The sequence below is a fragment of the Apodemus sylvaticus genome, chromosome 8, assembly GCF_947179515.1.
Source record: "Apodemus sylvaticus chromosome 8, mApoSyl1.1, whole genome shotgun sequence".
Taxonomy (NCBI): domain Eukaryota; kingdom Metazoa; phylum Chordata; class Mammalia; order Rodentia; family Muridae; genus Apodemus; species Apodemus sylvaticus.
This window is the reverse complement of record NC_067479.1, coordinates 69,632,235-69,772,296: the sequence shown is the minus strand read 5'-3', so window position 1 is coordinate 69,772,296 and position 140,062 is coordinate 69,632,235. Positions and strand designations below refer to the sequence as shown.

Genomic DNA, 140,062 nt, shown 5'->3' with positions numbered 1-140,062 from the left:
ATGAATCAACACAGAGTTGGGCATGGTAGTTGGGACACCAAGGTTGAAGGATCAGGAGTTTGAGACCAGCCCAGGCAATACTGGCTTTTGTGAAGGTGGAAATACCAGGGAGGTAAAGACCCAGCGTGGCTCTCAGGAGGAGAGACACTCTATTATCACAGGCTGGGCAGAGACGCTGTGTGCAGTGATGCGCAGAGTGTTATATAGAAGTGGTGTTGCTGTGACTAGGTACCTGACAAAAGCAGCTAAGGAGGGGGCGACTTGTGGCTCACAGTTGAAGAAGACCCTGCAGTGGTAGGAAGGTGTGATGATGGGGACACTGGTCACAGTGCGATGGGGGAGACGCTGTTACAGTGTGTCCGCGGCTGGGAGTGCTGGTGCATAGCTCCCTTTCTCATTCTCTAGTTTTTTACACTATGTAGGAACTCCAGGCCCTGAGGGCACTGCCCACATTTAGGACGTGTTGTGGAACACTGCCCTCCAGGTGTGAGGTAGCCGTTGAACGCTTAAACTGTCAGCAGCTGAGACCCTGGAAAGGGATCTGCTTGCATAGATAGCATTGTTCCTTTCCATCATGGATGTGGGAGGAGCTCATGAGGACCCCTCCTCAAGGATTTCTTTTTTATAGACAATTAATGGTTGCTGGGAGAAGTTTTTCTTCAGTGCGATAATCACCAATAAAGTTTCCCATGTTCCCGTAAGAAAACCTAGTTATACTTACTGGTGCACCAAGCCGCACTTGGGTGCTGTCACTCATTGTTCCTCTGTTCAGGTGGACACATTTGTTCAGGCCTCCTTGGAACCCGAGCAAAGGGCCAGGCAGAGCAGCGGCGAGTTCATAAAAAGCACTGGGTAGTCTCTGTGGTGAGGAGTGATGAACACGCAGCCGGAGCTAAGCTGTCTGCAGTTCAGCATTCATGGGCATAATCCCAATATGCTGTCCTCCACACGATGTGGACTGCCACGCCCTGTCCTCCACACGATGTGGACTGCCACACCCTGTCCTCCACACGATGTGGACTGCTATGCCCTCTTGCTGCTCTTATGGTTGCACTGCCTACCGTGAATGAAGATGAACAGCTAAAGCTACTGGGTGGATCCTGGGGTGGCTGTCATTCTCCGTGTGGTATGCAATGACGGACCTTCCTGATGAATAGGATTCACACGTGAGTACGGATTCGTGGACTAAGCAGAAACTGTATTGCAGTCTGAAAGGAGTGTGGATGGTATAGGGTGATAAGCAGGCAGTGGCCTCAGTCACACTTCCAGTCGTGGACCGGAAGTCATGCAACTGAGACTGAGCCATCGGCCCAGGAAGAACATGCATGAGTAAGGAGGACGTATGGATGCTGCCTTCGGCACTGGCTCTAAGTCAGCAGGAAAGGGGCTGGCGATGGCCAGGGAAGGAGATGGAGGATAGGCAGGGGAAAGGTGATAGGCTACTTCTCCATTGCCAGTGAAATGAACCAGTCTAAACCAGATTAGATTAGGTTAAAGGCAGATTTATTGGGAAGCTGCTCTCAGGTGGATTAGTTCACTAGCCCCAAGGACCAAGCCCAGGGAGGTTATTGTGGAGAAGGGGAGGCAGTAAGGAGGGAGAACGAAAAAGATACACATGCAGAGAGAGAGGAGGAGAGAATAAAATGTCTGGATTATATAGGGAGGAGCTTCTCAGGGAAGAGCATGCCAGGTAGAGACTGAAGAATGCTGGGGGAGCCTGGAGGCCAGGTCTGCTTTGGAATGTAAAATATGCACCTCAGTCCCTTGTCCCAGGTCTGAAACCAGACAGAAGGAAAGAGCACACATTAGACTTTTGCTGAAAAGCCCCTCCTGGGTCCCAGACCTAGGCAATGATGAGGGACAGAGTGAGGTATAAGCAGAAGGAAGCCTTTAATACAGAGGAAAGAATCCAGTCTATCGCATGCAGACGGGGGCCTTAATAATGATCCGATACAGGAAACGATGGTAATGAGGGGATATTTGCCCTTGGACTGCTTGAAATGGGAAGATACTTCTAAACTACAAATGGGAGACCCTCTCACAGTGTAGCTTGTGAGACTCTGGGGCATGGGAGCAAGGGGTCAGTTTAAATGCTGTGAAAGGGCTGGAGAGATGGCTCAGTGGTTAAGAGCACCAACTGCTCTTCTACAGGTCCTGAGTTCAATTCCCAGTAACCACATGGTGGCTCACAACCATCTATAATCGGATCCGATGCCCTGTTCTGGAGTGTCTGAAGACAGCTATAAATAAATCTTTAAATGCTATAGAAATAGAGCAACTGTGTAATTTAACTACCTATTCCTTTTACACAAAGGCTGAATAATTTGGGGCAATATAAGGAAAACCAGTCACTTTGGACTGGTGCATATGGGCATCAAGTACATCAGGTGACTGTCAGCTGTGGTCCCATGAGCAGCATGGCCTGGAGGGAAGACAGGAAGGACAGGCAGTACTAAGTGTACTGGGCAGGAGAGAGGCAGTGTCTGACGCCCAGTTCACTACCAAAGAGAACTGTGATCAGCCTGCCTCTGCCTCCTGAGTACTGGGATTAAATAAAGGCTTACATCACCAGACTTGGCTAAATGTATTCCTTTGTTTTGTTTTATTTATGTAGTATGTGAGTCCTGAGTTCAAATCCCAGCACCACATGGTGGCTCACAGCCATCTGTAATGGGATCTGACGCCCTCTTCTGGTGTGTCTGAGGACAGCGACAGTGTACTCACATACATGAAATAAATAAATAAATTAAAAAAAAAACAAAACAAACAAAAAATAACTCAGGACCTCTGGAAGAGCAGCCAGTGCTCTTAGCCGCTGAGCCATCACTCCAGCCCTGGGACTCTCAGTTCTAAGGTTCTGGCCACTGGGAGTTTGACCAGGCTGCTATGAGTATATGGGCAACATGAATTGGACATGGGGTTTTGTTTGTTTTGAAGGGGAGGGAGCTCGTGCAAGGATAGGACGGTGGACCTGGGAAGAATGGGACAAAAGTCTGATCTGGGAGCATTATATGAAACCCCAGATAACTGATAAAAACAAACAAAAAAACAGTATGTTGGGAGGGAAAAATAAATTAAAAAAATAAAAACCACACTTGAATTATGAAAAACAAAAACAAAAATGACTTGTATGACACACTAAAATGCTGAAGAAGGAAACTGAGGAAGATACTAGAGAAGGGAAGCCCTCTCGTGCTCACAGATGAGAAGAATCAACATTGTGAAAGTGACCATCTTTACAAAAGGAAGCTACAATCCAATATAATTCCTATCAAAATTATAATGCATTTCTGCGTCCAAAACAGAAAAGAACAAAATTCATATGGAAGCACAAAAGAGAGCCAGGCATCGCTCAGAGCATCCCTGGGCTAACCAGGTAACACCGGGGTCGACATCCTTTAAGTTATTCAGTGGAGCTATAGTCAAAACAGCAACAGGACTGGCAGGAAAAGAAAAGGTGGCGTTGTCAGTGGAATGGAGAATCAGACAGAAGCCACACAGCTATGACCACCTGAGTGTTGACAAAGTTCTCCAAAATATACACTGGAGAAAAGACAGCCACTCCAAAATGTGCAGCAAAAGCTGGGTGCCTACATGTAAAGAAACTAGATCCTTATCTCTCACCCTACACAAAAAGTAAACTTCAAATGGACCAAAGACTTTAAAGTAAGACTTGGAATTCCAAAACTGCTACAGGAAAAGGGAGGGAAGAGTCTTCAAGATGTCAGCCCCAGTGTGGAGTTCCTGATATCACTCCAGTAGTCAGAAATAAGGCTAACAGTTGACAAGTGGGACCATATGAAACTAAAGCCTTCTGTATAACAAAGAAAATAATGGAGTGGAGAGACAGCCTGTGGAATTGACAAAAGCATTTGTGGATTATGTATCCTTAAAATATATAATAGAATAAACAAAAATATATTTTTTTATTATATAAAAATAAAAATATATAATAGAATAAACATAAAAAACCTGTAAAAGCAAAACAAGACAACAAGCCAGTCAAGAAATAGACTAAGGGGGGCTGGAGAGATGGTTTAGGGATTAAGAGCACTCACTGCTCTTCCAGAGGACTCTCACTGGTTCTCAGCACCCACAGTGGGCAGCTCACAAGCACCTGTAACACCCATTCCCATAGGTTCTCCTCCTGTCCTGGCTTCTGTGGGCATGCACACATACACACAGACACATACACAGACACATATACAGATAAACACAAATGAATGGGACTGAACAGAATTCTCAGAAGAGGAAACACAAATGGCTATAAATATTTTTAATAATGTTCAACATCCTTAGTTATCTGGTAGAGTAAATTAAAACTATTTTGAGATTCTATCTCAACCCAGGTAGAAAGGCTGTATTTATGAAAATAAATCCTGCCAGGTGGTGGTGGCATACGCCTTTAGTCCCAGCACTTGGGAGGGAGAGGCAGGTGGATCTCTGAGTTTGAGGCCAGCCTGGTCTACAGAGTGAATTCCAGACCAGTCAGGGCTACACAGAGAAACCCTATCTTTTTTTTGAGGGGGGGGGTGAGAAACAAACAGGAGGAGGAGGGAAAGAAGAAAGGTAGGAAGGAAGGAAAGGAAGGAAGAAAAGAAGGAAGGAAGGAAGGAAGGAATAGAGAAAGAAAGATCCCCACAAATGCTGGAGAGGATGTGGAGAAATATAAAACACATCCACTGCTGGTAGAAGTGTAGTGAGAGCAACCACCATGGAGTCTACACACACATGTTTGTGTGTGTGTGTGTGTGTGTGTGTGTGTGTGTGTGTGTGTGTAGTAAAAAAACAAAAACAAGCCAAACGATCCAGAAGTTTAGAGGGAACTCAGCAGATAAGAGCACTGCTGCATCTCCAGAGGACTGGAGTTTGGTTCCCAGCATCCCCTCATGAGGCAGCTCCGGGGGATTCTGGACTCTGAGACCGCCTGCATGTATGTACATAATCTCAGGTAGACATACACTCATGTACATAATCATGCAGACATACATTCATGTACATAATCACATGCAGACATATACCTACACATAATTAGAACAAAACAACAATGAAAACTAGAACTCGCAGGTGACCCAGCTGCCCCACTCCTAGAACTGCACTCAAAGGGCTCCATACCCTCCCACAGAGATACATGTGCAGCCGTGTTTAGTGATGCTCTATTCCCAGAAGCAATGACATGCAATTAACTTAGATGCCCATTAACTGATGAATGGATAATGAAAATGTGGTTTATATAGATTTTAATCAACTGTGGGGAAAATGAATCTACAGGAAAATGGACAGAAATGGATAATGTATTGACAAACACTATGTGTCCTTTCTCACATGAAAACCATAGATTCTAAGTTACACGTCCATAAATTGGGGTGCGTGTGTGCACAGAGCCCAGGAAACCAGAAAAAGGCCTAAGAGGGGAGAACGATTCCTTGAATGGGGAGAGATAGTAGAATGAATATGATAGAAAATGGCGAGAGGGGGCTGAGTGGTTAAGAACACTGACTGCTCTTCCGAAGGTCCTGAGTGCAAATCCCAGCAAACACATGGTGGCTCACAACCATCTGCAATGAGATCTGACACCCTCTTCTGGTTTGTCTAAAGGCAGCTACAGTGTACTTATATATAATAATAAATCTTTTAAAAGAAACCTGTTTTTTTAAAAAAAGAAAATGGCAAGTACATCATGGGGAGAGCGCTGTTGATTGGATCGGACTCCCACTGCACAGGCAGGATACATGTTGCAAACTGTAAGCCCAGTCAAAAGTCCATGGCTGGAGAGACTGTAGGTCCTACTAGGGAGTCCCTGCTGAGAGATCAGATCTTTTGGGTTCAGACTCCATCTTAGAGAACCAGACCTAAGGCTGAGCTCAAGTTAACTAACAGGCTGGTACCTAGTACCAGTTTTCTGGTTACCCTTCAACAAGACCTGTACCTAGTACCAGTTTCCAGGTCACTCCCAACAAATCTGCACCTCCAGGTTACAAGCCTGCCCCTAACACCTTACTTCCTAACAACCACCAATCAGGTTCCCAGCACCAGTCAATTATGTCAAAGGTCAATATGGTCCCCCAATCAGATGTATAGATACCCCCTTCTCCCCCCCGCCCCCCCAGACATGGTTTCTTTGTATAGCCCTGGCTGTCCTGGAACTCACTCTGTAGACCAGGCTGGCCTCGAACTCAGAAATCTGCCTGCCTCTGCCTCCCAGAGTGCTGGGATTACAGGCGTTCGCCCCCACCGCCCGGTTTAGATACCCCCTTCTTGCCTCTATAAATGCTTGCTTGCCTAAATCTAGGCTGAGGACTGCACCTTCCTGCTGTGTCAGGGTTGGCCGGGAGCCCATGCTCCAGCTTGAATAAAGAAACCCTAATGGGATTGTACTCCATGGGAAATCGGCTCCGAGGTGGTCTCTTTGGAGTTCATGAACGTTTCCTGGCACACCACCGCCATTGCCATAATCAATGGAAATAATGTGCCCACCTAATCCAAACTGCTTCTACCCACACATTAGCGTTCCTATCGGCTTTGGTTATAGAAGCTTCTTTTCACAGTGATGACTGGTAACTACTACCCATAACTGGTCAGAGTGCTGGACGCAAATGACTTGAGCGCACAGTTGTAGTGAGACATCTGCACCAACTACCCCAAGGGAAAGAAGGGGCAGAAGCAGTGTGAGAGCCAGAGGAAGATGGGGAGCCCCATGGGACACTGGCTTCTAAGCATGACATGTCTCTTACACTTGGGAACTCATAGTAGCTGCCATGGCCTGCACAGGATCTGCAAAGGACTGAGGCCATGGGCACCTTGATGTGTAGAAGGAGGGGCTTGCGGGGCTAGCCCTCCCCCAGAGTTTATAAGTGGTTAATGTTGATGGGGGTGCAAGAGGCTTTTCTCAGTGTGAATCCACTGGTAAGGGTGCTCACATCCTGAAAATAACCCAAATGAAATTCATTAAGTCACACACACAAAGGACATGAATGCAGAATGAGGGCTAGAGGGTGGGGATTATTAGGAGTCAGATGTAGGAAACAGAATAACACGTATGGGTTGAATACGACCGAAATGCACTATACACATGTGTACTGGCAGGTTTTGTGTGTCAACTTGACACAAGCTGGAGTTATCACAGAGAAAGGAACTTCCCTTGGGAAAGTGCGTCCATGAGATCCAGCTGTGGGGCATTTTCTCAATTAGTGATCAAGGCTGGGAGGGCCCATCGTGGGTGGTACCATATCTGGGCTTGTGGTTTTGGGTTCTATAAGAAAGCAAGCTAAGCAAACCAGGGGAAGCAAGTCAATAAGTAATCCCTCCATGTCCTCTGCATCAGCTCCTGCTTCCTGACCTGCTTGAGTTCCAGTCCTGACTTCCTTTCGTGATGAACAGCAATGTGGAAAGTATAAGATGAATAAACCTGTTTCTCCTCAACTTGCTTCTTGGTCATAATGTGTTCTGCAGGAATAGAAACCCTGACTAAGACAACATGTAGCCAGGCAGTGGTGGCGTACGCCTTTAATCCCGGCACTTGGGAGGGCAGAGGCAGGTGGATTTCTGAGTTCGAGGCCAGCCTGGTCTACAGAGTGAGTTCCAGGACAGCCAGGGCTACACAGAGAAACCCTGTCTCGGAAAAAAAATGCAATAAAATCATAACAAAGCATTACTATGCATAATTAGTGTATGCTAATAAGACATAAAATGCGTAAGACTAAGAGATTTGTCTAGCTTAGCTATGCCACTTATTCTTAACAAGGTCACTTAGGTGCGTTTAATGGCATGCTTGTCTGTGCTGATTAAAGGGGATCCTGTCAGAAGATGTTACACGCTGGGATCAGAATTACAGGGTTGAAAGTCCTCTCATCAGTCCTTCTCTGGGGAGAAATAATCTAAGGTGGATTTGAGCAACCTGCCATACCTGTACCAGAGGTAGTGTAGCACAGACAATGGTGGCACTGCCAGTGATGCTAATGAGGGGGAGGAGGAGGGGGAGGAGGAGGAGGGGGAGGAGGGGGAAGAATGCCAGCAACAGCTCCTCATTCTGTGCCTACCATGGCTCCTTCCCTGTGGAAAAGTTTATTAAATAGTTGCAGTTTTTGCTTGGTCCTCTGGTAGTACCCAACTTAGAACAAAGAAACAGGCTGCTGTGGTCCTTTCTGGCTTCTCAGTAGGGCAGTTTCCAAGCAACCTTCATTCTCTCCAAGGAAAGGCCTGTGGGGAAGGGAGGGCAGCCTGGAAGAGAAGATGTTTCAAGAGATAAACTGCTGCCAGCTTAGCGCCAGCAAGCCGCAGAGCAGTGTCACTGATCCTTTGCTCTCAAAGCTCTAGGGGAGAGGGAAGAGCTGTTTGCCATCAAGAGAGTGTGAAAGTAGGAACTCACAGTGCCTGAATTTTTTTTGGTTTTTTGGATTTTTTGTTTGTTTGTTTGTTTGTTTGTTTTTTGAGACAGGGTTTTTCTGTATAGCCCTGGCTGTCCTGGAACTCACTCTGTAGACCAGGCTGGCCTCAAACTCAGAAATCCACCTGCCTCTGCCTCCCAGAGTGCTGGGATTACAGGCGTGCGCCACCACTGCTCAGCTAAAATTCAGTGCCTGAATTTTAAGGCTGAAGATAGAAGTTAATCAGAGTCACAAGAAATGAGGACCATCACAGGAAATTAGAGCCCCCTTATCAGGAAATTAGGACCTCTGTCACAGGAAATCAAAACCATAATCACAGGAAATCAAAACCATAATCACAGGAAATCAAAACCATAATCACAGGAAATCAGAACCTCCATCACAGGAAATCAGGTCCCCATCACAGGACGTCAAGACCCCCATCACGGAGGTCAGGGTCCCTACCCTCACCCACCTCCAAGCCCCTCCAAGAAGAGCCACTTGCACAGCATTCATGGCAGCCTCTGATTTTCATTTTTTTCCTCTATGTGGAAGCACATTAAATAAAGCACCTTGGAAAATCAGATTCTTCTCTAGAAGCAGCTAAAATTATTTAGACGAGCAGAGCCTTTCACCTTGCATTTTGTGGGCACTTCACGTGGCTGAAGCACAGTTGGTTCCTCTGAAAATGTGAAGAAGAGCAAAGTGAGAGGAGGATGCGGCACGGACATGGCAGGAAACAGAACCGTCCAGCTCTACAAAACTGTTTCCTAAAACTGTGAGCAGAAGGCTAAAGGCCACGCAGGATGCTCTGAACTAAAGCTACCCAGGGTAGACATGGGCAGATGGCAGGCAGACAGGCAGAAGAAAGTTTTCAGAGGGCTAGAGTCATTTGAAAACACCATGGGAAGGTTTAATATAACAATTGTGCTATTTCAATTTTTTTATTTTAAAAGTGTGTGTGTGTGTGTTGTGTGTGTGTGTGTGTGTGTGTGTGTATGTATACATATATGTGCGGGGGAACCTATAGAGGCTGGAGGGCCACTCAGGAGCTGGAATACAAACTCCTGTTCTCATGGTGCATCAGCAAGTGTTCTTGTTTTTGTTTTTGTTTTTGTTTTCTGACAGGGTGTGTTAGTCAGGGTTTCTATTCCTGCACAAACATCATGACCACAAAGCAAGTTGGGGAGGAAAGGGTTTATTGAGCTTACACTTATGTTGTTGTTCATCACCAAAGGAAGTCAGGACTGCAACTCAAGCAGGTCAGGAAGCAGGAGCTGATGCCAAGGCCATGGAGGGATGTTTCTTACTGGCTTGCTTCCCCTGGCTTGCTCAGCCTGCTCTCTTATAGAACCCAAGAACACCAGCCCAGGATGCCACCACCCACAATGGGCCCTCCCCCCTTGATCACTAATTGAGAAAATGCCCCACACCTGGATCTCATGGAGACACTTCCCCAATTGAAGCTCTTTTCTCTGTGATAACACCAGCCTGTGTCAAGTTGACACACAAAACTAGCCAGTACACAGGGTTTCTCTGTATAGCCCTGGATGTCCTGGAATAGACCAGGCTGGCCTTAAACTCAGAAATCTGCCTGCCTCTGCCTTCCAAGATCTGGGATTATAGGCGTGCACCACCTCAGCCCGGCTACAAGTGTTCCTAAACCTCTAGGCCTCCTCTCCAGCCCCTTTCTCTACCTGATGACTTTCAAGAACACATGTTGCCTTTCTGATATGGGGAAAAAACAAACAAAAGAAACAAAATATTATAGACTTATTTCTGAAAGATTGGTAAAGGCTGGCGAGGTGGTTTAATTGGTAAAGGTGCTTGTCACCAAGACTGATGACCCGTCTCATGTTCAGTCTCATAAGGAGGATGGAGAGCGCCAACTGAAAAGTCGTCTTCTGCTCTAAAGCTCACACTATAGCATGGGCACTCTCTCCACACCTGGATGAATGAATGAATGAACAAATTTAAGTGGGGTGTGGTGGCTCATTCCTTTAACCCAAGCACTTAGGAGGCAGAGGCAGGGAAATCTCTGAGTTTGAGACAAGCCTGGTCTACAGAGCGAGTTACACATCAGCCAGGGCTACACAGAGATATTGTCTCGCAAAAACAATAAAACCACCACTGCTACTGCCACTGCCGCTGTTGTCACATCATAGCTGGTTTTTTTCAAAGCACAATATTTTATTCATTAAAACACTGCATAATGAACTCCAGTGTTCTACTAGTAAGCATTTTCCCACTAATATTTTGACTAAAACATACAATACAACCTTCCCAAAACACTTCTTTAGAACTAATGGTTGAACAATGAGATGAGTGCAGGTCCAGGCTTCCTGGCCAAGTGCCAGATGGAGAAATCAGGAGACAAAGCCTGTTTACCTGCCGGTTACACTGTATTTACCCTCTTCACTGAGATGCACAGATTGCCTCTCTTGCCCCCCTCCCGACAAAGGATTAATGTAGTTTATTTGTTACTGTAACATTCTTTTATTTTTTAACCCTCAAGCATAAACACAAACAATATTCCTCTATGAACATGATGTTCTTATAGCCATTGTGTACTGACAGATAAACAACAGATATCAATTTCTGGTGTCTCTCTCCTACAGCTCTTCTTGGTTTTTGTTTTGTTTTTGTTGTTGTTGTTTTGTTTTTTGAGGGTTTCTCTGTATAGCCCTGGCTGTCCTGGAACTCACTCTGTAGACCAGGCTGGCCTTGAACTCAGAAATCTGCCTGCCTCTGCCTCCCAGAGTGCTGGGATTACAGGCGTGTGCCACCACACCTGGCTCTTATAGCTCTTCTAAGCAGTACATATCACACACACACACACACACATACACACACACATACCACAGAGGTAGGAAAAGCCATTTTTAATAAATTATCTTTTTAAGAATTGTAGAAAAATCTTCAAAATTAAACAGACAAAATGATAAACCTTGGGTGAGCCTCAAAGGCCGCCCCGCGCCCTCCCTATCTGAAGGATGAATTCCCTGGAGTGTCTAGTGTTTGTCCAGTACCTGGACAGCAAGGTTGTCCAGGGTCACCAGCCACACCAGGCAAGCCTCTGCCGCCTCTCACTTGCCGATTCTTTGGACCACCCAGTCCTGCTGGCACAGAGGGCAGAGGTTGTTCTGTTTCACCCACAGGGGCAAGCAGCAGTTGTGGAAGGAATGGTTACAACTCAATCCTCTTGCTTTTTCTCAGCTTGACATCTGAGACAGGCATCTATCACCTGGACCCTGCAGATGGCGCAGGGGTCGCACTCAATGTTCCAGCTCCACATGGCTACCACGGGCCACTTCTTGAGGGAGAACATCTTTTTACCTCCTGACTTGGAGCCTGGGCTCCTGGAGTATGAAGAAAGGATGCAGGGTTCCTTGCCGTCCTCCATGGCGGCCATGGCAGCAGCCCATTATAACTATTTCTAAAAGACTGGGAAAGGGTGTATGAAAGGAAGTGGGAGGGAGGTCAGCTCTGGGAATTTGGGCTGTGAGTCCCAGGGCCAAGCACTATTGTTTGGATGCTGAATGTCCCTGCTTAGGTCCACATGCAAAGTCCCGCTGGTGGAACTACCCAGAAATGGTGGACTCTATGGGAGGTAGACACTCATAGGAGACCCTTAGGTCACTGGAGACCAAGACCCTGGCCTCCCCTTTCTCTCTCTCTCTCTCTCTCTCTCTCTCTCTCTCTCTCTCTCTCTCTCTCTCTCTGCTTCCTGGCCCACAAGACATGAAGTTTGTCTCTGCCACAGGCCCCTGGTCTCTGCCGTCCAGCACTGCCCCCGGAAAGCTCAGTGCATACGATTTCTGGTTTTGGATGGAGCACAACTGTGAGCTATACAAACCGTTTGTCTAAGTTGACAAAACCGGTTTCATTGTATTGATGGAAAGCTGGCTAAGACACCGAGGACTCCGGTCTCTTCATCTTCTTCCTAATGGGTTCATGGAGTCGCGGTGGCAGGACAGACTTCAGGAGCTGAAAGCTTTATTTTTAATTGTTATCAGTGAACGTGCTCAGAGAATACTGCTCTTGGCTTTCTTGTGGTGGTTTGTTGTGGTTGGTTTGGTTGGGTTTTGAGATTTTAAAAAAAATTAGATTTATTCATTTCATGTGAATGTTTTGTCTATATGTATGAATGAATACCACATGTGCTGGTTGCCCTTGAATGTCAGAAGAGTGCATCAGAGCCTCTGGAAGTTCTGCTCAGGATGAATGAATTCCAGGGTAAATTCCTTAAAGGGTTTTTCTCATCATAGCTTCAGAGACGCTGTGCAATGGCCAACCTGATAAATATCATCTGCCTTGGGGTGTTTATTGCTGTGACCAAAAACAACCTGTGAAGGGAATGAATATTTCAGCTTCTGCTTCCAGGTAACGTCACTGAGGGAAGTCAGGGCAGGGCCTGGGGGCAGGAACTGACACAGAAGTCACAGCAGAAGCTGCTTTCTGGGTTGCTTCTCAGGGCTCAACCTGCTTTCTTATAAGTACGGGGGAGGGGGGGACCAGCCCAGGGATGGCACCACACTCAATGGACTGAGTCATTCCATATCTTTCACTGAGTAAGAAAATGTAACACAGGCTTGCCCGCAGGCTGGTCTGGTGGGGACATTTTCTCAATTGAGGGTTCCTCTTCACAAAAGACTCTAGCTTGTGTCAACTTGACATAAAACTAGCCAGCACAGCATATGATATAAATTGAAATTAAGCACAAAGCCTTTTAAAAAGATGCATATGTGTGAATGTTTGTCTGCATGTACATGTGCACACCAGGAGAGCCCTGGTACCTTCAGGCACCAGAAAGGGCTTTGGAGTCACAGAGAGTTGTAAGCTGTCCTGTCTTGGCTGCTGAATCCAGATCCTCTACAAGAGCAGTAACTACTCAAGGTGTGACACCAGACTCAAGGTGTAACTACCAAAAGCATGAAGCTTTTGGTTTTTTGGATTTGGATTTTTCAAGACAGGGTTTTTCTGTATAGCCCTGGCTGTCCTGGAACTCACTCTGTAGACCAGGCTGGCCTCGAACTCAGAAATCCACCTGCCTCTGGCTCCCAGAGTGCTGGGATTACAGGCGTGCGCCACCACCGCCCGGCTAGCATGAAGCTTTTGATCTGCCTAACATCTCACAGTGAGGCAATGGCCAAACAAGGTTCCAAGTTTGTATCTAACCTACTGTCCCAAGTCATTACATTGAAATTAATCAGACCAATGATATCAGCAAGACAGTGGAAAAGAAAGGCCAGAACTCTTTCTCTCTTAGATACACACATCTAACAATACTAAATACACATTTTCTCTTCATGAGAAGTTCGGAACTAGGTGAGAGACTCCTGCCCCCGAACAAGTGCAGAACCACTTATAGAAAAGCAACAGGAAAAGTCACCATATTCTGTGACCACAGCCACTACCCTCAGTGCGCCGCTCCGTGCAGCCAGAAGACTGTAGCCCACAGGTTCTTTCTGGGAAAGGAGGGGGCTGGGTTGTCTCTGCTTCAGTTCCTGCCTCAGCTTCTCCTGAGGGCAGACTGTAACCTGTGAGCCAATAAACCCCTTCCTCCCCAGACTGTGTTTGGTCAAGGTGCTTGTCACAGTCACAGCCATGGGAAGCACACTAAGATATTTTCCCTTCATTATCAGGACAAGATGGGCATCATAATTTCGGCCACTCAATTCAACATCACAGGTTAGGTCACAGAACAAGTCTCAGCCAATCTTTTTTATTTTTTATTTTTGGTTTTTTTTGAGACAGGGTTTCTCTGTATAGCCCTGGCTGTCATGGAACTCACTCTGTAGACCAGGCTGGCCTTGAACTCAGAAATCCACCTGCCTCTGCCTCCCAAGTGCTGGAATTACAGGAGTGCGCCACCACTGCCCAGCAGTCTCAGCCAGTCTTAAGGCAGAGATCCTACCAAGTACATATTTTCAACAAAACAGGATGCAACTAGAAATTAGAGGAAGGAAACTGGCAAGCTCCTGGCTGTGTGGAAATGAATGGGTAAAAGAGGAAATCAAAAGGGAAACTACAAAATGAACCTGGAGACAATAGAACATCAGACTAAGGTGGTACAGAATAAACAATGCTAAGGAAGGAGTGCAGTGGTGAGGGCTGGCACCACAGACCTAACACTGACTGCACACTCAGCATGCTAGAGTGATCAGCCAAGAAGAGGGGGCTTGGAAAGAAATAAAGACATACAAAGCAAATATATAAGAAAAAGCCCACCTACATTGGAAAGAAAGAATGTGTAGGGATGTCACTGGGTATGTCAATCACATTCCAGGTTGTGGAACACAAGTAAGATCTGCACAGGTTCAAACCAGACAAAATCCCAGCACTGAGAAGGGAGGTGCACCCTAACCTAACCACACCTAACCCAGAAGCTATTTGCAAATTGATACCTCCTGGGAATGGAAAAATCACTTTTCTCCAATGGAATGTCTTTGGGTACATCAACTACATTCCAGGCTGTTTGTAGACACCATGATTTCATCATAGAAAACTCTAAAGACCACCCCCTGCCACACACACACACACACACACACCCTGTTAGAACTAAATACAGATTATTTTTAAAGTTGCAAAAGATAAGATGAAGTTACAAAAGATAAGATCAGTATACAGTTGTATATCTGTACACTAATGATAAAAATGAAGTTAGGAAAACACCATGAAGGGACTAGAGAAATGGCCCGGCAGGTGAGAGCATGTGTGCTCGCTCTTCCAGGGAGTTCTGTTCTCAGCACCCTCATCAGGCAACTCGGAGCCATCTCTAGGCCCAGATCCAGAGAATCTGAAGATTTGGGGCCGCACACATGTGCATACACCCACAATTAAAGTAAACCTTTAAAACATTAAAATTAAAAATTAAAAAAAAAAAGCAAAAAAAGGCTAAAGTACTTAGGACTATGTTTAAGTAAGGAGGAGAAAGACTTGGAAGCTTGCAACATAGGAAAGAGATCTATGTTCAGACTCAGATTTAATGTTGGTAAAAGGCCCATAGTCCCAATGCAATCTATAGAATCAATGCAATCACTGTCAACACCCCAATACTAACTTCCAGTTATAAAAAGAACAACTTTCAGAGTCATTTGGAATCACAAAGGGTCCCAAATAGACACAACAATCTTGGACAGTTACAAACCGGATGCAGCTCAGTTGCTGGTTTCAAAATCTATTTCAAAGCCATGGTAATTAAAACCATATGACAGTGTTAAACTGCTATTATTACTGACATATAGATAAATGGAACAGAATAGGGAGCCCAGAAACAAACTCATCAGAATGTAATCAATCAATTTGTAAAATGAGTACCAAGAATGCCCAGTGGGGGAAGAATCATGTTTTTAACAAATTGTGGCGCAAGCTTCTACAGAACAATGGGACTGTCCTGGGTTACATTTTCCGTTGCTGTAATAAACACTGAGCAGTGCCAGCATGGGGGAGAAAAGGGTTTATTTGGCTTACAGGTTACAGTTCATCTTTGAGGGAAGCTGAGGCGGGAACTGAAGCAGCACCCATGGAGGGACGGTGCTACTGGCCTGCCTCCCTTGGCTAGGTCGGCTCCCTTACACAGTCCAGGATGGCCTCCTGCTACTGGGTTTGGCTCTTGTACATCTGTTAGCAATGAAATGCCCAAAGGTGGTGGAAAGACTGTAAGAGCCAGAGATAGTGGATGACTCCAAGAAACAGTGTCTTCCAAGCACAACAAACAGAATGGTTACACATAGGAACTCACAGAGACTGGGAACACATGTGAGACCTGCACAGGTTCAAGCCAGACACACATCCCAGCACTGAGAAGGGGGTGCACACAAAGTCCCACCCATGACCTGGAAGCTATTTGCAAATTGATACCGCCTGGGAATGGAAAAATCAGTTTTCTCCAAGGGCATATCACTGAGTATATCAACCACATTCCAGGGCAGGCCCCATACCCAGGAGTACTAGGCCAGCCCCAAGAAGACTCTATGCCGCTTTTTTTGTTCTGTTTTATTATGTTTTAGCATTTTTATTATTGGGTTTTTAAAGTTTGTTTTGCCTTTTGGTTGTTGCTAATGTTTTGCTGCTTTGTTTTGTTTTTTAAAGAGAGAGAGAGCAGATTCCAAACTTACAAAACCTGAAATTATAAAACTTGTAGAAGAAAAAGCAGCAGGGAAGCATCAAATGCTGACCCTGGCGGTACACAGGGTCACTTACAAGGGACCTTAAACCAGATCAGCATCCCTTCATGATCAAAGCCCCGAAGAAATGAGGAGGTGGGGCCTGACTCAGTGCCGCAGAGGGCATATGTGTGAGACATGCAACTAACAGTAGCCTAGTGAGAAAAAATGTTTCCTCTAGAATGTTGTAAGAGTCACAGGTGCCCAGTCTCTCCCTCTTACTAAGACAGTGTCCAAAGTCTTAGCTCAATTAGACAAAAGAAAGATATCAAAGCGATATAAATAGGAAAGTCAGAAGTGAAGCTATCCCTGTTTGAAAATGACAATATAAATAGGAGGAGATGGAAAAGAACATCATGGAAATGATTACATGGTTGAAGTGATTCACATAGCGTACTGGTTTCAATATGGTTGGCCCATAGGAAGTGGCACTATTAGGAGGTGTGGCCTTGTTGGAGTAAGTGTGGCTTTGGTGGAAGAAGTGTGTCACTGTAGGGGTGGCTTTGAGGTCCTATGCTCAAGCTCCACCCAGAACAGAAAAGACCCTTCTCCTAGCTGCCTATAGAGGACAGTTGCTTCCTGGCTGCCCTTGGATCAGGATGTAGGATTCTCAGCATTTCCAGCGCCATGTGTGGTGGTTTGTATACACTTGGCCCAGGAAGTGGTCTCATTGGAGTAGGTGTGTCTTTGTAGGCGTGGGCTTTAAGACCCTTGTCCTAGCTCTGTGGAAGCCAGTCCTCTCCTAGCAGACTGCAGATGAAGATGTAGAACTCTCAGCTCCTCCAGCCCCATGTCTGCCTGGATGCTGCCATGCTCCTTTTTTGATGATAATGGACTAAAGCTCTGCACCTGTAAGTCAGCTCCAATTACGTGTTGTCTTTATAAGAGTTGCCCTGGTCATGGTATCTGTTCACAGCAATAAAACCCTAAGACAGAAGTTGATACCAGGGACTGGAATATTGCTGTAATAGGCCTGACCATGCTTTTGGTTTGAAGACATGCGGATTCTGAGACTTTGGATTTGGAAGCAGTGGCATGCTGTAAGTGGGGTTTAGTGGGCCAGCCCAGCAGGACTGTGGAAGACTTTGTCGCTGAGAGTGATCTGAACTGTGGAAACTTGGCTCTAGAGGCTTCAGAGGAGAAGAATTTTAATATGTGGCCAAGAGACTGTTCTTGTGATATTTTGGTGAAGAATGTGGCTGATTTTTTGGCCTTTTCTGAGGAGTCTACCTGAGGCTAACGTAAAGAGATTTATATTAATTGCATTGGCAAATGAAGTCTCAAAAAAAAAAAAACCACAGAGATTTTGTTCTTCAGTTAAGTCTCGTGAATATAATTTTTTAAACAAGCATAGCAAGCTTGGAAAGGAAAAATATAAAATGTATGGTTCAAGTAATAAAGGGGTGCCAGGAAGTGAAATGGAGCTGAAGCCCTAGGTTCTAGGAGATAAAGAGATTAGGGAGTGGTGATCTCAGGAAAAGATCCCACCCAGCCAAGCTTACTGTTTGTGTTTACAGTTGAACAAGGAGTAGTTTGGACTTTTAGTCTAGAATAAACTACAATCCAGAAATGCAGGACACACATGTGATCCAGATCTTGGAGCTGGAAGACGCAGGCTTTTGGTCAGGATCTTGAGGAACCGTGGCCATGGAAACCTTAGGCCCAGGAATGAAGGTGCACACCTTTAATCTCAGGAGACAAAGTCAAGTAGATTTCTCAATTAAAGGCCAGCCTGGGACAGAGCAAGTTCTACATGAAGAAGTGGTTAAGTCTAGGCATGGTGGTACATGCCTTTAATCCCAGCAGTTAGGAGATGGCCATGCAAATGTCTCAGTTCAAGATCAATCTGCAGAGCAAGTTTTAGGGCAGCCAAACTTAGGCAGTGAGGGAGTCAGAAAACAGAAAGCTGGTAACAGAATAAGGGAGGGCGTATGTTCCAGGCCCAGAAAGTAGCAAAACTTGGCAGTTTTGGTCACATGGCTCTGGCTTTAGAATCAAGAATAGAAGGAACTGCTGGGTCAGTTGGAGCTAAGAAATTGGTGGTGATTAAGAAGAGACAAACTTCACTGAGGTAAAAATTTCTGGGAAGTGTTTTCTGAGAGCATAAAGAATCTGTGTTCCAGGGATAGCCAAGGTTGCACCTCATAATAGACTTGGACTTTGTAATGTCTAAGAATCACCCAAGTGGCCAAGCAGTGTTGGCAAATGCCTTTAATCCCAGTACTTGGGAGGCAGAGGCAAGCAGATTTCTGAGTCTGAGGCTAGCCTGGTCTACAGAGTGAGTTCCAGGGCAGCCCGGGCTATACAGAGAAACCCTGTCTTGAAAAAAAAAAAGAAAAAGAAAAAAAGAATCACCCAAGTGGTACTGGTTTTGAAGATATGAAGAGGTCATGGAAAATGCCTCAGCTTGGCATTGTGAGAGGCCATGGAAGGCCATCAGTGAAGGTGCAGCCTCAGCTGCAGCTGATGATCCAGTCCTGAAGGGGTCACACAAAGAAATTGAGGCTTGGCACTATGAAAAGAGCCTATGAGATGCTATTGATGAAGCCTGGTTGTAGTCAAAGACTCTAGCTTTGTGGAGATGCCAGTACCATGCGATGATCACCAAGAACAGCAGTAGCAGTGGAGTGGAATCTACCAGTACCTACAATGCTACAGAGGATAGAGCTGGAGATATGACCCAAGCACTTTGGAGGATCCCAGACATTGGAACAAGAAGCTGTGAAGTTAAAGTTGCCTTGGATACCCCAAGATGTTAAAGATGCCAGAGGCCTGTGAAACTTGTCAAGGAAAACTGCTAACAGGGAATGGAACCAACCCAGGAGAAAGAAGTTCATTGCAGTCAGCAAAGATAAAAAAAGGAGTTGGAGATCTGAAGACCACTTTGACACCAGACAGGGAGATGGCAGAGTTTGGAGTTTGCCCAGCTGGTTTCTTGTCTTGCTTTGGGGATTACAGTTAAGTGATTGGATGAATCTTAGAACTTTGAACATCAGACTTTTTTTTCAAGGATTTATTTATTATTATATGTAAGTACACTATATTATATGTCTTCAGACACTCCAGAAGAGGGCATCTGATCTCATTTCAGATGGTTGTGAGCCACCATGTGGTTGCTGGGATTTGAACTCAGGACCTTTGGAAGAGCAGTCCTGCTCTTAACCACTGAGCCATCTCTTTAGCCCAAACATCAGACTTTTAACACTGTTGAGACTCCTATAGACTATGGGGTCTTTGGATGTTGGACTAAATGTATTTTTTTTTATTATGCTGTGGCTAGGTATGTCCCCCATAGACTCACGTGTTTGAACAAGCCTATGGGGGCCAGGGAGTGGGATGTGGTGGTTTGTATATGTTTGACCCAGGGAGTGGGTTTGTTGGAGTAGGTGTGTCACTGTGCATATGGGCTTCAGACTCTCATAGCTACCTAGGAGCCAGTCTTTTTCTTAGCTGCCTTCAGAACAAGAGGTGGAACGCTCAGCTCCTCCAGCACCATGCCTGTCTGGATGCTGCCATGCTCCTTCCTTGATGATAATGGACTGAGCCTGTGAGCCAGCCCCAATTACAAGTTTTCCTTATAAGAGTTGCCTTGGTCATGGTGTCTGTTCACAGCAGTAAAACCCTAACTCAGACAATATGTCTGCCTGTCCACTGCCTTGCTTCCCACCATAATGGGCCATCAGGTGGACAGCAGATGGGCTGCATCTGGCCCGTGGGCTGCAGCACCATCACTGCAGAGCCACTTGGGGAGGCTGCAGAGGAGGTGCTGTTGCCATAACACTTTACAGCAGCCACAGGCTGAGCTGGGAAAGGAGTGGCAGTCCCTGTGGAGACTACAATGTCTTCTGGAAAAGCCTATACCCTTCAAAATCTCAACTCTGGCTAGCGGTGAGGGATGGGGGGCTGGTGAGATAGTGAATGATTCCTCCAGCCATTCGTGCTGCCAAGAGGAGAAATCCCATGTAGTCATAGTATATGAACCTGAGGGCGGTGCTTAAGCACCATCCTGAGAGGAGCTGTTGCTAAAAACTGAGCTATCTCAAGAGACCGAGAACAGGGAAAATCTACAGTTCAGAAAGCCTGTTTGACCTACTGCTGCTGCCTGTTGGAGTGATGTTTTTGTACACTTGTGAAGATGCATCTCTGTTCTTCCTAGCCTGCCTAAGCCATCTTCTGATTAACTAAAAGCCTATGGCCTATAGCAAAAGACAGAATAGTAAGATGGGCCTTCCAGACAGAGAGAACCTCTGGGAAGGAGTCAGGTGTGGAGATTCGTCCATGTGGCTGAACTTAGATGAGTATAAATGGGATAATTGAGTTATGAGCTAGTGGGAAACAGTGCCTAGCTGTAAGGCTGAAAGCATTATAAAGAAATATAGCCTCTGTCATTAGTCAGGAACTGGGACAGATACAGAAAAGTTGGAGGTGCAGGGCAGTGGTGGCGCACGCCTGTAATCCCAGCACTCTGGGAGGAAGAGGCAGGCGGATTTCTGAGTTGGAGGCCAGCCTGGTCTACAGAGTGAGTTCCAGGACAGCCAGGGCTACACAGAGAAACCCTGTCTCGAAAAAACCAAATCCAAAAAAAAAAAAAAAAAAAAAAAAAAGCTGGAGGTTACAGTTGTCCATAGGTGAGGCACAGCCCAGTGAGGGGCTGTGGAAAGTGAGACGGTGGGCTAACAAGCTGAGGGAACTCAGGCAGCACCAGTCTAAGGAGGGGGAGCCTTGTTGCAAGCTATTTCCTATCCATTCACAGTGAGGCAATGAGAGGCCCGTGATTGGAGGGGAGAGAGGAGGAGGAGCTATAGAAGTGAGGGGAGGAGAGAGAGAGAGAGGCTCAGTGGACTGGATGAGCAGAGGGAGACGCAGATATCCAGATGGCTTCAGACATATTTCTGGTGTTTTGGAGAGGTTAGAAATAATGGGATAAGACTTTATCATTGTAATTTGGCATTATGAAATTGGGAGTTTCTTATACATAAATATATTTGGTTAACTATTCAAGTTTAAGAGTCATGCTTTACCAGATACTTGAAAGGAGTGGGTGCTGGGCAGGGGCGTGGGATTCCTGCCGATTACAGAGTCTATGGCAGAGAGGAAACACAGCTGAGATGCTGTGAGAGCTAGCTGAAGAGATTGGTTCAGCGGTGACAGTGAGAGTTGTCCAGAGTGAGACCCGCTGGGACTTGGTGCAGAGGCCTGGCGGGGCAGTACTCTTATTATTACCCACTACAGAGCCTCACAAAACAGGTTTCAATGTAACTTTCACTATGCCTTTATTTAAAGGAAGTTGCTCTGCAATGGGTGCTCTCAATAATCAACCACTTATGAGAATATCTCAAATTTCTTTCTGCCTCTATGAGATATTGTTATATTGATATTTCAGAACTTCTGATCAATAAAGTTCTAATAGGCTGGTAAAACACTGACTATTATCAGTTATAAGCTCAAGACTTAAATTTCTTCTATTTGGGCTGGAGAGATGGCTCAGTGGTTAAGAGCACTGATTGGTCTTCCAGAGGTCCTGAGTTCAAATCCCAGCAACCACATGGTGGCTCACAACTATGTGTAATGGGATCAGATGCCCTCTTCTGCTGTGTCTGAAAACAGCTACAGTGTACTCACATATATTAAAATAAAACAAATATAAATTTCTTCTAGTTGTCTTTTAAATATAGACTTAAAGATGCTTCTCGTCATGATATAAATGTCTCTGCCCAATTTATATATCCAGCTCTCAGGACAAAAACCAAAATAAAACAAATGTTCATGCTTTTGCTATGACTCAAAGGTATGAGTTTACTCCAGCTGTTTTACAGATACCAGTTAGCTGCTTTTTCTACAATATGGATTTCAATACAGATTACAAACAATGGATGGTAATGTAAGCTTCGGGGAGTCAAAAAAAAAAAGTCATAAGACTTAAAACCACCTCTCACAGGTCAAATGGACTCCAGATAAGTGTTCCTGTCAATCAGTGGTGTAAGCCTCCCCTCCTACTGCCTATTTCCAAAGGCCAAGTGTCAAATATAAAGTTTCCATTAAGTCCTTTATGTTAACTTCTGTCCCTGGTCTATATCTATCTTGGCAGAGTTCTATTTGACTGGTAGGCACCATCCGGCAAACAGCCACAGACTACAAACTGCTCCAAAGTCAGTCTACACCACACCAGCCCCAGGCAGTCCTACAAAACCAGAAAGCCCTGGACTCGCTGAAGCCAGATGTAAGCCAGCCCAGTCACTTGACTGCTCCCCATCTCTTCAGCTGGGTCAGCACACCAGAAGCTTCTGAAGAACACCTCGTCACCCCAGTCCCTGCCTGGCCCTTGTCTAACATTCCGGCCTTCCTGGGCCCTGGCAATGGCATCCTAATTTTAGTTGATAAGTAGTTACAGAAGAGAATGCATCATTCCTTTTCCGAAATAGAAGGCTGGGGTGTTATGAAAAGGAAACTCCCTAACAAAGAGGACAAAATAAAGAGCCGTTCATTCTAAACAACAACACAGGTAATAGAAGGCTGGGGTGTTATGAAAAGGAAACTCCCTAACAAAGAGGACAAAATAAAGAGCCGTTCATTCTAAACAACACAGGTGTAATGTGAGGGGGCCGTGCATCTTTCGATGCTGTACACACTTTGTCCTCCCCCCAACCCCAGATAAAGAATGCTGAGACTCTAACAAGGATTTGACAGGGACACAAAAATGAGCGTGGGAGGGAATGATAAACCAGCCTGCCTTCTTCTTGGTCTTTTTCTTTTGGGGGGTGCAGCAAACTTTATTGATGGTATTCAAGAGAGTAAGGCGGGCTCCCTGGGTACCTCCTATTATTATGGGGGTCTGGGATGGAAATTGTGAGGGAGAGGCTCAGTGTTGGGGGCTGAGTTGGGTCAATTTCATTTTTTTTTGTTTTTTGTTTTTGTTTTAGAGACAGGGTTCTCTGTGTAGCCCTGGCTGTCCTGGAACTCACTCTGTAGATCAGGCTGGCCTTGAACCCAGAAATCTGCCTGCCTCTGCCTCTGCCTCCCAAGTGCTGGGATTAAAGGCCCAGCTGGAGGCCAAGTTGGGACAGGGACTCCACATGGCCTCTCTTTTGCTACAAGGAATAAAAGGAGTGGTAACTTCAGGGCAAGACTCTACTCAGCTAATACTGCAACCTGTGAGAGAAAGAAAAAAGAAAAGGCCTAGGGGAATTCCTAAGCCTAAGTAATGGAAAGCTTTATGAAAATGCAACCAGGGGGACTGGAGAGATGGCTCAGCAGGTAAGAGCATTGACTGTTCTTCTGAAGGTCCTGAGTTCAAATTCTGACAACCACATGGTGGCTCACAACCATCTGTAAGGAGATCTGATGGTTTGTGTCTGAGGACAGCTACAGTGTACTTACATATAATAAATAAATCTTTAAAAAAAAAAAAAAGAAAAAGAAAATGCAATCCAAGGAGTGGGCCAGGTTGCCACCCTAGTAGGCAGCAAAAGTTGGCAGCTTTGGTCACAGGATTCCAGCTGTATCAAGGAGGATACCAGAGCAAAGGGATTGTAGAATCTTCCTCTATGGTTAAGGGAAGCCACTGAGGTCAGGGGTATGGCAGGGGAGTCCTTGCCTGGAGGCCCAGAGAGACCACTGTGTGAAGTTGTGAGGGTGAATCCTGGGTTGCCTTGTAGACCCTAAGATATAGGAGGGGCCAGAGCCTGCGATACCCGGCAAGGAAAGCTGCGGAGGAATCCCCCCAAGCAGGAGTGTGTAGCAGCCAGCAAAGCTGGAAAGGAGCCAGAGATATGAAGGGCCATCTGACAAGCCCTCGGCCATCAGGCGGAGAGATGTGGACTTTGGGATTTTCCCTGCTGGGTTCATCTTTGGTCCAGTATTTTCTCACTGTGCTCCCTTTCCTTGCATCTGGAATGGTACTGTATATTCTCTGCCATTGGATGCTGATGTGATCTGCTTTTTTAAAACTTTGATTTTACAGGATGTTACCCTAAAGATATTAGCTGGAGTCTCAGAAGAGACTGAAGACCTTTAAGCAGTCTTGAGGTTGTGAAAGTCAATGGAGACTTCTGAAGTTGGATTGAATGCATTTTGCATTATGATAAGGTTACAAACCTGTGGGGGCCATCGGAAGTAAGATGTGGTGGTTGGAATGAGAATGTCTCCCAGAGGCCTATGTATTTGAGTGCTTGGTGCCCAGTTAATAAAACTGTTTAGAAAGAATTAAGAAGTGTGGCCTTCCCATCAAAATCCCAACTCAATTCTTCACAGAGTTAGAAAGAGCAATTATCAAATTCATCTGGAATAACAAAAAACCCAGGATAGCTAAAACTATTCTCAGCAACAAAAGAAATTCTGGGGGAATCAGTATCCCTGACCTCAAGCAATACTACAGAGCAATAGTGTTAAAAACTGCATGGTATTGGTACAGTGACAGGCAGGAGGATCAATGGAACAGGATTGAAGATCCAGAAATGAACCCACACATCTATGGCCACTTGATCCTCGACAAAGAGGCTGAAAACATCCAATGGAAAAAAGATAGCCTTTTCAACAAATGGTGCTGGTTCAACTGGAGGTCAGCATGCAGAAGAATGCGAATTGATCCATCCTTGTCTCCATGTACTAAGCTCAAATCCAAATGGATCAAGGACCTCCACATAAAGCCAGACACTCTGAAGCTAATAGAAAAGAAACTGGGGAAGACCCTTGAGGACATCGGTACAGGGAGAAAGTTTCTGAACAGAACACCAATAGTGTATGCTCTAAGAGCAAGAATTGACAAATGGGACCTCATAAAATTACAAAGTTTCTGTAAGGCAAAGGACACCATCAAGAGAACAAATCGGCAACCAACAAATTGGGAAAAGATCTTCACCAATCCTACATCAGATAGAGGGCTAATATCCAATATATATAAAGAACTCAAGAAGTTAGATTCCAGAAAACCAAACAACCCTATTAAAAAATGGGGTACAGAGTTAAACAAAGAATTCTAACCTGAAGAACTTCAGATGGCGGAGAAGCATCTTAAAAAATGTTCAACATCATTAGTCATTAAGGAAATGCAAATCAAAACAACCCTGAGATTTCACCTTACACCAGTCAGAATGGCTAAGATTAAAAATTCAGGAGATAGCAGGTGTTGGAGAGGGTGTGGAGAAAGAGGAACACTCCTCCACTGCCGGTGGGGTTGCAAATTGGTACAACCACTCTGGAAATCAGTCTGGCGGTTCCTCAGAAAACTGGGCACCTCACTTCCAGAAGATCCTGCTATACCACTCCTGGGCATATACCCAGAGGATTCCCCACCATGTAATAAGGATACATGCTCTACTATGTTCATAGCAGCCCTATTTATAATTGCCAGGTGTTGGAAAGAACCCAGGTATCCCTCAACAGAAGAGTGGATGCAAAAAATGTGGTATATCTACACAATGGAGTACTATTCAGCCATTAGAAACAACGAATTCATGAAATTCTTAGGTAAATGGATGGAGCTAGAGAACATCATACTAAGTTAGGTAACCCAGACTCAAAAGATGAATCATGGTATGCACTCACTAATAAGTGGATATTAACCTAGAAACCTGGATTACCCAAAACAGAATCCACACATCAAATGAGGTACAAGAAGAAAGGAAGAGTGGCCCCTTGTTCTGGAAATACTCAATGAAGCAGTATTCAGCAAAACCAGAACGGGGAAGTGGGAAGGGGTGGGTGGGAGGACAGGGGGAGAGAAGGGGGCTTACGGGACTTTTTGGGAGTGGGGGGGCTAGGAAAGGGGAAATCATTTGAAATGTAAATAAAAAATATATCGAATAAAAAAAAGATTCAAAAAAAAAAAAAAAAAAAGAAGTGTGGCCTTGTTGGAGAAAGTGTGATTTTTCTTCTAGATTTACTTTATGTATATGAGTGGTCTGTCTGCATGTACATTTGCATGCCAAAAGAGGGCATCAGATCATATTATAAAAGGTTGTGAGCCACCATGTGGTTGCTGGGAATTGAACTTGGGACCTCTGGAAGAGCAGCCAGTGCTCTTAACTACCAAGCCATCTATCTAGCCCAAGTGTGATCTTTTTTTAGAGGAAGTATGTTCTGGGGGTTGGGAGAAATCTTTGAGGTTTCAAAAGCCCACAATAGTCCCCGTGTCACTCTCTCTGCCTGCAGTTTACAGATCAGATATGACCACTCAGCTGCTGCCCCAGCACTATGCCTGCCTGCTCAGTGCCATGCTTCCTGTGATGATATTTGTGGACTAACCATCTGTCTTAGTCAGGATTTCTATTCCTGCACAAACACCATGACCAAGAAGCAAGTTGGGAAGGAAAGGGTTTATTCAGCTTACAGTTCTGCATTGCTGTTCATCACAAAAGAAAGTCAGGACTGGAACTCAAGCAGGTCAGGAAGCAGGAGCTGATGCAGAAGCCATGGAGGGATGTTCCTTACTGGCTTGCTTAGCCTGCTCTCTTATAGAACCAAAGAATACCAGCCCAGAGGTGGTACCACCCACAAGGGACCCTCCACCCTTGATCACTAATTGAGAAAATGCCCCACAGCTGGATCTCATGGAGGCACTTCCCCAACTGAAGCTCCTTTCTCTGTGATAACTCCAACCTGTGTCAAGTTGACACAAAACCAGCCAGTACAATATTGTAAGTTGCTTTGGCCATACACATAGTGTCTCCTTACAGTGATAAAAACCATAATTGTGACACCCACACACATACAAATACATATATACACATATGTATGAAGTAAAACCTTTCTGGGTATTTGTTTTCTTACACAATTTAGTAGTTTGCAGATCTATCCATTCAAACCAAGATCTTGTTTTGCATTCCTATTTTAATTAAAGGAATATTTATACAAGCCAAGTATGAGCCAGCCGTGCTGGCACCTTCCTTTAGTCCCTTCACTTTAGTCACAGAGATATGCTAGCAAAGACAGGCATATCTCTGTGAGTTCAAGGCCAACCTGGTTTACAGAGTCCAGGACAGGCAGGAATGAATACACATAAAAACCCTGACACAAAAACATAACAAAAACAAATAAATAAATACAAGCCAAGTATGGAAAGAGCCTAGATATACATTGATAACTTAATGGATAAAGAAGATGCAGAAGATCTGCAGGTGATGAACACCTTTACTCCCAATATTCAGGAGGCAGAGACAGGAGAATCTCTGTGAGCTTGAGGCCAGACTGCTTCATATAGTGAGCTCTAGGATAGCTAGGAATTCAGACTGTTTCAAAACAAACACGCAACAACAACAACCACACCATGGAAAACACATAATGCAATATTATCTGACCTAGAGGAAGTAAAACAGATAAACTTAAGTTATCATGCTAAAGTAAAACAAACAAGTCAGAGGAGTATCAATTGGGTGTGGTTCTTTTTGTATGAAGTAGCTAACACATACAAGCAGAGCAGGCCCCAGAAACACAGAGGCCCCAGAAACACAGTATCGCTGAAAGTTAGCATCAGGAATGTAAAATAGCTTTTATGAACATGTCCAGGACCTTAAAGAGAAGTCGCATACATCCCTTATTGAAGTCTGTGAAAACACAGACCATGGAACAAAATAATCAAAATGGTTCAAACCATGAGAGTGGAAATGGAATCACTAAAGAAAACCCAAACTGAGATAAAATTGGAAATGAAAACTTTGGAAATCAAACAGAAACCACAGAGGCAAGCCTCACCAACAAAGAACAAGCCATGGAAGACAAGAATCTCAGGCATGGAGAACAAGGGAGAAGAAACAGACATCGTAGTCAAATAAAAATGTTAATTCTAAAAAACTCCAAGTACAAACATCCAGGAAATCTGGGACACTCTGAAAGAACCACATCTATGAATAAGAGGAATAGGAGGAGAAACCAGGTCAAAGGCCCAGGAGATGTTTTCAACAAAATTGTAGAAGAAAATTCCCCTAACCTAAAGAGGAGGTGCCTATTAAGGTACAAGAAGCAAATGTAACACCAAATGGACTGGACCAGAAAAGAAATTACTCACAACACATAATAATCAAAGCACAAATTGTGCAGATCAGAGAAAGAATATTAAAAGCTGCAAAGGAAAAAGGCCAAGTAATATATAAAGGCAGACCCGTCAGCGTAGCACCCAACTTTCTTTTTTATGTGCATTGGTGTTTCGCCTGCATGCACGTCTGTGTGAAGTTGCCAAATCATGTGGAATGGGATTACAGACAGTTGTGAGATGTCAGGCTGGCACCAGGAATTGAACTTGGGTCCTCTGAAAGAGCAGCCAGTGCTCTTAACTGCTGAGCCAACTCTCCAGCCCTGAAACCCAACTTCCAAATGCAGATTCTAAAAGCCAGAAGGGCCTGGAAAAATAAGTGTTGTACAAACTCTAAGAGCCCACAGCTGCCAGCCCAGACCCAGCAAGACTGTCATTCACCAAAGATGGGGAAAGAAAAGCTCCACACTAAACCAATCTTACGCAGCAGCATTTGTCTACAAATCCAGACCACAGAAAGCTTGAGAAGAAAAACTTCAGTTTGAAGAAGTGAGCCATACCCATGAAAATACAAGGAATAAATAACCCCAGGCCAGTAAATCAAAAGAGGGTGCGGAAAACACAACAACAGGAATCAGTAAACACTGCTCTTTGATGAATCTCAACGTTAATGGTCTCAATTCAGAAAAAAAAAAAAAGACACAGATTAATAGATTGGTTTGGAAAACTGGATCCATTTTTTCTGTTGCATCCAAGAAATACACTTCACCATCAAGGATAGACATTACCTCTGGGAAAAAGAATGGAAGAATATATTATCTTAATATCTGACACGATAGACTGTAAACCTGAACTAAACAGAAGAGATAGGGAGGAAACTACCTACTCATTCATTCACACTACATACTGGTCAAAGAAAAAAAAATCCACCAGAAGGATATTTTAATTTGAAACATTTATGGAACAAACTCAAGGCACCCACATTCATGAAAGAAACACTATTACAGCTAAAAGCACCCATCAACCCTCACACAGTGATAGTGTGTGACTTCAAGACCCTACTGTTATCAAAAGAGATTTCATCTAGGCAAAACTAAACAAAGAAATGCTGGTGTTAAGTAACATCATAAATCAAATGGATCTAGCAGATATTTACATAACATTTCACCCCCAAAATAAAGGAATATATTTTCTTCTCATCAGCTTACATAACTTTCTCCAAAATCGAACACATATTTGGATATAAAAAAAAAAACTCAACAAATATAAGAAAATTGGAACAACACCCTACATCCTATCTGACCACATGAATTAAAGCTGGATAGCAACAAAATCAGAAAGTATGAAAAAGTCATGAAGGCTGAACAACTCTTTACTGAGTGAAAAATGGCCAAGACAGAAATTAAGAATGAAATGAAAAACTTTTTAGAATTGAATGAAAATGAAAACACAGCATTCCCAAGCCCACGGGTCACAGGGAGGGTGGTTCTAAGGTGCAGGTTCATAGCACTAAGAGCCTACACAAGCTTGGAGAGATCTCAAACTAGTAATTTTTTAAAATTATTTATTTATTTTATGTATGTGAGTACACTGTAGCTGTTCTTCAGACACACCAGAAGAGGGCATCCAATCCCATTACAGATAATTGTGAGCCACCATGTGGTTGCTGGGAATTGAACTCATGATATCTGGAAGGGCAGTCAGTGCTCTTAACTGTTAAGCCATCTCTCCAGCCCTCAAACTAGTAATTTAATGGCATACTTGAAAGCTCTAGATCAAAAAGAAGAAACATTGAAAAAGAGGAGATAGCATGAAATAATCAAACTTAGGGCTGAAATCAGTAAAGTAGAAACCAATAAATAAATAAATAAATAAATAAATAAATAAATTTGGGAACTCATTGAAACAAAGAGTTCTCTGAGAAAATCAGTAAGATTACTAAATCATTGCCCAAATTAGTTAAAAAAAAATGGAGAGAGAAAATCCAAATTAATAAAATTAGAGACAAGATGACGAACATCACAACAGATACTAGGAAATCCAGGGAATCATAAGGACTTTATTATAATGCTTTAAAACAATGTACTTTATCAAACTGGAAAACCTAAAAGAAATGGGTAAATTTTGGGTCTATACAACTTATCAAAGTTAAATCAAGATCACATGTGCAATTTAAACAGCTCCACAATTGCTGGTAAAATAGAAGCAGAAATTGAAAATGTAAAAGCTCAGAGCCAAATGGATTCAGCACAGAATTCTACCAGACCTTCAAAGAAGAATTTCTACTAGTAGACCTAAAATTATTCTGCAAAATAGAAACAAAGAAGAGCACTGCCTAAATCTTTTTATGAGGCCATAGTTGCCCTATGCCACACAAAGATCCAACAAAGAAAAAACTTACAGACCAATTTCCTTTACTTTTTTAAAATTTATTTTATTTATATGAGTACACTGTAGCTATCTTCAGACACACCAGAAGAGGGCATAGGATCCCATTACAGATGGTCCTGAGCCACCAGGTGTTGCTGGGAATTGAACTCAGGACCTCAGGAAGAGCAGCCATTGCTCTTAACTGCTGAGCCATCTCTCCAGCCCAACCAATTTCCTTTTATGAACATAAATGCAAAAATTCTCAACAAAAGACTTGCAAACAGAATCTGAGAATGCATCAGAAAGATTTTTACCATGATCAAGTAGGCTCTATCCCACAGATGCAGGGATGGCTCAACATACGTAAATCAACAAATTTAATCTACCACATAAGCAGACTGAAAGACAATCACCACATAATCATCTCATCAGATGCAGAAAAGTTCTTTGACAAAATTCAACATCCCTTCATGTTAAAAGTCATGGAAAGTCTAGGGGTACAAGGATCATACTTAGATATAATAAAGGCAATTTACAGCAAACCCACAGCCAACATCAACGTAAAGAAAGAGAAACTCAAAGCACTTCCACTAAAATCAGAAACAAGAACTTCTGCTCTCCCCATACCAATTCAGTACTTGAAGTCTTAAGCAATAAGACAACTGAAGAAATCAAGGGGATTCAAATCGGAAATAGAAGAAGTCAAAGTATTTTTATTGGAAGATGGTATGATAGTATATGTAGTTGACCCTAAAAATTCCACTGGGAAACTTCTGTTGGTTATAAACACTTTCAGCAAAAAAGTAACGTATAAAATTAGCCCATAAAAATCAGTAGCCTTCAGTCTTAGTCAGGGTTTCTATTCTTGCACAAAACATCATGACCAAGATGCAAGCTGGAGAGGAAAGGGTTTATTGAGCTTACACTTCCATGTTGCAGTTCATCTCTAAAGGAAGTCAGGACTGGAACTCAAGCAGGTCAGGAAGCAGGAGCTAATGCAGAAACCATGGAGGGATGTTTTTTACTGGCTTGCTTCCCCTGGCTTGCTCTCTTGTAGAATCCAAGACTACCAGGCCAGGGATGGCACCACCCACAAGGGGCCCTCCCCACTTGAGCACTAATTGAGAAAATGCCTTACAGCTGGATCTCATGGAGGCACTCCCCCAACTGAAGCTCCTTTCTCTGTGATAACTCCAGCCTGTTTCAAGCTGGCACACAAAACCAGCCAGTACACCTTCCTATATAGGTAATAAATCGACTGAGAAAGAAATCAGGACAATACCACCTTTCACAATAGCCTTAAAAAAAATCCTGTGGTAACTCTAAACAAGCTAGTGGAAGGCTTGTATAATAAAAATTTTAAGACAGTGAAGAAAGAAATTGAAGAATTTATCAGAGGATGGAAAGGTCTCCCACACTGGATCAGTTGGTTTAATATTGTGAAAATGGCCATTCTATCCAAAAGCAATCTACAGATTCAATGCATTCCCCATCAAAATTCCAACACAATTCTTCACAGAAATGAAAAGACAATTTTTAACTTCACATGGAAACATAAAAAAATTTAGAATTGCTGAACCAATCCTGAATAATAAAAAATTGCTGTGGGCATCACTGCAAGTTGTATTCCAGAGCCATAGTGGTTAAAACAGTGTGCCATGGCATGCTGGCTGTAACTGAAGACCCAGACAGAAGTGCACATATGATGGACACCTGATTTTTGACAAGAAGCCAGAAATACACACTCAGTAAAAGGCAGTATCTTCAACAAATAGTGCCGATTAAACCAGGTGATTGGATGTAGAAGAATGCAAAAAGATCTATAGTTATCACAAAACTCACATTCCAAAGAGATCAAGGACCTCAACACAAACTTGGGTACCTTGAGTCTGAAAGAAGAGAAAGTGGGGCGCAGTCTTGAACCCACGGTACAGGAAGACTTTCTGAGCACACCGTTAGCACGGCGCTAAGATCAACAATTCATGAACGGGATCTTCTAGAGAAGCTTCTGTGAGGCAAAGGAGGGAGGGAGAGGGAAAAGGGAGAGGCAGGAAGGCCAGCAAGGCGGGTGGGAGGGCAATAAAACAAAACACAAAACCTGGACTCACATTGACAGTGTTTTAGTTTCTTCCCCTGTTCCTGGGATAAGATACTCCCACGGAAGCATCTTAAAGGCAAAAGGGTTTTTCTAGCCCCAGTCCAGTTTACTGTCTATCATTTCAAAGAAGCAAAGAGGCAGCTTGGAGCTGCTGGCACGCTGTGTGAACCGCACATGGCAGCACCTAGCTAACGGTTTTGTTTTTTTTAAAGTCGGGGTCTTTCTTACTATGTAGCTCTGCCTGCCTGCCTGGTCTTGAGCCAGCAGAAGTCTGCCTGCCTCTGCCTCTCAAATGTTGGGAGAAAGGACATTTGCACCCCTGCCCAGCACTTTCTTCACGCCTACACAGTCCACAGTCCTCCCCACTGAGCTTCCCCCTCTCTGCCTCCGGGCCTGCCTCCTGCCACCATGTTTCTCCGCCATGGTGAACTTCTATCCCTCACCATAAGCCCAAATAAATGCTTTCTTCGATGAGTTGCCTTGGTTGTTTTATCATAGCAAGAGAGTAGTAATACACCTGATAATTTGAGTTTGAGCTCCAGAACAGACAGGGCTATACAGAGAAACCCTGTCTCGAAAAAACCAAAAAAAAAAATAAAAATAAAAATAAAAATAAAAAAAAAATAAAAAAAGAACAGACAGGGGAAGGAGGAGAACTCTCTCCCTTCCCTTCTCTCTCTCCCTCTCCTCCCCTCTCTCCAGAAAGCTTGTTTCTAACTTCCATGTGTACACCATAGCACACACATTAATAAATACATGGAAAAATTAACAACAAAATACTCTTGGGAAACAACACCACGCAGCCTTGCAGAGGCCACCTCTAAGCATTATGGTAGAAGGAGAAGAGGCTGTGAGAGTTCCCAGCATCTCAGAGGTTCCCAGGGCACAGGAGGCAAGCAGGCTGGCTCCTCTCTGAGAAAGAGGCTGTGTCCTTGGAACCAGGGAGTGTCCTTAGAGGATTGCTAAGGTGAACAGGGGAGCACTTCACAATCTCACAAAGTCGGCACGCTGTTTTCAGCTTGTGACCCAGACAGCCTAGTGAAATTTAGTCACACACACACACACACACACACACACACACACACACACAGAGAGAGAGAGAGAGAGAGAGAGAGAGGCAGAGACAGAGACAGAGACAGAGAGACAGGGATGAGACAGAGAAATGTAAAAAAAGAAATTTCAAAAAACCCATCATTTCACAACTGTGCCCCCCCCCCAAGTAAACATGCTGCATTTCTGGGCCCACTAATTCAGAATATAAGGGTTTTCTCATTCCCAGTTCACCACAGTCGCTTCAAGACTAGGGGTGGATAGGAACAGCATACAATTATCTCATTACAGTTCCCTCTCACACACTTTCAGAAGCCAGCTGTGGCTGGCATCATTAGCTCTGCCACTGTCCTGAGGTTGGAAGACAAAATATGGGGCAATTAGAGAAAGAGTTAGCCGAGCAGTGGTGGCACACGCCTTTAGTCCCAGCAGTCACCAAAGGCAAGCAGACCTCTGTGAGTTTGAGGCCAACTAGGACTACAGAACAAGTTCTAGGACAGCAAGGGCTACACAGAGAAACTGTCTCAAAACGACAGAAAAAGAGAGGGAAGGAGGGAAGAAGAGAAGGAAAGAGGGAGAGAGGGAGAGAGGGAGGGAGGGAGGGAAAAAGGGAGAGAGGGAGGGAGGGAGAAAGGGAGAGAGGGAGGGAGGGAGGAAGAAAGGGAGAGAGGGAGGGAGAGTGAAAGGAAGGGAGGGAAAAGGGAGAGAGGGAGAAAGGGAGGGAGGGAGAAAGGGAGAGAGGTAGAGAGGTAGGGAGGGAGGGAGAGAGGGAGAGAGGGAGAGAGGGAGAGAGGGAGAGAGGGAGAGAGGGAGAGAGGGAGAGAGGGAGAGAGAGAGAGATTGCCGATTATCTAACCTGAAATTGTTAGCAAGCCGGGCCAGGGCCCACGGTGGTATCAGAACTACAATCTGGCTGATCTTGCCCCATACTTCCCTGTGCATTTCTCTTTGACAGGGGAGCTTGGGTCAAGCAAAAGAAATGAGCTGGAATTTCTTCTTATTTTCAGTTGCAGGGAAGTTGAGAGAGATTTAAGGTGATATCAAGAAGTTCTGGGATAAATTTGAAAGTGTCTATTGGCCAAATAAACACACTAAAAATGCTTAAGTTGGGGCTGGAGAGATGGTTCAGAGCACTGACTACTCTTCCAGAGGTCCTGAGTTCAATTCCCAGCAACTATAGGGTGGCTCATGACCATCTGTAATGAGATCTGGTGCCCCTCTTCTGGCCTGCAGAGTTACATGCAGGCAGAACATCGTATACATAATAAACAAATAAATCTTAAAATAAAAAAAAAAAAAAAGGAAAGTGAAAACCCTGCGGGACAAACAACCTGGCTTCCAGAGTGCTACACCACCATGTCACTGGGTTTGCTTCTCTTGAATTTTGCGTGACATAAAAAGAGCCCAATTCATTCACAGCCCCAAAACAGACGGCTTCACACCGTCATCTACAGAAAAGGTATCATTTCGCCGGCCTTGCAGTACTTGTCTACTTTGGGGGTCCATATAAACCAGTCCAGTCGGTTTATCATCACTATGACTACCTTGTTCATATTTTTACATGTCATTCGAATGTTAAGCTTTTCGTGTTCGCTACACATTTTCAACACTACGCATGAAATGTCACGTTAAACATACTTGGGGAGTGAACACATAAAACAACTAAGACAACGATTAACTTTTCTAGAGATGCCTGTAAGCCACGGCGCATGCGTGTTCTCCGCCCCTCTTCCCAGGGTAACAAGTACCGGTCCGCGCGTGTACGTGTGTACACACACACACACACACACACACGAGCGCGCGCGAGTGCACACACACACACACACACGAGCGCGCGCGAGTGCGCGCACACACACACACACACACACACACACACACACACACACACACGCCACGGCGCATGCGTGTTCTCCGCCCCTCTTCCCAGGGTAACAAGTACGGGTCCGCGCGTGCACGTGTGTATACACACACACACACACACACACACACACACACACACACACGAGCGCGCGCGAGTGCGTGCACACACACACACGCACGCACGCACGCACGCACACCCGCGCGCATAGGGAGATGCGCCTGCGCCGAGCGACGCCCCGCCCTGCCTTTCGTCCGCTATAAAACCTCGCGCCTTTCCTCGCGAGAGACGCCTAGCTCATGCTCGCTGCAGGGGTCGGAGGTCAGGGCGAGCGTCTCCCGGGCCGAAGGCGGAAGATGGCGGTGGAATCGCGCGTTACCCAGGAGGAAATTAAGAAGGAGCCGGAGAAGCCGATCGACCGCGAGAAGGTGCGGGTCGCGGGCGGCTGCGGGGCGGAGGCAGGCGGCCGGCGGGCGCGGCCTGCGGACGGGTGGGCGGGAAGGCCAAATGGCGCTCCCCAGGCTGACTCCCTGCTTCTCCCCAGACCTGCCCGCTCCTGCTGCGGGTCTTCACCACCAACAACGGCCGCCACCACCGAATGGACGAGTTCTCCCGCGGGAACGTGCCTTCGAGCGAGCTGCAGATCTACACCTGGTGAGCCGCGGGGGACGGGGCCTTGCGGCCTGCGCCCGCGGGGACAGGCAGGCCGGGCTTCCCCGCCCTGCGACGCTTTCCGGAGAGGATGAAACGCTAGGTTAGAGCGGACTGACCAGCGGTGCTCTCCCGTATGGCACCCGGTACAGAATGATACGTGGATGTTTAAGCTGCGGTGGAGTAAGATGGTAGATGACTGGGAGTTGGCTGTGAGTATACGAGCGCAGGCAGTGCCTCAAGTCTCGTAGCACCAAAATATTAAAAAGCACCATCAAACCCGAGGCCTTTCTGCTCCGGCCCTTGGTGTAAAGCGTTTGGTGTTGGCTCTGTGAGGACGGCTGTCTCTGAGTACCTGCCTTGCTACCCTACCCACTCAGCTGGGACCGTTACAGGCTTGCCCTTCGTATTGTGTCAGGTTATCACTGTCAGCTTTGGAAAAGCAGCAAAGGCGATTTTTAATATATTTTTGTTGGCAGTGGTAAGATATAGCACAGAATTTGCCACTTAAAACTTTTGAAGGTTGTATACCACATCTATTTCTAAAACCTTTTCCCACACTTCACAACATGGTAAGCAAACAGTAATTTCTTATTGCCAGTGATTGAATTTATAAGGGAGAACTATTGAGTAACGGCTTAACGGAAACCACTTTCCAAATACTAAAATTCCATGTCTCCCAACAAATAAGTTTACCAGCTTGCCAGTACTTTCCTTCCGTCCTGGGGATATAAAGTACTGCTTTTCTATATGGTGAGCTCGGCTTTCCAGGGAGGGTTATCTACTATCTGTAGAAATTGTTCCAGAACCACATGGGTATCAAAATCTTGGAATGATCATGTTTTTTACTTTAAAAAATGTTGTGTTTTCTGTACACACCCTTCAGCACGTGCTCGTGGGGCTCCTGCTGGAAAAGCTTGCCTTCTGCTAGGGCTACCCAGACTGGAAAAGCTTGCTTTATTTTTAAAAATTGCCGCAAAAGAAAATCAGACTTATTAAAGAGTTTATGCCGGCATTGAAGTTCACTAGGAATAAAATGTAAAATTTAGCTGCAAAATTACATAAGGTAACAGTTGTCTTTTTATCTGAAGATTTATAACTTATTTTATTACACAATGTAGTACACACAGTTCTGGGAAAAAAAGATGTTATTTGAACTATGCATACCGTGAACTATATATTTTTGTGTCAGCTTCAATATTATATCTTTCAAATTTTAATTTATTGTTTCTGTGTATGGGTCTTTTACCTTCATATGTGTGTGTGTGTGCTGCATAATTGCCTGGTGCCTACTGAAGTCAGAAGCAGGTCTCTGGGACTGGGATCCGAGCTTAACAACAAATGGTTGTTAAGCTGCTATGTTGGTGCTTGGAGTTGAACTCAGTTCTTCTGCAAGAACAACAGTGCTCTTAAGTACGAAAGACAGAGTTCAATTACAGGAATATTGAGAAAAACCTGGAATAGAAACCGGGGGACAATGTAGTCCTCCTGGGTGTTTCCACTCTGTGCATTTAATGCCATGGTGTGGAAATTTGTAACGTTCACAGTAAAACTGCAGTGGGTGCTTTGGGTCTCTCCTTGGTACCTGTGCATCAGTGCTCTCACTCTGAAGTGTCTTTCTAGGGTCCTGCCGTTTCTTCCAATTCTTTGCACAGAATGCTATTTCAGGGTTAGACTTCACACTTCACTTACCTCCTTGTTGGCAAAACCAGTATAAATGGGCTAACTGTTGCTGTTTACATTTTCAGTTACTTTGTCCTAGATTGTACTATATTAGCATAAGAGACTGTGTTTAGTTCTGAATTCAGATAAGTATTTTTAAGTTAATAATTGCTTAAGTTATAAAAGGTGCCCGTCGTTTGTCTTAAAATTTCATGTCCTTGGCTTTAGGATTCTATCATTTTAAAAAACCATCTTTTCGTTATTTTGTGTTGTATGTGCATTGTGTAAGTGCTACAGCTCTTAGGTCAGAGGACATCTTTTGGAGTATTTCTTTCCACATTTACTTGAGAATTCTGGGGATTGAACTCAGGACATCTGGCTTATGCAGTAAGTGACTTTACCTGCTGAGCCATCTCACTGGCAAATTTATTTTGTTGTGTATATGTGGCCTACGGGAGTATCGTAGCACATGTGTGGAGGTCAGAGGACAGGTTTGGAAGGCAGTTCTCTTTGCATCATGTGGGCTCCAAGGATCAAGCTAGTTGTCAGACTGTCAGCAAGCACTTCTGCCCACTAAGCAGCTGTCTTGCCTTGCCTCCATCATTAAGATTCTATGAGAGAACAAGAAATTACATATCCTTATGAAGATGCTGTCCTAGCACATTGGTTCTAGGATGCATTCCACTTTTAGATGCTGTTTTTAATGTCCTTGTTATACTATGTTTATTAATCATACTTATCTCTTCAAAAAATTCAGGATGGATGCAACCTTGAAAGAACTGACTAGTTTAGTAAAGGAAGTCTACCCAGAAGCCAGAAAGAAGGGCACACACTTCAATTTTGCAATTGTTTTTATGGATCTTAAAAGACCTGGATATCGGTAGGTGACTTGTTACTTTAATTCCTGTTATCTCTGCATTTTGCAAGTCAGGCCCCCTCCCCTAGCAACACACATATATTCTCTTCCTGATAAGATACAGCAGTGTTGGAATTATAAGCATATGTCACCATGCCTGGCTTTGGGATAATGCCTTTAGTGTCTGTCTTTAGTGGCAGTAATGGTGTCTATAGGCTTATATTCAGATCTGGCTTAACTTGAATATAGTGCTTAAATTCTGGAAATTCATCATGTGGAAATCATGCGTGTTCTCTGTAATTTGTACTGTTCTGTTGATGCAGTTCTATCCATTAACCGCTGGCTTTCTTTCCCGCAGAGTTAAGGAGATTGGCAGCACCATGTCTGGCCGGAAGGGCACTGATGACTCCATGACCCTGCAGTCACAGAAGTTCCAAATAGGGGATTATCTGGACATAGCCATCACGCCTCCAAATCGGGCACCTCCTTCGTCAGGGAGGATGAGACCATACTGAATTTTATTGACTTTCTTGAAGTTATTTTTCAGCCAGTTTGTAAAATAAACTTACTTAATCCTTTCTTTCCCCGGACTTTGCCATTAAGCCTTTAAATTTTCAACAAATTGTAACACATTTATTTAGGAATTAGAGTTGGATGTACTTTGGTATATTAAAAAAAGTCCATATGTTTTAAGGCCTTCTATAAAATATGAAGAAAAGTGCTCTTAGCATTCTGTATAAAGCTGTATTGTGAAATACATGTGTTCAATCAGCCCAGGTGTAAGTGAATGGAGATGTGAGTCTCACCTGGTAAGGCGGGCTTTTAGTAAGCCGGAGAGGCAGAATAAGAACGCCATGGGGTTGTATACAAGGGTGAATATGTTTGTGGCATTAGACTATAGGCCTTTGTGAATAAGGCAAGTTGAAGAAACCATCTTGTGTTGGAAACCTTTGACTCACTTAGGTGACCCAAGATAAAGTAGGTGGGGGTGAGGCTCACCTTGAGCTGAGAATGGAGTTGAGTGCTGGAGACTTCACTAGAGAGAGGCCGGAAAGCTAAATATTTGCAATAGGCTTTAGAGTAGTACTTGCCAGGGTAAATGGGCTGGCCGAGCCGGCAGTCATCAACTGGGACATTTGTTTTAGATGCTGGCACACGCACTTAAAGGGAGGGTGAGTGAGAAGATAGAAAGCTAAGTAGTTACTCTGTGACACATGTTTCTGTTCCTGGCTTGTGTGGGGCAGCTGTGCCACACTGCTAAGCACTGCACGTCACAAAACCTGCACAGCTGAGGTGCAGTGACTGACTCCCGCGCACTGCTCCGATGCAGCTGCTTGATGAGCTCCCAGTGGGTATCAGGGACAACTGGCTGTGCTTTATTGGATTCTAAACAATTGCAAACACCAATCTTCATACATGACTAGTTTCCATCATGAAGGCAGTTAAGAACAGCAGAGTGACTGCCTATCTGGTCTGTTGGCTTAAACACTTGCTATGATTTCCTAGGGTTGACAAGTGGACTTGTAAAAGTATTCTATTAGGTTTTATCTTGACCAGGTAACCATTCTCTGAGAACAAAATCATGGGTTCTTCTTCCAAATAAGGAAATCCCTAGGGGCAGTAAGCTAAAACTCAAGAATATAAAAGTAAAATTACATTTATTTTGGGGGGAGGGGAGTATGGAGGTCAGGACAACTTCTGGAAGCTGTTTCTCTGCTTGCTTCCACTACTGAGTTCCAGGTAGGCATGTCTGATCACTGAGCCATCTCAGTGGCCCAAAGGGTATCTTAACATTCTGGGCTTTTCTTATTGTCACTTTTTAAATTTTTGCCTGCGTATATGTGCACCGTGTCTGTAAGGACCTTTGAGAGGTGTTGTCGGACCCCCAGAACTCACGTGGAGACTGGTTCTAAGTCTCCATGTGGATCCTGGGAACCAAGCTGAGTCCTTGGCATAAGCAACAAGTGTTCTCTGTAGCTCTTGTGAGACAGGGTCTCCTACTTTGGTAGACCATGCTGGCCTATAATTCAGATTTCTGACCTCCCTTTGCTTTCTATATTGGGATTAAAGGTAGATGTAAGATAAGGCCATGTCCAGGCCAAAGTGCAGTTTTAATATTAAACACTTAAGTCACATTAATAAGGAAAAATCTTTAGCCGGGAATGCTACATAATTATTACCCGAAAAGGTGCTGTGGTGACATGCAGAGCGTTTTATTTTTTCAAGACAGGGTTTCTTTGTGTAGCCTTGGCTGTACTAGAACTCAAAAGTCCTTAGACCAGGCTGGCCTTGAATTCAGAGATCACCTGCCTCTTGCCTCCCTATGCTGGAATTAAAGACATGAACTACTACTGCTCAGTTGCATAGCCTTCCAAGTGTGGGAGTCAGTGGAATGGGGAACTTTGTGCGACATACAAGGCTGTCCCTTTACTCTGTGCCATAGGTTGTTCATATGTCCTAACCCTATTCAGCTGCTTTCACTTCCAAGGAAACTTCATGTACAGTGACTTAAAGGGTCTTTCTGTATTGAAATTCTTGACCATCCTGTATTGGGCTTATAGGTCTGGTTGTACCCAGCTAAAATAATTGAATTGTGAATGAGGTGAACTTTCAGAGGAATTGTCTGTTTGGGAAACGTCACTCAAGCTTTTCACCACTGACAATAGGTGCCAAGCACTTACATACCAAGTTCAGACAGCCTCTCAAAAATATAGTAAGGAGGAAAATGTACAGAATCTTATGACAAGAGTCACAAGAAAGAGAACTGCTGAGACTACATGGTAGAGTTCTGGAGATGCTGTGAGCTTGTCTGTCTCCAAAATGTGAGATTGCTACTCCAGATAAAAGACTCAATAAACTTCCGCAGGACCTGTGCCCACAACTTCCTGTTTTAATCAAAAGTAGGGCCCCGCACATTCGGCAAGCACTACCACTGAGATACGTTCCAGGCTTCTCACCCAACTTCTTATGTACTGTTGGCAAGAGTTGATAAGGAGGGAGAAATTCATTACATAATGAGGTGAGAATTGAGTAAAGACATCCCAGATTTTAGAGAACATCAGGGTTTTGCAGTGTAGGACACCAAAAAACCATTAGTCTTCAATTTCCTCATCTGAAGTTCCAGTTACTTCACATGTAAGAACTACATATGCTAATAAACAGCATTTAGAAGCACACATAACAAATCTCAGCAACTCACACTAGTTCAGGAAATCGAGACCAGGGCAGAGGCCACAGAAAGGGTCCCTGCTCTCAACAGCAGGTAACTCATTTGGGAGATGAACGTGAATTTATACTTGGATATACAAGTTCTATATAGTATCACAGACAATAGAGCTCCCAAGAGCTGTACTGGGATACAGAACTATCCTCTCTTTTCAGTGTTTTGTTTGCAATAACAAAACTACAACTAGCTTAAAGCACGTGGGCATGTGATAATTTTAAGGAAAGTGCAGAGCCCAGCTAGCTGGTCTGAGACCAACCCACAATGACAGTGGATGTTTCCTCGGTCTTGCTGTGTGGTCTGTGTCCAGGTGTGCCTTTGCCTGTTCAGAAAAGTAAACTCTCCTTCCGGTTCCCAGAGACCACAGCACTGATTGGCCAGCTTAGAGACTGCAATGCTATTTGGTGGAGCCTAGAACTGGGTTATAAGTTTTTTAAGTGTAGAGGAGCAAACAATGCCTGGTGTCAGAGGTGAGAATGAAGCAGAGCAGGCAGGAAAGGAAAACCTAGACGGAGCAGCTAGTGTTAAGATCCAAGGCAGGATGCTGAAGACTGGTGTGGTTGAACTGCACATTGCAGGGGAGCAGCCTCAGTAAGGGTGGATCTCATTTAATAAGTGGGAAAACTCCCCAGAAAGGCCATAGTGAACTAGAAGCATCACCATTCCAAGTGACAAAACTAGGATAGAGCTGCTGAGGGAAGGGCAGGGAAACAGAAATTTCGTACAACCCGAGGGGCCAAGGTCAAAACAAGTAGAGCTTAAGCACAAGTTGAGCTACCACACCATCCATTTATTCCCTTTAGCAAAACCCAAAGGGCTGCCTAAAACTGCGCTCTACTTTTGTCCTTTCTTCAGTCCATCCCAAACTTCATGTCTAAAATTAACATCACCTTTGCCAAACCTAACAGTAAAACTAAGTCTCTGAATTCTCAGCAGCCATGAAAGAAATGGTATTCTGCCTGAACACTGCCCCGCCCCCCATTCTAGCCTTTCTCAGCATTTCCTAGAACACTCTCTTCCCTGGATCCTTAAAGATTTTTATTAGATTTATCCACTGTATTTTATGTGTTTTGTCTGAACATATTATTGGGTAGCACATCTGTGTGCTTGGTGCCCATGGAAGTCAGAAGGCATTGGATCCCTCACAACTGGAGTTATATGGATGGTTGTAAACCACCACGTAGGTAGCTGGAATCAAAACTGGGTTCTCTGCAAGAGCAAGTGCTTTTAACCCCTGAGCCCTCTCCCCAGCCCTCTCCACAACAGCAGAACCATTCAGTTATGTGGCCTCTTGACTACAAATGCCAAGTAAGTAAGAAGGGCTGCAAGAAATGTCAGAGTTGGCAACGTGAAAGGTGGGCTAGAGTTTATTTGGAAAATAATTTATTTTACATTATGTACAACAACAAAATACAAGCACTTAGAATTATCCTGGAGTTTTTCCACTTGATTTTTTTAAAGAATAATTTATGTATATGTGTACACTTCAGACACACCAGAAGAGGGCATTGGATCCCATTACAGATAGTTGTGAGCCACCATGTAGTTGCTGGGAACTGAACTCAGGACCACTGGAAGAACAGTCTGTGCTCTTAACCATTGAGCCATCTCTCCAGCCCTCCACTTGATTTTCAGTGCACAATTAGAATAATCTTTAAGCCACACAAAATTTCTTAAAGCTGCCGGACAGTGGTGGTACACATCTTTAATCTCTACTCAAGAGGTAGAGACAGGAGGATCTCTGAGTTCGAGACCAGCCTGGTCTACAGAGTGAATTTCAGGACTGCCACGGCTACACAGAGAAACCCTGTATTGGGAGAAAAAAAATCCCTAAAACTAGTAAGTCAATTGGTATTTGCCAATTACTTCTCAGAATTGTAGCTGGTTTCTACAGAGCACCAGCTCCTCATTCCTAATGAACTTGGAGAATTACTTTTTAGTTGTTCTTGGATCAGAAGGATTTTGGGATCAAAGGATATTAGATAGTTCTAGAATGAAGATGTTCCCAAGGCTTCTGGGCTTAGGTATTCAGAATCTTCCAGGTAGAATCAGGATCTGCTGGGTGGCCCATCACATGCGGTGAAATGGAAACATTCCCGTAGGATGAAATAAAAGAGTAAGGCTGGGCGGAAAGAAGACTGACTGATAGCAGGAGCTCTGCCTTCATCTCTACTGCTCTGTGCTAACCTGGGACAATTCTGAGACCCTCCGTCCAGCTCACTTTTCCTGTTCTGTCCAACTGCTGTACTGGATGTGTCCACTGTAGAATTCCTACAAAGGAAACAAAATGAAGTAAGGACAATTAAGAGACATCAGAACAGAAGAATATCGTAGCTAAGTATTTTATACATTTACACACCCACACACTATAAAAGAAAAAAGAAGCTATGTGGTAACATTTGCCAAAGCAGGCAGGCAGATCTCTGTGACTTGAGGCCAGCTTGATCTATGTAGCAAGTTCTAGGCCAGCCAAAGCTATATATACAGTCTTATACAGTAAGACTATTTCAAGAATTAAGAAAAATTAAATTTAAAACGGAGGGTGTTGGGAGTGGGTTCCTCATCACATAAGCAGACTTACAATAATCTAGGGATGTGGGCTCCCAGGGCCGGTTCATGGCACTGCAAAGGGAAAGGGACCTTGCCACCACTCTCACCCCACTTGACACGTCTGGGGTAGCACAGGCACGGTCTGCAGGTGTGCTCTTACTCACTGTTACCAGTTTTCCTTGTTGGCAGCGTCTCGGGTGCTCTGCCCCTTGTATGCGAGGAAGCCTTTCCTTAGTGGCAGCGCTTTAGCATCCATGGAATAAGCTAGGTTTGAGTTGTGCTTTAACATCTAAAACAAAAACAAATTTCTTTGTATCAGGTCATGTGAATGACAAATCTGGAAGGTATTATTAACATTCAAGAAAAGCCATGAACTTAGGGGTTACTTATAATATTTAGAAAAAAAAAAAAAACCCAACAATTCATACAGACATTGAACAGTAAAAACATAAACTTGTAACCTCACATGGAAGTTTGATTTTGAAAGTCTAAATACATATTTGCTGAAGTTAATGGAAACATTCCAGAGTCATGTTAAGTCTTGATGATGAAAGACTCCAACGCCCTGAGAGAATATATGCGGCAGCTGGAGTATGTGCACTGCATCTGTGCAAGACAACAAATGAGCACCCCTCATGGACAGGGAGGCTCACAGGTTCTTCCTTGAGTATGTAGAGTTGATGAGGGCGAGCGCTTGTCGCCAGTGGCCGGGCCACTCATAGACAAACCCTCAATCATGCCCATCGCTCATGCAGTCTCTCTCTCTCAACATACAAACAGAGGGTGTGGGTTGGGAAGGGGAAGGGGATCTGCAGGAGCGGAACAAGAGAAGGAAATGGGTGTTTGTGTATGTCTACACACATGAACAAAATATGTACATGTATGAAAATGTCACCATGAAAACCATTACTATATATAATGAATATATGCTACTTAAAACATTAAAAAGAAAAACTAGAAGGAACACACTAAGTGTAAGGTGTCCTTGGGACTGGGCAGGTAATAAAATGGTAGCGTGCTTCTATACCATACACAAGTCTAGTGTTTTACCCCTAGCACTGTTTAAAAAAGCAACAAAACAAACACAGACTTCCTTACCTTCTCACAGAAAGAAGACCTACAGCAGGAAATAGTAACCCTCCACATGCGCCCTCATAAGACAGATGGCATCTTACCTACTTCGTTTTATCTTCTAAGAAAGCAGTCAGGTGGTGCAACTGGAAACAGCAGTTAAGCTCTTACAGAGGACCGGAGTTCAGTTCCCAGCTCCCACTTGCCTCTAACACTAGCTCTGACTCCCTCTTCTGACTACTCAGGCACCTGCATTCAAAGTACACATACTCCTACATAGACATACCCCATTCCACACACAAAGATAGATCTTTCTTTTTTTTTTAATTTTTTAATTTTGGTTTTTTGAGAACAGGGTTTCTCTGTGTAGTCCTGGCTGTCCTCAAACTCAGAAATTCGCCTGCCTCTGCCTCCCAAGTGCTGGGATTAAAGGCGTGTGCCACCATGCAAAGATAGATCTCTTAAACACAGACAAAATTGGACAGATCCTTTGTTGATCTTTCAGGGTGAGTCTGTTCAGATTTTCTCAGTTTACTGTTCTCATGGCACCCCAATACAGCAGACCAGCTCTACAGTCACTTAGGAATTCTCTGCACCTCAGTACTAATTGTCCAATACTATAACCCAGATCAGAATCAGACAAGTCCTCTAGTAATGTCTACTAGTTGGTGGTGCCACACTACAAAGTCAAATATTTTAATACCATGTGAATCAATGCCTGCAAACTGACAGTTTGAGGAATGCAGACACGGGTTATTAATGAGACCCTGCTATGCAGAATATAGAAAGGACATTCTCACTTTTAATGGGACAATAGCCAATATAGCAACTACAGATTAAAAACTAACAGAAACAATGCACTGTAGACCAAACTATAAGACAAAGTACCTTAGGAGAACAATATTGCCAACATCAAGTTAGAAACTGCTCACTGGGTCAGGAAAGCAGTAAGATTTTTCTTCATACCCAAAGTCACCCTTTGGCACGATGGTAAATATGACAGTTTATATGCAATTTCAGCTAACACACACACACACACACACACACACACACACACACATATATATATATTTTTTTTTTAAAAAAAAGTCTAGAAAATGACCTGGAGAATGTCTTCTGGAATCGCAGTGACTTTCGGAGGAGAGGGTATTGAGAAATTTTCACAAGAAGTAATTGTTGGAGAAGGAGAGGCTGCAATACCCTTATAGCATTCATCGGAATTTAAAATTAATGGCGCACAATCTTTAACTTCCAAATCAGTTGATGAACTATTTGGTTTTGACAGTGGATAATCTATAGATACCTATAGAATAAAAATAAATCATTAAATTATGGTAAGTAAATAATAATGTTGTAAATATTTTTTTATTTAATTAGTTCTGTTGGAGTCTACTAAGGCCTGAATGATTCCATTTTCCTGACTGAGCGCTACCCAAATCAAGAAACTCATATGCAGAAGGCAAAGTACTATCCTCACTAGTAATCTAAGTTAACTGGGAGAACTCAACAGAACAGTGGCTGAACTCTAGATATGGACAGATTCCACCACCATCTCGGCAGCACAAAAAAACCGAGCCAGGAGAGCTGGAGAGAGAGACCGGGTAGCAGCACCTGAGTCTACAGATTAGTGCACTTAACTTCATGAACTTTGTATGGGTCTCTACAGTGGGAAGTTTCAAACTGTGAGTGCAGACTTTAGGTGCTCAGGGAGAGCACAGGAACAATGGGAGAGGCTGATGAGTCTGGGCTAGACATGAAAGCTCAGCTCAGAAAAACTTAACATTTATATCCACTGTCTGCATCCACGCAAGCTCACTCCCACATCCAAGAGAGGCTTAGCAAACACTTAACTCATACTAAGTCTCAAGTTAATAAAAACAGCACAGTTAGGAATATCACATCAACAGGGTGCCTTCCACAGGCACAGAAACAGGAGGGCGTGTGGTGCATGCAGGAGGAGGTCATGATCAATGCTCAGCCAAAGAGCAAGGTCAAGGCCACTATGAGCTACATGAGACACTTTCTCTTAAAAACAACAAAAACATAGCAAACACATACACACAGCACCAAAAGATGTAAATTAACTAAAAATGACAAGTATGTGCAGTAGCCACCCTGTTAATAAGATGCTGATTATCCACAGCTGCACTATTTAGCACTTTCAGCCACAGCTCAGGAGCACCAAGCCACGTTTTATGAGCTTAAAAACTTGGTCTGACAGTGGCTGCCATACCGAACTCTAAAAACAGAACATTCTCGCCACTATCAGCAGTCTTTTCAGACAGCACAGTATCACTGACTCACCTAATGAGTAAGGGTTTGATTATGTTAAATAAGAAAAATGAAAAGGGGCGACATTAAATTATTTAAAATTCTGTTACCTAAAGAGAACCAGTTTGACCTGTTTCTATTCATTCTTTTTTCTTAGAACAGATGTGCATTTAATCCTTCCTCTTCAAGCATCACATGTCTTGAAAATCATCTTTTTTCACTCTTGTCATTTAGACTATGACACGACCGTGGCCTCAGTGCTCAGATGTATTTCCTACATTTACTATGCTGCATTGTCACTAGCTCGCCATACTCTTCCCATGTTCCCACACTCCTCTCTGGACTGTTACAGATCTCTTATCAATTTGCTTTAAACAAATTTAGATATGAGAAATGTATGGCTGCTACTTTCTGGTACTAAGCTACTTCCCATAAGTGTACCGCACATGTGTCCCCAAGGGCTGCACTGGTCTGACTGGTTCACATACTGTGTCCAGAACTAATGTCATAAGGAGAAGATCTGCACTTTAGTGGAATTTTACCAAATCTGTATTGTCCATTGTAGAAGGAATTTTCAAACCAGAGGTGCAGAATTTAGGTGGCAATGGTGAATTCATGTATTCCGCATCTAGAAGACAAAATAGGCATGAAAATTAAGTTGAAATAAGTATTTCAACTTTTCAAAATTTTAAAACATTATGTATGTGTATATGCTTGTGTGTGTAGGTATATGCACATAAGTTAGACGTGGTTGTGAGCGCCTGATGTGGGCGCTGAGAATCCAACGTGAGTCCAACAGAACTCTAGCAGTATGTGCTAACCAGTGAGTGGGCCATTTCCTCAGTCCCGAAACTCCAAATTTTAAGTTAAAAGCATTGTCAATTTAGCTTGTATACTCTGTTACTAATTATTACAGATCTAAGTATGGTATATGGTTTGGGTGAACAAGAAAATCCATGCTGTGAAGCTCACAATGCACTGGTCCTTAGCACTCCACAGGCTGCATGACACAAGCACAGCACACAGCTCTCTCTGTTGGAATAGCTAACAGTGACACACTAGTTTTTAATTTGGGGAAGAATTTAGATTGTGGATTTAACTCAGTTGTTAGCAGTGCTTACTTAGGTCTTAGGTTCAGTTTCTACTATTAAAAAAAAATCAATAAGATAACTATAAATAATTTATTTAAAACCATGTAAAGTGGCCAAAGCTCAGCAGGTAAAGTCACTTGCCACCTAAACCTTACGTTCAATGCCCACATGAATCAGTGACTTAAAACAGTTCCCCTGATTTCCACACACTATGGCAAGCACACACCCATACAAACACCGTATGTAACACACACACACTTGACATAAACATTACAAAACGGTAACATAAACAAGCAAGCAACCGTCAACTGGTGTAGTGCTTGCCTCACATGCACAAAGCCTGAATTCAGTCGCCACCACTATGGAAGCTTGGTGTGGCAGTGTAGTGAGATGGGGGAGAGGATCAGAAAGGGTGAGGCCAGGCAGGGCTGAAGAGGCGGCTCAGTGGTTAAAGGCACTTGCTGCTCACGGAGAGGTTCTAGGCTTGGTTCCAACCCCCACATGGCAGCTTACAACAACCTGTGGCATGAGCTCCAGGATTCCAGAGTCCCCGCCTGGCCTTTGTGGTTGCTACATACGCAAGCACAGGCATACATGCAGGCAAAACATATACAAAAAGTAAAAATGAATAAATCCTAAAAAAAGAAAAAGATATTTTAATATGACACAGAGGTTCACATCTTTGATCCCAGGACTCAGGTTGACTGAGGGCTCAAAAGGACTGCTGTGAGTTTAAGACACTGCTGAAAGCATACTTTCCCCTGGATCATTTGGGTCACTGACTGGTGGGTACCCGGTGTCTTCCCAGCTGCACTCCATCTTTGTTTTTGTTGTTTGTGTTTTTTCCTTCAAGACACCATTTCTCTAGCATGTAGTCCTGAACCATCATGGAACTCGCTCTAGATCAGGCTGGCCTTGAACTCAGAGATCCACTTGCCTTTTCTCCTGAGTGCGGGGGTTAAAGGTGTGCACCATTTCATTTTTTGAAACTCATAGATCTGGTTAGGATGGCGAGCCAATGAGCTTTGGGGTTCACCTGTCTCTACCTCCCCCAGTGCTGGTGTTGACGTGCATATATCACCACACCTGCATTTTCCTTCCTCTCTTCCTTTTTTCTTTTTTTAAAGATTTATTTATTTTTATTTATATGAGTACACTGTAGCTGTCCTCACACACACCTGAAGAGGGCATCAGATCACATTCCAGAAGGTTGTGAGGCACCATGTGGTCGCTGGACCTCTGGAAGAGCAGTCAGTGCTCTTAACCGCTGAGCCATCTCTCTGGCCCTCTTCTCCCCTCCCCTCCTCCTCTTCTTTTTCTTCCTCCCTTTTCCTCCCTCCCCCCTCCCTTTGGTTTTCTGAGACAGGGTTTCTCTGTAGAGTCTTAGTAGTCAAGGAAATCACTCTGGAGACCAGGTTGTCTCTACCTCCCAAGTGCTGAGATTAAAGGCTTGTGCCATCACCACCTGGCTCCATGCCTGGATTTTGATGGAAATTCTGGGGCCTGAACCCTATGCAGTTAGTCCTTCTGTTCGCATGCAAGCAATTTCCCAACTAAGCTGTCTCCCCAGCCATACTTTAAAACGCCAAACTAGACTTTATAGGGAACTGACTCCTGAATATCACATAGGGCTCGATGTAATCACATTGAAAAGCGTATGTGGTTACGGTTTGCCTTTACTTTATGTATATAGGTATTTTGTTTGCATGTATGTCTGTGCATGCTTGTGCTTATGGAAGTCAGAAAAGGATGTCAAAGCTCTTGGAATTGAAGTTATACATGGTTTTGAGCACCAAGTCTCTGGAAGAACAGCTAGTGTTGGATAGTTAATACCATTCCTGGTCCCCACCTCTCCCCCTGCCTTCAGTCTAGTGGTCCCTGCCCACCTCTACTCTCCCCAGTAACTGCTGTCAGCCATTTTTTATTAAACCAGACAGAAACTATAGGCAAGCAAAGTTTATACAACATCATTTGGTAAACGTGAGCATGTGCTCACTTTTTTTTTCAAAAAAAAAAAAAACACTTTTTTCTTCAAAAAAATAAGTACAAAACTTTGGAAAGATATGATAAAGACAGTTTTGAACATCTGTCAATAAAGTAAGAAAAGCTCACAGATTTGCAAAAATTAAAAAAATAAACATGATTCTGAAGAGACAGCTCGATGGTTAAGAGCACCGGCTGTTCTTCCAGAAGACTTGAATCAGTTCCCCAGCACCCACACCGCAGCTCCAGAGCATCTAGTCTACTGTCCCTGTCCACTAGGGGCACAGGTGGCACACTCATCCACACGTGCTGAGATGGCTCAGCAGTTAAGAGCACCCGCTGCTCCACATGGTGGCTCACAGCCATCCCCCCTTCTTTGTGTTTTTTTTTTTCTTTCTCGAGACAGGGTTTCTCTGTGTAGCCCTGGCTGTCCTGGAACTCACTCTGTAGACCAGGCTGGCCTTGAACTCAGAAATCCGCTTGCCTCTGCCTCCCAAGTGCTGGAATTAAAGGCGTGCGCCACCACTGCCTAGCCGCTCACAACCATCCTTAATGAGATCTGAAGACAGCTACAGTGTACTTAGAATAATAAATAAATCCTTATTATTATTTATCGGAGCGAGCGGGGCCAACCAGAACGAGCAGAGGTCCTGAATCCAAATTCCCAGCAACCACATGGTGGCTCACAACCATCTGTAATGAGAAACAAAGAAAGAACCTATGGGCCGGAGCGAATGGGGGCTGAAGCAAGCCCGGGGTGGGGTGGGGCAGAGCAAGAGGGGGATAAGGAAGGAAACAAAATTAAATATATATATTTTGGGGGTGGGATTATGGCTTCTGAGAGAAGCTCAAAGCCCAGGCTGGTCTCAAACTTGGCCTTTTCCTCCCTAGTGATGGGACCACAGCTGTGCCTCCCTCGCCAATCTGTTAAAAGGAGATTGCTCGTCAAAGACAGGCCTGCTCTGCAAGCATGAGGCTGAGTTCAGCTCTCTAGCACCAATGTGAAAAGCTGACATGGCAGTATGCACTTTAACTCCATGCCGTGGGGGATGGGGCAGGCACATCCTTGCAGCTCACTGGCAGCCCAGCCAAACTAATAGGCTCTAGATTTAAGGAGATAAGCTGTTTCAGAGACGAAGGTGATAAACAGTCGAGGGAGATGCTCTAGTCACTCTCCAGCCTCCACACAAACCAACATGAACACTTCCAACCAGAGCAGGTTAAAATGTGGAGAACGAAAACTGGACACAAAATGCACAAAATCAAAATAACACTGAAAGCCTACTGGGGCTGGACAGATGGCTCGGCTGCTCTTGCAGAGGACCCAGTCCCAGTTCCCAGCACTCACACAGTGGCTCACAATACCTGTAATTCCAGTTCCAATGCCCTCTTCTGGACCCCAAGGGTACAAGGTACATGCACATGAAAGAAAGAAAAAAGAAAAAACTATTATAAAAATGTAACTGCCCTCCATGAAATCAAGCTAAACCTAAATGGAATGGTTAACTTACCCCCCAGCTCTGAGACCCCCTGCTACTTGTGATCTCAGGTCCCACAGTGGCGTCGTCAAGCTTCCTCTTCTCACTGCACACTGGTCCTTCTCCCTCCACCACACCTATTCTCTAACTCCAGCCCAGCCCCTCCACTGCCCACCACAGGCTGTAGCTTTTACTGACCAGTCAAAACCGGGAAGGCTCATTTGCAATCACCTGACTGCTCTAGGGGGCAGCCCCTCCTGGGGAAGCAGAATAACATCAGGATACAAGCAGCATCAGGACCACCCACAACACGACACATTAAAAAGGTGCAGAAAACTACCTAAATTAGAGAACCGTTGCTTACAAAAATAATTAGGAAAGAGTACAAAGGAGAAGCTAATTTTTAAACTCACCATTTTTTTCCAGCTGTGGGATTGTGGGACTAGGAATGGCAAAAGAATTATCACTGGTCACAGGCCTGATCCCTGTGACTTCTCCACTGGCACCGCTCAGAGGGGAACTGTAAAGTCACAAGAGTTAACATTCAACCTTTGTAGATAAACCTCATCTTACTTATTTCAGTCTGGAGTAGTTCATTTTGGTTTATGAAATAAGGACCAATGGAAGAAATCATTAAAATAATTAAAAATAGATTTAATACACATCTTTTACTTTAAATATTTAAAGTAGTATATTCATTTTAAATATTCACATATAAAGCAAGGTGTGGAGGCACACACATGCAACCCTAGCAATTGAGAGACAAATGATAGCCTGTCCTGATCAACGTGACTAGGGCTAACGACCTCTGAGTGTGGAATTTGTCACCCAGCATATAAAGGCAGTAAGGTAGCAAGACTTCATTAATAACTTAGTGTGGCAGAATTTGTTTTTTTTTTTATTAGTCTGTCTGATAGCAAAATTATCAGAAGCTCAATAAGTTGGGGGTGGAGCTCCCAGTGGTTAAGAGTACTGGCTGCTCATCCAGAGGAACAGGGTTCAATTCCCAATATCCACACGGCAGTTTACAGCCATCTATAATTCTAATCCCAGGGAATTTAAAGCTCTCCCTCACAGGTACAAGGCACAAACAAGGTACACAGACATAGATTCAGACAAACACCCAAAATAAAATTAAAGTTTTAAAAACCCGTCATTTTGGAGTAAAAAGACTGAGTCTGTCATTTTATTAAGACGGACTTGCTGGCCGGGTGGTGGTGGTGGTGGTGGTGGTGGGGCGGCGGGGCGGCACACGCCTTTAATCCCAGCACTTGGGAGGCAGAGGCAGGTGGATTTCTGAGTTCGAGGCCAGCCTGGTCTACGGAGTGAGTGCCAGGACAGCCAGGGCTACACAGAAAAACCCTGTCTCGAAAAAAACAAACAAACAAAAAGGGACAGACAGACTTGCTCGGGCCAGGGAGTGGTGGTGCTCGCTTTTGATTCTAGCACTTGGGAGGCAGAAGCAGGTGGATTTCTGAGTTTGAGGCCAGCCTGGTCTACAGAATAAGTTCCAGGATAGCCAGAGCTACACAGAGAAACCCTGTCTTGAAAAAAAAAAAATCCAAAAAAAAAAAAAAAAAAAAAAAGACGGACTTGCTCAATTGTGGATATATAGAAGAAAACTCTGCATGTTGTGTGGATTCTACCACTCCTTACATTCTCTAAGGAAATCAATAGCTCATACTTTATTGATTAAATTAGTGATTCTAGTGATTCAAGAGATTTAAAATATGAAGTAGCTGAAATCTTTCTAAGAGATGCCTGGGGAGATGGCTCAAGTGTCTCCTGGCTTCCAGAAGACTGTACTTTGGTTCCTGGCACTGACATCAGGAGCAGCGCATCTTACTCCAGTCTCAGAGGTTAAGATTAAAACAAGAAGTGATGCCAGGCGATGGTGGTGTGCACCTTTGCTCTCAGCATTCCAAAGCAGAGGCAGGGCAATCTGAGCTCAGATCATCCAGGACATGTTAGAGAGACTCTAACTCAAACAAACAAAATCAACAACAAAAAACTGATAAACACAAACCTCCAAGTTTTGCCGGTGTGGATGCCAGGGAAGGGGAACTCATTTATTGCTGGTTGGAGTACCAACAGTGCCCTCTATAAAAATCAAGTGTGGAGGCCCATACAAAGCTAGAGATACAAAGCTAGGAATAGCTCTTCCATATCATCTTCAGCTCCACTACTCCTGTGCATGTACACAAAGGAGTCTATTTCCTACTATAGAGATTCTTGCTCAACTATCTTCACGGTAGCCAGGCAATGGAAGTAGCCTACATGTTCATTAGCTGGTAACAGATTAGAAATGTAATGCATTTATACAGTGGACTATTATTCAGCTGATAAAAATAAAATTAGGACATTTGCAGGGAAATGGATGGAGCTATAAGCCATCATTCTGAATGAGGTAACCCAGACCCTGAAATGCAAACATTATGTCTTCTGTCATGTGGAAAATGCAGAGGCACACCCCAAGGGGACACAAGTAGATTTTAAGGACAGCAGATACAGCCAGATTTCTGAGTTCAAGGCCAGCCTGGTCTACAGAGTGAGTTCCAGAACAGCCAGGGCTATACAGAGAAACCCTGTCTCAAAGAAACAAAGCAAAAGGGACAGCAAATACTGCATGGGAGGGGGAAAGAATAGAATAAGAAGGATGAAGTGGGGAGAGGGGTGAGAGAGGAGATGAAGACAGGATAAGGTCAACTAACACTAAAGATCTTTGAAAAAGTCACGGAGACCTACTACGGTAGAAGTTTCCTAGTACATACAGTACATACACACGTACAGAAAGTTTAAAGAGAGTTACTCTCTCTCTCAGGGACACTGGTCCTGACCCAAGAGACACCACAGGCTTTCAGATAAAAAACCCAGTACCTGGAATAGGTTACCTTTTGGAGCTATGTTAGTGAGGCCCCATAGACTCCCACACATTACAGACAAGATGGAACCCCTGGGGTTTCAGAAATAAAACACTTTCTCACTGAAATTAGGCCTGATCCACAGGATAAAACGGATGCATAAAAATGTTATGGAGACGAGCCTGTGCTAGCTAGATCTTAGAAGGAAAACCTACTTTTACTATTCTGCTCCATGGACACAGCACTACACTAAAGCTTATGCTATGCCACAGATTAGTGCACATACCCACCCTTTCTTTTTTGATACTGGTTCTATGTAGCCCTGGCTGTCTTCTACTTACTATGTAGACCAGGCTGGCCTCAAATTTAGAGATCTGCCTCCTGAGTGCTGGACTAAAAGCCTGCACCACCATACCCTGTCTGATATTCAGAGAAGCTTCAGGGTTTTGTTTGTTTGTTTTTATTTTAGTTCTTTGAGATAGTCTCTCTACATAGCCTTGAAATCACACAGATCAGCTTACCTCTTCCTCCCGAGAATATCCAGCTTGGAAACACTGCTTTTTTCAGCTGACCATTAACATAGAGACCAACAAGTAGCCAACATGGGGAGGATAAGAGGTCAGGGGTCATTTTGGAAGAGGCAGTAGAGGGCTACATTGCAATAGCGCTTTCATGGTACAAAAGGGCAATTGCATACCCAAAATCTCAACATGCAGGAGGAAGGTTACACCCTTAGCAGATGAGCCACAGGCAACTGTTATCTGTTGGGAGGGGTGTGGTCCCTCCAGCACTACGGGGGAAGTACAAATCAGATTCCATGGGTTATTTTTTTTTTTAAAGATTTATTTATTTATTATATGTTTGAACACTGTGCTGTTTTCAATCACCCCAGAAGAAGACACCAGATCTCATTACGGATGGTTGTGAGCCACCATGTGGTTGCTGGGATGAATTTGGGGGAGGGTGGTGCTAGAGGAATTAGGGTAATATAATAAAAAACACTGTATAAAGTTTTCAAAGAATTAAAAATATTTTCAAGGGGCTGGATAGATAGCTCAGTAGTTGGCATCACGTACTACTTTTATAGGACCAGAGTTTGGTTCCCAGCACCCACAATCAGAGAACTCACAAATACCTGCACCTCCAGTTCCAAGGGGTTCCAGTGGCTCTGGTTTTGAGGGCTCTTGCACTTAGCAGCACACACCCACACATGTAATTAAAAATCACAAAAATAAACCTTAAAAAAAAAAAAACCAAAAAACCTCAAGTTGCTTACCTTTTAATGTTCTTCATATTTTTAAGTCCCATTGTATAATCTTCATTTAAACACATAGTATATTCAGAGATACCAAAGTGTTCTAATTTAGGAGTTACACATTCAAAATCATCCATCTTTAGAGCACATCTGGGGGTCTTCGGCACTTGAACAGAGGGTTCTTTGGCAGGGGGTGTTTCAGATACGCATTCTTCTTTGAGGCTGACATTTGTCTGGGGAGGGTTTGCTGAGACTTGGGAAACCATGTACCGCTGAAGTCCAAAGTCTGAAAGCTGTGGGCTTCGCGGAAGCTCTTCAGAAACAGAACTACTCGGAACACAGGGATCAGACTGCGCATCCTTCACGCCAAGCTCCTGAATGTCTCTACACACAGTTAACTCTGGGGTGGAAGCACTCACTCTGTGCTCACATGCTGGGAGGAAAAGTCAAAGAAGTAAACCCTGGCTAAAGACATCAAGACAGAATTTCCTGATTATTAAAATATCACAGAAGAGTCTCCTGAAATGTTCCACGTCGGCAGAAATTTCTTTAAGTTTTCATTTCAACTATCTCTTCTGAAAGTCTGAATATGCATCTTAACTACTTGTGTTCTATCTAGATACTTTAAAGAAATGCAACTATTTTAAAAAATCAATACCCATAAAGAAGATCCAATTCCTTACTTCCTCAATGTGATTTATTGATCAGTCTTAGTATTTGTTGAAAGTATTAATATGAAATTAGTATATAATCAACTGTTCTAGATTTAACACAAACTGTTAATAGTATAATTTTAATCTTTTAATTTTGAAAATATTTTTAATTACATTTGTACACACAAATACAAATGTATGTGAGAGAGAGAGAGAGAGAGAGAGAGAGAGCGAGAGCGCAAGATAGACAGATATTGTACATGTGGTGATGTCTAATTTTTCCTTGAGGGTTCTGGAAATCAAACGCAGATTGTCAGGTCTGGTGACAGTGCCTTTACCCAGAGCCATCTTTCCAGCCATAGACTTAACTTTTAAGTACCCAATCATAGAAGGAAAATAGTAGTATTTGAATCTTTGCTTCTTTTACGAGGAAAGCAAATCATATTATACATTTTCTAACTTCGAAAGTAAACTGATTCTAATACCTCACGCTGGCTTACATAGTTACCACACATATGTACTTACTGGATTTCATTAATTCTGTCTTATATACAATGACCATCTTCATAAAGGACCATGATACTGAGGTATATTAAGGCCAGCCACTCAGAGGTGTGGGCGGAACGGCAGCAGCAGTTAACACTGGTAACACACAGGCGTTGGCTGCCACCTCGTGCCCATCATGCACGGGCCTCAGAGGACTGCAATGTGCTCCTCTCTAACTGGTCTGCATACAACCTCATCACGTAGACACTCTAGTTATCCCACCTCGCACTGAGGAGCAAGGTCAGGAGTTAGGCTCTTTTGAACTGGTGACCCTTTTCCCCCAGAGCCCTAGGATTACAGGCATGGCTTGCTTTACTAAGCCACCACGGCACAATAACCAGTCTTTTTTTTTTTTTTAATTTTACCAATTTATATAGCTTAAACATCTTGTCTTGCAGAAGATTCTGAATAAAAAAATAAATGAAAAAATACTGTGTGTTCCTGCAGCTACTTACTGGGAGAGCTAACTAGGTATGTTTTGCCCTTCCTGTCAGGTGACTTCACCTGCACTTTTTCATTCTAAACAGCTCAAAAGCTCTCATCTACCACTGTGGAAGGAGAGCAAGGGAAATTTTATTTATAGCCCTGGCTGTCCCGGAACTCAGAAATCCTCCTGCCTCTGCCTCCCAGAGTGCTGGGATTACAGGTGTGCGCCACCACCGCCTGGCTGGAAATTTTATTTCTTACTGCCAAGTCTTGCTACTATTGTCCAAGAGGGCCCTCAAATTCAGGACCAGGATTACTTCCCAGGTTGCACTGACTGGCAGGGTGCTGAATGCCCTCTGAACAAGATACAAGGAGTCCCAGCTGAGCCCCTACTTGTCTTAATCATTCTGCCTGCTTCCATGCTGACATGCTAGGAGGTGAGCCAACCAACCTGAATCCTCCTTGTCACGTGCTTGGTATCCATACTTCTGGAAAAACTCTCTTAGTTGTATGATGTCTGCTGAGTTTTTGTTCCTCAGTATTTTTGCTGCCTTTAGGAAACTTGTGCTTTCATGACTTTCCAATCTTGCTTTATCGAGAAGAGCATTAACATTATCCTTTAGGAGGAAAGCAAATATATTACACATTTTCTAACTTTCAAGTATACTCTGTGATGGTTATTATGATGTTTAAGTTTAAACTTACTATGCTTGAGAGCCCAAAAAGCAAAAATGCTTTCTAATATGTAAGCCCCTAGCTTGTGTAAGCTGTAACCTTCTCTTTTTTCCCCCAGACATTGAAGACTATTCTTAAAACTGACTGATCTTGGAAGATTTGCTGTTCTTGCAAGATAATAGGTCCCAAGACTATTATTTCTGCTTTTTAATCAAGTTTGATCACACTGCTAAAAAAAGACGATTAAGACAACTGTTAGACATATATGTTAAGTTAGGCCTTGCCAACACGCAGGCATAGAACATGTAATCTAGGGGGGTGCATTTATAAACCCTGATCTGATATAGCTGACTGCTTCATTTTGTTTTGTTTTGCTTTTTCGAGACAGGGTTTCTCTGTGTAGCCCTGGCTGTCCTGGAACTCACTCTGTAGACCAGGCCTGCCTTGAACTCAGAAATCGGCCTGCATCCACCTCCCAAGTGCTGGGATTAAAGGCGTGCGCCACCACCGCCCAGCTTATGGCTAACTGCTTATCTTTGATGTACTCTCAGAAGCAGTCCCTGTACCAACCAGTTCAGGTGCCAGTATCCAAATAACCTCTTCTTATTAAAATCTTATCTCTGTTAGGTTGGTGATCTCTGGGTGACCCTAGACCCATTACAACTTAGGCTAGAGAAATTGCCCACAGAGAAAAAGTTAATAGTACCTTTAGAGTCTGGACTTCTGAATGAAGGTCATACAAAATTCTCACTGGAGAATCTTCAAAGTCTTCAAGCATGGAAAAAAAGTTCAATAAACATGAGGAAAACAAAAAATTAATGTAGTTTCTTAAATATAAAAATCTTGCTGGGCAGTGGTGATGCACACCTTTAATCCCAGCACTGGGAGAGGCAGAAGCAGGTGGAGTTCCAGGATGGCCAGGGATACAGAGAAACTGTCTTGAAATACAAAAATAAATAATAAAAACCTTCAAGGAATTACAGCACACATAAATTACATAAATCTCCAGGCACAGCAACCCATGCCTTCGATCCAGAAGTGAGAGGCAAAGGTAGCTGGATCTGTGGGTTCAAGGCCAGACTAGTCTCTGATCAACAAGGCAAGAACTACTCAGTGAGCTCACCAGGATAAAGTACACCTAACACTAATTACAAGCATATAAACACAAGATATAGCAAATGATACAGTGGAATAAGACTCAGTATGGTTTTACTCTACAATGTGGATGAACATGAGAAGGAGGCTAAAGGACAGGAGGATATTCTAGGGCTCCTTTTACAGGAAGGACTAGAAGAGCCAGGCCCACTGCACAGAAAGTAGAAACAAGGTTGCCTAAAGCCTGGAGGATGGATTGTGATAGGATTATGGGAAACAACTGTCTATTGGCAAAGAGTTGTTTTCTTTCTTAATGAATCAGAGTTTGGGTTTACTGTAGCTAGTAGAGAAATACAAGACAGGCGGCAGTGGTGCATGCCTGTAATCACAGCGTTCAGGAGGCAAAGGTAAGAGGAGCTCTGAATTCAAGGCCATCCCGGTCTACAGAATGAGTTCCAGGAGAGTCAAGGCCACACAGAGAAACGCTATCTTGAAAAACAAAAACAAAAATAAAAACTAACAAAATAAAAAAGAGGGAGGAAGAGGAAAGGAGAGAAAAACAACACCTATAAAAACAGACACAAGGCTTCTGTAACAAAGTTTCAGGGAGTTACATTTTGGAAGTTATTAAACTCTAAACCCTTCTTACAGCAGTCCCACAACTCTGATTATACTAAGAACCAATGCAATGAAATGCATTCTTAAAAAAGTTTTAGTGTATGTAAATTATCTCAAAGATAATTTATAAGTTCATGTAGTGATCACTATAGTCATCGTCTTAGGGTTCTCATTGCTGTGATGAGACACCACAATTAAAAGAAACTTGGGGAGAAAAGGCTTTATATTTGGCTTACACTTGAACATCACTGTTCATCATCGATGGAAGTCAGGCAGGAACTCAAACGGTAGGAATTGGAGGCAGGAACTGATGCAGAGGCCATAGAGGGGCGCAGCTTATGAGCTCAGCCTGCATTTACTGAACCAGTGACCACCACCCAGGACCAGCACCACCCGCATCAATCACTAAATAAGAAAAGGCTCTACAGCCCAGCCTACAGCCCAGCCTTACTTATGAAGGCATCTTCTCAGTTGAGGCTCCCTCCTCTCTCAGGTAACTCCAGCCTGTGCCAAAGTGACATAAAATTAGCCAGCAGTTTTGAAAGTGAAGCTGCTGGCAATATTCTCTGGGTTTTTTTTTACATATTAAAGGATAATCACATTTTCTTGTAAAACAAATAAACAAAAAATAAATGAAGTTTGAGCAGAGGTAATGTTTTAGTAAGACTGCAGACTAGCAAACACTTTGAGAAAAGCAACTTTTATATAGTAGAAATACTAATGAACTTTATTATGCCGAATTAGCTCAACAACATAAAGGCACATTTTAATCCCCTAAAATAAGAATGGTTAATAAAAAAGCTGCTACAACAGTAAGTGATGTCTGTTATGAATTAAATAGAAATATGTATATTATTTTTGCTTTTATATATTTGAAATTTCCTACAGTATATGTTACTTTTATAGTCTCCAAAACATTTCCAAATGGAGAGTTAAGTTATAAGAGGAATCTGTATCTACACGGTGCAATTTTTGTTGTTTTGTTTCTGTTTTTCAAAACAAAGGTTTTCTGTGTATCCCTGGCTGACCTGGAACTCGATTTGTAGGTCAAGCTGGCCTCAAACTCAAGAGATCTGCCTGCCTATGCCTTCCAGAGTGCTGGGATTAAAGACAACTGCCACTACATTCAACCTACAAGGTGTAAGACAAATTGCGATTACGACATTTTATAACAATAATCTCAAAATCTGAACTACTTTTGCATCTTTTTTTTTTTTTTTTGGACAGGATCTCACTAAGCCTGGTTGATTGGTCAATAGCTAGGAGACCAGGCTCACAGAAATCTACCTCCTTCTGCCTCTTGAATGTTGGGATTCATGGTGGACGCCACTCCTTGACCTGCAACTATTTTTTAAATCTCTATTACAAGTTAAAAATGGTGTTTAATTTCATTATTAAAAAAAAAACAAAACAAGGGGCGGGAGAGATGGCTCAGTGGTTACGAGTACTGGCTGCACTTCCAGAGGTCTTAAATTCAATTCCCAGTAGCCACAAGGTGGCTCATGACCATCTAAAATGGGATCTGATGCTCTCTTCCGTCATGCGTGCATACATGTAAACAGAGCACTCATATACATATATAAACAGATCTTAAAAAACGAAACACAGCAGTGCGGAGTATTTGTACTGCAAATTGAGTATTACTGGAGAAGATGCAGATGCTTGCTTCAATAGGAGCCCATTAGAGTGAGCCGAGGGCTTTCATGAATCTTTAAACAGTTGACTCTGCATGCTGTTTACAAGCACCCAACAAACAGCTCGCCTCCGCTCCACTGGCGAACTGGTCAGCAAGGCTTTCATCACAGATGAACTTCGCCTAGGGGGCGACACCGCCCACTGAGAACCGCGCCCGTCCGTCCGCCCGCGTCCACTCACCGCTGTCCTCGCCGTCCAGCGATCGCAGCAGCCGAGCCGTCTCACCGTCCAGCTTGATGGCCAGACTCCGCAGCTTACAGTGGAAACTCTGGATGGGGTTCATGGCGAGGGCAGCTAAGCCGACGGCCGACCTCCAGCCCCCTCAAACGAACGCGCCACACATTTGAATTCTAGCGCCGCGCGTAGGCACAGCCCATCCTGCGCAGGCGCAGATGACTTCTCTCGCGAGAGCGGAAGTTTCGTATCAGGGCCCCCAGAGCCCGGAAGCTGTGCGCGTGCGTCGCCGGAACGCTGAGGGTAGCACGTCCCGGTCAGTTCGTACGCGAGGTGGGTTTTCGGGGAGACCCCCCCCTTTTCCTGCAGTGTAGTCGGCTCCCGGCCACTCACTTCCTGCGAGAGACCTAGCGCGCTCTGGATTCGGCCCTCTGGACGTGGGCGCCAGCCTGGCACGCCGGTTGCTCGCTTCCCGGCTCCGGGGCTCAGCAACCGCGGCTTTCGTGTCGTTTCCTCAGGAGGCACCATGTTCCTCACCACTGTCCTCCTCCGCGGCCGCATTCCGGGCAGACAGTGGATCGGGAAGCACCGGCGGCCGCGGACCGTGTCTTTCCAAGCGAAGGAGAACATGATCCGTCGCCTGGAGGTGGAGGCCGAGAACCACTACTGGCTGAGCATGCCCTACATGACAGCGGAGCAGGAGTACGGCCACGCCGCGGAGCGAAGGGCCCAGGCTTTTGAAGCCATCAAGGAAGCAGCCATTTCCAAGTTCCCTAAGCACAGATACATCGCAGACCAGCTAGACCATCTCAACATCTCGAAGAAATGGTCCTGACCCGGAATCGTCACCCTTGAAGATTATGGATACCAGACTGCTCTGTCCTTACTTGGTCCTGGAGCTGAGAAAACGTAACTTATGTTCCAGCGTGACCCCTTCGACCAGTATCTTATTAAAGTAAACATGATTAATAGTTGTCTCTTGGAATACTTGGGACCCTACCTAGGCGTTTCACACCTGTAATCCCAACATTAAAAGGTGGAGGCAGGAAAATCTTTGCTGGTGTACTTAGTAAGACCACTCTTACCACTCAGAAGGCCAAAAGAGAATATTTGAGGCTCTAACGTTGTTACATGTACATATTTGGTCTATTTCCAGTTTTTTTTTTCTGGTCTCAAATTTGAAGCAGTCTAGCTGCTGGAATTACAGGCATAGCTCCCTGTCCTTCTGTAAAATGTGGGGTTTTGTTTGTCTTACTATGTAGCTATGCAATTGCTGTGTAGACTTGAATGACCTTGAACTCAGACATCTACTGGCCTCTGCCTCCCAAGTGCTGGGAATAAAGGTGTGTACCACTACCACCTGTGCACACAACTTTTTTGAGCTAGGTCTTGCCATGATGCTTAGGTTCTTAAACTTGGGCTGAACTGAGCCTCTTGAGTGTCTGGGTCTACAGATGGATAGCAAGCGGGATCTTTTTTCTTTTTTTAAAGACAGATCTCACTGTATAGTCTTGGTTGGCCTAGAACTTACCAGGCTGGCTTCAAATTTAGATGTCCACCTATCTCTCCCTAGTGCTAGGAGCAAGGTGTATGCTACCATGCCCAATCCTTTTTAATCTTTTGAGTTGGAGATTTCATAGAAAGTTACCAAGAGAAAAAAAGGACAAGTCCATTGTAACTATAACCAAGTAACATTTTTCTCTAATTATAACAAAACCTAGAAATTGGTATGATCTGTAGAGCCTTTTATATGCACCCATGTTTATGTGTACAAATCTAGTTGTATAACCATGGCTCCATCGCTGCAGCGTCCTTCATTCTCTTTGTGGCAACCTGATTCCTCCAGTATTGTTCATCTTTTTGTTATTTGAAGAAGGATCTGTAAGTAGAATTTATATTGGCTTTCTAAAAATGCATAATGGAATTTATTTTCTTTGTCATCCATTCTGATGGTTACATTTATCAATGGTTTGAACTTTTTTTCACTTTGTAGCCCAGGCTGGCCTTGAACTCAGTGATCCTCCTGCCTCTTCTCCTCAAGTACTGGGATTATAAGCATGCACCACTATGCCTAGCAAACTTGCTTGTTGACTACATTAGTGTATCATAGGCCTCTCTGTGAATCTATACAGATCTACCTTATATCTCCCATTTCATGCATGATAATATAGATAAGCCTGTTAACATCTATTGATAATGGACATGTAAGTTTTTTTTCCCTCCAACAAACCTTGCCGTCAAGCATGTCAGTATACATACATTCTTAATGACTGCAGTGTGTGGAACAGTCTTAAAAGTGGTAGTGGATCCTGTGTACACTGGCACTGTCAAAATGGTGTCCATCAATACTGTACCAATTCATGCTCAGCAGTAAGTAACACAAAAGATACTAGTGAATGTGTTTCCTGCTGTGCTGTTTATGGTAGCACATTTAAACAGTGAAAGAAAAATTAAAGTACAATCCAGAGACTGCTGGGCACTCTGGTTTGTGTCTTTCCTGATACCTACAGAGCTCAATCAGTGTTCATTCAGAGGGAATGATAGTAGTCATTCAGAAATGCTGAGGGCCAAGTGGGCACCTGGGACTGTTGAAGGCCCATGTTTATAATCCCCCCTTCTGTAATTTGGTCTTAACAGTTTTTCTAAGCATGTAGGGAAATGTGTGGTCAGTGAACCACACAGGACTATGAATGGCTCCATTCACTATTCTGCTTACTGTTTTCCCTTCCCCAACAGTATGGTATTTCCTTGGGCATGAGTCAACTTTTTCTTCTGAACCTACCCAATGGACAAAACAGATAAACAGTAGTTAGCTTATGAAAGGAAACTAATACACTTAAATATATCTACTGTTAACATATGGTCAACAATACTATTTAAACAAAAGGCCTAATCACTGCACTCACAAGGGCAGAGTAGCATTACACATGAAGGAACATTTTAAAGTATTAAAGATTTTTTTCTTTATTCTCTCATGTTACATCTGGTCTGCATTTCCCCTCCCCCCCAATCTCCTCTCCTTACCCCCAGATCCACTCCTTCCTTCTCAAAGTGCAGAACTTCAGGGACATCAAGTACAGTGTAACAAACTACAGTAAGTGGAGCAAGTTCTAATGCATAGATTCTGAAAGGAATTACTCCATTTCCCCATTACCTTCTACCATCCTCTCCAACCTGTGAAATAAAACTGGCATGAATGGATAAAAGAAGTGATGTAAAATCACATGTACAAACTTTTCTCTCTCCAGATTATAAAACTTGACTGTGCTGGGGGTTGAATCTGGGGTGTCACGTTATGCAAGGGTTCTTCCAACTCAACTATAAATCCTGCCTGAAAAGGGTACGTAGGGGATGAAAAGTAGGGGCTTCTTGATGGTTGTGGTGGTGGACGCCTTTAATCCCAGTATTCAGGAGCAGAGCAGGCAGAGCAGAGTTCCAGGCTAGCCTGGTCAACAGGTTAAAGCTTCACAGTGAGACCCTCTCAACAGCAACAACAAAACCTGTGGGGTGCAGCCCTCAGGACTTAGCCAACGGCTTGTCGAGTATCCACCAACGACCTCTTAGACACAGGGTCCAGCACACAGGAATTCTGTACTAGCTAGCAGGTGATTACACTGGGTATTTGTTACTCAAATGTAGTACTGAGCCTTTCTCAGGGTGAGCTTTTAATTACAAAAAAAGCCCCATGCCTGGGTTGACTTGATATATTCCAGTTAACAAGTACAGCTAGGAGCAGGACTATACAGGGAAAAAGCAAGGTTGGTACATCTACAGGCTTTCCCAGAACTAGACTGTGATACAGATTTTGCTGCCTGCATGCTTGTTTCTATGTGAATGGTACTCATGGTGTCTTGTTACAGGTTCATCCTATAGCCTAAGCTGACTTACAAATAGTCTTCCACTATTGGGATTTTAGAAAGTGTTTTCAAACTGTACTTCCAGTACACAAACTTTTCCAAACTTTGAAAGGGCTGCTTGATACAGGCATCACTTTCATTTGAAAAGGCTGAGGCCAGACAGTGGTGGTGCACTTAACCCCAGAACTTGGGAGGGAGAAGCAGATGGATCCCTGAGTTCAAGGTGAGCCTGGTCTACAGAGTGAGCTCCAGGACAGGCAGGGCTAGCTATCTGCTTGCTCACCAGGTGCAAAGGCCCAGGTTTGAGGCCTAGAACAGGAAAAAGACAAAACAAAAAGGCTGAGGAAGAGCTACTAGTAGCTAGTTTACTCCCTGTCCAGGCTCATTCAGAGTTGATAAATCTTCCAAATACATGGCTTTTACTTCGTGGCCAAATGAAGTTGTAAACCAGGGTTTTTTTGGTTAGTTTTTTCCTTGACAGTCTCATTGTATGGCTCAAAATGAACTTGAGCAATCCTGCATCAACTTCCCAAGTGCTGGGATTACATCTGGGAGCTGCCACCACTTCTTACTCTGCCAGTATCCCAGAACTCACAGTTGTTTTGGGTTCCCCTACTGGCCACCCAGCATTTTGTCACCTCAGAGCTTCCATAACCAGGGAACCTAGGTGCAGAACGAGTTGCTTAGGCCTTGAATTCCTACCACTCAAGCATTCTCATGCAAGTACTCAATAGCTGGCATTTTCACGTGGATGTATTTCATTTGGTTTTTGCTATGTAGTCCTGTCCCGAAACTTACTACGTAGACCAGGCTGGCCCTGAACTCAGAAATCTGCCTGTGCCTCCCATGGGCTGGGATTACCGGCATGTACCACCACCTCCCAGGGGTAATATTCTTATGAAGCACAACTCCTGAAGATAAAAATGAATCAAAGAATGGCCACCGCCAACCCAACTGCTCTCCCGAAACTGCTGAAGGCACTGAAACATTACACTCCGACCCTTTAAAATTATTTTTAATTGTATGTGTGTGTGTGTGGGGGGGGGTATATGCACATACTGAGGTCAGGTGTTGGATCCCCCAGAGTTGGACTCACACTCACCATTATAGATGCTGGCAACTGACTTCTCCCCCCTGGAAGAGCAGTAAGTGCTCTTAATTAACCACAGAGCTCTCTCTCTAGATCCTGGTTAATGTATTTGAAGTTAGGGGCATTTAGAAAACATCAAAGAAAATAAAACTAATGGACATGAAATTTATTAGTCCCTTTCTGATTTCTCAGGGTTTATTTTATGGGAGGCTATTACAGCAAAACAAAATTTCAAGAGTCTATCTAGTTGATTGGAGCCAAGTAACAGCAGAGCAACATGAAAACAGTAAAAGAAACTTAGCACCATGGAGGTCCTCCTAAGGTTGACCTCCTAAGGGTGTCAACCGGTGATGGATGAAGGCTGACTGGGTGGGTCAAAGCTATTAGGGAGTTGGACAGTTGGCTGAGTGTTAGCAGTGCTTCCCACTCTTCCAGAGGGACACTGGGTGGCTCCCAATTGCCTTTACCTCTAGCTTCATGGATTCCAGGGCATGGAGACCCTTTCTCATAAGAGTCTCCCCATCCCCAACAAATCTTAAACAACAATACAAAATGAAAAACCATTAGGTGAGAGTCATGGACACAAGGTCAAAGAACTATTAAATAAACATAAAGACTGTGGCATCAAAAAGTTTCTGTCTTTGGGCATTTGGGGGCATCACCTAATGGTGTGTTATGAGACAGCCTCAACCATGTAGTCCTGGCTTGCCTGGAACTTGATATGTAGACCAGATTAGGTTCAACTCACACACATCCTCTGCTTCTCATGCTGGGATTATAGTTGTACACCACCACGACTGGCCTGAGACAGTGTGCTTACTGCACCAGAGAAGGTGTCCATCGATGTGAGCCTCTCTATTGGTTCTTACAGGTCTTCTTGAGATTTTAATGGTTACGATAACATCTATTACTCATTAATTTAACAAACATTGGCAGTAGGCATGACCCTAAAGTGCCTTGTAAAGAACTGTCCAGTTAAAGTCCAATTAAACCTTTTAGGTTCCGGATAAAAATATGTAAACTACAATTTAACTGTCTCTTAAGAGTTTCCAGAAATTACTAAGCTTTGCAACTAAGCCAGCAGTTCTCAACCTGGGAGTCATGACCCTTCACAGAGGTTGCCTAAGACCATGAAACAAAGAGATATTTATGCTACAATTCATAACAATAGTAAAATTAGTTATGAAGTAGCAACAAAATTAATTTTATGGTTGGGGGGGGTCACCACAACATGATCAACTAAATGGTAGCAGCATTAGGAAGGCTGAGAACCACTGAAATAAACAATACCTTTAACAGATTTTCATGCAGATCAAAATGACAAATATTATGGCAACAAAACCATTAAGAAACAAGACAATATCTTTATTTGTTTATTAATAAAGTAATTATGGTTTCTGAAAAAAATGTAAAATGCATACACAGTAATGAAGGTTAGGCCATCCAGAATACAGAGCAAGAGGCATTGGTCATGGTCCAAGTTCACATAATGAGAAATAAATAGAAGGCTATGCTATTGATAAGACAACTATGGTAAAGTATATTTCAAACTTCTTTATAGAAAAGCATATTAAATATCACCTTAAATAGTATCCATCTTTTCTTTTAAATGGGCATAGGCTTGTCTGTAATCATGTACAAATATAATAAACTAACAGCTTTCTTAGCTCCTTAATACAAATACAATTCCTTGCTTTACGTAACTCGAGAAAATAATATAGCATGAAGTCATTAGAAAAATATGGACCTTTCTGAATATTGTATTTTAAATTTGAATTTAAAAATACAGCTTAGATCATATGAAACATGAATTTCAGATTACATCTTTTGTACTTTTACACTTGTTCTTATCAGTTTGACTGAAATGCAAAAATATGGTTTCTTAATATCAGTTAAAAATACTTATCCACGTTAGAAGTACTACTTTATAGAATAAAGATGTAAGCGAGGCGTAGTTTCGAGTTACTGCCTATTCAATGCCCCAAATATGCAGGCTCTAACACTAAGCCTGTAACATAGTTTTGCTTCAGAGATAACTGGAAATCTCATGACTCATTTCAAGCATTCCTGTAAACAGTCAAAATTTGCTTTCTGTAAGAATTAAAATTCAAGTAAAGACCATATATTTAAGCTAACTTGTTATGCTTTTAACACACTGAATCATAACTACTATGTAAAAAGTTTTTTAAAAATCATTCTTGTATGAAGACAAAACTCAAACTTTGTAAACATGTTCATGTCAATAGCTGGTACACTGCAGCTGCTTTGGTTGGCACAGTGACTGTGGTCAGGTGCCGCAGGTACTCAACAGTCAAGTACCTCTGTACCCAGGTAAACCAAGTCTCCTGTCTGATGGTTTTAATGGCAAGGGCAAGACCTGAAATTCAACTCCATTTTCTTCACAAATGTTCAAGTGTTTGAAATTTTGGCAAAGCTTCATTTCAACGTCCCCCCCAGCTGATAGCAGACACAATGCCAGTTCAAATACTAAAAAGCTAGCCTTTCCCTGATTCCCATACCACTTGCTGGCCCCTAATGAATGGTTCACTGACACGTATGAACAGCTTCAGCCTGGGCCAGGAATGTAGCTCAGTGGTAGAGGACTTGCCTAGCATGCAGAAGGCCCTAGGGTTGATTCCCTAGCACTAAACTGAAACAAAAGTAAAACAACAAAAGGCAGCTAAATGTTTTAGAATGTGGCAAAAAGCTGGCTATAAAGGCTACCAAAGTAGAAAACTAGAAATGGTTTTACTATGCTAATAAACAAATGATAAGAACTCAGAAATCTGATACTTCTACATAATTGTATGTTAAAGGGGCAAATTATGCCAGGTGCATGCAAATCCCTTGATCTAAATATAGAAACACTGAAATACTAGAACATTTCTGAAAGTAGCATGCAAACTACCAAATTAAGGTTGTATTTCTGGTTAGTAATTGATCTTTTTTTTCCTCTCTTGGTTTTTTGGCACAGGTTCATGCAGCACAGGCTACTCTGGATGCCAAGAATGAACTAGACCAACTTGATTCAGACTCCCAAGTGCTGAGATGGCCAGCATGCACCAGCATGCCTAGCAGTAACTGGTATCTCTTAATTCATTGTGTTTTTAGAATGAAAGTTTTAACAATAAAGGGCTGAGATGAAGAGGAAATCATACTACATACAGCTTTAAAGCATGGGGCCAAAGATAACACACTCCTTTGGTCCAAAGGGAAAGTTACGTAAGATTCAGAATTAGTGCAGTCAGTGGGAATTTAATAAACTTCCCAAATTGCAAAGTTAGAACAGCTATCTTGATTTATGCGGGATTGGGAAATCACAGCACTATCTTTAGTATAATGTTTGATATTCAGAGACCTTGAGAGCTACTTGGTGGGTAAATAAAAAGCAAGGTTATTTGCAAACTTCAACACTGGGTAATGTTGGGAGTCCTATAGTCCAACTCATGCAGGATGCCCTCTCCTCCACAGTCCTATAGTGCACATGAAGACACTGCATAGCCACATCCCAGATAGCAGCACATCAGAGACTTCTCTCTGCTGGTCCACTGCAAGCAATTGTTTTGGCCTTATTTCTTTGATAAACAGTATAAACCAGAAACAGCATCTCTACATTGCCTTTTTATAGACCAGTGGACTACTCTCCTAAACACAGCCATTTCTGTTAAAGCCACTAGATGCTAAAACATACTTTTAAAAAGAGAGTTTATGTGCACCATAGTGCACATGTAAATGCCAGAGGACAACATGTGGGAGTTATCTTCTTCCAGAATGTGACAGATTGTGTCAGGCTGAAGGTCTGAGGGTAAGGGCCTTTATCTACTGAAACATTTCTCCAGGCCAAGACTGGGAATTGTTGTTGTTTTATTTATTTCATCCTCATCTGAGCTGCATTTTAAGTCACTATTTGCTCTGTTACTGGATTACTGTAAAGTACCACAGTAATTTTTAGACATTGCCAAAACTGAAAGCCTATTTAATAGCATGCTGTGGTCTATATCCTTTTAGGGATGAAAATCTGTTTAGTTGTTTATACTATTCCTTCTATCATTCTTCTTAGCCACTCCTACCTATTCATGCATGTGTTAGGTCTTTGGATAGCATATGATATGCTTTCCTGCCCATAAAAAACTCCCCGAGAACTCAACAAATAGTAATTAAAAAGTAGAGAATACCAAACTATTTTTTTTCCTACCATGTTTCCTTTGGGCTTTGGGCTTACACTATACCATGTGGTTGTATTATTCTGTGTTTTGGATACAGTCCCTATGTAACCAATGCTAGACTCAAATTCACAGCAATCTTACCTCAGCCTTCTGAGTGCTGGGATTATAGACATGTGCCACTTGGCTTTTAAAAGTACAAATTAGAAGTATTAATACTTCTAACTAAACCTTCACTGAATTATATTAATATCTTCAATGTTCTAAATGATTATATTTAGGTATCTGAATCCTTCTGAGTGTTATTTTATAGCCAATAATTAAAAAATCTTTATTAAAATGTTGAAAAGTATAAAACAGTAATTATAAATTAGTAAACATCTAATAAAAAAAAGAAGTATTTCCTTCCCTTATACAGCACAAGAATCAGTGATTTGGTTATCATTTTTAGTCACCATTTTCCCTAGGTATACTTCACCACAAATAACTTTTTAGTTTGTGTTTTTGGGGTGAAAATTTATGTGGATACTAAGAAATAACTCAAATGTTGTAACTCAGATACTAAAAAATACATACGGCATGTTAACATGTGTGACGATAGCATTGTAAAACAGGTGTTATTTCCAAAAGAAAATTAAGTCACTTTTGCGCTGTGAGGCAATGTTACACAAATGGATACTAAACATTAAGTCACTTTTGAGCTGTGAGGCAATGTCACACAAATGGATACTAAACATTAAGGCATCTCTCTGCTCTGTAGTGCTTCTGTGGATCCATCAAACTGTACAAACACTTCCTTTTAAAAAATAAATCTTCTGTTATACTTCAATTATTTCATTCCATTGATCATTTTCTTGCAAATAAAATTGAAAATAGTCCAAAATGTGTTTTTATATACCTATAAAAAACAGAAATTATATTATTAGTTGAAAGCCAATTTTTCTATTTCTTTAAAAATTTAATAAATGGTCCTATGGATAAGCGAGTTAGGAATCAAGTTCTTAAGCTCTACTACAATAATACAGACCCCTGTTAGCAGTGGGGGAGGGAGCAGTTGAGCCTTCTACTTGCACTCAGGGCACCCTGCCTACCCCCTGGGACACACAGGCCTACTGCTAGACAATTTAGTTGGGGATTCTCTGACTACAAAAGCAGTACAGATGCAGGAAGCACTGGTTGGGAACTTTAGCTCCAAATGCCTGGGATGGATAGGAGTGGGCCCAATATGCAGACCCTGCAAGCAAGCTTCTCTTCATAGTATAGCCTAGATCTCACTCTGTCCTTGGCCTTGGGTCCTGTCTCTATCATTGCATAGGCTCTGAATCCTCGTCAAAGACCTGACCTCATGATAAGCCTAGAGTGGAGGATGCAGATGTTCTACTTGGAAGACCAGAGATGAGATCCTCTGGGAAAAATAAAAGTAGCCAGGAGGGAAGGGGACACTCAGCATGTGCTGCTCTGGGCCATGGGTTTGAGACACTGCTTTGTTACTGTGTCTTACAAAACTATCATTAATAAACCCAGAAGACTGTTATAAGCCTTTAGTCAATCTTCACTTGAGCAAACGTCTTCAAATAATGGCAAACCACTCATTTTCATAATCAATTAGTTTTTTCAGTAATCCACCAACAAATTGTTAGTAACACTGTGTTAGAAGTAGTAAGGAAAATGAGATTCTGGCAGAAGTTATATTCAGAGTCATAGAGACAAAACTGCTTGTTTTGGGAGACATAATTGAAAAAAATTACAAATTGTTTTGAGATGAAATGTGCGAATAAACTACATTTGTGAAGGAAATTACCTTTATATTGCCTTACCTTGCACTCAAATGGTTAGTTATGAACAAGTAGTACTCAATTTTCTATTTCCACTGTAACGTGGTTATTTGTCCCTGTAAACATATAATTATAAGACAAAAGAAAGTATTAAGTTTCCAGCTAACTAGTGAAACTCATTACACTAAGAACAACATGGGAGCATAAAGAGGTAGAACACAGGTGAGTGCAGTGTTAGAGCTCATCAGCCTTTCCTGCGCTTGCTGTGTGGCCATGCCGCCATGTTTAGGATGTTAAGCAGCTGTAGTTAAGAAGCCCATGAAACGTCTCTCCACATTACCTAACCTAAGAGCTGACTAATCTTCAAGACCCTACGGCACTATTAATAGATTCGCTTTAGTTATTTATACGACGTTTTTGACACTGGGTTCTTTCTCACTTTGTGTGGCCCAGGTTGGTCTCAAATTCATGGAAATCCTTCAGCTCAGCTTTTGAGTACTGGGACATAAGAGTGTGCCACCAAGACTGGTAAGGGAAAAGTTCTAAATGCTTCTCACAGCTCTGGTGAGTCCCTGCCCTACGTACAAGGACCAGAGGCACTCAGAAAGTTCACAGGACATTTCCTGGAGTCACCGACAGGAAATTCCACTTAGTCTGAGCAGCCATTCTACACTGCATTCATACCTTACAAATTGAGTCAGTAAGAAAGGCTAGAGCCTTGTCCACAATAGTCTTTAAAGACTACAGAGCTCCCTACATTCTCAGGGAAGGCTTCACAAGGAGTCTAGGTCTATGTAGAAGTTGTGATCCTCCTGCCTCAGCCTCCCAAGAACTACAACTATAGGTTTGTGCCATCAGACCCACTTAAGTATAATGCTTTTCAAAAATTGTTTTCAACTAAGTATATACTGGAACACTAAAAAAAAAGTTCTTAAAGTATTATTCAGATTAGCCAATGCCCAATACCTTTCTATATATCCTAGTACAGAAATGAGTGGCTGGAAGACAGTCCACTGAACGGAGAGCAGAGTACAATCAGCCTCTGTGCCCTGCCCCTTTTCTAACCAATCTACCCACAAACACCAACATCTCAGGCACACAGATTCCGAAATTCCCTTATCTCAAATATCCACAATTTTGGTTTTCTACTATATTTGTTTAATCTGGTGATCTTCTTGTGAACCAGATAATTATTACCTGATTTGGTGACTCCTTCTTCAGCTGCATTCTCTAGCCACTGAGATTCACTGTCCAACAAACGGTTTTTTGATTCACTAAGTGGTTTGATAGGAAAAGGTTGATTTGAGCCAATACTGAAAAAAGAACACATGATTCAGTGAATAGTGTAATGCTCAATTAAGGATACTTAATAATTAATAAGCAGCAAATTAGTATTCCTTCTCTGAAATATGTGAGGGCCACTCATGAGATCTTAGCACTCTGCAAAGGCTCTCTCCAGGAGAAAAACACCCACAACCCCCACCCCAGTGAAATGGCTCTCGAGGCCCAAAAGTGTATATTCCAGCACTGCCAAAGAAACCAGTTAGACTGAGAAACAGCTTCAGAGGCTGGTGGGAAAGGGCTTTTAACACTTGTTAATCGGGAGCTGTAGGAGCACAAGGACAGGTGAAGAGCTATGTCTGTGGCCCGTACAAAAAGTTACCTGTCATCTCCCAAGTTTTCTGCTTTCTACCTCTGCAGTTTAGATCTAAGGGGAAAAAATGATTCAGTGATTTATCGAAGACTCGTTTTTCTAACTGAGAGAACCAGGGAAGAAGGGGATGGGGGAGGAGGAGGAAAGGCAGGGCCAGGGGCTTACGGGATAGACTTTCCTGGTGCTTTATGCTATCCTCACCCTTCCAGAAACCCAAGGAAAGAAAACAACTCTCATTATCCTTGGTTTCCTGAGCTAAAAACAGACTTGTTGAGTGACTTAGAGCCACCATAAATGCTGGAGCTGAAGGGCCGAAGGCTTTTGGTGCAGCATTAGGCCTGCCTGCTGATGTCAACGTCCTATGGAGCTTAAAGCCCTCTTCTGCATTTCACTTTTGTGTGTTGAAATACAAATTTATAAATCAATTTTCCTGATGTACAACTATGTTAAGAAAGTTCCTTTGAGTAAGAAAATATTTGTACTTTCAAAATTCTCATTAGTAATTCTGATGTAATTAAAATCTAGTTATCAAAATTAATGGTTATGAGAATAATGACAGTGGTTGTTAACATTTAAAAAATTCAACTTGGTATAAGCCAATATAATAAAGTCTTAAAGGGGATCTTCTTTCTGAGGATGAAGGCACAGTATATTTACTTGCTTCCTGGTTTTCCCAGATACTAAGCTACATGAGACTGTCCTGATCTGACTACTGACGTGCTCTGCTCCACTTTTGTTCGAGTTGTACAAAGTTTTATACTAAGAATGTCAGGCACCTAACACAGATCAGTCCTCCGTTAAAAAAAAGAATGTCACTAGATTTTTTTTTTTCTTTTTCTGCCTGCTTCCTGGAGTGCTACTGTGTGTGTATGAGTCGTTCATGTACAACCCAGACATCAGATTGTTTTATAATGAATACTGAAAATCTTAGGAACAGAAACATACCTTCTGACAAATTCACCCTGGTTTGCAACAGAAGCTTGTTCTGGATCCATCCCCACAAGGCGAGCTGGAAAACTGCAACCATCACCCAAACTGTACAATGAGAAATAGTAATTACCTGAGTACTCACTAACAACAGAGGTCCAGGTTAAGATTTGCTTTTCAGAGGCCTGGTAGAAATAAATTACTAAAACTTATCAAGTCATAGATGAAGTAAGTTTAGAAGTTACTGCTTGAAGACAGCCTTTTCTCTTATAACTCACATGTACTTAGAAACAATGTCCTCAATGTTGATTAAGATCACAGTGCAGGCTAGTTAAGAGCACTGCCTGCTCCTCTACAGCGTCTGGTTCAATTCTTAGCATCCACATGGCAGCTCACAACTATAGCTAACTCCAGTTCCAGGGGATCTGATACCATTTTCTGACCCCTGTAGACACCAGGAACACACATGGCACACAAACTCAGAAGGTATTTGACAAAAGGAAAACCCATTCCAATTATAAATTCACTGATAAGAGAAGATATCCTAATACTCAGATAGTATGCATTTCATTCAACAGGACAAAACAGGAGACGGTAAAGCACACCCCAGAGTGAACTTGAATATGGAGCAACGGGGTTGACAGAAAATGAGACACACACATACATGCTCTCTCAGTATCACAGAGCTGTGGGAAGCAGCTCCAGGTAGGCCCAGGAGGAGCCCCTAAAGTGGGGAGGAGACAGAAGAGACACTGCTAGCCTTTCCCCTACTGATGAGAACTTCAAAGCCAGGGACAGACTCAACCAGCTGGCATGTGTGCACACATGTAATCCCAACACCAGGGAGACAAATGGGCAGATCGGAGTTCAAGACTAGGTTGGGCTAGGGAACACTGCTTGAAAAAAATAAAACATAAACCAAAAGAAAAACAAACTAAAAAACAAAGAAACAAAACAAACAGATTAAAAAAAATAGAAACAAAACAAAAATCACTTAACTTCAACTAATCCCGAACAAAAGAAACCTTAAAAAAAGCTACATTAAATTTTACCACAATAAGATTTTGTGATTAACAAAAGTCTCAAAAGTATCTGAAGGCATATGAAGTAAAAAAAAAAAAAAAAAAGTGATTTATATCTGTCAGCAGACAATAAGGCAAGCCAGAAGACAGTAAAGCAATATCTAGAGGTTTACACCCGGAAAAATAAAAAATAAAATGAAGGCAAGCAAGCAATTTTCAGATAGAAAATGGCAATTTAACAAAAGAAAGGGCCCTGCAATTTCCCTTAACCTCCTTTTGAGACAGGGTCTGACTATATGATTATATAACCCAGACTGGATCACACTCGTGATGATCCTCCTGCAGTGGTAGCTTCTACCTAATACACATCCAGATCTCAGTTAGCAGTAGGGTTAGTATGTGTGTCACTCACACCTCAGGTAAATGATGTGGTAAACCCACTATGTGTTTTCAGACTTTAGGAAAACAGGTGGGGCATGCCTTTCGACTAGCCCTCTAGAGGCAGGCAGTATGCCTTCATGAGTTCCAGGACAGTCAGGGCAACACAGTGAGACTCTTGTCTCTCTTTCCCTCTCTCTCTCTCCCCCCTCCCTCTCTCTCTCCCTCCCTCCCCCCCACCTCTTAAAAAAAAAAAAAAAAAAAAAGGTCTGGAGAGATGGCTCTGTGGTTAAGAGAACTCTTCCAGAGGTCCTGAGTTCAATTCCCAGCAACTACATGGTGGCTCACAACCATCTGTATTGAGAGCTATACTGTGCCCTCCTCTAGCACGCAAGTGTACATGCAGGTAGAGTACTCATATACATAAAACAAATCTTTAAAAATAAAGGGAACACCTACACACATACTTTATTTCTGTTCTGTAATCTATGAAAATATTTTTATGTTCCTGAAAGTGATTTAATTTCATTTTGAAGAGCTTTTAAAAGTTATTTTTCTACTCTCCATTCAAATGTATACTTACTGTACTTAATTTTTTAAAAGGTAAATATATAGCCAGGCATGGTGGCACATGCCTTTAATCCCAGCACTTGGAAGGCAGAGGCAGGTGGATTTCTGAGTTCGAGGCCAGCCTGGTCTACAGAATGAGTTCCAGGACAGCGAGGGCCACATAGAGAAACCCTGTCTTGGGGGTGGGGGGGAAGCAAATATATAATTTTATGTATATTTAAGATATTTAGCCAGAGGCAGAGGCTACCACTGACATCTACATTTTGTAACTTACCTTGAAAATATTGGAATTAGCCAATATTTCTTTTCATCACCAAAGACTTGTCTCCAATTTTTACTGCATCCAAGAGAGAAACCATTTCCATCTATTCCATAAGAAAACATAGGTGCACGAAATGATTCTGTTTACAAAAAGAAAACAAAATCACAAGCATGTAGATACACATGAATAAATAAATTTTTTGTGTTTAAAAATTATGAAGGATGAGAAATATTTTTTATCAATGTTTTTCATATAGACAGCTATAAATGTAATGTAACAGGAGATAACACGGAATGATAAGCATCTGAGATGACAAATGTCCTAATTATCATGATTTGATTGTTACATTAAAAAATATACAATTATGTTAATTAAAATAAAATCTACTTTAAAAAAAATAAATTTCACTTACTTGGTGAAATTATATTTTAATTCCAGCCCTCCAAAACAAAAGGCCCAAATAATTATCTAATATTACATTTATTTGTTTATAAATAAATCAATAAATAAATCACCAGGGTCTCTCTGTGTAGCTGTGGCTATCTTGTTTAGTCAGGCTGTGTATCTGTGGGGGTCAAGAGCACAAGGAGTGTGCTGCTCTGTCTTAGCAAGAAGATAAACTGAAGGATTTAAAATGGTTTGGGTCTGAGAATGAACTACCCTAGTGCATGAGAATCTGTCTATTATTCAAAATAATAGCTTTTATTTATAATGTATAGACAATTAACTTTGTTATCTAATACATTGCTGAAGTCATACACATACAGTCACTTCTACAATTCTCTTCAACACTAGTCTTATATATACCCCCGCTGTACCCAACATGGTCAAGTTTAAACACAGTTACTCTTCATTTCTTTATCACCTACTACAATCTTTCATTTCACATTCATTTGTGATCATTTTTTTAAAAATGTATATTTTAGTCTGTTTACCTATTGTTGTTCTATTTTTTCCAACCAGCCAGCAATGGTAGCTAAACAGCGAGAGCACACTGACGAAGAACATTGCAGACACAAAGAAAAGGAACAACACGTGGAACTTTGCACTGGGGAAATGAACCGTTGGCTCATTCTGAGGAAAGAAGAAGGATTAATTGTAAGGATATTGAATCTCTAAAATGCAACTTATTCTGGTTTTTCATAAAGATTGAATCTGCCAAAATAAAAAGTTATACATTAAGAGTAATAAAATGAGACCAAATATTCTGAAACAATGACTACAGAAGAAAATGATGGGTCCATCCTAGCAGGCTGAGCCCTCATAAACTGTCCCTCAGGGCTGGAGAGACAGCTCAGGCTTAAGAGCACTGACTGTTCTTCCCAGCACCACTTGGCATCTTACCACTGTCTGCAACTCCAGTCCTAGGAGATCCAACACCCTCTACTGACCTCTGGGGGCACCAGGCATGTACTACGTGGTACACAGACATAAAGGTAGGCAAATATCTACCCATACACATAATAAATAAATAAATAAATAAATAAATAAATAAATAAATAAATAGTTTAAAGTCATTAAGCATCTAATAATCTCAGTAATTCAGCCATAAAATGAGAAGATGGATTCTTCTCTCTAGCAATTTTTGTTGACACCCTATATACATATTCAGATTTTCCTCAACATCCAGGGGAACATGGTACTTCCATTTGCTTAATTATATATGGTCTAAAACAAGTAGAATATGATATATTCAGCTCTACTTCCGTGCGCCTGTCCTCCAAGCTGCCCAGGTTCTTAGATGTGCTCCTGCCCACCTTCTTATCCTTGTTTCTTTTTTCTTGGGAGTCTCTGTAGGTAATTGTTATTTGTAAGAGTTGCCATAAGGTATTGAAGAATGAACAGTTTCTGTCATTCCTTCTTAGAGAAATATGGCTAGGAAGAAGCCTTTGAATAACTGCTCTTAAAATAAAGCCATAAAGGAGCTGGAGGTGTAGTTCAGTCAGAAAAATGCTTGCCTAATATGCATGAGGTCCTACATTCAATCCCTACCATGACAAGAAACTGGACACGGTAGAGCATTCCTGTAATTCCAGTACTCAAGAATAAGAGGCAGGAGGACCAGAAGTTCAAGCATCTTTGACTGCACAGTAAATTCAAGGTCATTGTGGGACATATCAGACTGTCTCAAAACTGTATAGGCAGGTCTTCGAGGCTTTCACAACAGGTTGCCCTACTTATTTAAAAATGATTTAATGGGCTGGGTATGATAGCACATGCCTTTAATGCCAGTACTTGAGAGGGAGAGACAGGACAACCTCCATAAGGCATGTTGAAATGTATCCTGGCCTACATATGAGGATAGCCAGGATTACATGGAGAGAGATCCTATCTCAAAAAAGGGGCAGGGTTGAGGGCAACAACAACAGACTGGAGAAAAGACTCCTTTTTAAGAACTCTGGCTACTTTTCCAGAGGTTCCCAGCACCTACCTCAATGGCTCACAACTACTTACAACTATCTCAAAAGATCTGATGCCCTTTTCTGGCCTCTATGGTGTACACGTACACACAAACACACACACGGTTTTTATATATTTTTAAAAAATTTCTGACCAAAGGAGCAGCAAGAAGGCTCAAGAGGTTAAATTGTGCTTGCTCAAACCCAACAGCCTGAGTTCTATCCCTAGGAACCCATGTTTGAAGGAGAAAAGACTTCCAAAATTAACCTCTTATCTCAATATGTGTGCCTGCCTGCATGTTCACACATCATACACACAACTATAATTTAAAAAAAATTAATTTAGGGTCTGGAGAAATGGCTCAGCAATTAAAAGCACCGACTGCTCTTCCAAAGGTCCTGAGTTCAGGTCCCAGCAACCACATGGTGGCTCACAACCATCTGTGAAGACAGCTACAGTGTATTTACATAAAATAAATAAATAAATCTTAAAAATTTTTTTTATTTGTTTTTTTTCGAGACAGGGTTTCTCTGTCTAGCCCTGGCTGTCCTGGAACTCACTCTGTAGACCAGGCTGGTCTTGAACTCAGAAATCTGCCTCTGCCTCCCAAGTGCTGGGATTACAGACAGGCGCCACCACCACCCAGCTTAAAAAATTTTTTTAATATATAACAAAAGTGTGTAATAGAAAGGTTAGAGAGCTAGGAGGATACAGGTTTTCTGGAAGCACTCACATAAGGAGAGGGAGTGGCTACACACACCCTGTAAGGGCAGAGAGGCAGACCAGGAGAGCTTGCTAGCCAGTGCAGTCTCAAGGCACTAAAGTGCAAATGGCAAAGGAAGACATACAATATGGCCTCCCACATATGTGAGCCCTGCACATTCAGTACATGTACCATACTCATAACACACTACACACACAGCTTTGACTTAACTGAAAATCTGTTAGTGTGCATGCATATGTGTGTGTGTGTGTGTGTGTTGGAGATTGAACCTGAGGACTCAAAAGTTATATCAGTGAACATCATCTCCCCCATAAAATTGCATTTTCTGACATTTAGCTCTTCCTCCCCCCACCAGAGAAACCACTATACATTTAAAACACAGTAATTAGTTTATGTTGCCAATTGTAGAGCAAATTTTAATTATATACATTCACTCTGAAAGATTATGAGAATGTCATGGCAATAATGTGTTTTACCTTTGGGCAATTCTCTGTAGATTTCCTGCGGCAAAGCTTGTGCAAACAAAGACAATGCATTAAGAAAAATAACATAAAAACTTTATCCTGGAAACTAAGCTTTATCAGTTGTGTGCATTTGGAAAGAATATAAGAAGCTGTCCTCTAATTTAGGATCTATATTTTCCCAAAAAATAAGAACAAAAAATACAAGAAAAACCATTTCTTTCTTCAAGCACATCTCAGAGCCCCTCTAAATATGCACTTTTCCGTCCAATTATATAAGAAATGTGTTTAAAAGAGCTAAATAAACATTTACCACGTGTATCTGTATGTAAGTCTTTAGCCTCTGCTTTCTTAGTGGTTCCAGAAATGAGACCTGATGACTCATCGGTGTCACTGCTACTGCCTGCCTCAGCTGGGGACAATGGCAGCTGCGACTCACCTCAGCAATCAGAAGCTTTGACAAGTCACAGCATGTCACTCTTTTTCCCACTTTACTGGAGAGAGACCAGAGATCTCCAAGGTCCCTCTATCACTTAGCCTTACCAGGATCCTGGGCTTCCGCTTAGTATCCTTCCTGAGTCTAATCTAGTTATACAAAGATCCCTGGGAGCAAGGTGGCAGTGGAGCACGCCTTTAATCCCAGCACTTGGGAAGCAGAAGGAGATTTCTGAGTCTGAGGCCAGGCTGGTCTACAGTGAGTTCCAGAACAGACAATATTACATGGAGAAAAGGTTCCCTTAGTGTAGCCAAAACACTCCAGTGACACCCATAAAGGCTCTTCCCTCAGACATCTACCAGTTCCCTTCTGCCTTCGTTTAAATCTTCCCTTCTCTGTGAGCCCCATCTTCTCCACACACTTTAATATGCAATCTACTCCATTTCAAGCACCCAAGTATGTGAAGGTAGATTGGCTGCTTAACCCTGAGGTACAGTTTGCACCCTGTACTGACTGAGAGTCCAGAAACTTAACACAACTAACAAAGCTGGCAGTGTCTACAGACGCTTGTCTTTCTAACATCTCAAACAAAGGTGTTTAAAACTTGCGTATTTTGGACACAATGTTTGTGACCTTGAATTTATCTGTATTAGCACTCTCCTGTCAGTTCTAAGTCTAAAAAAATATACCTCAAAAACCACTTTTAAGATCTCATTTTGGTTTTAGAGGTAGGGTCTTGCAGCAACATTCTTTAAAATAAGAGAAATAACTATGCTAGTTCAGTTTTGTTTTACTAATTAAAACTCTAGAAAATTGTCAACTTGGCTTTATCTTAAACTCTTCTAGATTACATCTTTCAAATAATGTAACTTAGCCACAAAATCATAAGCAACCATCAAAGGCTATCTACACATGACCTGGAGAAGCCCACATCCATGCCTTGAGAGTGTGATGCGATTTTCCCGCCCATCTCTCTCTTACCACCAGTGCTTAATTCTAAAGCAGCGGCTCTCAGACCTTCCTGATGCTGTGACCCTTTAATACAGGTTCCTCATATTTATTGTGATGATCCCCAAATATAAAAGTATTTTTGCTGCTACTTAATAACTATAGTTCTGCTAAAGTTATGAATCAAACTGTAAATATCTGATATACAGGATATCTGATTTTCAACTCCTGTAAAAATTGTTTGGCTCCAAGGAGGTCATGACCCACAGGGTGAGAATTGCTATTCTAAAGCATGTATGTACAGTATCTTCTCTCTACTCAATGAACTTGCTAACTCTGATCTGTCCTAAAACTCCTCTCTGTTGAAGTCCACAAGGAAGCATCTTCTCAGGACAGTGCTGGGTTGTATCTCCCTGATGCTGTGCAGGGACCAAGGTCATTATGCTCACAAGCTATCACTGAGCAGAAAACTTATCTAGTTTTGTTTTTGAGACAAGATGTCACATATAGCTCCAGCTGTTCTGGAACTCACTCTGTGGACCAGGCTGGCTTCCAACTCAGAGATCACCAGCTCAGCTTCCTAAGTGCTGGGATTAAAGATGTGCAGAGTATTTCAGATGAAGTTTGCTGAAAATTTAAAAACCACATGTTTTTAAGGATTTGATTTAATAAGTGGGTTTTGTATACACATATGTATGTGAACCGTGTTCATGACTATAAATGGATGTGAGACAGCATGGAGTCTCAAACCTGGGTCCTCTGCAAGAGCAACAAGTGGTCTAACGCAATGATCCATCATCTCTCCAGCACCCTCAATTATAATGTTTTAGTAAAAATCTCTAAAATATAAAGGTATTTCCTAGGCATAACTGTGTTCCATGACTCAGTGCTGTACTGCTTTTAAATAACAAATGTCCTTGAGAAGTATGTGGATTTTGAGGTACAAATCTGATCTTAAATTCTAGTTTTCTATACTATGAAATATGTAACCTTAGGGAGCTGCCTAATTTCTCCAATCTCAGCTTCTCACTCTGATAACTGCAGTAACAACAAACGTGTGTACAAACCATGGCTCCTTATTGTCCTGTCCAGACACGCTGGGATCGTGGGGCTTCACTGCCTTGGGGAGATACTGCCCTCACAAGCTGGCCAGTACTTAGAAAAGAACTCAATACTAAGGAGGGCAAATTTCATATGCTAACCAACCCAGAACCTAAACTCCAAACCTGCCACCCCTGTTGCTACCCCACCAGGAAGCAGTACTCTTTTAGTTTAGTTGTCTAAGAATCCACTGAGATTACTCAAACTGGCTAATCTTAAAGGTTTTAAGGCTCCAAAAGCTCTTGCCCTTATTAAGTCTCCTGAATAAACCACCCCTTACTTCTATTAGGCTGTGTCTGTTCTCTTTGAGGCCTTTGAGTAATTATCTTCTCAGTAGCAATAGGCTCTAAGCTCTGTGGGCCTCACCAGAGCTGGATAATAACAAAACACATATATAGCTTAAAACTTTTCCAGGTGTTAGAAAGAGAATATGTGGACATATTTGTTGCCATGGTTATCTCCTCTGCCAAATCATGGTTTAACTGTGAAAATGTAAACAATAAAGGTGTGAAAAGGAAATAATGACTTGTACAGTCTCATACCAAACAGAGAGCAGACAGAATCACAAACAAAAAGAGCTTAAAAATAGAAAACTTTGAGAAAAACAAAACATGTTTAGAAGATACAAGCTAAAATGTGAATAGAAATTTTGCAGCAAGAGTAAAGGATAGTGAGTATCTTCAAGGAGCCGGTGCCATGAAAATGAGAATGTTAGGGTCTGGACACTGGGGCTGCCTTTCACCTTGGAGACTTTGCTGTGCTGTGTGGCGAAAGCTGTCTACAGCTTGGGCCCAGGCAAATCTGTCTCAGCCAACAGAGTGCACTATGCACTACATATGCACAGTGGCTCCTGGTAGGAGAAACTGACAATTTTTGTGCTGCCTAAATTATGAACTTTGTTTTTATCGCTGGGGATTTCTATATTTTACTAAAGAAAGTCTCATCTATACCAAGATCATGAATAAAGATTAGTATCTTTTCTATGGAAACAAAAAATCTATCAGAAAGGAGCTGGAGAGATGGCTCAGATGTTAAGAGCACTGGCTGCTCTTTCAGAGGTCCTGAGTTCAGTTCCCAGCAACCACACGGTGGATCACCACCTGTAATAAAATGTGATGTTCTATTCTGGCCTTCAGGTGTACATGCAGTCAGAACACTGTACACATAATAAATAAATCTTAAAAATAAAACTAGTCAGAAAAAGCAGACAAAACAAAAATTGAGTTCATAAAAAGATATGGCTATGACTAATAAACACATTCTTACACATGCAGAGTTAACAAAGTTAGGTACTCTGTTCATAAATCAACAGGTGCTACATTTTAAGAAAAGATATTAAAAACACAGCACTAGGACACAGACATGGTTAGGACAGGAATGGTTTGAGACATACAACGAGAAAATGAAGACCAAAGACATCTCAAAAGTCTCAGAACTGCCAGGAGCTTAGGTTACACGGTGAGTTCTAGACTAGATTGGCTAATTTAAGACGATCTCACAGATGGATGGACAGACAGACATCTACTGGATGCTTTTCATTTATATGTTTACATTAATTTAATCTATCACTTCTGTGCAGTTAAGTATTACTCCAAATTTCACAATTGAAAGAGCAATCTAAAATAACTTCCTTTGGATATTTTACCATTCAGCAAACATTTACTAAACACCTACTGTGTTTTGTGCCAGTTAATATCCTAGATATTCTATTGATGAAAAAGACAAAATTTCTTGCCTTCATGGAGTTCAAATTATAAGAATATATAATTATATAGATCTGCCTGCTTCTAGACCTAGGTATCAGAGGACAAACAAGAACTCAGAGATGACATCACTATTGTAGCCTGTCAACCAATGAACTGGTTGGTTGTTCCTGTTACGTGAGATAAGCACAGAGAAAAAGGATGGAAAGGGAAGAGAAAGCAGGTTTGAAACGTGCATTTTTATGACAGCTTCATCATGTCTGCCAGCTCAGTAATTACCAACTGAAGGTTGGATACTGGGTTCAGACAGTCAGGACTGAGCCTACATTTAATGGGACTAATAACACCAGGGGAAAAAATAGAGATGAAAAATACCCAGATATTTACAGATTTAATGAAAGGGTAGTTTATGTATTTTAAAGCTACTTCTAAATTATATCAGTAGCATATAAACATAAAAAAATCAAATACCAAGAAAATGCTATTAATAAAAAAACAGCTGTTCTACACACTACTAAGAGTTCTTTTCACGCTTTTGTAGTTATTTTCCCCTCAAGAATATAAATTTACAAATTAAGATTTCAACTTGATTATGTACTCTGAATAGATAAGCATTTGCAATGGTACCCAACACCTCCCCAAAACAGGAGTAAGCACGTCTCTTCTCCTGGTGGTCCCTCTGAGCAGTGAGTGCTTTCAGCAACTCTAACATCCCCAGAGAGGCCAGGGCACATTCACAGGTCACTTCTCGCCCCCTCCCCGACACCACCACATACTATTTGCACTCATGTATGCCTTGTTCCTTGTACACAGCACACTCCAGAGGTCACCCCCAGTCACTGCCCTACTGGGTGCTTGTTTCTGCATGCTTTCCTCTCACAGATGAATTAAACTGTAGTTCCTTGTTGTTAAAACATTTGATTATTTTCAACTATTTGCCATTTTTTAAAAATCTGAAATGATGGGGTTGTAGAGACATTTCAGCTGTTAAGAGCATTGGCTGCTCCTGCAGAAGACCCAGGTTCAATTCCTAGAACATACATGGCAGTTACTCTTCTGTAAGTCTAGTTCCAGAGGATCTGACACCCTGGTCTGGTCTCTGCAGGAACCTGGCACACACCTGGTGCACCTACCTATATGGCAAAGCAACCATATGCACAACATAAAAATAAATATTTTTTTGGTTTTTTTTATTTATTTGTTTATTTACTTAATATATTAAATACACTGTAGCTGTCTTCAGACACTCCAGAACAGGGCGTCAGATCTTGTTATGGATGCTTGTGAGCCACCATGTGGTTGCTGGGATTTGAACTCAGGGCCTTCAGAAGAGCAGTCAGTGCTCTTAACCGCTGAGCCATCTCTCCAGCCCAAAAATAAATATTTTTTAAAATTCTGAGAAAAAAAAAAGTATGTAAAGAAGTAGCAAGCAGTCGCCTGGGCCCAAGGGCGTCACTCTGACTGCGAAAGTGCAGCGAGTTTGAGTAAGCCAAGTGCAAGCACTGACTTCTCTAAATCAGCTCTTCTGGCAATCTGCATCAGAGAGACACTTCTAGTCTATGTAAATACATGTATTTACAAGAATACATGCAATTTATATGAAGGTAAGTATAGTCTTGTCTGCAACATTATAAAATCTAATCTGATCTACTTATAAAAAGTACTAAGTGACTCTTTCAAATACATATCTTCTACATATGTTTAAGACAGAAAAAAGACTTACCGTCCAAAATTTTATAAAATACTCTAAAACTGTTGCAGCCACAAAGAGGCAATATAGTAGGGAATACAACAAAAACAGCATGAAGAATTTGTAATTAGTAAATCCCACACAGTTATTCACCCTGGAAGAATATAGAAAGTAACATTATAAAAATATGACAAGTCATAAGCACAGAAACAGAAATCAAAATGGGGTCTCAGACTTGTGGGAGAAGGGTGGGTCTGTCTTATCAAACAGCTCAACTCTGTGAGATGTGAAAATTCTGACAGTTATACAAAAGTAGGAATAAACCTGATGTTACTAACCTTATAGAGATGGTTAAAACAGTAAATTAATGTATGCCTTTTAGTCGTGAGAAGGAAAAAGTGGGCCAAAAAGCTTTATGTCGCCATTACTTGGCAATAGGTCAAGTGAGAAGTAGAAAACAGTATCTTAACTATGGATGTTTTTAATTAACATTATATAGATTTTGCAACTCTAATGTTAATTCTTAACATATCAACATCTGGATATGTATTTATCAGAAGGTATTTTTAAAGGAAAAAATATACAGATTCCTATGTATATGTACATATTAGTAATTTAACTGAGCTTAAATATAAATAATTGAACCGAATCAAATATAGGAATATTAGAGTAGGTGAATGGTTTTAGTTGTAGAGAGGGCATGTTTAGAATGTGTTGGGACTCTGGAGCTAAAAAACAGCACCATGAGATTTAAAAAAAAAAAAAAAGGATTACTAAAAAAAAAAAAAAAAGTCATCCTCAATTTCCTGCTTCTGATGCTCAACCCTGGCCCCCTTGGCTCGGGCAATCCCACCATTTTCATACATACCACGGACAGTGATGATCCATTTTAAGAACACATCTAAGAAGCAAGCATAAGAAAAGTCATGCAGAAAAATTATGACTCTAGTTTCTCATTATTTTACTGAAAACATCCCCTTAAAACTAAATTGTATAAAGCAACCTAGAAACACCAGGTAACTTGTGATATTCTGTAAGTACCTCCACTGGTAAACAGTCACAAGGTTTTTACATTGTGAAGTCAGTTGATTTCATCTAGCTCATTGGACCAGACCAAATGGCATCTTATTATTCAGATGTGGGGAATGACTTTTAGTCCATTAAAAATGCCTAATTTAAACACCAGCTAAGAGCTGGAGAGATGGCTCAGTGGTTACGAACACTGACTGCTCTTCCAGAGGTCTGGAGTCAAATCCCAGCAACCACATGGTGCTCACAACCATCTGTAATGGGATCTGACCCTCTTCTGGTGTGTCTGAAGACAGCAACAATGTATTTATATACATAAAAGTAAATCTTTAAACAGAGAGAAACAGATGGCCTCTAGCATTATGAGCATGTGCAGATCAACAGTAATGATCTTTAGAAGTGAACATCAAGACATTAAAACCTAGATTGAGACAGTCAAGTTCCTATATTCTGTTTGGTTTTTTTTAAAAGATGTATTTATTTAATGTGAATGCTCTATCTGCATATACACCTCCATGCCAGAAGAGGGCACTGGATCCCATTACAGACAGTTGTGAGCCACCATGTAGTTGCTGAAAATTGAACTCAGAGAACTCTGGAAGAATAGCCAGTATTCTTTTTTTTTTTTTTTGGTTTTTTGAGATAGGGTTTCTCTGTGTAGCCCTGGCTGTCCTGGAACTCACCCTGTAGAGCAGACTGGCCTCGAACTCAGAAATCCGCCTGCCTTGGCCTCCCAGAGTGCTGGGATTACAGGCGTGCGCCACCACGCCCGGCTAGCAGCCAGTATTCTTAACCACTGAACCGTCTATTCTTTAATACTACTATACTTTTGCCACAAGGAACCAAAGCAAAAGCAAATTTTCCTCCCTCTAGAATACTTATTTTATACATGTAGAAAGTGAAACCACAGATCTCACAAATAAAGTAAGAATGAGAAACCTAACACACAGAAAGTTGCACAGCTTGTCTAAGTGGCTTGGATTAGTCAGGGTTTTAAACTAACTTCTCATATGAAAACAAGGATTAAAATGGAAATGATGGCAGATAAGAACAATTATAGCGTTCACTTCACTGATATTTTTTAATATCAACACTGATAATAAAACAAGAAAATATCATTATAGTATCTAATCCAAGAAGTAATCAATCATATTTTACAAGGAGGCTGTAACCATTGGCTCATTAACATTACATTAAGCACAGTACAGAAACCATATTTAAAGTTAAAATTCTATTCAACTAGCAGAGAAAATCTTCTAGTATATTCTAGCTTACATAATCATGATAGCTCTATATCCACAGCAAATAATAAGAAAAGATGAAATGATTTTGCTAAATATGAAGAAACATGTAATGTCTGTTTGTTACCAAGTTCTAGGTTAGAGCTAAAGGAAGGCAAACTGAGTAACACTCACCTATCACATGCTGAGCAGTGATGGGCTCGGTCAGGTTTAATCAACTGACATTTTTCACAATATCGGATAGCTAGAGAGAGAAAAGAAGAAACTCAAAGGTGTGTGGTTTGAATAAAAATGGCCACCAAAGGTCCATAGAGAGTGGCAACATTAGAAGTGTGGCCTTGCTGGAGTAGGTGTGGCTTTGTTGGAGGAAGTGTGTCACTAGAGGGTGGGGTTTGAGGTCTCAGAAGCTTAAAACCAGGCCTAGGGGCTCATTCATTACTGCTGCCTGCTCACAGCCAACCACTGGACAGAGCTCAGGGTCCCCAGTGAAGGAGCTAGAGAAAGGACCCATGGAGCTGAGGGTTTGCAGCCCCATAGGAGGAGCAACAATATGAACCAACCAGTACCCCCAGAGCTCCAGGGACTAAACCACCAATCAAAGAGTACACATGGGGGGACCCATGGCTCCAGTTGCATATGTAGTAGAGGATGGTCTTATGGGACATCAATGGGAGGAGAGGCCCTTGGTCCTGTGAAGGTTCGATGTCCCAGTGTAGGAGAATGCCAGAACAGGGAAGTGGGATTGGGTGGGTTGGTGAGTGGAGGGAAGGGGGTGGGATTGGGGGTTTTTGGAGGGGAAACCAAGAAAGGGGACAACATCATCTGAAATATAAAGAAAATTTACAAAAAAAAAAAAAAAAAAGGTTTTAAACTGTCAGCTCCTTCTCTAGCACCATGCCTGCCTGCACCCTGCCATGCTTCCCACCATGATGATAATGGACTGAACCAGCCCCAATTAAATGTTTTCCTTTGTAAGAGTTGCTGTGGTCATGGCGTCTCTTCACAGCCATAAAGCCCAAACTAAGACAATGTGTAAGCTTTATAAAGCTGATTTTTAACATATACTCTGGAAACTGACAGTGATTAATTTAAAAATATCAGAGTACACAGAGAGCTTCTCAAAATGTCAAGAGAAAGGGGACTTCATGATGTATCCTCTCAGAAGTTTTCAAACCAAATAAAGTAGATGCAAAGTAAGTGACTAGCAGAAGGCCAAATGCCAAGATTAATAACTTAAACAGCCAGAACTCCAGTGCAGAGTCCCAAGCCCAATGTTTGTTGATATAGCACGGTGTCTATAACAGCTTATCAATGTACTTAGAGGCATCTTAAAGCATTCTGCGTTTGAAGTTTTGAAAAGGCTTTTTTTAAAGACCCTCTAAATACCTTCTGTCTGCATCTATCCCTATCCTAGACCAATGACAATTTATTTTGGAATAACAACAAAAACTTCTTTCTAATTAAATTCTAATACTGTTACACTATTACCTGGTTCACATTCTATTGTTCAAAATACACTGATCACCTACTATGTGCCAGGTATTCTAAACAAAAATCCCTGCTTTATAAAGCTTATACACTCTATATTCTAGGAACTAACAGTGGCAAAAAATAAATAGCATATTAGGCAATGACATCAGACAGTAAGGACAGTATCTACCTTTACAACATCTGAGAAAACAAAGGGTTTGAGGCTGAGGATGTAGCTCGGATGGCTCAATGCCAGCCCAGCACTCTTGCTCAAAGCCCTAGATTGAAGTCCGCCACCGCATGTACAAGACACATTAGTGCATGCCTATTGTCCCAGGACCTGGGAGGCCTGAGGCAGAAGTTCAAGGTCATTATCAACTAATTACACTGGGAGTTTGAGGCCTGTCTGGGATACAGGAAACTTCAGAGGAAACAAAATGAAACACTATTTTGAAAAATGAAGATTCTCTTTAGAGAGGACAGAGTCTGCAACAGAAAACTGCTTGCTCTCACAGCCCCAGCACCACGTCAAGGCTCTTCTCAGCCATCTGGAACTCCTCTGGCCTCTGAGTATACATACCTGCATGCAGACACACACAACTAAACCTAATAAAAATAAATATTTTTAAAAAATGACAAATGGGCTGGAGAGATGGCTCAGTAGTTAAGAGTACTACTGCCTGTTCTTCCAGGGGTCCTGAGTTCAATTCCCAGCAACCACATGGTGGCTCACAACCATCCATAATGAGATCAGATGCCCTCTTCTGATGTGTCTGAAGACAGCTACAGTGTACTTACATATAATAAATAAAAATATCTTTAAAAAAGAAAAGACAAATAAGGATGCTCATTACAGTCATTTTAAATAATGAAAACCAGGAAGAATTTCTGGGGTTTGTTGTTATTATTTTTTTAATTGGATATTTTCTTTTTTTACATTTCAAAATGTTATTCTTTTTTGGTTTTGGTTTTTTGTTTTGATTTTGTCTTTTTTCTGGTGTAAGTATTTTGCGTGAATGTATGTTCTATAAAGCTGGTTTGCGCTTGGTGGCCATAAGAGGGCATGAGATCCCTAAGAGACTGGAATTACAGACAGTTGAGAGCCGGGCATTGAACCTAGGTCCTCTGGAAGATCAGCCAGTGCTCTTAACTGCAGAACCCTATTGCTCCAATACTTAAGAATAATTTTATAGATGAAAATGGCCTTATACTTCATGGTATATCTGTATAGCATATTATTCTGCAAAACAAGAATTTCCCACACAAAACGCATATCCCATTAAGGAACAGACAGCAAGCTGAAGATGGTGCCACTGATGCTGAGCCCACACAGGAAACAAACATAAGGGCTACACGTATAGTAAGCTCAGGACCAGAAAGCAGCCAAGCACCTTATATTCCTTTTCCTCTACATCCTCCCTCCACTCAACCTGTGACAGCTGTGCACAGGTCTGGTAGCAGGCCCTGTAAAAACAAACGGGTTGGAGTCAGCTGTGGTATTGCAATCCAGGACTTGGAAGGCAGAGACGGGTAGATCACGATGAACTTTAGGGCTGCACAGTGAAACCCTGTCTAAAGGAGGGAGGACAGGAGGAAGATGAAACAAACAATGCCTAATAAATGAGCAGCTAAAGCTAATGAAACGGCTGCAATCAACAGAAACTTCAGTTTCTTGTAGAGCAGCCAGACAAGGACAGTGCTGAAGGCAGACGAGCAGCGGTGTGGATAGGGTGTTCTTCAGAGTTTCTCTATATGGCAAACACTGCCCATTTCCAGAAATAAATGTGAACAAGGTAAACCTGTCTCCTGCCTCCATGACACTAGACTTTAAATGGAAATCTGTTTTCTATGCGTTTGAAAGGTTCAAATAACAACTCATTAAAGTACAAGTATCCTTTTAAAGATAGAAACACAAGAATGGCTCTAACTGGATGGACAGACACCAAATCAAAAGAAAGGCACAAGCCCAGGGGAATAATGAACTCCGACAGAGGATTCCTGGGATGTGCTGGGGCAAACTGTCAGATCCTTCTGAAATCATAGGAACAGGAACCCAAGGTGCAGCTTCTTTGTTGATAAAATGTGCCAGAAATGAAGATATGCGGAAGAGATGCCTGGAACCCCTCTTGGGCTATCAAACTACTCAAACAAAGGACATCAAGAAGCAGGAATTTCACAAGGAATCTCATGCAGGTAGAAGAAAGGCTGAGGTCTTGGGACACCCAGAGGAGGGACTTATCTCCCCGAATTTACTAGTCAGAAAACACTGCCAGAGATGGAAGCTGCCGAGCGAGAGCTGTGCAGCGCCACACAAGGTCCAGGACTGCTTGGTTATATGCACCTCTTACCTCAGATCTCAACTTTACCCTCACATTAGGATACCATAGATAGGCTCAGGAAGTTACCAGATTTTGTTGTCTTTCTTCCCAATTGTGAACACACTGAATAAATCTCAGGGGAAAAAAACAATCAAATGCTCATGAATCCCTTTAATTGACTTCCTAAAGACTTACCTGCTTCCAGAAGGGCTACATTTAAGATTTATACCATAAGGCCTGGCTATGTTCTTTTTTTCTTATTTTTAATTTTATTTATTTTAAGTCTGAGTGCTCTGCGGCATATATCTCCCACTGTGGGAAGAGGGCAATTATATCCCCCTGTAGGAAGAGGGCATTATACCCCCTGTAGATGGTGGTAGGCTGTATGTAGTACGTAGCTGAGCATGCCATGTTCGGGCTGCCAAGGCAGCGCTGACATGGACTATGTATACAACTATAACTCTACCTAATGCTTGGTATACCGCGCAGGACTTGGAAGGTTACTGTACTAAGATCCTTGAATCTGCTGTAAGTAAAAAAGAAAACTATTTTTTTTATTTTTTGGGGTTTTTTTGATTTTGTTTTTTTCGAGACAGGGTTTCCCTGTATAGCCCTGGCTGTCCTGGAACTCATTCTGTAGACCAGGCTGGCCTCCAACTCAGAAATCTGCCTGCCTCTGCCTCCCAGAGTGCTGGGATTACAGGCGTGTGCCACCACCACCAAGCGAGGAACTATTAAACATAATGATTACAATATGCTGGTGTCAGAACTTTATGGTTAGAAATCATAGCTGAGGGCTCAAGCTGTATCTCAGTAACAGAGTGCCTGCCTACACTTTGAGAGGCCCTGAGTTTGACACACATCAAGGGGAGAGTTAAGAAACAGAACACAGGGCTGGAGAGATGGCTCAGTTAAGAGCACTGGCTCTTAGAGGTCGTAAGTTCAATTCCCAGCAACCACATGGTGGCTCACAACCATCTACAGGGGGATATAATTGCCCTCTTCCTGCAGGGATATATATGCTGCAGAGCACTCAATCATTAAATAAATAAAATTAAAAATAAGAAAAAAGAACATAGCCAAGCATTATGGTATAAATCTTAAATCCAGCCCTTCAGGAAGCAGGAGGCAGAGGGAGATAGATCTCTGTAAACACAAGGTCAGTCTAGTCTACATAGTGAGTCGAGTCCCAAGACAACCAGGGCTATACAGAGACCCTGTCTCAAAAATATAAAACTGGCTAGCCTTGAATTTTAATTCTCCTACCCTTAGTACTGGGCTTAGTTAAGAATCACTTTTTTATACAAATAGCTCTCTATCTTTGGGGACAACATGTACTACTTTAAAACTGCATGATCTTAGCCAGGTGTAGTAGCATATGCCTTTAATCCCAGAACCACAGAGACAGAGGCAGGTGGATCACTGTGACTTATAGGTTAACCGGAGCTACCTAATTAGACTATATTAAAAAAAAAAAAAACTATGAACATACTTTTGACAACTATACACTGCTCAAATTTTACACAGCTTGGGAATTCATCCTGAAAATATGATCAGGGTTTAAAACATCTAATATATAGAACTACAATCACTATTATAAACCAGTTATTTCAAAATTCTATATAAAAAAGGACTATTTTAAATGACCTGTTGGAACTGAGGTTTGCTAAAACTTCATCATATACTGAGCTGCACACCCAGGTGTTTTAGACATAATTTCATTTAATATTTTTTTTAATATTTCTAACAACCCAGGGACATAGACATTATTCTTATGTTGAAATGAAGAGACTGCAACAGGACAGGAGGCAAGGGGGTGGGCCTCTCATCCTTGCTGGCTACAAATGAAGAAAACCTTACAATAGTATGAACCATGTTTGCAGTCAGAGTGCATGCTCTGAACTCGGCATGACCTATGTACACTAAGAGTGTCTTTGGCTTTCTGACCTGTTTTTAATCTCTCCAGTCTGAAGTCTGTACAAGGTACAGAGGGCATCAGATCCCTTTGCAGAAGGTTGTGTGCCACCATGTGGTTGCTGGGAATTGAACTCAGCACCTCTAGAAGAGCAGTCAGTACTCTTAGCTGCTGAGCCATCTCTCCAGCTGGAAACTTTTTCTTGATAAACTCCAACTCTGCTTCATCCTGAAATCCTGTGTGTAAGTCACAAATCCTGGCTTGACCTTGAGGCCTCTGAACTCTTCAGACTGCACTGCCTTCAGCATCAAACTGACTTCTGTGGCTACTGAGGTAACGTGGGCTTCAAATGTTTAAGTGCTTTGCACAGCACTAATAAAGAAAAATGAAAGTTTTATCTGCAAGAGATATGCTTATTCGGTACAGTAATAAGCTAGTTGTATTGTTTATCATGTGTTGTCTGTGTGTTGTATGAGTGTTGTACACACTTGTGTGGAGGCCAGGAGAAAGTCTTCCATTACTTTGACACAGGATCTCACCCTGAGCAGGAAGCTTGCTGTTTTGGCTAGGTTGGCTGGCTAGTGCTCTCAGGAAGCGCCTGTCTTCACTCTGCGGTGTTACAGGTACACACTGCAATGCTGGGACTTTTACATGGGTGTCAGAGATTAAAGCTCAGGTCCTCATGTTAAGTAAGCACTCTTACCCACTGAGCCATGTTACCAACCCACCATTTGTTTTCTATCTTTAAAATCCCAATATACTCCTTAAAATATTGCACATAATTAAGACTTTTCTAGCTCTTTTCCATTTTGTTATAATTTATTTATTTCATATATGTGTATACACTGTCACTGTCTTCAGTCACACCAGAAGAGGATGTCAGATCCCATTACATGGTTGTGAGCCACCATGTGATTGCTAGGAATTGAACTCAGGACCTCTAGACGAGCAGTTGGTATTCTTAACCCCTGAGCCATCTCTCCAGCTCTTGTTTTGTTTTTTAAGACAGTGCCTAACTATGTAATGATGTAACCAGGATAGCCTCAAACTCATACTCTACCTGCTGGGATTAAAGGTGTGAACCACTATTCTCGTTTAAAACTTTAAGTCAGGATTTATACACAGCCACAAAGGAAGGCTCCCTGATTGTGTGCTCTGTCCCTGAGAAGCCCATTGGGTTCCAAAATTAGAATACTTGAATTCAATGCCTGTTTCTTCACATACAGCCCTATAATAATCCTAAACAAGTAATTCAACCTGTGTCCATAGGGAGTCAACTTGACATTATCTATTGCCTGCCATGCTGAGTCACAGTACAAGAACTCCCCAGAGTGATCACAGTTGATTTTCCTGCAGTCTGCCAGCATGCTATAAATGGAACAACTCTGTAAATGTTTATAATTGCACTCAAATGCCTGCAATACGCCTGACTCCATCCTAGCACTCCAGTGGCCAAGGCAGGAGGATCTGAGTTCAAGGCCAGCCCATGCTTCTGTCAGGAAGTCCGGCAATAACTCCCAACCTATGTTTTGGTTTCTCTGCTGCTTTTCACTGGTCTCACAGCTCCCTGGGTTGGTTCTCATTATGGTGACAAGATTATCCCAGGACAGTGTCTTACTTTGCCATGTACATGTGGGACTGTGCTATCTACCCCATGGGGTTATTGTAAGTTTCAATGAGTTCTGTACAACTCAGCACAAAGGAACCATTGAGCTGCTACTATCTTGTCTGAACCAATTAACAAGGTATATCATTTAAACAATTCCCTCTAGTAGAGTGACCAGCTCAGCACCTCTGATTCCTCTCTACCAAACAGTGAAACCCAAGTAAAGGAAATGATGTCTCAGCTGACCCTTAGCAGTGTCCCAGAGGAAACAGGCAGGCTAGAACCAGGAAAATGAGTTGGGCTTGTTAGGATTGCTAGTGCTGTAATGAAACACCTGACCAACACAACTCCAAAAGGAAAGGGTTTGGATTACACTTCCACAGCGTAGTCCACTGAAGGGTGTCAGGACAGCAACTCAGTACAGCTGGAACCTGGAGGCAGGAACTGATGCAAAGGCCATGGAGGGTGCTTCTTACTGGCTTGCTCCTCCTGCTTTTTTATAGAACCCAGGACCACCAGCCTGGGGATGAAATCACTCACAATGGGCTGGGCCCTCCTCCATCACTAATTAAGAAAATGCTCTACAGGCTTGGCTGATCTCATTTTCCCAGTTGAAGTTTCCTCCTCTCTGATGATTCTAGTTTGTATCATGTTGACATAAAACTAGCCAGCACCGAGTTCCTAGCTTGGCCTCAAAAATCGTGTCTCAGTAAATTTTCTCCCCATTGTCTTTACTTCTCCCCATATTTCACACATTCTTGATTTCTTTTATACAGTGGCATAGAATAGTTCATTTAAATTGGAACTTTCAAATGATAGTGTAGTAGGAACAGGATTTGAAAGCTCTAGCCAAGAAGGCTATTAAGGCGGAAACAGGCAACAAGACAAACTAAACCCAGATTCGCATTGAACCCTCTGAGAAGCTGCATTACATCTGAAACACCACACAAGAAGCAGGAAACAGGAAACTGTGATCAGTCGAGTCAAGCAGTCTATCTAACAGAGACACGCACATTTAAAACCCCTCTGCAAAGCCCAGCCCGCTTCTCTCACCTTTTGAAGCTGACGTGGTATAGACAGGCAGGTCTCTTGCAGCCCTTCTCAGAATGTCTTGCTGTCTTTCTTGGCTGAACTCCTTCTCATAACGTTCCTTCTCAGAGTTTGACAGATAGAACTAGATGGAGAGAGACAACGGCTAAATTTGTACTTCTTAGCTAGTGTGCTAAGAAAACGTTTTACCTGAAATAGGGGGAGGACCCCCAAATACTGTGCTTCATGAAAACAAAACTCATTTCCAACTTAATTTCGTGTATATTTTAACAAAAACTGCACAGATTAAAAGTGTTAGCACTTCCTTCTAGCGACGGCTTAGGTCAGGAATTCCATTATTTTTGCACCTTTGCCTTTTACAGGTGAAATTTAAATCCTTAATAAATCACTCAGTTAAAAAAATGTTGAGGGCTGAGAAATATGGCTTAGTGGTAGATTGCCTAGTGACACCAAATATTTTTTTAACAATTATATAAGTAAAATTAAATAAACTATGTATATAAATAAGTACATATAACTAAGTAAATATGAAACATTTATAAGTAAACGTAAATAAATGTAAACGTTACTGTCAAGTGTCTTCCTTCTCTACCTGCATGTTTATATATGTGTATGTGCTCACGATGGGTGTATACACAAGTGTGCTAATGCTCTGAGTGTGGTGTGGTATGTGTAGAGGATGGAGATCAGCGTGAAGGGTTTTCTCAATCATTCTCCACACTGTTTTTTGAGCCAGGGTCTCTTACTGGACGTTGCTGCTGGCATGGAGAGCTAACCAATAGCTCCCATGAATCAGGCACCTGTCTGTGCTGCACCACGGCTGAGGACACAAAGGCGATGTATTCAGCTTATATGCTACGAATCTGAATTCAGGTTCTGACAACAAGCACTTTACCAGCTGAACCTCCCCCACCAATGCTGCCTTTCCTTCTCTGTTTCTTTGTTTTTCTGTGTAGCCATGGCTGTCCTGGAACTGGGTCTGCAGACCAGGCTGAGACTACAGGCATGCAGCATCAGTCCAGCTCCGCTCCTCCTGTTCTTCCCCAGTGTTCCTGAGCCATGGAGGAAGTGATACAAATGCCCCCGCTCAGGGCTGAGTGCTCAACAAATCATTTCTTCTCAGTGTTTTGACCAGTTATGTCTCTGCAGTAACTGCTACCACCCTATACAGAAAGCAGCTTCTCTGACCAGAGCTAATGTTCTAGAGAATTTAATTTTTACAAAGAAAGCCCAAAGGTTGCTATGCTCTAGTTATAGTGAAGTCCCTGAAAAGGAGCCCCATGTCTGTTTTCCAAATGCCTCAATGAAATACAAGGTGCTGCTCACACTTTTCATTGTTTTAAATCTATTTTTTCTTTTAATTATGTGTAGGTGTGTGCTTGCATGCGGGTGAATGCATGTTAGTGTAGTGTTAGCAGAAGCCAGAGACACTGGATCCTCTGGAGCTAGATGACAGACTTTTGAGACACCATCTATCATGTGTTCTTAACTGCGGAGTCATCTCTCCAGCCCCACTGTTTTATTTTGTTTTGTTTTTCATTTTTTTTTAAATTATTTTTTTAAGATATTTATTTATTTATCATATGTAAGTACACTGTAGCTGTCTTCAGACACCGGAAGAGGATGTCAGATCTCTTTACGGATGGTTGTGAGCCACCATGTGGGTGCTGGGATTTGAACTCATGACCTTTGGAAGAGCAGTCGGTGCTCTTAACCCGCTGAGCCATCTCTCCAGCCCCCTTGTTTTTCATTTTTAAAAAGGCAACCAACTGTGCTATATTCCCTTCAGTCACCCAGGTTCATCACCTCTCTCTCCCCTCCCCAGTGAGATACTCCTTTCATAGGTGTTTCTGGCTCTAGATTTGTTTTGGGGGGAGCTTAAAAATAGTTTTCATAAAAATACATTATCATATATTCTTGCCTCTCCCAACTCCAACATCCTCCTTCCCCACGTCCTTACCGACTTCATGTTCTTCCTCTTTCTCTCAAAACAAAAAAACAAACAAAAACCCCAAAGCCAAAACTCAAGACAAACTCAAAAAGACAAAAAAACAACAAAATACCCCAAAACCATGGAGTCCTCCCTTTAGTTTATTTATTTATTTTTTGAAACAGGATCTTGCTATGTATCCCAGACTGGCCTAGAACCAGCTATGTAGCCCAGGCTGGCCTTGAATGTATAATCCTCTCTCATCTCCTCTACCCGTGCCACCAAGACACCAAATGGGTTCATTTCAGGTACATTTTCTTACCAAGTATGAATTTAGTTGATCTTTTTATGTCATCCCAATGGCCTTCCTTCTTTCATGACTTCTTATAACTAGGAATTTCTACATTTTTTAAAATCAAGTCTATCTGAAAGTTTTGCTTTTTAAAACTAAGAATAACTTAGTTTTTTAATCATGTTTCATATTTTAACAATAGTGACCCTCCATTTTTACTTATTTGTGTTTTCTTTTTAAAAAGCCAAGGACTCATTAACTAGAATTTCACAGAGTCCCACTTAAGGAACACCGTGATCTGTGCTAACTCAAACAGGGAACTGCCCCATCATTGCTAAGTGTGATGGACTATGCATCCTGTTATAAACAAGACAATAGCTTGAGCTCAGGAAACTATGTAAGAGATCAGAAAATTTTCTCATTACAAATCACAGGCAAAGACAAATGGTCTGTATCCTCTGGAATCTTTTTCTAGCGACACTAAGGTGAACACTCTTGCTTTTTACTACTGCTGTCACTGCTTACAAAACCTCAACAACACAGTGCATTAAGATTAAGAACATCTTCCTAGGTTATACAGCATGGCTTTCTCAAAATGAAGAACAGTCAGAAATGTATTCAGTCTTACGGTGAAAGTCTACACAAACTTTCCTATGCCTCATAGACTCAACACTTTCAGGAAGGAAAGTAAAATCTCATGGTATGATGTTCAATAATTACACAGCAGAGCCTCTGACCAGGTATCTGCAGTTACTCTGGACTGACATATCTAGCCTGCAGGAGTATTCCAGACCTCAGCTTGACTGCACTTTTACCCATCATCACTTTTTTCCCTTAAGAATTAAGGTCAATGAAAACTTTCAGATACCAGAATATACAATGTTCAATACTACTGACTGTAATCCAAATTAAATTAATAGATGCTTTTATTAGCTTAAATTCAATGTTCAGAAAATTCCACATAAATATGTAAATTAAATCAAGTATGGTTCTGCATGAATTTAGCATGCACAAAGTGCTGGGTTCAATCCCCAGCAGCAAAATGACTGAGAATAGATACTTTTACATCATTGTTTTAAAGGGGCAGTTTTGCTATGCTGCTCAGGATCATCTCAAACTCCTGCATTCAAGCATCCTTCCTGACCCAGTTGCCTGTGCAGCCAGACTACAAACTCACTCAGAGTCTAACCATAAACATATATTTAATAGCAATGAAGATGCCAGGTGCAGCAGGACATGCCTTTAATACTCAGGAGGCAGACACAGGCAGACCTCTGAGCTTGAGAGTAGCCTGGTCTATAGAGCAAATTCAGGGCAGCCAGAGCTACACAAAGAAGCTCGGTCTCCCAAAACAAAACAGCAGCAGTAACAACTCATCAAGGCCCATGGTTGAGAAGGTGGCTGGTTCAGTGAGTGAGTAAGAACATCTACTGTTACTCCAGAGGACCTGAGTTTGGTTCCCAGCACCAGCATGCCAGCTTATGACTGTCATTGACTCTAATCTCAGAAGACTCAGCACCCTTTTCTGAATCTTCACCAACTCCAGACACAGTGCAGTGCACATTTATACCTGCAGTACAACACTCATACACATAAAATAAAAATAATGAACAGCTAAGCACTGTTTCAAATGACACAGATCTAAAGACAAATAAAAAGAAATCTGGCCTTCAAAATAAAGAATTGTAAAATAAAAATCAGTGCAATAGCATTACAGGTGCTATCAGGTTGCTGATAGAGAAAAGACTTCCCAGCGGAGGGCTTTATGCACTAAAATACCTGCACCTGCCAGGCCAGGAGTTGTCCACCAGTGCAGTAACAGCGTGGCTGACAAATCTGATGCCCACTCCACAGAGGGAACTCATTCCTAGTAGGAAATCCAGATAAATGCCCATGGCTGAAGGGTAGGTCAGTGATGGTGACATATCCCATCGCTATTACTGTTGCTTTGCCAAACGGATGACTCAGTGTCAAACTGCCTCGTGAATACTCATGTCTTTCCCATACAGCAGAGCTGCACTCTCAGCCTTGGTCAGAAGCTTGTTTACAGTGGCTGACGGTTAATGCAGAGACAAAGTGCTAAGAATACATGACTGTTGACTGGTCAGCTCTAAACACAACATCTCCATCATCCCTTCCAAGGCTCAGGAAGCATTGTGGAGGCTGTGGGGGGCAGGAAGAATGTACAAATGAAGGATGGGATGATAAAACACTGGATATGAGATGGCCACTGTACTCATGAGCTCATGGTTACCTGTGCAAGACTGCATCAACATCCATCAGACAGGCAAGAAGCTCATAAAGCCTACCTCTAGTTGAGGAGATGGCACACAATGGCTACCAGGGACCGGAGAATCATTTTTCTTCAGTGGTGTGGCTACCAATAAGTTGCTCATGCTCCAGTAAATAACTCATATCCATGTTCAGGCAGATCATCCTAATCCAACTCAGTGTGTCATAATCAATCAATCAATCTCTCTCTCTCTCTCTCTCTCTCACTCACTCACACATAAAAAAAGAATTTAGAGGGTTGGGGAAGAAGATAATGGGGGCTGAGTATGATCAAAATACATTATATACATATATAAAACCATCAACTTTTTTTCTTAATTTATCTTAATCTTTAAGGTAAGATAAAGATAGTGATTTCAAAGAAGATTCTTGGAGACAGTGGTAGATACCATAAAGGGGATACTAACCATAAAAGGGGATATACCCTAAAAATAAAGGGGAGTTTTCCAGAAAGACAGAGGAAAAAGAATCTTGGAAGGGGGCACAATGAGAGACAATAGGGTGTGAAAATAGCCTGGTGCTGGAACAGAGCTCCCTTTCAAAGGCAGTTAAGGTAACAAGATGCTGGCTCAGAGTATGGCTGGTGAGTTAGTCACCATGTGAGTGAACATCATCTGTTACCATGCAGTAGACTGGCAATCTCTATACACTTCTAAACAGAAAGTGGTGGGTCCACTTTTTCTTTTAGAGCGGACAACGTATTTTGCTGGGCATGGGGCTCATGCTTATATAGCCCAGCACTTGGCAAATTGTGGCAGGAAGACTACCTTGATAGAAGGCCCCTTAGGTTACAGAAACAAAGCCCCTTAGGCTGTCCCAAAACCATGACAGAAACAAATCAAGAAAAGAAAGCAGGCAGCTGTCTTCCTTGAGGAGATGAGATAATGTTGACCAGTTACCCTCATCTGTAGCTACACTTTCACCATTCTTTCAGGTTTTAATTCATCTGCCTATTTTATAGAAACAGCTCTGATTTATACAATGGGGACACTAGAGGAAACAACAAAAATTTTTCCTTCAGGAAGCCCAATAGGAAGGACACTTACAGACATCTCAGCGGGACTCCAAGTCCTGTGGACCGTACCTAACAGGAGCACTTTCCTCCCACAGTAAATTTTACCCAGCTCTGCTAGGCCAGATCACTTTTTCCTAATGTTACTTCAATTTTCTAAATTTATTATAATCTTTCTGCCATATGCTTGCTTAACACCTGACTCCGACTTTAATATAAACACCGGGTCTATCTGATTTTCCTGTTTAAATCTTTAAACACAGCAGATCAGAAGCAAGACAGGTGCTTAGTGTGCACCTGATGATTGGAAAGAAAATAATTCCAGTTTTTATAATTTGACTCCTCTAAAAAATTTAGGTTTTGCCTTTTAAGCCCATTTATTTCTGAGTCCTAACCCTTAAGTGCTTTTACTTCTGATCTAATACAGTTCCATTAGCAGCAAGCTCAGAGCCTGGCAGTTACATCGAGTGCTAGCTGTCACTATAAGGAATCCTGATGAGGAAAACCATTTTTGGTTTTACTTCTGTTTTTGACTGTCAAGAAACTTAGTTTAGGTGTCAAACAGCCATGATGTAGCAGGTCTTCACTGGGGCATGGTAGTGCGCACAGTGGAGGATCTGTGCCGAGGTCATCTATGCAGTTTGAGAAAGTGAAGTATGAGGAAGTGCCACTGTAGTGCCAGCAAGTTCCGTGGTGGCAGATAGAGCGTCCCATGGCAGGGCCATGGGGCAGCTTAGTCAGCTGGGAGCGCCCATGGGCAGTGACAACTGCGTGTGATAGAATGTGTATACAAGGGTAAGGGCTGGGCAATAGAATAAGCCACCACTGTAACACTTAGCGGTTGGCATTATGTCAGGCCTTTCTTAAAGTGCTCTGCGCATTTTATATGTATGTACTATGTATACAGTCCTTCCAACAATCCCATGCGTGTGTAATACTGTCTGTCTCATTTGCCAGAGGAAACATTCATTAAAGAAAATCTCCAGAGTCACACACCTAGCAAGTGGTAGAATGGTGTGACTCCAGGAGTTCTTGTCCTCTCATGTGTCTTAGACGGGCTGGGCACTGTTTTGGTTTTCTACTTATTTCCTGTGTTGGGAACTGTTTACCTGTTACACATGCTCAATTTTCTTTTGGCTTTTGTTGTTTTGTTTTGAGACAGGGTCTCACTATGTAGACCACCGGCCTGTGCTTTCCAAGTGCTGGGATTAAAGGTGTGAACCACCATGTCCTGCCATGTGCTATATTTTCAAGTCATCCCTACTAAGAATTGATTAATTCAATCTTTTTCAATTTAAAAGATTACAAAATGGATAGAAGTTGGTAACATAACTTCAAGGACTAATTATTACCAAATACTTAAAGAACATATCTCAGAAACCAATAAGTTTGGTTTATGGTTTATTTATCTCTCAGAACAAAGGCATCCAAAAGAAAGCTCAGGCAATAGCTTGCACAGCCTTATTAGCTGAAGTTTAGCACACGTGTAACCTGACAGAGCAATGCCAACCCTAAGGGACATAACACAGTCTTACTTGTAACTACCCTAAACAATAGGCCCAGTAAACACAATGTTATCTACCACAACAGAACAATAATAGTGAAAATGGCCTATGACAATTAGAATGTTAAAGATGAGCCAGACACAAGCATTTACAACCAGAGAAATGAATCTATATACGAGTAAGGCAGAGGAGTGACTTCTTGTGATATGGGTGATCACCTGAGGCTGATGGAGGGTTGGGAATAGTCTGTTCCCTGAACTGGCATAGACGATGGTTAAAATATGAATTTAATTTTAGTGAAATCTTTTGTTTTTTGAGGCACAGTCTTTCTATTAAGAAGCTCAACTGCCCTGGAATTCACTATGTAGACCAGGCTGGCTTCAAATTCAGAGATCCACCTGCCTCTGCCTCTGCCTCTGAAAGCTGGATTAAAGGGTAACATGCCTATCGCAACCACCCCAGTATGTGCTAGCTATTTTTATGTCAACTTAACACAAGCTAGAGTTATCTGAAAGAAGGGGAACTCAATTGAGAAAAATGTCTCCCACAGGGCAGTGGTGGCGCACACCTTTAATCCCAGCACTCTGGGAGGCAGAGGCAAGCAGATTTCTGAGTTCGAGGCCAGCCTGGTCTACAGAGTGAGTTCCAGGGCAGCCAGGGCTACACAGCGAAACCCTGTCTCAAAAAAACAAAAAACAAAAACAAAAAAAAACAAAAAAAAAAAAAACCCACAAGAAAGAAAGAAAGAAAGAAAGAAAGAAAGAAAGAAAGAAAGAAAGAAAGACAGACAGACAGACAGACAGGACTTTTTCTTATTTAGAGATGGATGGGCGGGCCCAGCCCACTGTGGGTGAGGCCATCTCTGGGCTGGTCGTCCTGAGTTCTGTAAGAAAGCAGGCTGAGCAAGCAAGCCATGAGGAGCAAGCAAGTAAGCAAGCAGCTCCCCTCCATGGCCTCATCAGCTCCCGCCTCCAGGTTCCTTCCCTGTTGAGTTCCTGTCCTGACTTCCTTCTATGAACATTAATATGGAAGTGTAAACCAAATAAACTCTTTCTTCCCTGAGTTGCTTTGGTGAAGATGTTTTATTATAACAACAGTAATTCCATCTAGGACATCTGGCCTAGTTTGTAGGCCAGAACAAATGTACATTTAGGACTTTATTTTGTGTAAATAGATTGTCTTTTAAAGTATGAAGTGAAAGTTGGTATTTTAAACTATATGGTCTATAATTTTTAACAAATTTTGAAACATTAACATGAAGGAAAACAATATAATATTTAACTATTAATTCTGAAGCAGGAATATGTTAAAATGTTAGTCCTCACATGTATCCCACAGAGACAGGCATGATTTTCTGACAAGAAAACTGACGCTCCAAAATTAATGTGTTAAAGAGAGAGAGAAAAAAATCAAACTTAATCTTAACTCTAAAGTGTGTGTGTGTTTTGTGTGTGTGCATTCAAGCATGCTTTTGGATGTGCATGCTGTTTGTTTGGGGGGGTCTCACTATGTCCAAGGATGGCTTTGAATGTGCAATCCTCCTGCTGAAAGCGACATTGATAGGAGTGTGCCACCATAAGAATCTTGATCACCTTGCTATATGAGATTTCAGGGAGGGAAGAATTCATTTGTATCAAGGCAAGAGAGATAACCAGTTACAAAACCTACTGCACTTAAATTAAACCTACTACACCTATATTACTATTACCGATATACCCGCCAAGCAGAGAAATACAGTCACAGCATGAACCTTGAGTAACTGTTTTCTACAGTGACACATCCTTTAGGTACAGCACATTTGTTCATGGCTGAGAAAATATGCTGAGTTTCTAAAAACCAGCCCTACTTACCTAACCGGATTCTGACCCTAAAACTTTTTACTTAGTGTTTAAGAAAATTCAGCATGCTAGAAACTATTAGCATAAGTAAGCATTTCCTTCGATGTCAGTGGAGTGTGCTGAGAACAAACCAATGACTCACAGTCACATTACCAAGGAATTGTACAAATGGAAACAGAACAAGTGTGTCATGCACGGTTATAACACAATAAGACAAGGGAATATCATTCCATGATCAGTTAAAGCATTTGACAATGTACCAACTGAAAATTTACCTCTTTGGAGGGGCTAGCGGGAGATGTGAATATTGTCATCCAATAGGACCATACAAACATGACAAAGAACAGATGGAAAGCCACAAGGTAAACAACGGTCTTCCCTGGTAAATAAAAACAAATAATATTCCATTGAGTCCAGGTGAAAAGAAAAATACATTACATTAAAACAGTACTTGGGTCACAAGATCTGATTTAATAAAAACTTTTAAATATCAAATATATAAACTTCCTTAGTATATATAACATTAAGAAGACATTAGGAAATACTCCAGAGTGTAAGGTTATAAAGTAAAGTTGACTTATAAATCCTAAACTATGGGTAAAGCTACATTCAGGGAGACTTGATGACATTCAGTTGCCAAGAATCTTGGATAAAACACCTTTGAACACCTTCTGAGGTGGGTGAAGTGTGTGTGGCACCACACCCAGCTGGGTTTGAATTCTTAAAAGAAAGGTTTTTTGACAGGCTGGCCTTAAACTTACTATGTAGTCCAAGGCGGCCTGGAATTCATGACTCTCCTACCTCTGTTTCTATGTAAGGATGGTTAGTGTGTTAGTTTAACACATTTGCACCCATAACTGGCTACTATTATAACTTTAAGTTTTCCTTAAATGTTAATTTTTAATAATTACTTAAAAGGAGCCATCACTATGAACATTAAAGCAGGGGGAATTGGAAATAGAAAGTTAAAATGTTTTTACTACACCAAAAATAATGAAATTTGAAGAAATCAACTCCTGTCTGGGTTAGAATCAACACAGGAAACGAAAAACAGCCCCTGTGAATCCCTGCTCTAAGTTTTCCCAAGGAGATTCGTGTCACATTGACACATGGGACTGCACCTATCAACTCGCTGCTATGTATCAACCTCGTGCTGTGTTCTATAGATTTTCTATTTGAAATGAGCAGGGTTGGCTTTTATAAGAAGCAAGAACCACGGACTAGGGCTGAACTTTTTTTGGTGTGGAATGTTCCATATATACACTCTGAAGGTTGAACTTCCACTCATTTTTAAAGTCAGATTAAATGTTGTTTCTTCCACAAAAGCCCTCCCCTTCTCGGAGCCTACTTTTCACAGGACACACTTCTATAACTCACACCTGCTTAAACTGCAGTTACAGCGCGTATTTCAATAAAGTCAGGTGCTTAAAAATGACTAATAAATGCAAGACACCAATGTGTCCCACCATAACCAGGGGACTTCCTAGTCACATCTGCCTGCAGCTACTTTTCCTCTGGAAAGCTTCTTACCACGATATGCTTGATTTCTAACCCTTACGTGTGTAAACAAGGAGGTTTAGAGCATTCACTAGCTTACTTAATGTCACGTGTATGAAATCTTAAGGACAGAATTGAAATTTATAACTGCTTGATAAAAATTTAAAGTCCTTCATTCATGTCTTCACTTCACCAAAATTGTGCTTTTCTCCACTTTTTCAGCCAGCATTTAGTCAGTTCTACTTCTGTATTAGTATCTGAATTCAAAAGAGAACCCAAATCACGACTTCCTCTACATTTCAAATACTCTTTCTTCACACTTCCACTAATATTGTTATCCACACTAAAAACTGGAGCTTCAGCAAGCTGAATTTCTCTGTGCTGATCATTCCCACCAGGTCAAATCTCATGGTTTACCCAGTGAGCTCAAACAATACTGCTTCATTGTGTTGTTCTTTGAGAATACATTGGGGTCTTCTCTTACTTCCGTGCTATTTCCCCAGCACCCTGTACCCACGTCTGCCCACATGGGGCCAGCGGTCTTCATCTATACACAAATACACCAGTGTAAGGCATATGGTAATACCAAAGTCCTTTAAACTGATTTACTGACAACTAAGACTAACATAAACAGACTCCATCTGTTAATTTTTTTAACAAAATTATGTATTACAAAATAACTTCAACTTTCACATGACTACTATGTAGTAAAATATGTGGTTACTTCAAAATCCTACAGAGAACTTTATACAGAAAGAGAACATCAATACACAGACACTGAGAAGTCCCAGGGGTAGTGGTGATTTGGAACTAGTTATATTTTGTCCTCCAAGAGACCAACTTTTACTCAACTATATTGGAAAGAATCCAGTGCCCTTTTTTGGTGTGATCACCTCTGGTATGCCTGCAACAATCTGATCAGAGTTGGAATGCTGTGATTTTAAGAACCTGAAGCAATGGCATTTTCTAAACAATTTCAAAGATAAACTGGTTAGCCACATCTTGAACTGTTCTTTTAACATTTACTATTCCTCTAGGAAATTTCTACTCTCCATGCACACAAACAAAATGGTTTGCTTTAAGTGTAATAAAATTAAGCTTTTAGAACAATGCCCGTGATATAATTAACAGATGTAAATAATAAACAGTAAGAGGAAATGCTGGTTTTAACTAAATTCAAATTCATGTGATTTGTTTTGCTTTTTTCTTTGGGGGTAGGTGGAGGGCTGAGGACCATTCAGGGTCTTGGTCTTGTGTGTTTATTAGTAGCCTGCTGAACCACTGAGCTGCCTTCAGTGCTTCCCTTTCCCCTCTCGTTCTTCAGAGACAGGGTTTCTCAGTATATCCCTGGCTCTGGCTCTCCTGGAACTAGCTCTGTAGACCAGGTTGGCCTTCAACTCACAGAGATTCGTGTGTCTCTGCCTCCTGAGTGCTGAGATTAAAGGTGTGTCCCAATACCACCTGGCACCCTTCAGTTCTTGATTTTGGGGTGACCAAGGTCTTGGGTTACTCCTAAACTTACTGTTGACCAGGCTGGTCTGAAATTCACAAAGCTCTTAATCTTAGTTTCCCAAGTGCTGAGACTACAAGCATGTCCACCATGCCCAGCTTATTTGACTATTAATAGGTAAACTTCTAGTCACATATTGAAAGTGGGCTGGCAAGACGGTTCAACAGGTACACACTAAACAGAATTTGGCCCATATGGGAAGGTGAGAAGCAACTTCCAAAAGTTGTCCTCTGACCTACTCATGTGCATGTATACATACACACAATGTGAAGAAAGAAAGTAAAATCTTTGGAAACAAATCAAAGCTCTGAGAAAAATCTAAATCTATATCCAAAAGTCTATATTCAAAAATCATCTTTAACTTAATGTTTCTTATAAGACAGCCTTTAATAAGGGGGAAAAAGAAAAAAAATATTCTTTAAGACATGGTAAAAAAAAAAAACTCAAAAATAATACAAATGAGAACTTGAAAAAATAATGTCAAGGCTGAGCAGATGGTCTCTGCCTATGACACTGGCACTTGGAGGTTGAGTGTGTTTAGTCTATAACTTTACCATCTGAAGGCACAGGCAGGCAGATCTCAAGATCAAGATACAAAGCAAGTCCTGGCAAGCCTGAACTCCACAAAAGACCCTGCCTTAAAATACACAAAGCAACATCTTCAGAAATTCTCTAAATTTTGTGTCTATACTTTCAATGTACACAAAATGATTATGAATTGAAGACAGGACTACCAAGACCGAATCTATGTTTCTTCTATTATTGAAAATTAGACTTAAGAGCACCTTTAAATAATCAGGCCTGATTATCTCTGGTAATAAGAATAAATATTAGGCTGGGTGGTGCTGGTGCTCACTTTTAATCCCAGCACTGGGGAAACAGAGGCAGGCAGATCTGTAAGTTTCTGAACATCCAAGACTACACAGAGAAACCTTGTTTTGAAAAACCAAAATTAAAATAAAATGGATCAATGTTAATAAGTGTTAACTGTTCAGCTATTTTAGAATCTTCTGGATTTTTGCATGTTAAAGTCTAATTTTAGTTTTGAAAGTTTACTTCAACGATACTCCTAGAATTTTCTTTAGTGCTAGTGAAAGTCTTAGAAAAGATCTTTCCCTCTAGGTGTTATTTGACTGGTCATTATAAAATTTTTTATTCCATTGATCTAATAATACAAATTCAAGTCTGGATATTTGGTTAAGTATCTGTGAGTTATAATGTGCTATTTTAAACAAATATATGAACAATGGAATCACCCATACCATTTAGGCATTATGAAAGATCTCCCCTCAACTCAGTGAAGACTGCTGTGATAACTGAAACAGAATTCTAAGGAACACAGAAGGCAAAAATGCATGCATTTACACAGAGTAGAGGATTAGGAGCCTTAAAAAAAATAGCTACGTTAATCATGTAAGATACTATGTACCTGGGAAGGAACCCAGAGTTCTCTCTCCTTTTATTTACCTAAGATTTAAGATACGTATTTCCTTTTAGGAAAACAAAAATACTTTTTTCACTACTAAGTAAAAAGTAGGAGGTTACAACTAAGAGTTCTACTTAAAGTTGAGATGAAGAGTATCTTACCTTTTTCTCCTGTTTTGGAAACAGTACCTAGGACAGAGGAAAAAAAAATATACTTTATACATGAAGTTTATTTTGGGTTGAATGTTTATCTTAATTTCATTTTCATAAAATTTTAACAATATTAACTACTTAAAAATTTGTAGACCTCTTTAAACTTCAGGTGTGTTGACAGCTCCTTAGCGCTTTCTTTAATCTTACAGCAAGAACAGGACTATTCTCTTTATTAGACTATAGCACACCTTACTAACCTCTTCCTGAAAACTGTATTCAAAATAAATTTGAGCCAGAAGATGATTTTTAGTTAGCAAAGTACTGGCTGAAAATACGCAGGGGCGTGTGCGTCATCCCCAGCAGCAGAGTGCTAGACGTGAGCACATGGAGTCCTAACGCTGAGTATACAGTTACAGGCAGATCCTGGGTGGCCAGTCCACCTATACTGATGAGTGGTATTTGGGATGGAGTGAGAGGTGTGTCAAGTAGACACAGATGGACATGGTTGGATGGGAAGAAAGGATGTAATATAAGCAAAGGTGGAGAGTTCCTCAGAGAAGACATCCAAGAATGACTTCTGACCTACACTTACATATATAAATTCCCTTTAACTGATGCACAGTGGACATACCTATTTAAGGACAGAGTATATCATATATGGATGGCTCTAACAGATGGAATTACAGAAAGCCACACTTGGTCAAAAAGCAGAGAACTAACCATGAAGTGCTTGTCCCCAATTATACACAACACAACCCTACAGCTAAGGCTCAGAGCACATTTCTGAACAGGGAGAAGAAAGATTGTTAGAGCTAGAGGACCAGATAAAATAACATGCTCTTATAGCAAATCAGAATTCAGATCATCACTGCCAATGACACACACAGTTGAGTCAAAAATCTACTGGGACAAATGGATATGAGGCAGACAAACACAGGTTATTTAGCCTAGGAGTGTATTTGGTTTTGGTTATGCACATGCATTTTATAATAATGCGCTTGGCAGCCTAGTTCCTTCACCTGTACATTCTATGCACATATTCTCTCCTAAAAGCACACCCAGCAATCACTGACCCTCCCCCCATTCAAGTTAAACAAACAAATCTCTGAACAACAGTATATATATTTCCTCCCTCCTAGCTAACAACTGAACTTAGCTTCTATTCAAATGTATTCCTAATATATCTAAGTAAGAATAATTGAATAGCTAGTCTGGTCTGAACTGGTTTGGGTGCATGCTCTAACCCCTAGGAAAATCCACTATTTACTATCTTACACTTATATAAGATTAGGTATGCATACAACTAAAATCTCAGATGTATTATGGGAAAGGACATACATACAGAAAAATGATACGACCCATCACCAGACCAGACGACACCCTCACCATGCCCCATAGCAACCAAATTACTCCTGAACCCCACAAACAGAAGCCGCAAGTATGGGCCCACTAGTGTTCAGTCATGGTCTAGTGTCAGGTCTGAGAGTGTACCCACTATAACAATCTGCACCACCACTTTTATTTTTCTTTGAATAAGACAATCTTGGGCCAGGTAATGGTAAAATCCCAGCACTTGGGAGACAGAGGCAGGTGGATTTCTGAGTTCGAGGCCAGTACTTTTAAAATATTTTGTGTTTTATTTGCATGTATGTCTACTGACCACATGTATGCCTCCTGTTTATGGAAGTCAGGAGTCAAAATCCACTGAAGTTGGAAGTACGGATAGTTGGCTGGACATATTCATGTGGGTACCGTGGATTGAAACTGGCTCTGAAGAGCATTAATAATCTTTAAGTGCTGAGCCATCTCCCCAGCCCCCTATGCATGCCTTTTTTGCTACTGTTTGAGACAGAGTCTATCTAGTTCAGGCTGGACTGTCCTGGAACTCACTGTGAAGACCAGGCTGGCCTTGAACTCAGAAATCTTCCTGCCTCTGCCTCCCAGGTGCTGGGATTAAAGGTCTGTACCACTATGCCTGGCCTATGTGTGTACTTTTTATGAGTACACTGTAGCTGTCTTCAGACACACCAGAAGAGGGCATCAGATCCCATTACATATGGTTGAGAGCCATGGTGTGGTTGCTGGGAGTTTAACTCGGGACCTCTGAAAGGGCAGTCAGTGCTCTAACCACTGAGCCATCTCTCCAGCCCATGTATACACCTTTAAAGATAAAATAGCTCAGAAGTCTACACTGATGTTTTTATTGAAAATTGATGCCTAGTTTTTGTTTTTCAGGCAGGGTTCTCCAGTGGCCCAAGCTGACTTTGAACCCTCTAAACAGCTGAGGATAACTACTGAAATTAGAGATAAGCACTACCACACTCCCTTACAGAGTCCTCAGAATCAGACTAGGGTTTCATGCATGCTAGGCAAGCACTATACATGCTGATCTCAAATTGTCCCAAATTTAGCCAACAAGAGCCCTTACATGGTCTTCACTTAATAGCCTTTACATTTTTTTAAAAAAAATTATTTTGCATATAAACTTGTGCACCAGGAGGTCAGAGGGACAACTTGCAGGATTCAGTTCTCTCCTTCCATCATGTGGGACCCAGGGAATGAACACAGATCAGCAGGTTAGGAGCAAAGGGTCTTTACCTGCTGAACCATCCTCACCAGCCTAGTAATTTTTTATTCTCTCCCAAATGCTGGCCATTTGGGGCAGAGGTAGATCTCTATGAGTTTAAGGCCAGCTTACTCTACATAGTTGAGTTCCAGGCTAACCATGACTATGTTGAAACCCTGTCTCAAAACAAACAAACAAAGTCGGGCGGTGGTGGCGCACGCCTGTAATCCCAGCACTCTGGGAGGCAGAGACAGGTGGATTTCTGAGTTTGAGGCCAGCCTGGTGAACAGAGTGAGTTCCAGGACAGCCAGGACTAGACAGAGAAACCCTGTCTCGAAAAAGCCAAAAATCAAAACAAACAAACAAACAAACAAACAAATCCCACCCAAAATTACTTTTTAAACTGTGTGTGCATGTGTTTATATGGGTGTGTTGTATATAGATGGCAGGCAGAGCCCCGACGATGGCACCAGTTGCTCTGGAGTGGTTACAGGCATTAGAAAGCTGCCCAACAGCTGGGTGGTGGTGGTGGCAGCAGTACACACCTATAATCCCAGCACTCTGGGAGGCAGAGGCAGGTGGATTTCTGAGTTTGAGGCCAGCCTGGTCTACAGAGTGAGTTCCAGGACAGCCAGGGCTATACAGAGAAACACTGTCTCGGGAAAAAAACAAATCCAAAAAACCAAAAAAAAGAAAAAAGAAAAAAGAGAGCTGCCCAACTTGATGCTAGGAACTAAACTCAAGTCTTCTGTAAGAGTACAAGAGCAGCATAGACGCTTAACCAGCGAGAACTTTCTCTAGTCCATAATGTTTAATTTGTTTTATGTAACATAAGTGCTACATGTACCACATTCATGCCTTATACCTGAGGAGGCCAGGAGGCACTGGATCCCCTAGAACTAGAGTTACAGATGGTTTTGAGCCACCATTTGGGTGATAGAAAATGTACCTAGGTCCTCTGCAAGAACAGTGCGTACGCAGAACTGCTGTGCCATCTTGCCTTTGTTTTGACCGGGCATTTGTATTTGTTTTCCTCCTTGAGATCCAGGATTCTCAAGGACATAAAGCATGATAATCAGAATGCCTTACAAGGCTCATCAAGAACGGTAAGATAACAAGACAGCAAGACTGCCAGAGAACAAGATTAAACCTTTCCCCGTTGCTGCCCAGTGCAGGGGTGACTGATTCAAGATTCAGCTTCACAAGAAACCCATGACTATGGCTAAGGACGACACTGCTGCTCTAGGGTTAAAATACAAAAGGCTGCTGAGATGTGGAATCAAATGTTGTGCTGGCTAATTTTTATTTTGTCAATTTAAGATTAATATGAAGCCGGGCGGTGGTGGCGCACGCCTGTAATCCCAGCACTCTGGGAGGCAGAGGTGAGAGACCCCCCAACTCAATGTTTTTAGACCTCTAAGCAACTAGCCCATCACAGAGTAACTTGTTTTTCTGCTTTCAGTTTGAGAAAGATAGCCCACCCAGTTCTAGCTCCAAGGTTTAACTAAACAATGCCCCAAGGATGTTTGCTCCAGATAATCTCTAACCTTCCTTACTTCCTCATTCTGTACTTCCCCAATCCGTGCATGTTTTGTCCTCCACCCCTTGCCTAGGGGATTGTGGCCTCCAACCCTTGTTTTGTGATTTTTCCCCTTTAAATACCCCTGACTTCAGTTGCACGGGGTCCTCAGTCCTCTACCCCTGCGCGGTGTATGGCTGTGGAACCCAGAATTCTGGAATAAAGAAATCCTCATGCTATTGCATCGAGACCGTTTCTCGCAAGTGATTTGGGTGTCGCCTTCCAGGGGGTGGGGCGCTGGGGCACCCTTGGTTTTTGGGGTCTTACAGAGGCAGGCGGATTTCTGAGTTCGAAGCCAGCCTGGTCTACAGAGTGAGTTCCAGGACAGCCAGGGCTGCACAGAGAAACCCTGTCTCGGGGAGAAAAAACAAAAACAAAAACAAACAACAACAAAAGATTAATATGAGAGGAGGGAACCACAGTTAAGCTGTCTCTGTGAGACTGGCCTGTCAGTCTGTAGACAGTTTCTTAAGTAGTGACTCATGAAGGAGCTTCGAGGCAATCAAAGTGTTCCTCATCAGCCTCTGCTTCAGCTCCTGCCCTGACTTCTTTCTATTAAGTGGCTTTTGGTCCTGGTGTTTGTTTCACCACAGCAATAGAAACCCTTACTAAAGCATAAGGCAGGTGCTGAAACAGCTTGACGTGCCACCTATTTTCTGGGGAAATGTAACAGGACAAAAAGGTGAAGTACAGAGGAACAGAGCAGAGAGAACACAAGTACAGCACAGGTTTTGCAATGACAAAGCAGGGAGTTCTGCAGGGAGCAGCCCAGCTCCAGCTCTCTGATACCGCAAGCAGGCTGCACCAGGAAGGGTGTGACCTTGGGTGAGGCAAGTCAGGAGCTTGGCTGTAGCCTGCTGACCGCATTTGCCACAGCTGAGCAGCACGTCCTTCCTAGAAGGCAAATCTGCATGGTGAACTCCAGACTACCACAACACCGACAAAAAGGAAAACTGCGCCTTTAATGGATGAGAAGCCCAGCTTCATCCATTCATCAAGTGGTGACCAAAGTTAAATAGGGACACAGCTTCTGCAGCACTCCTGCTCCAGGCTGCTCGGTCTAATCACGAGGAAACTTCAGATAGCCTGAACTGAAGGACATCCTACACAGTCCTTCAGTGATTTTAAAATCACAGTCTGCTGGTGATTTTAAAAATGCCAGTTACACTACAGATTAAGCAGTAAAGGACAGTCATGATTTGTGAGTCCCCCTCCCTTTCTTATTTGCAGTTTTGTGGCTCAGACCAAGGGTCTGGCGCATCCCCACAACCGACTTTATTCTGAGATGGGACCTCACCATGCAGCAGACCAACCTTGAGCTCACTACATAGCTCACGACTCAAGGGCTCCTGAGCACTACACAGAAGCTGGCCTTAGACTCGCAATCCTGTCTCTGCCTGAGTGCTCAGTCTGCAGGCATGGACTACTATGCCCATCTTTTTTTTTTTTGGATTTGGTTTTTTGAGACAGGGTTTCTCTGTATAGTCCTGGCTGTCCTGGAACTCACTCTGTAGACCAGGCTGGCCTTGAATTTAGAAATCCGCCTGCCTCTGCCTCCCAGAGTGCTGGGATTACAGGCGTGCGTGCCACCACCACCCACGACTACCATACCCATCTTTAATGGGTAAAGATGACTGGATGGTGGAGCTCAAGGAAGAAGGAAGTTATCTCCACCTGCCTGCAATCACACTATGCAAATTAAGGTGACAGAATGACAAATGTTTTCTCTCATTTAAGATTCAAACATAACAGCAGAAATAAACTGTCTAGGCACAAAGGAGAATAACAAGAATTATGACCTTAGGAGAATATGCTCAAATACAATATGTATGTACAAAAGCTTGGGAAAACACCTTAATATTTGCAGTGTAGGGGCATGGTACCCACAGCTTACCCTCAAACACTTGGGAGACAAAGACTGAAGGGAGTAGTAAGGGAGGAAAAACAACAAGCAGGGAATCTGGGTGAGGCTACAGTAAATTCTTTCCATTATCCTTCACTAGTGAAAGGACAAGGCCAGACTTTCGCTCTGTGGAACAGTGTTTCCAAGCAGGCGCTAGGCCCAAGCTTCCTGCCCAGCACCTCAGAAGACAAGTCAGGTAATAATCAAGGTAAACATAAGAAGTAAACACAAGGTAAGCACATGAGTTTTTACCCATATATAATCAAATCCTGGAACAGTGAGGCACAGGTCTGGTTCTCTCTTACTGATCTCTTACCAGTTGTCCCCTCTTTTCCTCCATGATCTAAGACACTACCTTTACCATATTCTAGATTTATATAAATATTGTCTGTTACTAAACACCACAATCTGTTCCACTGCCAATATACTTCCCCATTAACTAGAATATATAATTTTAAAAAATATATTGTTTTGGAGCAGTTTTAGATAGCTAACAAAACTAAGAGAAAGCAAAGTTGTCATGTGCCCTTCATTGCCAAATAAATATAGATACAGGTTTTGAATCTGCTGAATATCAGGGTGTGTTAGTGTACAGCCTTGATCCCACTGCTCAGCAGGTAGAGAGGCCATCTCCATAAGCTGAAAATGCCAGGTTGGTCTACAAAGTAAGTTCCAGGTTAGCCAGGCTACACAGTAAGAACCTGTATTTCTGTTTGTCTTGAGGCCGTGTGGTTAAGAGTAGAAGAAACTCCCAATGTAGAAATGGAATCTTGGCCTGGGCGGAGACCTACCATTCAAGCCAAGCTGGTTCAGTCACTGGCTAAGGGCCCACCCCACTCACACTAGAAGACATGCTAGAGAAACAGAAGAAATAATTAGTTCTTTAATGAGATACTGGATATTTCTTTCTCAGAATCCCTGACCCTAATATAGAAACTTATGGGTGGCAAGGAGATTCTTAAGTCTGCCAACTTTTCTCAGTTTCTCTAGAGTTTCTTCTTCCCACCGTTTTCCTACGGCTGCTTTCCTTAAGCTTGGGGCTCCGGCCTCTACACTTCCGGCTGCCGGTCCCTTTCTCACAGCCATGTTGTCTGCCCTCCATCTGCCCCTCCAGGCAGATGCTGACATCTACAGCCTTCCTGCTCTCTAGCTTCTCTTTTAAACATTAATAAACTTTGTCTTTGTGTTTGAGTTCTTTTATTGATGAGACTAAGTACCCAAAGGGGATCACAATTTCCTCTGAATCACTGTCTGAGGAAACGGAGGCCATGGCTGAGAGATCTTGCCTAGCCGTCACCAGCCTCCTCCTGGTCCTAGTTTGTTCTGTTTTACTTTTTCCTACTGTTGGCTCTAGAAACACAGCATTAACCATAGTGCTCAGCTAAGAAACAACTGTCAGACACATCCGTGCTGCTAAGAAAGAGAGACATGGGGTAAAAATCTGGACAAGAGAGCAGTTGTGTGCAGAGGAGACAAAAGGGCCCCTCCGCGGGTGACTGAGCAGCAATGTAAACAGAGACCTGTCACAGGTGGAAGAGCAGCGCTACAGCAGGAGCAGGAAGCAGAATGGACCTCGGGTGACTGCGCCTGGGCTGACAGGCATACTATTTATTTGTAGCATAAAAAACAAAGTCAGGGTGGTAGGCCATGCCAACAGCTAAACTCACAGAGCAAACTGGAAAACAATTGGAGACTGTGAGGCAGAGATTTAATAAGCCTGATTTTGATTTAAAAAGATGCAATCTAGCTACCTGGGGGCTGGCAAAGGAATTGTATAAGGGCAAGAAATAAAAGACTCTTACATATCTTTGATGTTAGCACCTTGATGAAGTAGAGGCAGGTGGACCTCTTGTGAATCTAAGACCAGCCTGGTCTATATAAAGACTTCTAAGGGGCTGGAGAGATGGCTCAGTGGGAAAGAGCACCGACTGCTCTTCCGAAGGTCATGAGTTCAAATCCCAGCACCCACATGGTGGCTCACAACCATCTGTAAAGAGATCTGACACCCTCTTCTGGTGTCTGAAGACAGCTACAGTGTACTTACATATAATAAATAAATAAATCTTTAAAAAAAAAAAAAAAGACTTCTAAGATAGCCAGAGGTAGGCAGTGAGAGCCTGCCTCAAAACAAAAACAAAAAGTATGTGTGTATAACATTTATTGTGCTGCCTTACTTAAGGCTTCTGTTGCTGTGCCAAAACAAAAACACCATGACCAAAAGTAACTTGAGAAGGAAAGGTTTATCCGGCTACATTTCTACATCATAATCCATCACTGAAGAAAGCCAGGACTAAAACACAACAGGGCAGAAGCCTGGAAGCCTGAGCTGGTGAAGGAACGCTCCTCACTGGCTTGCTCCTCAGGACATGCTCAACTTGCTTTCTTACAGAACCCAGCAACAACAGCACAGGGATGGCCCCACCCACAAGAGGCTGGGCCCTCCCGATCAGTCACTAATTACTAAAAGTGCCCTCCAGGCTTGCCCAGGGCAGGATCTTCCAGAGGCACCTTCTCTCTGATAGCTTTCAGTGGTATCAAGTTGACATAAAACTACCCAGCATAGTCAACAAGGGTTTTTAAAACTTAAAAAAAACATATCAGTTATTCCTTGAAAAATCAAAATACAGGTTGAGCATGGAGACAAACGCCTATAATCCTAGCACTTAGGAGGAAGCTACAGTGAGGTCTACAGTGAATTTGAGGCTACCCTGGACTACAAAATCAGGCCCAAAGTTAATTTTCAACATCTGGCTTTCTACCTCACAGAAATCTATCCTGAAATGCAGTCTCTGTCACCTTTTTTTGTTTGTTTGTTTGTTTGTTTTTGTTTTTTGAGACAGGGTTTCTCTGTATAGCCCTGGCGGTCCTGGAACTCACTCTGTAGACCAGGCTGACCTTGAACTCAGAAATCCGCCTGCCTCAGCCTCCCAAGTGCTGGGATCAAAGGTGTGCGCCACCACCACTCTTGGCCTCTTATTCCAACATGTAAAAGTTGGTCCTGCTCTCCTCAGGAACACCTAAGTCCACACGGCTTCCAGGTGTACAGGAAGAGCATCAATCATCTTTAAAGTGCACATGATTTTGATGTAGACTCCTCTTAGACAACACATAGAATTCTGACACTACCAGCAGTTTAACAAATTGGCACATTTTTGCAATACAATCTTTAAAAAAAAACCTAACTGAGAAAAAACTATCAAAGCTGAGTGAAAAGTGTTCCTATAATTAGAGACAGAGAGAGAGAGAGAGAGAGAGAGAGAGAGAGAGAGAGAGAGAGAGAGAGAGAGAGAGAGAGAGGAGAAATACCACTTTAAAAACAAAACACTGAACTGGCACACACCTTTAATGCCAGCACTCAGGAGGCAGAGGCAGGATGATCTCCGTAAGTTTCAGGCCAGCCTGGACTACATAGTGAGCCTGAATCAAAAGGTAACAAGACTAAACCAAACCCAGGTCCTCTACAATAACAGCAAGTGCTGGGCCATCTCCCAAACCCTGTGACAGTTTTCTTATCTTACCTTATTATAAATGTGGAGATGTTGTGAAAGACACAGATATAAGCTCAGAAATTATAGTCCCTCTTCCTAGATCTCTACTTGAAGTTCGCTCCCTCTTTGGAGAAACCACAAAGCTCTTCTAAAGGTTTCCTTAGAAGTGAAATAAAAGGGCTACATTATATCATCTCTAAAATCTCAACTTCAAAATTCTATAATCTACTTGCTCAAGGACAAATACGTGACGACTACTACTACAGCTTAAAGTGACTGACAGAAGTGTTCTGATGGATGCTGGGAACCTGAAACAAGAGCCCCACTGGCTGGGGTGTCCTCAGCAGCAGAGTGCCGACCCAGCACATGGAAGGCTCTGGGTTTGAACTCCAGCATGGACAGCAAGCAAACAAATCACGGCTAATTAGTATTCTTAAATATAAGATTTGGAAAGGAAAAAAATTGAAGGGGAATTCCAATCTAAAACTAAAACCAAATATTATTTCTGGTTCTTCTCTATCATGATCTGGAAGACAGCAGCTTAGCTGAATCATTTCCTAGTCAGTTCTGTGCTCCACAGAGTCTCACTTCCTCCATCTGTAGACAAACCCGTTTTGGGACGCGGAGGGAAAGAGGAGGGTAAAGGAACCGTTCCCTCCATGCCTACTGCCATTCGACAGTTCTCTATTCATATTCCTTTCTGTGTATTTGTAGACACACAGTGGGCCAGGAGCTTACTTCCAAGACTGATGACCTGAGTTCAAACCACTCCCAACCCACAGAGTAGAAAGCAAGAACCTGAAGTCTGACTCCACAGACATGCAAACACAAAAAGTGTGAAAATGAAAGAAACTCACACACACACACACACACACTGGACTTTTTAATCTCGCTGTGAGTATTTTTGAATAAAAACTCTTTTCAAGTTGAGCTGTGCAATCTGAACTTAATTCACATGTTTAATGTTCCTTCAGGAACTTTAACTTCAAAACGATAAGGGGGAGGAGTGTGAAGGGAGGTGGGGGAGGGGAGGGCATGCCCTTGATCCCAACAGAGGCAAGCCTGAGTTTGAGGCCAGTCTGGTCTACAAAGCAAGGTCCAGGACAGCCAGGGCTACACTGAAAGACCCTGTCTCAAAATTAAAACAATAAAAACATTTAAACAAAGTCAATCCTAATTTAACAATTTTAGCAACATTTTGGTATTCAAAAAGAGGAGTCTAAATCATTACATGCAACAAATTTACTATTTGGAAAGGTGTTCCATAATTAATTTACTCAGAGCCTAGATGAGGGGATAAACTGTTCTAAAAAATACTATTCTGTTTGGGCCACGGGCAGGGCTCAGCAGGTAAAGCATCTGGCAAGCAGACTTGATGACCTGAGTTCAGTCTCAGGAACCTACAGCACGGTGGAAGGACGAAAATGACTCCACAAAGTTGTCCTCCGACCTTCACAGTGAGCTTTGGCCTGTGTGCACCCTTGTACATTACACTCACCATACACCCAACCCACACTAACTACTTTGTGTTGTTTTGAGACTGGGTCTCTCTACATAGCTCTGTTTGTCCACGAACTCACTATGCAAATGAGGCTGGCCTCAAACTCAACAGATATTTGAGCCTTTGCCTCTGTATCCCTACTGCTGGGATTAAAACCCCAGCTGTTTTATTCTGAGACCCCTGTTCACTATGAAGTCCAGGCTAGCCTGGACTTCAGCCTGCCAAGAGTAAGAGGGCAAGTGTACACTGTTTCTTCTAAATCAAATGTTCTAAGCAGCAAAGTAATTTTCTTAAGGATGCTATCATTTAATAACCTGCCGAAAACTTGAGCTAATTTAGGGTCTTCTACGAACAGAACTTGAGTTTTAAACAAGTACTTGGTTCAGAGCTGGCCAAATCCAGAGCCACAATTGAGGTCTAGGCTCCACCATTTTTGAGTGATCTTTTTTTTAAATTTTCATTCTTGTATTTACCCCATATGCTTTTCCCCAAAAAATATCCTTCAGATAACCGACGGCTCTGTCTGAAAATTAAAACCACATCACTTTTGGGAAACCAAGGGGCTGCTTCTTCTTAGGGTTTTATTTAATAATGCTGATTAACACAGGAAAAGGCCAGTCGATATAAAACACATACTCAAAGCTTACAGGCAATTATTTAGACTCACTGACACGGTAATGGCCCAGGGCGTTATGATGACAAAGAGTTTCCTTCCACATTAAATCTGAACCAATAAGCTAAGTCAATTTATGTATAATGCAATGCTATTCCTTTATCCCAGGAAATCAGGTAAAAACTATATGGTAAAAAATCAAATAAGAGAAATAGCAAAATTAAAAATAAACCAAAGCCCTAAAACTAAAGGTATAAACGATACAAACCTACAAAATAAACAGCTAAGCCACAAAGGTAATTGAGCTTGCACATCTCGTTCAATTCCTTGCGTCTTAAAACAACATTTTGTGTAAGTCCAGCATTGAGACACCCAGATGACTATTAAAAAGGGTCAAATACAGCCCAAACCAAGGCTGTCTCCGTGTCCCCGGGGCTGAGCCCTCACTGCAGACCTCGGAGACACACCTCCCTCCCAGGCCCCGGAGGCTGCTCTTCTGCTTACGCGCTTCTTCTCGCGCAATTTGGAGAGCAACAATCTGGGAGAAAAAGATTTCTTTGTGCGTATGCGTGTATGTTTATGCCAAACTGACCTCACAAGCCGTCTCTGAGGGGGGATTTCTCGAGTTCAAAAGGAAGGGCCTTTGTGAGAATTCCGTCACAGAAGGGTGGGAGCCCCAAGGCGACCGCAGCTACCCGGAAGCTCCGAACGTGGGCGTTGCGCAGGCCCGAACTCGGGACCCCACGAGCAGCGAGCCGCGGGCAGGAGCCCACGGACAGGAGCCCCACCGCCGGGGAACCCGGGGCCGGAACCCTCGGACGTGGAGCCCACAGCTGGGGAAGCGCAGGCCGCCCCTTGGAATAAGAACACGGCGCCGCGGCCTCGGCCTGCCACCCGCGGCCCAGCCCGCCGCCCGCGCCTCCCGTACTCACTCACGCACAGCTCCACCACGTACGCGTAGTAGGACCAGACGACCACGAAGGTGATGAAGAGCACCGGAACCCAGCCCACCACGCGTTGGCAGCAGCGCCAGAGTGTCCAGGGCGCCATGTTCCTCCGCTGACTGCTGGGTCCAGCTGCCCGCGATTCAGCAGGGCCCAAAGACCCCTGCGGCTCGGTCGCCAGCTCCCCCGCCCCCGAGGCGCGGCCGCCGCGAGGTTTGGCTAAGGGCGACGCCGCAACTCCGCCCCTCCGGGCGCCTGGCCCGGGCCCGCCCCTGCCCCCGCCCCGCATCCCGCCCCGCATCCCGCCCCGCATCCCCGCTGCTCCGCCCCTAGCCCCCCGCGCCCGGCAATCCCTGTAGGGGGTGGGGCTACCCGGCCGAAGGAGGCGGGGCCTGGGATTGGGGCGTGGCTTCTGCTCAGGCCGGCCCACAGGATTTGGGGGTGTCTGGGTGGAAAAGAGAGGAGAGTGCTAAGGATGTAGGAGGCCATCTAGGACTGGGTGATGAGAGGGATGGGGATGTGCAAAGAGAAAGGAATGAATCCTTAGCCGCCCTGTGTGCCTTGGGTGCCTCTGTATAAAACTCTTCCCCTTGGTTCTTCAGGACCATACAAGGCCCTATTACATAAGGCCATACATCACTCTAGCATGCAAGCAAGAAAAGTATTATATATATTAAAATATAAGACGCCTGTGATTCTGATGTATCTCCAATGAAGAATGCCTGAGATAATTTGGTCCTCATATATCCCCCCTCCACCCCCCCACCCCGGTTTTGTTTGAGCCGGTAGGAGCCTGAGATTTAAGGTGGAAGCCATAGACCCGGGCGTGGTGGTGCACGCCTGTAATCTCAGCACTTGGGAGGCAGAGGCAGGCCGATTTCTGAGTTCGAGGCCAGCCTGATCTACAGCGTGAGTTCCAGGACAGCCAGGGCTACACAGAGAAACCCTGTCTCAAAAAAAACCAAAAAAAAAAAAAAAAGGTGGAAGCCCTATATAATCGGTCAGTTTGATTTGGAGTCCACATTTAAGGTTACACTTGAAAGCGGAATATAGAAACAGTCCTTTCCTGGTGTAGAATTTTCAAGAATTGTATTACAGCTGGAGAATGCTAAGTAATGGCTTCAATCTTAGTAGTATCTAGAAGCCTTGCCATGAACTATTATAACGTGCAATCATTAGAAATAATTTCAGACATTCTTTTAAAACATAGTATATTCATTTATTTACTCTGTGCTGTGGATGTGGATGAACCACTCACATGAGTGTGTGTGGCGTAGGGGTTGTCTGAGGACAGTTGAAAGGTTTTTGGTTTGGTTTGGTTTGGGTTTTGGCACTGGGCACAATGGCACATGCCAATCCCAGCACACTCAGGAGGAAGAGGGAAGTGGATCTCTGTGAGTTTGATCAGCTAAAAACAGACTATTAACTAAAGTCTTCAGGAAGAAGGTAACTACTATTATAGTATGATAAAGTCTTAGTAAAATGAGTATTAATATTTAGCCACTATACACTACTATTACATTAAAGTAACATGTATACAATATTCTGGCTTCAAATTTTTGACTACATATTAGTGGCAAAGTTGACCCAACTCTAGGGCACTAAGGTGGGTAAAATTCAACTATTTTCCCAGAAAGACTGCATCAAAGCATTAAGATACAACATGGAACCTGGAGGCTAGGGATGGAACCCAGTGGAAGACCACGGAAAGCATAGGGGTGGCAATAGATTCAGTTCCCAGTGAGGTGTAGGTGGTTGGGTGGTTATGGCAGAATTAGGACTGACGGGAAAACTATGACAGTATTAAGAATGCTGCCTCTTGCATATACAGCAGAAGACTGCCTAGTCTGGCCTCAGTAAGAGACTTGAGACCCCAGAGAGGCCTGGCAGAGTGGAGTGAGTGGGGTGGGGACATCCTCTTGGAGACAAAGGGGAGGAGGAATTGGATGAGTAATTGTCAGAGGATGGGCTGGGAGGGGAATAACAACTGGACTGTAAAAAAAAAAAAATTAAAGATAGAAAAGAATGCTATCTCTTGATGTACCAGGCTGGGGGTATATCTAGGGGCCCTAGCCCCTCAGAAGAGAAGGGGAGGAGCAATAGGGGATTGTGGGATGGATGACCGGAAAGTGGGGGGCTCAGTGAGTGGGATGTAAAGTGAAGACGTAAAAATAATAAATTTTAAGAAGACAAAAGTATTGCTGTCTTGCCAGGTGGTGACACACCTCTTCAACCCCAGCACTTGGGAGGCAAAGGCAGGTGGATTTGAGTTCAAGGCCAGCATGGCCTACAGAGTGAGTTCTAGGACAGTGAGGGCTGCACAGAGAAGCCAAGTCTCAAAAAACAAAACAATACAACCAGATACTGTCCGAGGGCTAGGACTGGCATGTAGGAAATGAAGCCCCTTTCCTCTGGCCATCTTTCTATTTACATAGGCTATAAAGAGTATAAAACTATATAATTTTATAACTATGCTAAAATTTACACCCTTCACTGCCTCTATGTAAAACAGAGGCAGTTTCTCGTGTGTCACTTCACTATAACTTCTGAGTCTTTCACTGTTCCAGGGATTGACCTAATGGGTTATCAAGGGAACAAAGAAAGGACCTACACAGAAGAGGTAAGGTTGGGTGGTCTGGGCTCTCTGATGGACCCTGTGTCTTAGTCAATGTTCTCTGTGGTGAAGAGATACCATGACCTCAACAAATCGTAAGGAAAGAATTTACTGTGGCTGGCTTACAGATTTAGAGGTTTGGTCCATTGTCAGCATGTCAGGGAACATGGAGGCAAACAGGCAGACAGGTGCTGGAGAAGGAGCTGAGAGTTCTATATCTGTATCAGCATGCAGCAGAAGCCGAGAACGCCACGGGGCCTGGCTTGGGCCACTGAAACCTTTAAGTCTTCCCCCATGAGACACCCTTCCTCCAACAAGGTCACACCCATTCCAAGGCCATATCTCCTAATCTCTGTCAAGTAGTGCTTCCATCTAATGACCAAGCATTCAAATATATGAACCTATGAGGGCTGTTCCTATTCAAGTCACAACACCCTGGAAACTCAGTTTATTTACTGTATACAAAGGAACAGAGAAGCAGGTTATTGCATATAGGGGAAGAGAAAAGAGGGCTACTGTGTACAGCCAAACAAAGGCAGGTTTAACTAATCTCCACAGGGGCGTAGTCTTCAGGCCATTAACGTCCAGCGTCCTAGGAGAGTGGGAAAACGACAGTGGACATTTTTTAGTCACAACATTTTCATTCTAACCAGAAGAAGCTTTGCCATCTCTCTGAGCCCCACCCAGAGAAGGCTTTCGTGGGGACGAAGCATTGGTCTTTGACATGGCTGCACCCGTGTCAACATCATACATTCACTCAGGATTTCATTTGCTCCCTACAAATAACACTGGCTACAAGAGCATAACAGATCACAAGCCAGGGCAATGGGTCTCAATCTTCCTAATGCCATGACTTTTTTTTCTAAATTATTTTACAATATATTTATTTATTATATGTAAGTACACTGGAGCTGTCTTCAGACACTCCAGAAGAGGGCATCAGATCTCATTACAGATGGTTGTGAGCCACCATGTGGTTGCTGGGATTTGAACTCAGGACTTCCAGAAGAGCAGTCAGTAACCACTAAGCCATCTCTCCAGCCCCACTATATCATGACTTTTTAATACAGTTCTCCATGTTGTAGTGATTCCTAAACACAACTATTTTTGTTGCTAGTTCATAACTGAAATTTTCCTGGCATTATGAATTATAATGTAAATATTTTTTGGAGATAAAGGTTTGCCAAAGGGGTTGAAACCCACAGTTGAGAACTGCTGAACTCAACTCAGCAGTTTAGAGGTTTAAAACAACAGAAGTTAATTTTCTAAATTCTAGAAGCAAAACACTATAAGCCAAGGTGCTAAGAGGCCTACATTCTCTTGGAAAGGGCTAGTAAGAACTTTTTTTGTTTTTTTTTCCCTGATTTTTACTTGTATTTTATTGTTTTGAGACAGGAGCTCAGCACATAGTCCAGGCTGTTCTTAAACTGATACTCTCCCTGCCTCTGCCTCCCATGCGCTGGGGTTAAAGATGGAGTCCGCTCCACCTAACTGTTTAGGAAGAATTCTTCTTTGTTCCTTCCCCTGTGGCTGTGGCCATCAGTCCGTGGCACTGACTCACAGGTGGTGTCACCCCAAGATGTCCATCCATTGCTACCTGGCATTTCACTTTCCAGCCTTTCTCTCCGTCTGGATTAAGGATGAACCCTACTTCAGTGACTTTGCCCTAACTAGTACATGCACAATGATTATTTCCAACAAAGGCTAAATTCCTAACTACTATCTTATCTATGGGAAGGGACCCCTCAGTTACAACATAATCTTGAATCTGAAATTAATCATCCTGCCTCCTGCCTTGGAAGGTTCTTGAAGGGAGGTAGTATTTATTGTGAACCAGTGCCACCTGGGTAAGAAACGTTTGACAACTGTAAAATGAATGCTTGCAGGTTTCTGTTTAATGTTTCAAAACAGTCTCTGATTTCTGAGTGACACATATGCACTCAGATTTTACCAGGGATATGGGAACTATTTCAGATCTTCTGCTTCTGGGTCTTAATGTCATCTTTAGGGCAGGTTGTGGTTTCCTTTTAAAGGCAGGGTCAGGGATAGGGTAGTCCCCTGCTGACATCTGGGAAAGGTGTCTGTTTTCGGTGTTCACAGGTGTGCATTAACCGATCTTCTTTTGCATGTAAGTGGTCAGAACCAGCATCCTAGACCTTTCTGTTCCTTTCTGAGCTATGATTTCACTAGTGTCTACTACTGCTTTGAGTTCAGGTAAGGTCATGATGTGAGCAGAGAAACTGGGTTTGATGACAGTCACTCTGACCACAGGTGAAAGAACAGTAAAAAGAAAAAGTCTTCAGACAAGGAGATCAACTATGAGGCACTTCCACAGGCATGTGGAGGGCAGCCTGAACTCGGGCTGCAGAGATAAGCCACTCCTAACTTCAGATTACTCCAAAACACAGCAGCAACAGAAGCAAATGGAAAATGAAAAGACCGCATTCTCCGTCCTTTGTTGTGGATGGCTCTGTGCTGCGCTGCTTGCTCTCCCAGGAGATGCTGTCTGGAATGAGGACTTAGTCATGCACTCAGGTGGCTTCCTGTGCACCAGCCAATAAAGGAGCCAATCACTGGGTGAGTGGGTGGGACTTCCGGGTTGGACAGAGGAAGAGAGGAGAGAGTTACTTGCTTTTAGAACCAGGACAGTGGAGGGGTAAGATGTAGCTGTCGGAGTTTCCTAGTATCATGGTGGATCTGCAAGGATCTGTCACTGGAGGGATCAGATTTTAATAAGGCTTACAAGGTTAGGTTTTAGTTGTTGCACCCAGAGAGTGAGTTAACCATTGTTTCTGTACTAAGTTTCTGTGGCGTTTTCCTTCAAGTGGCGGCTCGTCTGGGAGAGAAAAGTATGGCAGCCAAGTGTGGTAGTGACTCGCCACTGGGAATGTTTCGGGAGCTCCCGGCCAGTGAATCTCCATGAATCACCAGTGCATGGCCAGTCAGACCACTGGGGCAGAGAGTTAGAGGCACAAGTGTGGGAATGTGCCATATCATCCCACACCAACAAAAGAAATAAGGAAAAATATGTGTTCAATCTCTTAGACTGTGGCTTCCCTTCTGACCTCCATCTCCCTCCCTCCTCCTTTTTGCCAGCTGCCAGTTAGCCTGATGACTGATTTCTGGGTTCTCCATTATAACCACTAGCAGGGAGCTAAATATAGTTCAAGTTCTCTCTCTGGGTTGAAGGGTAGGGGAGGATCATTGGGGCTTAGATAAGGCATGTGAATGTGGGTGTGGAAAGAGTTAAGGAAAATCAGGCGTGGCAGCAGACACCTGAGTTCCCAGCGCTCATGAGTCTTTGACAAGGATTGTTTTTGAGTGCAGGCTGGCTGGGATATGTTAAGACCGTGTCTCAATGAACAAAAGAAGAGAGATCATACTCTGAATTAAAGCAGATCCCAAAACACATCAAGAAATCTAACACTAAGAAAGGATGCAAGTAAAAAGATGGGTGGTGGTGGTGGCGCACGGCTTTAATCCCAGCACTTGGGAGGCAGAGGCAGGCAGATTTCTGAGTTCGAGGCCAGCCTGGTCTACAGAGTAAGTTCCAGGACTGCCAGGGCTACACAGAGAAACCCTGTCTCAAAAAACCAAAACTGCTCTCTCATTTTTTTTCCTTTCCTCCTTGTTCTTGTCCCTCTGTTCCCCCTCTCTCCCTGTTCTTTCCCCTCTTTCCACGTGGTCATAGCCAGCTCTCATCCCTCTACTCTTTCTCTCTTTACTTCTCTATCTCCTTTTCTCTTTCTACTTTTCTATAATAAAGCATTGACCGTGTAAGACAGTCCGTGGCCTGGATGAGCAAGGCTTACTCTGGAGACCCAGTAGAACATTTTACAAGGGACAGAACCAGGGCAAGAGCTAGGTAACCAGCCCACTATAAAAGGAGGTTTCTTGTCTTCTCTCTCTCTCTCTCTTTCTCTCTCTCTCTCTCATTTTTTCTGTTGTCTTTCTTGTTCTTGTCCCCCTGTTCTGTCTCTCTCCCCATTCTTTCCCCTCTTTCCACGTGGTCATGGCCAGCTCTCATCCCTCTACTTGTTCTCTCTTTACTTCTTTATCTCCTTTTCTCTAACTACTTTTCTATAATAAAGCATTGAAACTATTAAAAACAAAAAACAAAGGGGTGTGTGGGGGAAGCAGAAGAATGCAAGGTGCCTGGGTGTTTGGCTCAGTGGTGGAGCATACAACCCACACACTAGAGGGCTCTTCTTGAGCCCAGAAAATGACACCATTAGCCCAGGAGACATGGAGATGCCGTGAAGAATCTGAACAAATGGGCCTTGCTAAGTAAGCTCCTGCGGTTTTTGTTTTGTTTTGTTTTGTTTTGTTTTTTTCAAGACAGGGTTTCTCTGTGTAGCCCTGGCTGTCCTGGAACTCACTCTGTAGACCAGGCTGGCCTCGAACTCAGAAATCCGCCTGCCTCTGCCTCCCAAGTGCTGGGATTACAGGCATGCGCCACCACCGCCCAGCCTAAGCTCCTGTTTTATTACCATTAAATCACACCTTTTCACTTCCAATCACATCCATAAAACAGACAGCTTCCCTGTTCTGATCTTCCTTTCTAAAGGCTCCATGTCACATAAAACATGATAGTAAATACATCTGGACGCTCTTCTGTTGCTAATCTTTTATTATAAGTGCCTCTGTGATGGAATTCACAATGAATGAGGGATCATTTCTTGATACACTGCCCCATATAATTTTTTTTTTTGAGAACTGCAGGAGTTCTGTGTGTCTTGGTTTAGGAATGAATGACTCAACAGGATCTGTCAACCTAAAAAGGCAAGTTGAGGCATGTGAATATGAGAATGTAGAGTCAAAGGCAATTCACAGATGCTCACTGAGGGACCAGGTTCTAGACTCCCAGAACACCTTGCTGAGGGTGTATGGCGTGGGGGTGGGGGGATGCTTGTGCTTTTCGAGTTTCTGTATGTGTGTTAGGGAGTTTATGTAGGGCTTCAAGAAAGGAATGTGCTCCAGTCCTATGCCCCACCTTACCCTCACCCTGTGTATAATAAATCTACAAGAAAAAGATACAGACAGCTACACTGATTAAACCAATACAATATACTTATTCTATTGTACAATACAGTACACGAGGGTCAGAGTAACCTTATAACATTTGTTTTGATGGGACCACAGTAGTAAATGTGTCTTGAGACACACCAGAAGAGGGCATCCAATCTCATTACAGATTTTCATGTGGTTGCTGGGAATTGAACTCAGGACCTCTGGAAGGGCAGTCAGTGCTCTTGCCTCCTGAGCCACCTCTCCAACCCCAGAAGTTCTTTTATTATTCAGGATTGTTTTAGCTATCCTGAGTTTTTTGTCTTTCCATATGAAGTTTTGTTTTTTTAAGTATTTATTTATTTATTTATTTATTTGTTTGTTTGTTTATTTTAAGTACACTGTAGCTGTCTTCAGACACTCCAGAAGAGAGCCTCAGATCCCATTACAGATGGCTGTGAGCCACCATGTGGTTGCTGAGATTTGAACTCAGGACCTTTGGAAGAGCAGTCAGTGTTCTTAACCATCACCTGAGTTAATTTTGTATCCGGCCACTTTACTGAAGCTGTTTATCAGCTGTAGGAGTTCTCTGGTAGAAATTTTGAGCCGGGCGGTGGTGGCACACACCTGAAATTCCAGCACTCTGGGAGGCAGAGGCAGGCAGATTTCTGAGTTCCAGGATAGCCAGGGTTACACAGAGAAACCCTGTAGGTTCCTTATGTATACCATCATGCCATCATCTGTGAATAGCAGTACTTTTGCTCTAGAACTTCAAGTACTATATTGAAGAAATAGGGAGAGAGTGGATAGCCTTGTCTTATCCCTGGTTTTAGTGGAAATGCTGTAAGTTTCTCTCTATTTAATTTGATGTTGGCTATTGGCTTGCTGTATGTTGCCTTTATTGTGTTTAGGTATGTGCCTGGTATCCCTGATCTCTCCAAGACTTTTAACATGGAGCGTTGGATTTTGTCAAAGGCTTTTTCTGCATCTAATGAGATGATAATGTGATTTTTCTTTCAGTTTGTTTATTTAGTAGATTATTAGATCACTTTTCATATATTGAATCCTGCATCCCTGGGATAAAGCCTACTTGATCATGGTGGATGATACCATTAATGTATTCTTGGATTCGGTTTGCTAGTATTTTATTGAGTATTTTTGCATCAGAGTTACTGTTCTATTGCTGTGAAGAGACACCATGACCAAGGCAGCTCTTAATACATTTGGGGGGGGGGGGCTGTCCTGGAACTCACTCTGTAGACCAGGCTGGCTTCGAACTCAGAACTCTGCCTGCCTCTGCCTCCCAGAGTGCTGGGATTCCAGGCGTGCTCCACCACAGCCCGGCTCAAGGCAGCTCTTATAAAAGACATATTTTAATTGGGGCCTTGATTACAGTTTCAGAGGTTTAGGCCATTATCATCATGAAGGCAGACAGGCAGTGAGCGGTAGCTAAGAGGTTTACTTCCTGATTCACAGGAAGAGAGAGGAAAGAGAGAACAAAAGGGGGGGAGGGCGGGCCTGGCAGGAGCTTTTGAAACCTCAAAGCCCTGCACAGCAACGCACCTACTCCAACAGGGTCTCCCCTCTAATCTTTCCAAACTAGAGGCTAAACACACAAATGTATGCGCCTGTAGTGGAGCGGCATCCTCACTCAAACCAGCACAGTGATGTAGCCTCATCTCATCTTTCCCTGGATACTGGGATTTTGTACACCCCCCTCCCCGATTTAGATCCTTTCTCTGTGTAAGTCTGAATCCTCATTCTTTAGTGAAGGTCTTGGGAGGATCCATGAGGAGGAGGAGCAGACTTTGGTGGTGAATTAATTAGCATCCTCATTATTGGTACAAAGTACTCAACCCAATGCATTTTAAGGAAAGAGATGTTTATTTTGGCTGACAGTTTAAGGGTACAGCCCTTCACACACAGAAGGTCAGCATGGCTGCTGGAGCTCAAGGCGTCTACATCTGCATGTGCTCAGGTCGACTCCCTTTCCCCCTCTGAGTTCAGTATAGAACATAGGCCCCCAGGGCAGTGGCACCCACATTCAGGGTGAGCCTTCTCGCTTCAGTGAATCTAATATAGATAATCCTTCACAGCCGTGCCCAGAGACGTGTCCTTGGTGACTGTGTGTTGACAATAAATATTAGCCATAACAGGTGGTGTTGGAACAAAAACAGGACTTTCACCTCAAAGGGAATAAGAGATAATTTAATCTGGGGGTCATATGAGCAACTATGACCAAGTAACACAGATTCCTGTTGCCCTAAATGCACCCCCTTGCCCCAGACATGGTAACAGTTTTATGTTGTTTTATAGTAACAGAAAAAAGAGAATTCTAAATCAATGAATTTAAAATAAACACACACAATGGTGGAAATATCAGGTAGGCAGTTTAAGGCAAAGTGGGAAAGTCTGCTCTCCATCTCCGATGAGCTCTAATAGCATCCTTAATCTTTGTGTTGGTGGAAGATTTACCAGTCACAAGGATCTTAGGTAATACATAGCAGTGGGTAAAAAATGGCCACGGACAGAGCCAAGGATAACTAAAGATAAATTGGGTTCCTGTAGCATTCCAACTCCCCACCATCCATCAAGGAGCCTTGAAGAGCATATTATGCAAATGAGATCATCAGTTCACCGCGGGATGAAGGCAGCGAGGTGAAGAGAGACAGCAGAGAACCCAGAGGCAGCACCACTGGCCAAGATCCCCTCTCCCTCATGCAAGCCTCTTGTCCACTCAGGTTTCCCACTCACCCTGCCCACAGGGAGACTCACCCCACCCTGGTCTGTTGCCCAGTGTGATGAACATTCTTGCTTGTCCCAACTTAACATCTGGACCCTCAAGCCCCTAAAAGCAGAAAAGATCATCTGGTCTACCTGATACACTTGAGGCTTTGGTTTTGGGTTTGTGCTACCAGATGGAATCAAGGGTGGCACACACCTTAGATACCTGAGTTGCACCCTGCCCTTCTTTATGCTTATTATTTTGAGACTGGGTCTCACAAAATTTCCTAGGCTGGCCTCAAACTGTAGCCAGGCAGGCCTTGAACTTGTGATCCTCCTGTCTCAAGTTTCCAGCATGGCTTGGAGAGGAGGCCTATGCCACCAGAACTGGCATCTTGAGTGATTTTCATGGTTTGTCACTGTTGCAAAGCCACATCTAGCAGCTCTTCACCCCTCCCAGTGCTCTGGGGATCACTCCACAGCTTCTGTTTTTGAAGCTCAGTATCTGTCCACTAGCTCAGTTCTCACTTCTCACTCCTTCCCCTTCCTCAAGCCTGGCTGTGTGTGTGTGTGTGTGTGTGTGTGTAGGGGTTCCCATGACCTATTCACTGACAGTGATGGGTCAGAGCCAGGACCTGTCATGGGCCCTGGCAGCTCTAACAAGCTAGGTTGGGCCACCCCATCTTCAATTAAACAGGCATGAGAAGCAGAGAAGTGAGATTTATCCACAAGGTTACAACAGGAAGAGGAACAAAGAGGCCGATGGCTCTGTGTCCTGGAGGGAGCCAGCCCCAGGGTGTGGGAGCTGGAGAGCTGGTCCAGTCCCTCAAAGGCTGCATCACTTGGGAGAGTAGGCCCTGCTCTCACCCCAGGCCCAGATCCAGGGCTCTGAGTTGGCCCAACCCATAGCATCCATATCATCTGTGATGGTGAATTTCTGTACAGGAGATGAAAACATGATTCAGTATACAGTTTTAGCTTCTGGGTATTTTTTTACACCCCCCCTCTTTAAAATTTTTTTCTCAACTTCTGAAATCATCTTACTTTTACAGATTAGTTGGAAAATATTACAGAGAATTTCTGTAGAGGCTTCATCCAGCTTCCCCAAATGTCAGCTTACATAACTGCCAAATATTTATCCACACTCAAAAATTAGCATGTCCAACAGTATTAATCTAAGCCGCATACTGCACTGGGATGTCACAGTGCTCACCAAGGCCCATTTCCTGTCCCAGGACATATGTGTGTAGGCCTTGAGCCTTTTAATCAGCCCTAGACTGGATGTGGTTTCTCAGTCTTTCTTTGTTTTGCATGATAAACACTTTGGAAAAGTACTGGCCAAGAGGACTGGACAGACAAGGCAGTATTCTCTTTTGTGTATGGATTCAGAACAATCACACTGACAGAATCAGAGAGGGGAGTAGTGTTTACTAGAGGGTGTGTGTGTTTGTGTGTGCGTGTGTGAACATTGGCACAATGTTTCCAAGAGGCAGAATGGATGCATTTTAGTTCTTGATGACACAGCATGATGATCAAGATAGTATTTTGCAAGTTTCAAATTGTTGAGGGTAAGTTGCAAATGTTCTATGTATAAAAATTGTATTTGAGGTGACAGGTGTAATAGTTTGATTCAACAATCATTGTGTGTGTGTGTGTGTGTGTGTGTGTATGCACACACACATATCCTCAGTACCATATGTATAATATTTATTTTGGCCCATTTGCTATATTTAATATGTTTAATTTCCTATTACTGTGTATGTGCATGTATATATACTCAAAGGAAAATTTTGTGAAGTCAATTTTCTTCAACCTTTAAGGGGGTTCCAGGGCTTGAATTCAAATCACTTGCCTTTCAAGGCAGGTGCCCCTTCTGTTTTTTGTTTTTGGTTTGGTTTGGTTTTTTGACTTTGGTTTTTTTGAGACAGGGTTTCTCTGTATAGCCCTGACTGTCCTGGAGTTCACTCTGTAGACCAGGCTGGCCTCGAACTCAGAAACCTGCCTGCCTGCCTCTGCTTCCCAGAGTGCTGGGATTACAGGTATGCGCCACCACCGCCCAGCGCAGGTGCCCCTACTGAAGGCACCTCTTGCAGGCCCCTTGTCTATTTATTGGAAAGACTTAGAAAGTGACTCAAATGCCGACACTCTTTTATTTAAAAGAAAAAAGAAAAAAATCCATTCACAAAAGTAATGAGCTGCTATAGACTTTGAAGACAAGCTCTGAATGGAAAGAAAGAGGCCGATGCTCATGGAGGCTGAGGCGGGTTAACCTCTGTGAATCCAAAGTCAGCCTGGTGTACATGTAAAGTTCCAGGCCAGCCAGGGCTATAAAGCAAGACCCTGTGAACCCATGATACCACACCCAACCCAAAACAGACAGACAGAAAAGTGCTGTTCAGGTGTTTTGTTGAAAGGCCCTTCATTTGGATTCATCTGATGATTTCTCATGACTGCTCTGAGGATGTGGATTTGTTTCCTTCCTTAAAGATTTATTTTATTGGTATGCGTATATGTGTGCGTATGTGAGTTTTTATGGGCACCATAATGTAGGTGTCACAGAAGCCAGAGAGTGTGGGATCCCTTGGAACTGGAGTTATAAGTAGTTGTAAGGTGACTAATGTAGGTATTGGGAACTGTTGTGCTAAAAAGTAAAATCCCAAACATTCAATGTACCAGATGAAGACTCAGGACGCTGTGGTGAAAGCCTGCTAGCTCAGAGGGCCAGAGAAGGTGAGCAGCTGACTGACATTCCTACTTCACTGATGTGCCTGAAGGAAAACAACTCCTTCTCCATGTCTTAAATGCCCTTCAACTCAATGACCATTTCAATTTCCTTTCTTTTTTTTTTTTAAAGATTTATTTATTATTATATTTAAGTACACTGTAGCTGTCTTCAAACACCCCAGAAGAGGGTGTCAGATCTCTTTTACGGATGGTTGTGAATCACCATGTGGTTGCTGGGAATTGAACTCAGGACCTGCGGAGGAGCACTCAGTGCTCTTAACCACTTAGCATCTCTCCAGCCCCCTTTCAAGGTCCCTGTCCGCTGGTTGCTGGCTCCACCTCTTGCCCTAGGGTTGTCTTTATTCAGCTCCTGTTTACAGAGAGCTCTTGGGTTAAAGGTGTGTGCAAGGGCTGAGCCACACCACAGCAAGGCTTTCCAAGTTCAGAATCTTAGGTTTTACAATGCAATCAAATATCCTGCAACAGAGAACTGAACTTCGGGTTGTCTACAAGAATAGCAAGGCTCTGAAGCATGAGGCCATCTCTTTAGTGCTTGGAGTTGTGGCTTGGAGGAAAGGAAATCAAGAAGCCAACATGCCGCATTAGAGGCACCTTGAAGTTTATGTGTGAGTTGCACAAGACTTTCTGTAACTTTTGCCTTTTTCTTTAACAAGGTGTCATCTCCATGTTTGTTTGAGTTAGGGTTCTATTGCAGTGATAAACACCACTCACAAATGCAACCAGGGGAGTGTCTTAGTTAGGGTTTTATTGCTGTGAAGAGACACCATGACCATGGCAACTCTTAAAAAGGAAAGCATTTAATTGGGGCTGGCTTCCAGTTCAGAGGTTTAGTTCATTTCATCGTGTCAGAAAGCATGGAAGCGAGCCAGAAAGCACGTGCAAGAGAAGGAGCTGATGGGCAGATCTGTCAGCAGCAGGAAGAGGCACTGTTACACCGGACGGACATGGCTTGAGTATCTGAGGCCTCAAAGACCACCCCCTAGTGACACATTCCAACAAAGTCACACCTATCCTAACAAGGCCTGCTTCCTAATAGCACCACTCCCCGAATGATTTAGACTCTAGACACACTGTCTTACAACTATTCACCTTCATCAGGATTCCATCAGGGAACCACAAGAGTGTTTTAGTGCTTTCTGAAGGCCCCAGGATCCCACCTCATCTTAGTGACCTAGCTTTCTCCTGTTAATCCCAGTTCTTCTAAATCCTACTACCTTTAAACACCACCCCACTGAGGGCCACGCTTCTAACATGCATGTTTGTGGATGTCAAATGACATCCAAACCATAACAAGGCCTTTTAAGGGCTTAGTAGGAAAAATACAGATTGTAGAATCAGATGTTTGGGTTCACGGCTTCATCTTTTATTAGCTGTGGGGCGTTGTGGAGCTCGTCCATTGCCCTCAGACTCAGTTCTCCTGCTGTGTGATAAGGATGAGTACCATTGTCCTAGCATTTGCAGTGGGCATTAAGTGAAATGTTATGCATAATACATGTATATGGGTAGGTTTGGTAAGAAAAAAGTAGCTGGGCATGGTGGTATGCATGCACGGTTAATCCCAGTTCTCAGGAGACAGAGGCAGGCAGACCTGCCAGTTCAAAGCCTGGTCTTACAGGAGTGACTTCTAGGACAGTTACACTAGGGCTACACAGACCCTCTCAAAAAACCAACAAAAGCAAAATAAAAATTCTTTCACCCCAAAGCCACTGGAAAGCACAGAGTATTTCAAAGGCCACGTCTTTGGACTTTTCAGATCTTAGAGAATGCTTACAAGCGCCCAGAAGAATGAGCAACTGCTGTGGGTGAAGAGGAGGGAAATGAACTGTGGCCTTTGCTTTCTGTGTGGTGGTTTGAATGAGAATGGTCCCCAAATGCTCCTGGAAATGATTAGGGGGCATGGTCTCATTGAGCTGGGTGTGTTACCGGGGTCTGGCTCTGAGGTTTCAGAAGCTAGCCCACTCCAAGAGAGTCTTCTCTCTCCCTTCTTTGTAGTTGTGTCTCGAGATGAGAGCTCTCAGCTCCTGCTCCATGCCATGTCTACCTGCTGCCGGGCTTCGCACCATGGTGGTCATAAACTCGGATCCGACGGAAGTTTAAGCCCCAAATAAGCATTTCTTTTTGCAGTTTGCCTTGGTCTTGGTGTCTTATCACAGCAATAGAAAAGTAACTAAGACAGTCCTCCCTCTAGATATTTTCTATTTTTATTTTCTGGCACAGGGTTAAATGTATCAGACTCCACATTAAGAATTATAACAGCAGAGGTGGAGAGATGGCTCAGTGGTTAAGGGGCACTGGCTGTTCTTCCTGAGGACCTGGGTTCAATTCTCAGCACCCATATTGCAGCTCACAGCTGTCTATAACTCCAGAATCCAACACAGACACACACATAGGCAAAACACCAATGCACAGAAAATAACAGAAAATT

At 42.7% G+C, this 140,062-nt stretch overlaps 4 protein-coding genes and 1 pseudogene across 12 annotated transcripts; 2 read left to right on the top strand and 3 right to left on the bottom strand.

Moving 5' to 3' along the window:
• Positions 1-11,452: 11,452 nt before the first annotated feature.
• Positions 11,453-11,778, bottom strand: LOC127691318 (RING-box protein 2-like; annotated as a pseudogene).
• A 24,322-nt stretch (positions 11,779-36,100) lies between these two features.
• Sap18 (Sin3A associated protein 18) lies at positions 36,101-39,634 on the top strand. The gene is made up of 4 exons (XM_052191334.1): positions 36,101-36,303; positions 36,420-36,529; positions 38,946-39,068; positions 39,403-39,634. Exons 1-4 carry the CDS (start codon positions 36,175-36,177, stop codon positions 39,557-39,559), a joined length of 519 nt encoding a protein of 172 aa, XP_052047294.1. The 5' UTR covers positions 36,101-36,174; the 3' UTR covers positions 39,560-39,634.
• Positions 39,635-43,628: 3,994 nt separating this feature from the next.
• Positions 43,629-62,930, bottom strand: Ska3 (spindle and kinetochore associated complex subunit 3). 4 transcript variants are annotated; one of them, XM_052191324.1, is made up of 10 exons: positions 62,716-62,930; positions 59,834-59,895; positions 58,904-59,069; positions 56,849-57,260; positions 53,125-53,231; positions 52,599-52,625; positions 48,702-48,787; positions 46,991-47,191; positions 44,978-45,106; positions 43,629-44,538 (listed from the first exon to the last, which is right to left on the bottom strand). In XM_052191324.1, exons 1-9 carry the CDS (start codon positions 62,816-62,818, stop codon positions 44,984-44,986), a joined length of 1,287 nt encoding a protein of 428 aa, XP_052047284.1. In that variant the 5' UTR covers positions 62,819-62,930; the 3' UTR covers positions 43,629-44,538; positions 44,978-44,983. The 4 variants fall into 4 exon arrangements, with proteins under 4 accessions (XP_052047284.1, XP_052047283.1, XP_052047285.1 ...); XM_052191323.1 differs by having other exon boundaries at positions 44,982-45,106; positions 62,716-62,929; XM_052191325.1 differs by having other exon boundaries at positions 44,982-45,106; positions 52,599-52,622; positions 62,716-62,929.
• A 5-nt stretch (positions 62,931-62,935) lies between these two features.
• Positions 62,936-63,680, top strand: Mrpl57 (mitochondrial ribosomal protein L57). 2 transcript variants are annotated; one of them, XM_052191332.1, is made up of 2 exons: positions 62,936-63,042; positions 63,228-63,680. In XM_052191332.1, exon 2 carries the CDS (start codon positions 63,236-63,238, stop codon positions 63,542-63,544), a length of 309 nt encoding a protein of 102 aa, XP_052047292.1. In that variant the 5' UTR covers positions 62,936-63,042; positions 63,228-63,235; the 3' UTR covers positions 63,545-63,680. The 2 variants fall into 2 exon arrangements, with proteins under 2 accessions (XP_052047292.1, XP_052047293.1); XM_052191333.1 differs by having other exon boundaries at positions 62,974-63,025.
• Positions 63,681-69,000: 5,320 nt separating this feature from the next.
• On the bottom strand, positions 69,001-124,794 carry Zdhhc20 (zinc finger DHHC-type palmitoyltransferase 20). Of its 5 annotated transcripts, none has more exons than XM_052191327.1 (13): positions 124,536-124,794; positions 111,963-111,989; positions 107,644-107,747; positions 98,503-98,623; positions 90,315-90,384; positions 88,739-88,771; positions 87,904-88,024; positions 79,343-79,481; positions 78,420-78,546; positions 76,194-76,283; positions 74,792-74,907; positions 73,637-73,710; positions 69,001-72,717 (listed from the first exon to the last, which is right to left on the bottom strand). In XM_052191327.1, the coding sequence occupies exons 1-12, from the start codon at positions 124,651-124,653 to the stop codon at positions 73,673-73,675; spliced, it is 1,104 nt and encodes a 367-aa protein (XP_052047287.1). In that variant the 5' UTR covers positions 124,654-124,794; the 3' UTR covers positions 69,001-72,717; positions 73,637-73,672. The 5 variants fall into 5 exon arrangements, with proteins under 5 accessions (XP_052047287.1, XP_052047290.1, XP_052047291.1 ...); XM_052191330.1 differs by lacking the exon at positions 124,536-124,794 and adding an exon at positions 124,196-124,417; XM_052191331.1 differs by lacking the exon at positions 124,536-124,794 and adding an exon at positions 121,520-121,538.
• Positions 124,795-140,062: the final 15,268 nt, after the last annotated feature.

What these genes read in the sequence shown, in the direction of transcription:
- Sap18 (XM_052191334.1), top strand. Translation starts at nt 36,175, where the DNA reads ATGCTCGCTGCAGGGGTCGGAGGTCAGGGCGAGCGTCTCCCGGGCCGA. An exon ending in AGCCGATCGACCGCGAGAAG is followed by an intron (nt 36,304 to 36,419) that starts GTGCGGGTCGCG and finishes GCTTCTCCCCAG; the next exon opens with ACCTGCCCGCTCCTGCTGCG. An exon ending in GAGCTGCAGATCTACACCTG is followed by an intron (nt 36,530 to 38,945) that starts GTGAGCCGCGGG and finishes CAAAAAATTCAG; the next exon opens with GATGGATGCAACCTTGAAAG.
- Ska3 (XM_052191324.1), bottom strand. Translation starts at nt 62,818, where the DNA reads ATGAACCCCATCCAGAGTTTCCACTGTAAGCTGCGGAGTCTGGCCATC. An exon ending in GCTGGACGGCGAGGACAGCG is followed by an intron (nt 59,896 to 62,715) that starts GTGAGTGGACGC and finishes CCATGCTTGAAG; the next exon opens with ACTTTGAAGATTCTCCAGTG. An exon ending in CCCACAGCTGGAAAAAAATG is followed by an intron (nt 52,626 to 53,124) that starts GTGAGTTTAAAA and finishes CTTGGGGTCCAG; the next exon opens with AAGAGGGCATTGGAACTGGA.
- Mrpl57 (XM_052191332.1), top strand. Translation starts at nt 63,236, where the DNA reads ATGTTCCTCACCACTGTCCTCCTCCGCGGCCGCATTCCGGGCAGACAG.
- Zdhhc20 (XM_052191327.1), bottom strand. Translation starts at nt 124,653, where the DNA reads ATGGCGCCCTGGACACTCTGGCGCTGCTGCCAACGCGTGGTGGGCTGG. An exon ending in TTCCAAAACAGGAGAAAAAG is followed by an intron (nt 107,748 to 111,962) that starts GTAAGATACTCT and finishes TTTATTTACCAG; the next exon opens with GGAAGACCGTTGTTTACCTT. An exon ending in TACCACGTCAGCTTCAAAAG is followed by an intron (nt 90,385 to 98,502) that starts GTGAGAGAAGCG and finishes TTCTCTCTCTAG; the next exon opens with CTATCCGATATTGTGAAAAA.